Source organism: Acomys russatus, chromosome 3 (assembly GCF_903995435.1).
Source record: "Acomys russatus chromosome 3, mAcoRus1.1, whole genome shotgun sequence".
Lineage (NCBI taxonomy): Eukaryota > Metazoa > Chordata > Mammalia > Rodentia > Muridae > Acomys > Acomys russatus.
Window position 1 is genome coordinate 70,798,573 of NC_067139.1, and position 125,338 is coordinate 70,923,910.

Consider the following 125,338-nt stretch of genomic DNA (forward strand, 5'->3'; position numbering starts at 1 on the left):
TCTGCCTCCCAAGTGCTGGGATTAGGTGTGCATCACCACGCCCAGCTACTTTCTCTCTCTTTTAATTTTCCATAATTTTCTTCTATTCTTCTCTCATACATTACATCCCAACTGCAGTTTCCCTTCCCTTCGCTCCTCCCAGCCCCTCTTCCTCACCTCACCTCTCCCCCAGATCCACTTCTCCTCTGCTTCCTTGGAAAAAAAAAAAAGCAGGCCCCCCAGGGATAGTCACTGAACATGGCCTAACAAGATACAATAAAACTAGGCAGCCAGGCGTGGTAGTGCACACCTTTAATGGGGGGGGGGGTCTGTGGACAGTTCAAAGAGCCCAGGCAAGGCCTGTAAGATCTCCCCAGATTGCTCTGGTTCAGGCTGAACTCCTCAGGAGGACTAGTTCTCAGATTTACCTTCTGATGCAGAGAAAGAAAGCATCATCATCCTCCTGTTTGCTCTCACCGGGGCACCTCCAGTGGACTGATGTGTAACTATACAACAGCATTATGGTTTTCAAGAGTAACCTAGGAGATAGATAGTGCTGGATCCGCATCTTCCTTTCCCACAGAGAAGGTGGAACAGTGCTGAAATTGCAGAAGAGGCCAGGCAGGCAAAGTTTGCATCTGAGACATCTTTTAAGACAAATAGGACACCGCCTTAGTATCTGTCATCAGAACATCTGCTCACTGTCCTTTTGATTTATTTATTTTTATTGGGAGTTGTGCTAAGAGCTGAATGGGAGGCCTCTTGCATGCTGAACAAATGCATGTCATATACTGAAATATATCTACAGAATTTTTTTTTCAGTTGTTTTGAGTCAAGGGCTCTCTTAAGTTGCCCACACGGGCCTTGAACTTGAGATCCTCCTGCCTCGGCCCCCAATGAAGCTGGGATTACAGGCCTACACTACCAGGCTTGGTTCTTCTATACCACTTATCTAGAAATAAGATTATTCTGTTTGCTTAAACAGATAGATGTCTATTCACCAAACATCAAACTGACAGGAGGGTGGTGACAAGCTGGGAGAAAGGTGTCCATTTAAAGTTTTTGGAGACTTTGTCAAATGTCTATGTTTTACAGATATATCTACCTTATGCAAACCCTCTAATGTTTTGTTGATAAATTCAGTCCACGTTTTTAGGTGATCCGTAAGAAGCACTTCCTGGGTGAGCATAGTCCTTGTCTTCAGAAGCAAGAAGAAGACAATGAGGTGGGCGGGAGCAACACAGTCTACAGCCATCAGCAGGAAGGTGCTGCCGGCGCGGCCAGGAGCTGAAGGACACAGTGAGGTGCTGGCAAGTGTAGCTGTCACTCATCTAGATGGTTCCTCTCCCCTTCTGGGACTCTTGAGGAAATTGCTCCAGACATTTCCGAGCTGAAATAATGCCTTCTCCAGTGAGTACTTAGTCCCGAGAACCCTGTTTTCCCCATAGTGTAAAGCAATGACAGTGCTCTGACTGTACACACAGCTTTGTACCACAGAGGGGTAGCAAATGTCCCACAGCCCAAACACCGCTTGAAAGGAACGTGTCCAGTGACTTACAGGACCTCTCTCATACCTCTTCCCTTCTTCCTCCTTCCCTCCCTCCCTTCCTTTTCTTCATCTTTAAAAATAATAATTTTGCTTGAGACAGGGTCTTACAGTGTTCTCGGGCTAGCCTGGCATTCTCTATGTAGCTTGAGCTGGCTCTGACTTCATGATGCCTCTGTTTCAGCTTCTTGGGTATTGTGATTATAATAAGCCAGTGTGCCTGGTTTATATGGTTTTAAAACAATCATTATGTATCAATTAAAACAGTTAAAAAGGCCGGGCATGGTGGTACACGCCTTTAATCCCAGCACTTGGGAAGCAGAGGCAGAGGCAGGCGGATCGCTGTGAGTTCAAGGCCAGCCTGGTCTACAAAGGGAGTCCAGGGCAGCCAGGGCTACAAAGAGAAACCCTGTCTAAAATTAAAAAAAAAAAAATAAATAAATAAATAATTTACAGGAGCCTCAGGAGCATAGAAAATGACAGAAAGATTTTAACCTACTTTGGCTGTCCTTCGTTGCCATGTGTTTAGCCTCCAGTGGACCATTCCCCTTCCACCACCAGCCAAATAATAGTCTCTGTATACATGGAGTGCCTGCCTTCAGAAACTCATAATTAAGTCAGGGAGGCAGACCATACATATTCAGAATGGAAAATACGGGTGTAATTCTAGTGTGTAGAGCTGCTAAACATCACTGTGGTCCGATTCACACACATGCAAATCTGATGGCTGCTGACTGAGAAGGCCAGTCTCTTTGCAAGCCTTCCCCCACAAGCACACTGTGGAGACCCAGGCCGCTTAGTGAAGCTGCACTGGGTGACAAAGCTGAGGTTCCAAACTCCTAGTTCTGACAGCCCTAAAGAGGTCTGTGCCCTGACTGTGAATACGTGCTCACCCTACCTGGTCTCCACCATCGTCACAATTTGGCCCCCACCGAGATGCCAGCTGGACTTCTCTTTCCGAACACTGGTAACATTTACACACTGGCTTCTGTCTGTGCAAAATAGAGCCTATTTCTTCAGCCAATTCTTATTGACATCTGTTATGTGGCGGACTGTGATACGCCTCAGCAGACTGAGGAGACCAGGGTAAATGAGACTGTATTCCTTTCATAGGACCACTATTTTAGTGCGAGAGGGAGATAAACAAAAACACATCCATTAAAACAAAACAGAGACAGTTTACCGTGAGGGTCCCAGTCTCTTTTTGCATGGGGTAAAGAGAAGAGAAGCAAGCACCCATGTACACAAAGACTTAAACATCTCATAATTCCAGAACCTCCTTTAAATTCACTCTTTAGTTAACCCAGGCTAAGTCAGTAGACAGAGTCTCAAGAATAAGTTTGATTAATTTAATTAAATAATGATTTTGTGAGCTTTATTGGTTCATTTTAATATATTTACTCAGATACAATAAAATGCATTAAATGTTAGTAGACTCTTGAGTCCAGGGCTAATTTATTTATTTATTCACTTCACATCCACTCCTCCCAACCCCACCCTCACCCCCACCCTCACCCTTACCCCCCCACCTCCCTATCCCTCCCTTTCCTTCTTCCCAGAGAGGGAGAGCCCCCCCACCATGGGTACCAACCTGCCTGCTTAGTCTCAGCAGGCCTAATCACATACTCTCCCATTGAGACCAGACAAGGCAGCCCAGCCAGGGGAAAGGGATTTAAAGGCAGGCGTCAGAGTCAGAGACAACTCCTATTCCAATTGTTAGGGGACCCACATGAAGACCGAGCCTAGGTCCAGTCCATGCATGCTTTTTAGTTGGTAGTTCAGTCTCTGTAGAGTCACGTTAGTAGACTCTGTAGATCTTCTTGTGTTGTCCTTGACCCCTCCTGTTTCCTCAATCTTTCCCCCACTCTTCCACAAGACTCCCTGAGCTCTGCCTAATGTTTGGCTGTGGGTCTTTACATCTGTTTCCATCAACTGCTGGGTGAAGCCTCTCAGAAGACAGTTCTACTAGGCCCCCGTCTGCAAGCATGAGAATATCATTAATAGTGTTAGGGATGGGCTCTCTCTCTCATGGGGTGGGTCTCGAGTTGGGCCAGTTATTTGTTGGCTGTTCCCTCAATCTCTGCTCTATCTTTATCTCTACACTTCTTGTAGGAAGGTTTTGTAGGTGGGTTGGTGTCCCCCACTCTCTCCACTGGAAGTCTTGCTTGGCTACAGGAGGTGGCCACTTCAGGCTCCACATCTCACAATGCTAGGATTCTCAGCTAGGGTCACCCTGATAGACTCCCAGGATCCTCCCCCATCCCAGGTCTCCCAGCTCAGCCCAGAAATACCCACCCATCGGTTTCTGTTCCCTCCCAGCCCTCTTTTCCCTTCTACCCCCCCCCCCATTCCCCTCCCCACCCCCTCTCCCATCAGGCCCCCTTCCTCTGCGGACAATTTTCTTGTTTAGGAGTCTTCTGGTCACCACATTTATACTAACATTGTGAGTAACCCCCATTTTAAGGGGTTATGGGGATGGGGGAGTTAAGACTATCTTTAGACATAAATTATGCACCATACATTATAGTCTAGGAATCTTTGAAGCCATTATGTTGGACCCTTTGTGGCAAATGGAGTTCCTAATGAAATACAAGGAATCAGCACGTAGCTTTGACTACTTGGAAAAACTAGATTACCATGTCTGAAGAACAGAGCCCACCTTCCCTTGACAAGGACAAGGGAGCTGTGTCTTCATCTAAGATGAATAGACACAGAGTTACTCTCAGAGATCCCTTTAATCAGAATAGATACTCACAGAAATCTGATTTAATTGGTCTAATTTTGGAGGACAAAATTCCTAGGAGAGTTAAAAAAACAAAGGTTCTTGCATAACTTTCTAAGAAAATAATTGGGGCATAATTTACATAATTAGTTGCATATCCCCTTATTTTCTCACATCCTTTGATTCCTTAGAGACTCTGGGTAGCTCCAAATTGGTTAGGAACAGTGATCCCATTAAAGTGGATGGATGTCAATAATGTGTGTGTGTGTGTGTGTGTGTGTGTGTGTGTGTGTGTGTGTGTGTGATTTTTTTAGGCTGCAAATCAAATTTAGTATTTAGAAATATTATAGCTCTTGCAAGAATTTCTGAAAGAAAAATTTAGTACAGAGAATTATATAGGAAAGGAGATAGTTAGGAAATGAACAGAAAGGATTAAAATGAAGTGAAAGAAGCAAAGACAAACAGTAAAACTTAAGTCCAATTACAAGTCTCTTAACCTCATCACAGCCTTTGCCCTGAAGGAATTGAAAGGCAGCGCCAGACGACCATTCACATCCACAGACAGTGGGGAGGGGCCTGACGTGACTCAGCTTCTTGGGGCTTTTAAAGAAACTTTGGGTCAGATATGCAATGGTTCCTTGAATAAGATCCAGTCAAAGAACCCAAGCATTTACTAGATGCCAAGGAGTTTACTGGGAAGCAGGTGCCCAGGCCACACAGCTGGGAATTTAGGGACAGTCAGGCAGGAAGTAACCACCTTACCAGAGAGGAAGTGCGGGCTGAGCGTGGGTACGCATGGGTATAGTCTTAGCTTTGTTTCCAGAAACTAAAAGGGAGGAAACTTTGAAGCCAATCTTGACTTCAAAATGAGACTGAGTCTGAAAAAACAAAAAACAAAACAAAACAAAAGGAAGAGCCTATTCATTGTGTCTAATACTTAACCGGTATGTTTTTTATTTAGCAAAGCCTTTATCTCAATTATGGAGATAAAGGTTTGCCTGTCTCTAAAATATATTTTTCCAGTTAAAGCCATTGCTTGAAGGACACAAAGGAGTTAGGCAGCCAGCCCTTCAGTTTTTGTTATATGTCAAAATCATGAGCAGTATTGACTTAGCTCTCTGTTCATTGTGTATACTCACATCAGAGTTAAAGAAATCGCGATGTTGGTAGCAGAATGTCTGGAATCTATTATGACACATGAGATTTCACGTCGACTGTTTTTAAGATGTGAGCAGTCACCAGATAGTGTCCTACTAGAGTTGTCATCAAGGTTAGACTCTTCAGAGTAACGTATGCTTAGAGCTTTCCTGGAGTGGCAAGGGGACCATCTATCTATCTCAGGAAGAGAATCCCAGGCTACTGGGTGGGACCAGCATTTCACTACAGCATAAAGAAGCTGTGGGTGACCATTTGTTTGGCAAGGAGTGTTCTGTTGGGCAACTGCAACAGCTAAACAGGCAGAGGACTCACGGGTGGAGGGCATACAGAGCAGGAAGGAGGGCAGTGGGTTTAGGGTCCGTTCCTAGGTTCTAATAAATGTCTTTAAATGGATATTATCTTTAATGCCCAAATCAGGAGAGAAGGCTTCAATATAATTGGGAGTATCTAACCTAGGAGTTGATCCAGCTTTTGTTTAAGAAAGGGAGTGGTGCCGGGCGTGGTGGCGCACGCCTTTAATCCCAGCACTCGGGAGGCAGAGGCAGGCAGATCGCTGTGAGTTCGAGGCCAGCCTGGTCTACAAAGTGAGTCCAGGATAGCCAAGGCTACACAGAGAAACCCTGTCTCGAAAAAAAACCAAAAAAAAAAAAAAAAAAAAGAAAGGAAGGAAGTGGCTCACTTAGAGTCTGGATCCCCAAAGCAGCCATTATTATTATACAAATTTTCAGTCATTTCTGTAGTTTATAGAGCTACTTAAGGTACAAAGAATTATGGAGTATCTCTTATTATGTTAGTCGCTTTACTTCTATAAGGTGAGGGTAGAAATCTTTTTGGTTACCCAGTGGCCATCCAAAAAGCCTCAAAAGATGGTTGAAACGTAAGTTAGTCTTGACCTTTTACAGTGTTGTATATTGGGTCAAGCTTTCAGAAAGACATAAAAAGATCTCCCGTGTGCTGAGTGGTGCTTGCTGAACAACACTCTGTCGCTGTGACCATTTGCAGTGAGCACCGTGAATACCCAAGAAAACTAACTAGGGATACCACATTGCTGGGTACAGGACGAGTAACTGGACAAGACTTGTCGGAAGTGGAGAGACTGGGACATAGGTGACACAGGAAATTAAGTGAGGACTTGGAGGACACCGTGAGTGCCTGGGAGAGAAAGGGCAAGGGGAAAACAGGGGTCTCTTCTGCTTTTCAGTCCCCGGCCACTGGAACAAGGAGTGGGTCCCTGGACAGGGGTAGGGAGCTGAGGTAGCAAAATCAAGAGGAGATGGCAAGTGTAAGTTTACAAAGGAGAAACCAGGAGGAAGGGTGTAACAGTGCTCTGTCCATCCAGTCACTTAATATACCACCTTGGTTGTAATGGATCTGAAGCCAGCTATAATTGCACAAGCCTTAAAGCAATGAGGGAATTGGTAGACAAGAAAACTAAGCCTGGGGAATATGAAATCCAGATGTGGTGTTAGTACATAGCTCTGCCTGCTTCAGAAACCGTGTTGTGAATCACTAGGCTGATGGCGTGAGAATGGCACACACAGACCCAGAAGTACAGAAGGGATAGAGCCCAGGACCTAAACAAGGATCTGCCTTTCAGGAGAAGTGCGGTTTGAGGGTACTGAATGAGGGAGGACGCTGTGATGCAACACATGGTGTGTTCTCCCAACCCAGCCTGCAGGATCAGGATGGACCACTTTTCCCTACACTTTCTCCTCTTCTCCTTTTTTTCTTCTCTTCCTCTTTCTCCTCCTCCTCCTTCCTTCTTCTTCATCTTCCTTGCTTCTTGTTGTTGTTCTTTGTTGGTTTGTTTTGATACAGGGTTTCTCTGTGTAGCCTTGGCTGCCCTGGAAGTTACTCTGTAGATCACGCTGGCCTCGAACTCAGAGATCCACCTGTCTCTGCCTCCCGAGTGATGAGATCAAGGCTTGTGCCACCACACTTGGCACATCCTTTACTCCTTAATGGATTTTTGACTTTGATCACTCACTTACTCTTCCTACCTCTTCTTGATTTTGTTGATGACTAATTGGGAGAAAAAGAAGAGAAATGAGAAATCAGGGTATGAGTGAGGAGAATCTTTTAGTGACCTTTGGGGGGAAAGGGATTTTGGGGGCCAGCACTGTTTTTGTATTTTGAGATAGGGTTTTATGTATCCCAGGCTGGCCCCATACTTGCTATGTAGCCAAGAATAACTTGGAACTTCTGGTTATTTTGCCTCCATCTCCTTCCCAAGTACTGAGATTAAAGATGTGACCCACCATGCCAGGTGTATGTACCCATTTTTGTGAATCCCATTTTTGCTACATAACCACTGAGCTACATCCCCAGCCCCAAACTTTAGTTTAGAAAGGCCACAATGTGTGAACACCACACATACTTTTGGCCATCACTGCTAGTCTGTCTCTCCTTCTTAACTCTTGAGGGGATTGGTCAGGGTTGCTTCAGTGCAAAAGCTCAATTTAGGGTTGGGATTTTCTCCTCAGATGCAGACTCCAAGACTCGGGGGGCCGGCAGGGTATGGCTTGTGGTGGACATATGAGTGTGTCGCTAGTGGGGACAGCAGACTCACGGTGCAGCATTGTAGCTATGTGCTACCACTACTGCAGACATGAGCAGAGCAGACCTTCTTCTGGGATTAGCCCTTGAAACTTTGGAAGAACTCTAGTCTATAAACACAGGATCTACTTGGAGCAGTGTGTTGAGGGCTAATGGAGCAATGCTTGTTCACTGAGTTGAGGTGTGGCAAAAGAAACCAAGCAAAGCAAGAATGGTTAAGAGGCATAACTTGAAATTTGTTTCTGGATAATCTCAATGATGCTTGTCCTCCTAAGGTCCCTGTGGTCACAAGTGGTGCTGTTGGAATTGCTGTGGGTCTTAGGAACTGGAGTATTGAAGGAGATCCCCCAGAGCCATGTTCTTGACAAGGACAGAGGGAGCCTGGCCTTTCCTCTTCCCCTGGGTTTGCCTCTTAGTTGATGAGGTGAGTCATTTGCTGTAGCAATGCTCCTGCTACGATGTGTGCTTTACCAGGGAACTAAAGAATGAGGCCACACCATCACAGGATCATGTACAGGATCCTCCATGATTGTGAGGCATAGTCAATCTTCTTTCTTTATAAGATAATTGACTCAAGCATTTTATTAAGATGACACAAAGTTAACCAATAGTTTCCACATCAATAAACATGATTATCTACATTCTTGAGAAAAACTCCAAGAACAAGTATAGGTCAACTCCATTCTTTGCAAGGTCAGAATTGTCCTCTCAGCACATTTATTCATAGAACACTTCTTTGTGAGGGCTGCCTGTACCCCTCTCCCTAAAGACACTATATCTTTTTTTTGTTTGTTTGTTTGTTTTGTTTTGTTTTGTTTTTCAAGACAGGGTTTCTCTGTGTAGGCTTGGCTGCCCTGGACTAACTTTGTAGACCAGCCTGTCCTCGAACTCACAGCGATCTGCCTGCCTCTGCCTCCCGAGGCCTGGGATTACAGGCGTGTGCCACCACCACCCAGCTAAAATACTATGTCTTACTCAGAATTTTTATTGCTCAGATGAAACACTATGACCAAAAAGCAAGTTGGGAAGGAAAGGGTTTATCTGGCTTATACCTCCACAGCACTGTTCATCACTGATGGAAGTCAGGACAGGAACTCAGACAGGGCAGGAACCTGGAGGCAGGAGCTGAGGCAGAAGCCATGGAGGGATGCTGTTTACTGGCTTGCTCCTCATGGCTTGCTCAGCCTGCTTTCTTATAGAACCCAGGATCACTACCCCAGTGATGGTACCACCTACGATGGGCAGGGCCCTCCCCAATCAATCACTAATTATGAAAATGACCCACAGCTGGATCTTTGTTGTTATTGTTGTTGTTTTGATTTGTTGTTTTTCAATACTGGTTTCTCTGGGTAATCTTGGCTGTCCTGGACTCACTTTGTAACTCACAGAGATCCACCTGCCTCTGCCTCCCAAGTGCTGGGATTAAAGACTTGCGCCACCATGCCCGGCTTCCACAGCTGGATCTAATAGAGGTATTTTCTCAACTGAGGTTCTCTCCTCTCAGACGGCCTTAGGTGTATCAAGTTGACATAAAACTATCCAGCACACTGTGTTTCGTTTGGATGATTGGTTTTCCCTCCTCCTTTATCCTCTAGTCAGGGTCTTGAATTGCTAACCTAGATCTTCTGAGGACACATGGTGAATCAATAGAACTAGGACAATGAAGAAGAGTCAGAGGGACAAGGGGAGACAATGGGCTCCTAGAGATAATAACTTCTTGTTCCCAGAAGACACTGGGAAGAGAAATAGTGGGAAGGCATGGAGGTGGGGTAGACCTAACAGGGCCAGTAGATGAAAGCACTCAGAGCCCATATATATATATATATATATATATATATATATATATATATATATATATATATATATATATATTTTTTTTTTTTTTTTTTTTTTTTTTTTTTTTTTTTTGAGACAGGGTTTCTCTATGTAGCCTTGGCTGTCCTGGACTCGCTTTGTAGACTAGGCTGGCCTCGAACTCACAGCGATCCACCTGCCTCTGCCTCCCGAGTGCTGGGATTAAAGGTGTGCGCCACCACGCCCGGCTTCAGAGCCCTTATAAAGTATCCAAGCCAGAGTCTTCTCAGAAGACTCGTACCCTTAGGACCTTCCTATCCTGAGGGGATAACACTGTTGCTTTCATTTTCTCAGAGGCTTGCTCTTCTGTCTTCCCAGATGATCTATTCATTGCTGGTGCTTTGGAATGAACTCAGCAGTGCCCTGGAAGAGCACCAGCAGCCCATTACAGTAGCAGTTAGTTTTATATGTTAGCCTAATTGGGCTAAGGAATGCCCAGGGAGCTGATAAGGCAGTATTTCTGGGTGGTTCTTTGTTGACGTTTCCAGAATACATAGCACTGGAATCAGTAAACTGAGTCAAGAAGATGCTCTCGCCAATGTGGACGGCACCTTCCAAATCCAAGAGCAAAACAGCGGAAAAATCTCTTTGGCTGGCCCTGGGGTGCCAGAACTTCCATTTCTCTGGTCTTTAGACTTGAACTGTGCCACGGACTGGCTCAGGCAGGTATAGGTCCTTGGAAACGGGAGTTCTCGAAGTGTCAGGAGGCAGAGATAAGGTGACGTGACAAACAGAGCAAGCCAGGGGTGAGTTTGCACCTGAGTGTATTTTGCAAGCAAGCAGTCTAAATTTTTACACATACATTTTGAAACAGGGAGTGTGGGGGTGGTTTGTGGTTACATTTCCCACGGAGTAGATTCATGGAAGTCCAGTGAGCTGTCAGGCATACACAGTACAGGTACAGAATGCAAAGTAATAATGTTGTCTTTTGTTTGTTTGTTTGTTTGTTTGTTTTTCGAGACAGGGTTTCTCTGTCTAGCCTTGGCCATCCTGGACTCACTTTGTAGACCAGGCTGGCCTCAAACTCACAGCGATCTGCCTGCCTCTGCCCAACAGTGTTGTCATTTTTTGAATTACAACTTTAGGTGAAACAATACAGGGTACAGAATACACAGTAAAGACATCATCACTTTTAAGTTACTGACTTGGTATCAGTACGCATGTGCTCCCTTTGTCCAGGGTCAATGTTCTCCCATAAACGGATCTTATGCCTAACACCTGGGTGCCAAGACAATTTTTTCCTTTAGTTCTCCCTTCTAATATCTGAGTGCCACTATCTGGAGCTTTCTGAAACACTTTACTTCTTTGTATGCCATAATATAAATTATTAACTAATAATTTTCAGTCGTGTTTCTTTTAATAAGTGGAAGTGGAGCAGAACTACTCCAGCCCTGTACAGTCCCTGACTGCAGTCCCAAGTTAGGGCTGTCTCATAGCAACGTGGTCATGCCTGGAAAGTCCTGATATGGGAGTAGAGTTAAGAAAAAAATAGGGATAAAATCACAATGAGAGAAAGAAAAATGCAATCTATTACTCCTGGCAGGAACATCAGACCCATTCCAGGAGGCTCTCCCTGGTGGGGGTCATCGCCTTGGGTTGTGTAATATTTGTCACACAGACTCCAATGGAGGGGTCATGACAGAACTGAATCACTGTTTCTTCTAGATTCGTCTAGATTTCAGACAGCAGGCATGGGCTACTCAACCTGCAAACCATGGAGCCTAACTCCTTCAAAATCAAGCTGTCTATGTGTCTCTCTCTCTCCCTCCCTCACTTTCTTTATCCATCCGGCTGGCACTGCTTCTCTGGAGAACCCTGACCAAAGTGTAATAAAAGACAATGTGTACAGTGGATAGGCGGGCTCAGATACGTCAAGCATGTTCCTGGGGGAGAGACTAAGAACTATGGGGTATGATGGTTGAACAGCTAAGACTTTACTTTTGAACAATGAGCTTAGAAGACTGGACTGGATGTAACTCAGCCTATGTCTAACGTGGACGGGTTCAATCCTTTCTACATCTTGCTTGGAAGAAAAATGCTGGATGTATCGGTACGTATCCTTAATCCCAGCACCCTAGAAGCAGAGGCAAGGGAGGTCATCTAAACAGCAACAACAACAAAGCTAAAACAAAGGCTGCTGGAAAGTGTATTTTGCATTCATTGTGTTTAAGAACCCAGGTTAAGAGTTTGCCTTAGTCTGAGGGCTGGAGAGTTAGATCAGTGATTAGGAGAGAGTACTTACTGTTCCTGTAAGGACTGGGCTTCAAATCTCAAAACGCGCGTGCGCACGCACACATACAAGCACAAGCACACATGTGCACACATTAAAAGAAAATAAACCTTTAAATAGAATTTGTACTATTCCAAATTCTGGTTGTTGGACTATGTCCCTGTCCAGGACTGCCCTCAGCTTCTGGCCATGGCTTTAGTAGCGTTATCTGATGATCAGAATTTGGATGTCTGTTTCTTTAATATTCTTCATCGAGTGTCCACCAAACCTTCATCTTCACCAATATCAGCTGGTGAGCCAATCAGGACGTTAGGTGTATGCTTCTTTTGTTTATGTTGAGGAAGCTTATAAAATATTAGGTTTTCGTATGGTCTTAGTTTAAGTATCTTTCCCCCATCCCCTCCTCCACCCTAATCTCTCAATCAAGCTCCTGAATATTTATTTTTGGGGTTGGGGGTTTAGCTCAGTGGTAGAGGGCTTGCCTATGAAGTATAAAGCCCTAGGTTCGGTCCTCAGCTCTGGGGGAAAAATTATTCTTAAATCTTTCCACTCCCGCTGGAGACACCTTACCATAACTCAGTCCTGCAGCTGGACCTGGTATCAAGGGACATAAGCCAAGGTGCTCATGTCTGGGCCTTTTTGTTCCTCTACCAGGATGGATAGGAGACATTTAAAGGAAAATGAAAGAGGGTACACATCTGATGCCGTAGCTGGCCTGTGTTTGTGACCAAACCTCATTTCCCAAAGGGAAGACAACGAAGCCACATACAGCATATAGGAACCATCTTCCCACATGCTGTAGAGCCCCACATCACCTCCGTTCACTTCCTTCTGCCTCAAGTTACCAGAGAAGAAGGAAAGGTCCTGCTGAGAAAGGAATGGAGCTTACAGTCATCCATCCACTCCTCTACCCACAGCATTCCCCTGGAGAGAGGCTCCTAACCCTTCTGGGGCAATTGAAATCCATGTCGTTTTATTTATTTATTTTATTTTTATTTTTATTATTTATTTATTTATTTTGGTTTTTCGAGACAGGGTTTCTCTGTGTAGCCTTGGCCATCCTGGACTCACTTTGTAGACCAGGCTGGCCTCGAACTCACAGCGATCCGCCTGCCTCTGCCTCCCGAGTGCTGGGATTAAAGGCGTGCGCCACCACGCCCGGCATGTCATGTCGTTTTAATTTACGAACTTTCAGCAGTGCAAGGCTAAGCCAGGGCGGTCTCTGGGGTGCCACGGTGACTCCCCGTAACTGTAACTGTCAGACCTTGGCTTAAGCCTAACCCTGATCTCTCATGAGGAGGAAAGGGCCTGTAGTTCATCCCGAGCACTTGCTGTACCATAGGGGAGAAGAGGGATTTGAAAGAAACAAGGAGACATTCCGATCAACGGCTTCGGCCGGTGACCAGCTGCCTGCAGTCCAGACCCAAGAAGCCCGCTGTTTGTTATTGCAACACTCTAACAGGGACCCACAGGCATAGATGTAGGGGCCTGTAGAGTCTCTTCAAAGGAAAGCAACTGCACTAAAAACCTGTCACGCATGATAATAGCAACGACGTTACTCAAAAACTGGGAGAGGAATCCTGCCCTGTTTCTCAACGAGCTGGCTCCACGCTGAAGAAACCCGAGATTGCCTCAGCTGCCCCTACTCTGCCGTTTCTCTCTTACGCAGAGACAGGTAACAGCTTTCTACACAACTTTCTGTCCACACAACAGTCTCGCACTTTGAGGTCTTTCTTTCTTTCTGGCATTGGCTTGAACCTTATCAACAGTTAGATTCGGCTCTGTGTCTTTGAGAGTCAGCTAAGCTTTGTCCTTTGCTACTTTTTAGAGTGCGGGTTTGAAACGCGGGTCTTAGGTGACTGATTTGGAGAAACCGACCGTATCAATAGTCTGTCTTAACAATTGGCAGCTGATCGATCTAAATGAAACCAACGCAGCCTTCTGTTTTTAAAGCCATCCTTATTGATAACTATAGGTACATATCTACTGTTACATATGCCTCTGTCTTTACATTATTTATGGTACCAAGTTGGCTTATAAGTAAGTGGTCTTAAAAATTTAAACTGGTTAAAAAGAAAATTAAAACTAGTAAACCAGTCCAATTTCCTTTTAGTTCATACTGTAACTAAATTTTAAGGCAAGCATCCGGCTTCCAGCTGCCCCCACTAGGCCTGGAGAAACAAAGTAATTGCCAGGGCCAGAGAGAAGAGATTTAATAAATGTAGCCATGTGGAAGAAGCAAACAAAGAAGTCTGATGGCCTCAGGGCTATCTTTGGGGTACCGGCAAGTTTAAATAGAAAGACAGCTTCAGAGACTTATAATTCACCGTAGAAGAGACAACAAAAGTGACTGGTTCAAATCCTGACCTGGGAGAAGAAAGTACAGAAAGGTTAATGGCTCAAGCCAGGGTTTCTAAACCCCCTAAGGGATATGCTCCATCTAAATTTAAGTTCTTAATTTCAAATAGAGAAAAAATTAAAAACAGTGGGCAAGAGGTGTGCGTAACGGGACATCTTGGTTAACCCCCGCCTCAGTTCTGGTTCTTTAAAATCATCCAAAAAGACCCTGCTGTCTAAAGGATGGATTGGTTCTCAGATGATTGCTCCTGCCCAAGGTGTAACTGCAGGGGGTGGGAGTGGGGTTGCTTCCGTTCTTCCTGGAATCTAAGACTGGGACGATGACTTCTCTCTGTGTTTTAACCAGTTCATGTAAAGCAAGTAACCCAAAAGAATAGAAAGGAACAGAAAATGAGGGCAGAGATGAAAAACTTTTGTCCTGTTTTGGGTTTTAAGAAATATATTGGAGCCGGGTGTGGTGGCGCACGCCTTTAATCCCAGCACTCGGGAGGCAGAGGCAGGCGGATCGCTGTGAGTTCGAGGCCAGCCTGGTCTACAAAGTGAGTCCAGGATGGCCAAGGCTACATAGAGAAACCCTGTCTCGAAAAACCAAAAAAAAAAAAAAAAAAAAAAGAAATATATTGGGAGCCAGGCGTGGTGGCACACACCTTTAATCCCAGCACTCGGGAGGCAGAGGCAGGTGGATCGCTGTGAGTTCGAGGCCAGCCTGGTCTACAAAGTGAGTCCAGGATGGCCAAGGCTACACAGAGAAACCCTGTCTCGAAAAACCAAAAAAAAAAAAAAAAAAAAGAAATATATTGGGACCTGGTGAGACAACTTAGCCTATAAAGGTTCCTGCTACCAAGCCAAATGATCTGAGTGTGACCTGATCGCTGGGACTCACACGGAGGAAAGAGAGAACCGAGTTGTCTTGCAAGTTGTCCTCTGACATAAACATATACACATACATATATGCCATGCCATGTGCATGTCCACACATATGCACACACACAAAATACATAAAGAAAAATCTAAAACATATTTAAATTTTTCCTAAGGTCAGGTATGGCTAAGTTAGATACTTATTTTGCCAGTCAGTCTGTTCCCAGGTAGGAAGCTAGAGCTTCAGTCCCTCCGAGTTAACTTTTAAATTTGGCTTCTGGGATTTTCAACAACAGGAACCAAGTACCATCCAAAAGGCTCACAGAAGACATTACAGAGAAAGAAGAAGCCCAAGGTGAGAACCTGAGCTCTGAAAACATTTCTCCAGAGAGACAGCAGACAGCCACCTCACAGACGTCCCAGGCTGCAGAGTGGGCTAGTGAAGCAATGCTTACCACAGCTGTGGGAACACAGGGCACTGAGGGTAACTGCCCTCAGCGGGGGTTTTGACAAACAGACCTTTGTCCCCTTTGCAAAGAGGGAAGTCACAGAGGGAGGATGGATCTTTGTCTCCTGTGAAGACAGGTTTCCTACTAAATAAATCCTCAGAGAACCCCCCAACCCCTATCCCCAACCCCACCTCCCACAGCCACCCCCCACCCCCCCCACCCCACCCCACCCCGAGGCATCTTGAATAACTCTTTTGTTTGTTTTTGGTTTGGCTTTTGTTTTTCAAGTCAGGGTTTCTCTGTGTAGCTATGGCTGTCCTGGACTCACTTTATAAACCAGGCTGTCCTCAAACTCACGATGATCAGCCTGCCTCTACCTCCCTGAATGCTGGGATTAAAGGCATGCGCCACCACACCTGGCTTTCAGTAACTCTTGACATGACAAATCAAAAGAGAAAAAAAAAATTGTTCATTTCCCTTCCAACATTGGGACTTTATTCTCTGCCCTAATAAATAATCTAGGACCTTTTATAGAAACAGGTATATTAACAAGACGTAATCTAAGTGAGCTTGTATAGAAACAAGTGTTGGTGGGGATGTCCCTCAGAGCAAATGAGTTATTGTTCTAGCTCCAGCCTTGAAGACTGCCCTGTTTGTGGCCTAACAGCAAGGCCATAACATTGGACGCACACACTTAACAGCTAGAACACGTTCCTGGAGCTATGGCTTACTTCGCCTACAAGACTTTTTATATGTGGATGCTTACACATTACAGCAACTAGAGCTGGCAAGATAGCTCAGCAGGCAAAGGTGCTTGTCACCAGCTCTGGTGACCTGAGTTCTACCCTTCAATTGTCCTCTGACCTCCACATGCATGTCATGGTATTTGTGCCTGCATGTATACTCACAAATAAGTAAATGCAAAATGTTACCGTAGCTAAAGCCACGCTGGTCATTGAGCCTTGTCGAGTATGTAAGTATCTTCTGGTGACGGGTACACCTTCCCAGGGTTGGTGGAGGCTAGCCCCCACAGAGGTAACTGAAAGTGTTATTCTCTCTGACTCTCCACAGTCTCAAGAACATCTCAAAGACGCGGCTGCTCACACCCGAAAACTGCTAAAATGATAGAAGACTTGAAATTTGTCTTCAAGATAAAAAATTGGATTCGATAACTTAGAAGTCTTTTTTATAAATCCACCAGCAGATATAACCTTGCTGTGTGTCTTAGTTTTCTTCTTTGGTCTATATTGGTATCAAAAGCATGCAACGATTAAGATTTCACACTATTTCCCTTAATTAAAAAAAAAAAAATGTGAAAGATGGTTGTTAGAGCTGGAGAGATGGCACTGTTCTTGCAGAGGACACAAGCTGTGTTCCAAGCAGCCACACTGAGTAAATCATCACCATCTATAGCTCCAGAGGACCTGATGTCCTCTCCTGACGCAAGAGGGAACCTGCACTTACATCCATATACCTGACCCGCAACATACGCAGCTTAAAAATAAAATTTTAAAGATGCAATTGTGTATTTTAAAAATGTGTGTGTGTGTGTGTGTGTGTGTGTGTGTGTAGCTACCCTGGTAAGCAGAAAAGGGTGCAGGATCCCTTGGAGCTGAAGTTACAGAGGGCTTTAAGATGTCTGACATGGGTGATGGGAACTAAACTTGGTCCTCTGCGAGAGCAGTACTCACTGTTCCCACTCGCTGTCCCCCTATTTTCCTTTAAATCTATTCTGTTGTGGAAGTTTTGGTTTATATGTAAAGATGTTTAATCCCAGGTGTGGGATATGGGGACTACCCCAGTTTGTCCACAGCTGATAACTGCCTCATGAGAGGGCACTAGATGTTTGTCAGCTGTGAACTACTTTGTGTGGGGGTTAGGGGGGGGGGGGTGGGGGGGAGTGGTCTTTGCCAGTGACGATAAAAGCCAGACCCAAAGGGAGCCTGGGGCTCTGAGAAAGGAGAAGGCTTTTTTATTATTATTAATTTATTCATATTACATTTAAATTGTTAGGCCATCCCTTGTATCCTCCCATTTCTCCCTCCCTCCTGCTTCCCCCCTACTCCCCTCCCCTATGTCTGTGACTGAGAGGGACCTCCACCCCCTATATATGCTCTTAGGGTATCGAGTCTCTTCTTGGTAACTTGCTATCCTTCCTCTGAGTGCCACCATGCCTCCCCATCCAGGGGACATGGTCAAATATGGGGCACCAGAGTTTGTGTGAAAGTCAGATTTCCTTCTCCACTCAACGGTGGAGAATACCCTGTCCATCAGCTAGTCTGGGTAGGGGTTCGAAGTTTACTGCCTATATTTTCCTTGGCTGGTGCCATAGTTTGAGGAGGACCCCAGGACCCAGATCCGCCTGTCATAAAGTTCCTCTTGTAGGTTTCCAGGACCCTCTGGATCCTTCTATTTCCTCATTCTCCCAGGCTAGAAGAAGGCTTGCTGGTGCTTGGCCCCTGCTGCTCCTGGTTGCTGTTGATGCAGTTTGACGAGAAGTTGGAGAGATCTTGAACTGAGGATTGGTCCTGCTCCAAGGAACCCCACAACCCTAAAGAGCAGGAAGCAGCTAAGGAAAACTACACCCCCTCACCTTTCTTTCTCCCCTACCTGTTGTTGGGGTGTTGGAAGGGACTGGGGTGGGATAGGGAGAAAGAGATTTAAGGAACCCAAAATAAAGATAGCTGTTTAAAAGTCCGCCAGCACTATTCCATGGTTGCTGATGCTTCTTCAAAATATTCTTGCTCCTTTGAAGGAAGTTGATTGCTGTAATCAGTTACTCCTGGACCTTAGATTTCTAACCCATGTCCTTATAAAAATTTGTATTCTAAGGTACAGAAGTGTCAAACAGAACTCCTGTGATGCAGGGACTACAGCCATTCCAATGACGGGCCAGGCGGGTCTTTCCTGACAACTATAACATAGGATGGAGGGAGCCTTGAGGTTCCTCACAGGCTGGGGCGACATTACTCAACATAAAGAAAGTGATCATAAGACAACAGGTCACCCTTCAGCTCCCCTCCCCTCCCCCCCAAAAAAAGATTTCTGGGACCACAGAAAGATCTCAGAACTGAGGTCGGAGAATAAGGTCGAGTGCCAGGTCCAAAAGACATTTTACAAAGGCTGAGAAATTAGCATACAAAAAACAAAACAAAACAAAACAAAAAACCTTACTGGCAAAGAAGAGGGCCAGACACCTCAACACTGTGGCTAAATAGAACAGTCAGGGGTCATTGGCACAGGTTCAATGGCACTGCATTGTCTGTAGGTGACTCACTATAAACTACACATAAGAGAGCATGTATGAGAAAGTCTGTACTATGCAAATGATCCTCAAATCTGCCTCATGTGACAGGAATGCCCCCCTACCCGCTCACATGCACACCCATCCATCGTGCAGCATTGCCATTGAACTCCTAAACATATCTGTGCTTTAGCTCACTTCCTCCCTCAGGAATATTTTCTTTCCTCATAAATTGTTTTTGCTTCGCCTGCCTCTGTCTATGTCTCTTTGTCCAAGTATTTGCTCCAGGAAACAAGAACCTGGAAATCCCAGTGGATGCCCACAGAATCCTGATATTAAAAGAGTAATTTTCTGGTCGACAGATATCTTGAGAGGGAGAAGGAAGCTTACTCTTACAGACAGGCTTGCCGGACAGACTTGGACCAAAGGCAGTCTCTAGTATCCAGCAGAGTGATGGATTATAGGACTTTTGGCCAGCTCCATGCTTGCAGCTGGATTCTGGATGAGCTGTGGGCTGCAGAAAGCTGAAAGCTGTAATAGTCAGCAAAACTTGGAGTGAAGTATCTAGATTGCTAATGGAAGTCAGATTCAGATGTTTGGACAATCAGCGGAGCAAAGGGCAAGAGTATCTATTGCCCTGTTACTGAAATAAAGGAGGCTGATTAGCTTAATTCCTTGAGTGGACAGGTGTCACACCTCCACATAGCAAAACTAAAGTCATCCTCAGTCCGTGTTTCTGGTTTACCCTAACACTCTAGAGTCAGCGGAGAGGAAAGCCTAGATTGAGAAATTGCCTAACTTACGTTAGCCTGTGGGTGTGCCAGTCCAGGACTGTCTCATTTATTAACTATTACAGGAGGGTCCAGCCTTTTGTGGGTGCAACACTTCCATGGCAGAAACCTTCCCCTCAGAGCTACACCACTTCAACAGAGTAACCCTTCCCCCTGAGAGCTATAACACAACCATCAATGTCCAATTTGGTGAACCCGTGAGTTTAACTGGGATTACTTACAGGGATATGGGTGAAGGGTTTCTTACAGGAGCTGAAATGACTCAAAAACAGTTGCATCACCAAGGTCCGCTCCAGCATGGGTGACAGCTCGCAAAGCTGGGAACCTGGCGCACACTGCACAGCCTGCAGGAGCTCAACAGGTTGCAAGCCTGTCCTTTCCACGTGACTCCAGTCTTAATCTCTTCCAGGCAGCGCAGCTAGTTTCTGCTTCTCCTGGGCAGCTGGTCTGGTCTGAATCTCCTTTGGCAGCTTTTCTCCTCTCAGAATCTTCTTTGCAGCTCTCTCTTATCTGAGAGGGACTCTTGGCTTTTTAATGCTTAGTCTGGTAGGGAGGGGCCTAGTGAGCCTGCTCAGTTTCAGGGACTTGGTGCAACTATTTTGAGTTGTTTACCTACCTGCTTAAGGAGCTTCCCTGCGGGATGAAATGTTTCAATCTTAGAGGAAACTATTATTAACAGTGTACCAGAAAACTTCTGTACAAGACCAGAGGCTTAGTGTCTTAGTTAGGGCTGTATTGCTCTGAAGAGACACCATGATCATATAACTTTGTTTTGTTTGTTTTTGTTTTTGTTTTCATGTAACTCTTTTTTTTTTTTTTTTTTTTTTTTTTTTTTCAAAAGATTTATTTATTTATTATGTATACAGTGTTCTGCTTGCATGTACTCCTGCAAGCCAGAAGAGGGTGCCATATCACACTACAGATGGTTGTGAGCCACCATGTGGTTGCTGGGAATTGAACTCAAGACCTTTGGAAGAGCAGGTGGCACTCTTAACCACTGAGCCATCTCTCCAGCCCCTCATGTAACTCTTATAAAGGAAAAACTTTATTTAGGACTAGCTTACATTTCAGAGGTTTAGTCCATTATGATCATGGCGGAAAGCATGTCGGCACGCAGGCAGACATGGCGCAGGAGAAGCAGCTGGGAGTTCTACTTCTTGATTTGCAAACAGCTGGAGAGTGTGTGCTGCACTGGGCATAGTTTAAGCGAAGGAAACCTCAAAGCCCCTCCCCCACCCCCATGCCACGCCCCCACATCTCCTGCAGTGATATGCTTTCTTCAACAAGGCCACACCTCCTAGTAGTGTGCCACTCCCTATGTGTGGCTCAAGCATTCAAACACATGAGTCTATGGGGCTATTACTATTCAGATCACCACATTTAGCCTGGAAAGTGGCTGCTGTACAAACAGGAGGAACCCTAGCTCAGATCTGTAGCACCCATTAAAGAAGCAGGGCCCACTTGTTTACACCTGTGACTTTAGCCCAAGGAGGCAGAGACAGGTAGATACCCAAAGCTGACTAGGTCAGCTAGTCCTGTCAGTCTGGGAGTATTACACACACACACACACACACACACACACACACACACACACACACACGTATTTGACTAGCCTAGGGTGGGTACACTTAGTGCATTACAGGCTCCTACCAGCCCTACTAACAACAACAAAAAAGGCAGACAGCAGTGACAAAGAGGAAGTACTAGAACTTCCCCAACACTGGAGGACCTCCCAGAAGCTTCCTTTTTGTCTCCTTCCTTCCCCAGCCCATAAGGTGTGGCTTCCGGAGCCCCACCAGTGTCTAGAATCAGCCTTTCCTCTCCTGCTCCTGCCATTCCCTCTGCATGATTTAGTAACAGAGAGCAAGGGACTCCTTGGCTCTTCCCGGAGCTGCCCAACCGATGCCCTTGACCTCCTGCAAGCATCAAGGATCCATCAGGAGTGTGACCTTGCTGCTCTCTGCATGATGAGTGACCGGAAAGGGAAGCCTGGAGTTGTACAGGAAGCCAGCTGTGCAGCTGTCTGCCTCTTCCTGCCACCGAGAAAGATACCGAGGACAGTGGTCTTCCAATGCGTCCCCTGACCCACAGATATTCAGTCTTCCCTTCTCTTTGGGTCTGTTACAGTGTAAGGTCTTAGCTCCTTTTGTTTTTAAGGGGAAAGGATGAAAGTCTTAAGGCATTTGCAGGAAGAAGATCCTATTGTTGGCACTATGTCAAATTCTTCCCTCTGGGGGAGGATGGCGGTGGCGGAGACAGGGTGGGGTGAGTTCAAAACGTTTCTAACATGTTCTGGCTCTGGGCCCAACATTGTTGAAAACTACTCAAAGACCAGGACACTTGGATTTGGGGCTTTAAAACTATCTTTGTTTAGATGTTCAACTTTGTTGAAATAGTTTCTCAAACAGAAACAAAGAACAACTTTGAGTAGAATCCCCACCCCCACTCCTCCACAAAACAAACCCTTTCCCAAGCCCCCAAATTCACTCCGATATGATAGTCTCACGTTTATCAAGTGTTTACTCAGAGATGTAAGAGACTCAAGATTCAGCTGAGATTTGTATCCTCTGGGTTTTATCATTTTATTTGCTGTTACGTTTTAGGTGTTTCGTATTATCTTATCTCTTCATCTTCTTTTTTGTTTGTTTTTGTTTTTCTGAGACAGGGTCTCTCTGTGTTAGCCCTGTCTGTCCTGGACTCCCTTTGTAGACCAGGCTGGCCTTGAACTCACAGTGATCTGCCTGCCTCTGCCTCCAGAGTGCTGGGATTAAAGGTGTGCAACACCGCACCTGGCCCCTCTCTTCATCTTCTTAATGATCCTTTTTGGGGTAAGGAAACAAGGCTCAGTATAAAACGCAGGCTGGCTTCAGGCTTGCATTCTTCCTGCTCAGCATTCCAAGGCTGGGATTACGGCCTGCCTTCCAGCCACACCAGGCCTTTGGCAGCCGTTTATTTTATAGATGTGTCGGAAGCATGGGAGCCAAGCTGCAGGCTCAGCTGCCCGAGGGAGCTGCTGTAGAGCAGGGGTTCTTTTTTCTTTTTAACTATTTATGCACTTATTTATTTAATGTGCATTGGTGTCTTGCCTGCATGTATGTCTGTGTGACGGTATCAGAACCTGGAGTTACAGACACTTGCGAGCTGTCAGGTAGTTGCTGGGGATTGAACCAGAGTCCTCTGGAAGAGCAGTCAGTGCTCTTAAATCTCTGAGCGTCTCTCCAGTGCCACAGCAGAGATTCTTAAACTTTCCTGCTTCCAACTCTTTTTGTTTGATAAAATTATACATGAATCTGGACATACAATGAATCTTTTTGTTGTTGTTGTTGATGTTTTGTTATTTTGTTTTTTGAGACAGGATTTCTCTGTGTAGTCTTGCCTGTCCTGGACTCAATTTGTAGACCAGGCTGGCTTTGAACTCACGGCGATCTACCTGCCTCTGTCTCCATGAATCATAATTTATTTGTTTTAAAGCAATGTTTTGGTATACATATATTTTCACCATTTATTAAAGAGAAAACAAATTTTTATGCTAATGAGTTAATGTGCTTATTCATTTTTACATAAAGAATTAAATCTTGGGTGAATATTTACTATTATGGGACAGTATTTTTCATTATTTCTACATTTTTCAGAGATGATTGGTTTTGATTTTATAATGCTAAGAATACTGATTTAAATAAGTGCCTAGCACTTACAGCCATTTGGAAGCTCATTGTATGGCTGCCAAAATTCATTGCATGATTCTTGAGAAAGTGAAGTCAGCAGTTCAAACAGCAATTTCTGAAACCAAACATTCAGCATAAAGAAACCCAGGGCTATATGGACTTGACATTTGCATGCTGAGGCGCAATGCTGGATAACATTAAAACTCTTTGTTTTCTGAAATGAGGCCGCTGTGTTTGTAGGAGAGCAGAGAACTATGGGAAAAGGTCTGCAGTTCATAACACAGAGCAGTCTTAGCTTTGAGCCCGAGTGCTTCTCTGGGAGCTCCTTAGTCTTGTCAGCACAACACACACGCAATGCAAAGTGCTCAGATCTTTTACTGTTGCCAAATACTGGGTGATCTCCAGCTTAAGAGCCGATGAGGAGCAGAGCGGGATGCAAATGCAGGTGTCTGCTTCCAGCCTGGGTTCTATCAGTGTGTACTGCGGGAGTATTTACCACTTGGGGCTCTGGTAGGGAAGAGCTCTGGCCTATAGTGTTTGTGATTCCCCCCGGGGTATAAATATCCCCACCATTGCTGATCTCAAGCTACTAAGTTGATCACACTGAGCAGACCTGTGAAGAAATGTACCAAATCTATTCTTTCTGACATCAGTGGCAGCCAGCACATCAAGCTCACCTTGTATGTTCTAAAGTCATCAAATACCCTGAGGAGCCAGGCACCCTGGTCTTCTCCTCTGACTCACAGTATGAGGTCTGTTGGGAAGATGTGTCCCTGTATTTTGAATTGTTAATTCAGTGCCAGCAGAGAGCTAGTAGGATCTGGTATTGTCATTTCTATGACCCATCACCAGCTTCCTGTTTGCAAATGTTCATCCTTCCTCACCTGGGGAAGGGAAAACAATAAGAGATGAATCTGGCATTGTCTTGCTGCGGATTGGTTCAGACTGGAAGGTGGCTTTTTGTGCAATAAAGAGCTGATTTGCCTGCCCCAGAGCGGCGGGGGGGGGGGGGGGGGGGGGGGGGGGGGGAGTAGAGGGGCAGGACTCCTGGGCTGACTGAGATACAGGGAGACATGGATGGAGGCAGAAGGAAGACAGAAGAGACTGAATGGAGCAGGGAGGTAGGCAGTGAGGACCATGGGGAGGAACGCATGGGAGAGAAGTTAATTTAGAAGCCAGTTGAGAGAATACCCCAGCAAAAGGCAACAGCCTTAAACTATATAGATGTCTCCATGCCTTTAGTAATAAACCTCAAGTGGGATCTATGAAAGATCCTCAATATTAAGTCCTTCCCAGAACCCAGCCAGGCACTATTGTCACGATTAAAAAATGAAATGGCCTGCAACAGATATGAATATGGAGAGATTTATTGTAGAAGTGTGGCAGAGAAGGAAGTGGAGGTGGGAGGGGCGCCCTGAGCTAGAGAGAGAGAGAGAGAGAGAGAGAGAGAGAGAGAGAGAGAGAGAGAGAGAGACAGAGAGACAGACAGAGAGACAGAGAGAGAGAGAGAGAGAGAGAAGAAGGAGGAGGAGGAGGAGGAGGAGGAAGAGGAGGAGGAGGGTGTGTAGATGGCAGGTTTGTCCTTTTTATCCTGGGCCTCTGGTGTCAGCAGTAGGTGATGACATCAGAGGTTGCTAAGCAACCTGGAGGCAGGCTTGTGAAGCTGCTTCTATGCTAACAACTACCCAGAAGGTTTACACGGGTCTTTCTAACTTGATTTGCCCATAGCTGTTTCAAAGAGAACTACTGTTTTCCTTACTTTATTAAAAAGAGAACATCGAGGTCCAGAGAGTTTAAATGATTTGGTGAAGGGCACACAGCATGCAAGTGAAGTGTGTCTAGACTGAGGCTAGACCAGACTCTCGAACCTCGTAGATGAACTGTAGAGAAGACCTTGAGGGGCACGTGAAGACTGGAGATGACGCAACGTTAGGCAAGTGCTATGGGGTAGATGCTGCTTCCCTTGTGTGATTCCAACAAAAAAGCATTAGTCACCTGTACTTGTGATAGCAAACATTGCAAACCTTTGGAGATGTGGCTGTATTGACAGTTTTAAAAATCTGAACTTTCCATGAATGTGGTGGCGCATGCCTTTAATCCCAGCCCTTGGGAGGCAGAGGCAGGCGGATCTCTAAGTTCAAGTCCATCGTGGTATACAGAGTGAGTTCCAGGACAGCCAAGACTACGTAGAGAAAACCGAAGGGAAAACCAAAAACCACCCCTCTCCCCAAAACAAACAAGAAAACCAGAACTAACAAAACTGGACATATTCCACTAAAGCACCTTTGATAGAGAAACAGATGTCTAGATTTGAGCCCACACTCAGCTACCGGTAGTTTCATCTCTAAAATGATAAAATGTTGGTGGTAACTGTTTGTTATTAATTAATTAATTAGTTAATTAATTAATTTTGAGGCTATGTAGCCCATGGCTAACCACTATGTGGTGGTGGGAACTGAATCTAGGTCCTCTGCGAGAGAAACAAGTGTTGTTAAGTGCTGAGCTCTCTCTCCAGCCACTAACACTAATTTTAAAACAAAGTTCATAGGCCTAAAAATCATGTCTAGGGGCTGGAGGGATAGTTCAAACAACCTTCCTCCAGTAGAAAGAAAAAGGAAGGAAGGAAGACAGGTGTGTTGTTGGCGTGTGAATGAAATTCACCGGAAGTCAGCATGGTCTATGAGCTCTAGGCCAGTGAGAGATCATAGAGAGAGAGACAGAGACAGAGACAGAGACACAGAGACACACAGAGACAGAGACACAGAGACACACAGAGACAGACAGACAGACAGACAGACACACACAGAGTCATCACGCCCCACCCCCCACCCCCGCTGCACATAAAGAAAAGACAAGGAAAGAAAAGCACACTTACAATCTACCATAGCGGTTTGGTTGTGCATTCTAAACTTGAGAGACTAAAGAAGGAAGACAAAGAGTCTGAGGCTAGCCTGGGCTACAGATAGGAAGACCTTGTTTGTTTGTTTGTTTGTTTTTAAAACAAACCGGGGGGAGGGGGTTGGGGGGAAGGCCGGGAGATAAGGAAATGTCCTGGTCCCAAGGCACTGAGAGGCCATGAGCTTGACCTAGCTGTTTTTCCTGCCTCTTATTTTTGCTGACTTTTTAAGGTTTCAACAGATGGACTAAATATTGCTCGGGCCCCTTTGTGGGGTCCTCACGTACTATGGGATTGGGGTGCATCCAGAAACAGCCTAGGGAAGTTTTTCTCTCCTTTGTAACTACCCGGAAACCACAGGCACACTTAGGTTAAGAATTGCTGTACAAGAAATCAAACCCTCCTCCTTCTGCTCCAGCCAGAAGGAATGTTGAGAAAGAAGAGCCTGGTTCTGCTTCCCTGTGGATGCGATACAGTCAGAGACTTGCAAAAGAGGTTAAGTAGTCCAACTTGTGTAAGAAGAATTCCTTGGGTGCATTTACTATAAACAAAGGGTCCTTGGCACGAACAGAGAGCTGAACAGCTGCAGCTGCAAGAGATTTGCTTAGACAACCAAAACATGAAATACTCTTGAGACAGGAGACAGGGAAAGAGGAGGGAAAAGGGGGGTGTTGGGTGCGGAGAGAGAGAGAGAGGGAGAGAGAGAGAGAGGGAAGGAAGGGAGGGAGTCTCTCTGATACGTCCATCGTCTTTTTATGTCTGTGTAGCCCTTGTAGGAGTAGCTGTGCCTATCTGTGGCTAAAAGGAACCTTTTTAAGCATGACTGGATTTTCCTTTTATTTCTTTCAAGTTATGCAAACAAAGGGGCCTTAGGTTAATTCATTACACATAAGTCAAATAATCAAAAAGAGGACACTGGTGAGACTTCAGCTCCCAGGAGAATATTATACAAGCTAGTGGGAGTGAGTTATGTGAAAAAGTTGTCTTTAAATGAGGTTATTGTGGGTCCATATTGGAATCAGCTTGCTGAAGGTGGAAGGCCCAAGGGGGCAGTAACATAGCGCCATTCATCTCTTGGACATCTTGTTCACTCTCACAGGACTGCAGGTGCCCCAAGTCTGAGTTTCTTGAGACATCACCATGAAATCAACTGGAACTTGTTTCATGTCTCTGTAGAATTCAACTGATCACATGTCACATGCTCAAAGCACGTGTGATTTTGTCATGTAGTGGTACAATACATGTACTATGAACTGTGCCTGTCTGTGGTTAAAGGGAACCTTTTAAAGCATGCCTGCATTTCCCCTTCCTTTCTTTCAAGTTAAGCAAACACAGGCATCTAAGGTTAAGGTTATTAGAATTTAGTAGTAGCTTTTACCCCAAATTTTACTCATACAAACTAGAAGTACAATTGCTATTACTTTGAAACATGGAATTGTCAAAGTGTGACTTTTCAACTTACAAGTAGAAAAATGTATGTTCTACAATAAAATAAAATCAATGATTGAATAAAACATGGGATTGTGACAAAGTCACTAGAGGAAAAATACATTGGATCAATCTATATGTTCTAATATAAAAAGTTATATGAGAATCTTGTGAAATGATTTTAAAATGTTCTAAAGTAGTAGATACAAAAGGCCATCATTAAAAAAAAATACTTTTATAAGAAGTATATGTTACTGAGGCTAGCGTGATGGTCCAGTGGCTAAGGGAACTGACTGCTCTTCCACAGGGCCTGAGTTCATTTCCCAGTGCACACATGGCAGATTACAACTGTATCTCCACTTTCTTTTCTTTTCTTTTTTTCTTTTTTCTTTTTTTGGTTTTTTGAGACAGGGTTTCTCTGTGTAGCCTTAGCTGTCCTAGACTAACTTTGTAGACTAGGGCGGACTCGAACTCACAGCAGTCCACCTGCCTCTGCCTCCTGAGTACTGGGATTAAAGGCATGTACCACTACTGCCCGGCTGTATCGCCACTTTCAAGGGATCCAACTTTGTCTTCTGATCTCCAGGCACACATGTCATACATACATACATGCAAGCAAAATAATCATACACATAAAAGTAAATAAATAAAATGATTTTAAAGGATATGCTAGCATATAAAACACAAGAGAATCTATTAATAGTAGCTATAACTAGAAACTTGTTATGGGAAACTTGTATTTTCTATAGCATGTTAAAACTGGGTTTTTTACTTGGTTTTTTTTGTTTGTTTGGCTGGTTTTTTGAGGCAGGGTTTTTGTGTGTGTGTGTGTGTGTGTGTGTGTAGCCCCAGCTTTCCTGGAACTGGCTTTATAGATCAGGCTGGCCTTGAACATACAAAGATCTAGCCGGGCGTGGTGGCGCACGCCTTTAATCCCAGCACTCGGGAGGCAGAGGCAGGTGGATCGCTGTGAGTTCGAGGCCAGCCTGGTCTACAAAGTGAGTCCAGGATGGCCAAGGCTACACAGAGAAACCCTGTCTCAAAAAACCAAAAAAAAAAAAAGGCTACACAGAGAAACCCTGTCTCGAAAAACCAAAACAAACCAAAACAAAACAAAAAAAAAAAAACAAAAAAAAAACATACAAAGATCTGCATGCCTCTGCCTACCAAGAGCTGGGATTAAAGGTATGTACCACCATTGCCTGGCTTTTATTTGTTTATTTAAGAAAGTGTCTGCTGAGCCAGCATGGAACTCACTATGAAGCCCATGCTGGACCCAAACTCTTTTTTTTTTTTGGACCCAAACTCTTAATTCTTGGGCCTCAGCTTCCTGGGTGCTGGTATTACAGGCATGTGTCACCAATTTTGGCAATATATTATCTTTTAAATTTTTTTTTTTAACTAACAAGCATGTGTCATTTTTTTAAATAAAATAATCACTATTTTAAACATCTGGATGTAGAGATGACAAAGTCATAAAATCTCAACATCAATTAATGATTAATTATCATGATTAGAGCAATACAAGTTAAAACCATGATGTAATAGTGTTCTGTACCAATAATCATGACGGGAGGATAAAGTGGTGAACACACCAAATGTTGGAATGGATGGTGCAAGAGGCTGCAATGGGGCCCAGCCACTCAGAGTTTTGTTGAGTTCTGCTAATAAGTTAAAGACACACTTAGTAAATGACCCAACAATTCCACTACTAGGAAAAGGGAGACACTTATTTTCATACCAAAATCACACACAAATACGTGTAGCTGATTCATAACCACTGCCATCTGGAAGCAGGTCACGCCCTTCAATCTGGTGAACAGATAGCTGTGACACGCTCGTTCAGTGCAACACTTGGCCGCAATAACATAAAATGAGCCAACCCTATTTGCAACGAAGGCCAAAGGCATTCTGGTAAGTGAAAGAAGCCAGATGTCAAAGTCTGTATGTTCCCATTTAGATGATGTTCTGGAAAAAGAAACACTGCTGGAGGGTTGGAGAACAGAGTCGGATGGCGGCGTATGAGGACCGTGGAAGTCCTGGAGAATGCGTGGAACAGCTAGTTGTGTCCCCTGATTGTGGTATTCCCCACACGTCTCTATGCATCTGCCATGCTGAGAGATCTGTGCATCAAAATGAGTATTATTGTATGTAAATAGATAAATAACATTAAGGGAAAAATGTGCTATCAAAATATGCCCCATTCATGTTTTCTTTGTAGAAATCTCTTTACAAGTGACTTTCTATTGTGCCACGCTGCGGATGGAATCCAGGCCGCATACGTGCTGGGAAAGCTCTGCCAACAGTGCTGGCTAGATCACCAACCTTCTCACACCTCTGGACTCAGTGAGTGCAGCCAAGAGAAGCAGCTTTGAAACTGGCAAGCCCGCTCTGCTGAAACCAGATTTGGTTGCCAAGGGTGAATGAACTATGGTGCTCTCGTTACTTGAGGGAAGTTTGGGGGTTCATAGCTGCAGTTTGGAAAACTCCACACAGATGCAGAATAGATGAGGTAGGGGCCAATGCGTCATCAGGGGGGCCAGTCACTCATGATGACACCTTACATTGTGGAGGGTGTATGCCAAGCCTTAACAGCAACCAGCTCCTCTTTTACACTGGAGGAAGCCCTCCCTCTACTCACAGCTTAGTCAGATCCTAGTCAAACTGTTCAGTCATGTGCCTTGAGTTCTTCAACTTCTTCCATGTGTGGACACTCTGAATAAAAAGGCACTTCACAGCCAGAGCAAGGTGCCTCTCCTCTGACAGGTTTCTGGACTGGCGTCAGAGCATCTGCTTAAGCTCAAAAGCACAACCCAGGATGCTACTTGAGGGTGATCTCCTCGCTTGTTAGCACCAGCTGCAGTAAAGTAAAAGCATTGCTTCAGGTAGCCTTTTTCCCTTTAAGTTTACGTGGAGTACAGAGGAGGAATAAGAATGAAACCAGGGGGAAAAAAAGTGAAACCAAAACAAGAAAAGAGAGGAGAGACAGGCGGTGGTGGCACATGCCTTTAACCCCAGCACTTGAGAGGCAGAGGCAGGTGGATCACTGTGAGTTCGAGGCCAGCATGGTCTACAAAGTGAGTCCAGGACAGCCAAGGCTACACAAAGAAACCTTGTCTCAAAAAAAAAAAAAAAAAAAAAAAGAAAAAAAAAAAAAAAAAAAAGAAAGAAAGAAAGAAAATAAGAGGAGAGAGAAAGGAGGCCCTAAATACAAAGCAAGAAAAAGGAAGAAGGAGGCGGGGGAGGTCACTAGTAACGATACAGAGCAAGGAAATGGAGAAGGGGACGTGGCTAACAATACAGAAGCAAGGAAAAGGGAGACTAGTGAGGGGAGCCCTAGGTTGCACTCAGCGGGCTCTGCTGAGCCTGGCTGAGGCGGAAAGCCTAAAACTCTTCTTTGTCACGTTCATTTTTCAGACCCTCTAAAGAAGCATCCTACTCTATTCACATGGGTTGTTTAAGACTTGGGCCTAAGAAATCAGGCCTTGCAACTAAGAGGTGGAAACAGGCTGTTCTGTGTAAGTAAGTCTTCAAAATGGAAGCCTAAATTGGGCGTGGTGGCACACGCCTTTAATCCCAGCACTTGGGAGGCAGAGGCAGGCAGGTTGTTGTGAGTTTGAGGCCAGGCTGGTCTACAAAGCGAGTCTAGGACAGCCAAGGCTACACACAAAAACCCTGTCTCAAAAACAAAAACAAAACAAAAAATAAAATGGAAGCCTAGGTAATGATGATGACATACCAGATTTTGGCAATGACATGGTCATCTCACACAACTACACTCTCAGGGTGAAAGCTAATAGAGGTACAGTTCCCACATAGTGTTTCCCTTTCTAATAGGCCACCTCTTTCTCCCTGTGGGAGACCAGCAGTTTGGAAGCTCAGGGTCTGTTCCTTTGAGTCTGCAATGGTTTACCAAGGCTGCCAAGGAGTTGCTGAAAGGAGGCCTTTGTAATCCCAAAGAGTCACAGTTCCTGTGCACCAACTACATCCAGTGCCTAGCAGGGTGACTCTGGCCATGTTACCTGACCTTTCCATTAGGGTACTGCTGCATATCTCTCTACAATGTTGAAATGAGTTATGTGAAATAATACACACGAAAATGTGCATTAGAAATCACTAGGATTAGCCGGGCGTGGTGGCGCACGCCTTTAATCCCAGCACTCGGGAGGCAGAGGCAGGCGGATCGCTGTGAGTTCGAGGCCAGCCTGGTCTACAAAGTGAGTCCAGGATGGCCAAGGCTACACAGAGAAACCCTGTCTCGAAAAACAAAAAAAAAAAAAGAAATCACTAGGATTGCTGGCTGTGGTGGCACACGTCTTAATCCCAGCACTTGGGAGGCAGAGGCAGGTGGATCTCTGTTAGCTGGTGACCACTTTTGTCTACAGAGCAAGTTCTGGGACAGTCAGGGCTACATAGAGAACACCACCCTCCCCCCCAAAAAGAAAGGAAATCACTAATTTGGGGTTAGAGAGATAATTCAGTAATTAGATCACTTACTGCTCTTGCGAAGGACAGGGGTTTGTTTCTCAGCACCCACATACATGGCAGCTCGTGGCTGTCTGTAACTGTGGTTCCAAAGGATCCATAGTCACTCTCTTCTGACCTCTGTAGGCTCCAGGATTGCATGTGGTACATACACAAACATACATGCAGGCTAAGCACTTATGGAAATAAAGTAAAAAGAACCGTAAATCACAAAGTGCCCTGCCAATGCTAAGACTGTATAATTTCATAAGATTTGAACCAAAATCTTTAGCAGAAGTATGTCTAAAATGAGACATCAGAGGCCATGACATGCTGAAACACTTTGAATCTTGGGAAATGACTTGGGGTTGTCTCTATATAGCTCTACTAAATGTGCTCACCTGTGACGTTTTGCCTTTTTGTTTGTTTGTTTGTTTTTCGAGACAGGGTCCCTCTGTGTTAGCCTTGGCTGTCCTTGGACTCACTTTGTAGACCAGGCTGGCCTCGAACTCACAGTGATCCACCAGCCTCTGCCTCCCGAGTGATGGGATTAAAAGTGTGGGCCACCATGCCCAGCACATTTTGCCATTTTAACCCTCCTTCATGTACATAATCTCCACTCCTCCCCATATTCTGAATGAGCATAGGCCATATGTCCCCATGGCGACCCGTCCCTTTGTTCTTCATAACTGTCACAGACTGCCCTCTGCCCTCTCTCCTCTCAGGCTATGCAGTTATTACTCAGAGCAGACATAAGAATGGTATCGCACACTCATCCTGACAGCTAGGGCAAGGTTACCCTCAAGCAAGGAAAGGCTGAGAACCTGCAAGTGGTAAGCAGCACGTGAACTCACCGAGACCGGGCCATGTGGACTTCCTGGAGGGGGAGGGATTGGAAGAAGGAGGTAGATGTTGTGACTCTGTGACAGGAAAGGTGTTGAGGACTCACAGGTGTACAATGACAGTGAGGCGAGACGAGGTGTAACCCTGCAGGAAGCAAGCCTGTGACTGCCGTTCACGCAAAATGCCCTGAGCAGTTCTAGTGTGTCAGAACTGCGGATGCCTCAGTGACTAAAACAGGCAAAGTCTGGGTCTCTGCACATTTAGGATCCGGGGCCCTTGTAAAGGAACTGGGCGCCAGTGAAATGAAAACTGGGAAGTCAAAACTTCATTTCCAGTAGGTGTTGGGGGCACAGTGGTGCAACAGATAACAGCGGAAGGCAGGAGAGGGCTGGGCTGGGAGAGTAATGTGTATATCAGTGTTCAGTAGGATGAGTGAGAAGAACCAGTATCTTGTCCAAGTTCTGTTCTCAAATGAAGCGAGTTCTATATTAAACTCCTAGATTTGGTGATTTATCTAGTTTTCCAGTTTCTCAAAGCCTAGTTGAGGAGACACCCATTTGAGTACACGTTCACCTAGTGCAATCTTTAATGTTTAAGAGATCTTTTTCCTTTTATATTAATATGGGAAAATTTATCAAAATAATAATGTACTTGAATATACCTCCCCCCTCCCAAAAAAAATGTTTGTCAAATTGGTTTTCCTCATGAAGACCTATTATAAAAATTGAGGACTGGTAAAGAAGGCTCAGCAAAGAGAGGCCTTTGCCACAAAGCCTCGACCACACATGGTAGAAAGAGCCAACCCCAGTAAATTGTCCTCTGACCTCTGCACCAACATATATCCACACACATAAATACATACACCTACCCCTAAAAAAAAAAAAAAAAAAAAAATGTGATGGAAATTTAAAATTGCAAGCCTAAAAAAAAAAAAAAAATTGCAAGCCTAGCAAAATCAGTGTTGATTTCAGCCAAGGTGCAAGGAGCTTATTTTCTGCTGACCTGACAATACAGAGGCAGAATGATGAGAAACAGTGTATCCTTTGACTCTGTCTCAAGCGTTAGAGTGCCCAGGAGAAGGCAAGTCTGTCAGATCAGCAAGGTCTTAAAGGGATAGGCAGTAACAAAGTATCACCACACTGTAGGGAACTCATGACATTAGAACCTACTTAAACAGAATGTATAAGTCCTTGATGCATGGGCACAGTAGATGGTGCTTGGGGCCCTTTTCACAGAGTGCTTATAGTATGTAAATAATTGACATAGGTGTTACAGGACTGTCTGAGATTCACTGAAACTCACATGACTCAGTTGTAGCTCTGGATTGCCTCAGTTGACCTTTGTGGAGGTTTTTATCTACAGAGTAGCTCTTTGCCTTCTCACAACCTTAAGGAGGGCTTGGGCTTTTGACTAGAAGAAAAGAATTGTGGGTTGGGGCTAAGTTGGTTGCTTGGGTTGACCTCATGGAGTTGGGCTTCCCAACATCAAGATGGTTGAATGGAGCTCCTCACCCTTCGATCTCAATGACAGCTTCTCAGTAGAACCCGACTGAAGTTGTCTGATTGCCTCTCTCAAAGTTCAGGAAAAAATAGCCTCTCCTAGAGTGGGAGCACACAGCTGCGTTAGTATTCTGTCCTTCATGGTTATTTTAGAAACTGGATTTTTAAGTCTGTCAGTGTGTCACCATGAGCAGAGCCACAGTTTGTGGCATCCTGTAGTTTGACAGTTTTACACTGTGTGCTTCTTCATTTTAGGAAAACCTTTTCCAGTCCAAGGCACCACATGCACAGACTGCCCAATGAGAGTCCAGACATTATTAGTCTCCTGTGCTATTTTGATATGGGATTTTTTGACTGCAGAATATTTATACATTCTGTCCCAGAGATGCCTCCTTCCCCGCTGATTTCCATTCTATCTCCCAGCCTTACCCCCTTCCCACACCTGATCTTGATTGAACTTTTGCGTTGTGGTCTTGGATTTCAGATAAAAGGTTTCCTAAATGGTCCCGATATGCAACTCTCGTCCAAGTGCAGCTGTTCCTGAGGTCTGCGGTCCTGAGAGTGCCTTGGTGAAGAAGTCACGAGGGAGTACCACCAGCATGAGGGAGAACCTTACCCACTTTACACTGGCAGTAGGATGAGCACCTTCTGGGATTCATAGCCTTTCTCAAGAGCATAGTTCTCCCAGCTTAATTTCCCACCTCAATTAGCATCAAGATAATCCCCTACAAATGTGGCCACAGGCCAACTTGATCTAGATAGTTCTTCGTTATGACTCTTTTCCCAGGTGAATTTATTTTATTTATATTTTTAAAAGGATTTATTTATTTGCTTATTTATTATGTATATAGTATTCTGCCTGCATGCATACCTGCTTGCCAGAAGAGGACACCAGATTTCATTATAGATGTTTGTAAGCCAACATGTGGTTGCTGGGAATTGAACTCATAACCTTTGGAAGAGCAGACGGTGCTCTTAAGTCTCTGAGCCATCTCTCCAGCCCTCCCAGGTGATTTTAGGTTGTATCCAGTTGATAGTAAAACTAAGCAGCCCAGCTGGATGCAGTGTTGCACACCTGTAATCCCAGTATTTGGGAGGCCGAGGCGAGTGGATCTCTGTGAGTTCGAGGCCAGCCTGGTCTACAAAGTGAGTCCAGGACAGCCAAGGCTATAGAGAGAAACCCTGTCTTGAAAACCCAAAACCACAGCACTTGGGAGGCAGAGGCAGGTGGATCTCTGTGAGTTCCAGGCCAGCCTGGTCTATAAAGTGAGTCCAGAACAGCGAAGGCTAATACAGAGAGACTCTGTCTCTAAAAACCAAAAAAAAAAAAAAAAAGAAAAGAAAAAGAAAAACCAAAACTAAAACAAAACAAAACAAATATTTAAGCAGCACAATCTACTTTTTGTTAACTAGACATGCAAACACTTCACCATAACCCTCCTGAAACCGGGGGGGGGGGGGGGGGGGCACTTTTTTTTTTTAATACCAGCATCCTCACCGCACTATTTTCTGTTCAAATCTAGATTGCATTCTTTTAAAGGGCATAGTATCGTACTTCCTTAGTCTACAGAATTTAGATATTTGAAGTCCTCTAATTTTTTTTTTTAAATTTTTTTTTTAAAGTCCTCTAATTTTTATGAGGTATGTCCTCAAGAGAGCACAATTCTAACGTCGGCAATAATGGAGAACACAAGAGGATTCCTTTACAGGCCGGCAGAATTAGAGGTCCACTTGATGCCCATGTTTTTGAGGAAGGTCACTGGTTTGGATCTGAGATCCAGATAGCCTGGGCTTGAGTGTAGCTTTTCGCTCTTGCTCAGTCGGTTCTTGAAGTCATCTCATGCCTCTCCGTTCTGTTCCATTTCTTTATTTGAAAGCTGGGCACCTTCACTGCATGAATAGAACAGTTGAAAGGAGTCCTCAGGCTGAACCCTGTGTTACTGAATGCTCAGTTAAGGTTTGCTGTTGTTATTACTGGCTGAGGGGAATCTGGTCTGAGTCAAATACCAACTTCTAGAGGAAGTGCAGGTGGCCAGCAGGTCACATGCAACAGAGAAGAGGTGGCTTGATTTGGTGAGGAGCACAGCATATCTAGGAAACACACACAGAGGGAGCCAAAGACAACTGGAAACATGGCCACTTTCACCATCCCATGGAGACAGCTCACACTGATGTCATTTTTTTTTATCTCATCAGAAGTTGACCAGCACCCTGCCACACCTCCAAAAAAAGAAAGAAAGAAAGAAAGAAAGAAAGAAAGAAAGAAAGAAAGAAGTTGACCAGTCCTTATTTACAGAATACTGTGTTGAGGCAGCGGCTGTGAAAGCCTCAAAGGAAGTGAAAAGTAGAAACTCCAAGGACCGTAGAGTTTGAGACTGGGAAGAAGTCGCCATGGAGGGCATAGAGGCTGATGTAACATAATTGTGTATAACATGTGGGGGGGAGGGGGAGGGGGGGAGGGGGAGGGGGAGGGGGGAGGGGGAGGGGGGAGGGGGGTTGCCGGCTTTTGTTTTGCTTTGTTTAATCCAGGTCCCATTTATTTGTAGTAACAGTCAAGAATGTAACAAGAATGCAGAGAATCAGGGAGTGGATTATCCAGGAAAAGTGTGGGAGTCAGGAAAGCCTTCTTAACAGTTTTTTTTTTTTTTCCTTATTGGTGTCAGAACAGTACTGTGTGGCAGACTCTGTGCTACGTTTGCGAAATATAAAATAAAGAGAAACTGTGTCTCTGACCATATCCCAGTGACCACGCAGAACCACCAAGCTTTGTAAGACATTTTTCTTGTCTTGTGATCAGAGGAAGAAACATTCTCAAGTGGAGATACAAGGTAGGTAAGAGAGCATTAGACACACACACACACACACACACACACACTCGCACGGGGAGAGAGAAACAGAGACAGAGACACACACAGAAACATAGAGACAGAGACACACACAGAGAGAAAGAGAGAGACAGAGACAGAGAGAGGTCAAAGGTCTACCATTATGTGAAAACTACACCCTAAGCCCTATAGCTGTGGAAATGACAGACGTCACTAGAGCACTGGATATTTTAGGTAAGAGGCTGAGCAGAGATGCCCAAGTGTTAGGCATGAAGAAAGTGGAGGTTCTTGGTAACATCTGGAGGTGGGATGGGCTCTGGCCATGGAGAGTGAAGACAGTGGGCTACTGTCATGCTGTGCTTGTAGACAGTGGAGGCAGAAGATGGAAATCTTAAGGAAGACAGTATAAGGAGGTGGCTGGAGAAGTCAAGGGAGCAGGGATGTTTTAGAAAGAGGTTCCAGAAGGTCCGAAATACCAGAGGTCCAACAAGGTAAAAGATTGGAAAATGCCTGCAAGGCCTGGTCATATAATTTCACAGTTGGCTCTGATCTGAGCAGGCTATTGGTGGAGATGAGACAGTCTGTCACCCTGTAGTATAAAGGAGGGCAGCAGACAAGTTTAAAGTCCTTTTCAGCAGAGGCTCTAGAAATCCAGAGAAATAAAACTGGTGCAATAAGAAGTAGAGAAAAAAATTATTGGCTTCACTGGGGTATATTTAGAGGTTAGGAGAAAGGCCAACAGAAAGGGAAGGGTTGGAGACACCGGAGGCTCTCCTAATCTGTGGCTTTGTATTTTATTGTGTTAGTCATTCATGATCAACCAACTACAGTCCCAATACTTCCTGAAAATTCCCAGAAATAAGTAATGCAGTGGTTTTTAACTAAGTCGTATTAAAGCGTATTGTTATAATTTTTCTATTTTGTTATTGTTCATGTTTTTAGGATTTATTTTTATTATTATTCTTAGTGATGTGTAGGTGTGTGTCTGTCTGCACGGCTCTGGTCTCTACCTTCCCTGGAGCTGGTGTAAAAGACAACTGGGACCGGGATGATGAGGGTGGTGAGTACCAAAGTCAGGTCCTCTGTAAGCAGCAGATTCTGTTGACCGCTGAGCTGTCTCCAGCCCCTTCTCCTGCTCCTAATTAGCAACTAAACGCTGTCCAAGGGATGCATACAAAAACACACACAGCGTCAGACATCCAAGGGATGCATCCTGCAGTGGAGGAGGTGGCTACTGTAACCACGGCTGCCTGACCATTTCCAGTTACCTGTCAGAATGGAGGAGGCCACCATTCCTAGGTTTGTTGCGCTCTGAATTGGAACATTATGAGGATTCTGAGTCTGAAGAACGGAAGAGGAAGGCTGTTGGGAAAGAATCCGAATGTCCACCGCACCAACTCTCTCTGCATTTAAAATCATGGTAACACTGATATCTTCACCAACATAGATGACAAGACTGCAAGACTCACAGTGTTTATACACTGTATATTTACTTTAAATGCATTCTTTCTCCATGGTATTTCTTAGGACCAATATAATTCAGTTTGAGCCTGACTGTGGGAAGACATACTAACTTGCCCAAATCTATTTTTTCACAGTCTAGCACGCTTACTTTGGAATAGAATAGATAGTAAAGCAAAGAATCCCTGACTGCTGTAAGAAGTGGGCTATGCATGGAGTGTTCTCTTCTGGGCTCTCCATGGAGTGTGCTCATCTGACTATGCATGGAGGATGCGCTTGAGTACTTGCATCTATCTGCACACTAAGGAACAGATGTGCTTTCATTTTCCTAACCAAAATAACAGGAAGTATCATCATTCTTGAGGTCTTGGTATTCATAACAGAAATGTAACTGTGAAAAAAATAGAACTGTGGAGAGTCACTTGAGATCTGTTACCATTGAGATCTGGTACCATCCTTAACTTGAGATGGATAAAATAATCTCAATTCTCAAACGGTGTTCAGTCTACTGTAAGGACCCAACCCGAGAGGGATAAACACATCTACAGTCCTTTACAACTTTATCTTGAACGAGTCTCTGCCTCTTCAGCCAGCTAGGAAGGTCGTAGAGATTCTACCCTTGCAAAGGGAGTGGTGGGAACAAGGGAAGCCTTTCTTCCCTCTTCCCTCTGACTGGTGGCACAGCTATGACACAATTTTTCTTTTCCCCAAGACCCCAAGTGACATATTAAAGGAGAAGCTTCCTTCTCTTTTGGTGTCATAAAGTTGTTTAAAAATAAATTAAAACAAAAGCTCCAGGGAATGCCCATTTAAGCACAGTTGTCCAGAGCCTCATGTTCTAAGAATTCTGGGAAACAAGACTGTTCGTTTCTGCTATATCTCTACTAGATCAACTTCTTGGTACTCAGATTGCATCGGAATCAAAGATATGCTATCTTCAGTTTCACGGGCCCAGTTTGCCCATTTTGCTGGTGAATGCATCATACGTTCCAGCCTTGCATGTATGCTTTGTTTTCTGAGCCTGACTGAAATCATGAGCAGGTAAGGTTGAGGACCAGGTCATGAAAGCTCTCATATCTTACCTGCCGGGGTAAGCTTGCAGGAACATTGAATGAATGAATGAACAAATGATGAAAACTGCAGAGCAGTGGCAGGTGTGTTGCTAAGCGGCCTAGTAAATAGGATTACAAATTCTGTCTGATTAGTAGAAAAGGTGGCACAGAGGAAAGAATGCTGTTCTGAGCCAGCAGAGCTGGGTCCTCAGGCCAGGGTGGCTTGCTTGACTTTACTCATTCAACAAACATTTCTTGAATTTCTAGGCATTGTGACAGGCTCAGAATAAGATAAAATTCCTCCCCAAACATGCTGCTGGTGGCTAAGCAGATCACAGGAGAGATATAGGAGGAGATACCACCACAGTAAGCACAAGGCTAAGCAAGAAGAAGGCTTCTAAAGCAGGCTTTGTTTTCCCAGGAAAGCTTTCTGAAGGAGACAGTTGCTTCATGTCTTGAAGGACACAGAGGGTCATTCAATGACTGGGCAAACTCACCCATCGTAGGGAAGGGGACCAGTGTGTGAGCTATTCTACATCTGGAAATGGAGGAGCTGGCATTTGAGAGCTGATGGCCATAGCCAGAGGAGACGTAACCTAAGCTACCTTGCAAAGCCAAAACACCGTTGAATCAACATGATTTGAGATTGAGGGTAGAAGTTTAGAGATCAGAGAAAATTGGATTCAAATCTGAGCTCTGATACACACTGGTCTTGTGGCAATAATCACACACAAACAAAGCAAAAAAGCAACCAAAAACCTCTGCAAGCTTAGTTTCCTTAGTACAGTGTCAGCTGGCTGGGTTATCTGTTGTTGTACGGCAACTCTTCTCAAATGCAGCGTCTTAAGACGACATATTTTTAGTGCTTCTCAGGGTTGCTAGTGGGTTGGGAATCTGGGACTGCCTTTGCTTCAGGGTCTCTCAAAAGGCTGCAACCAAAGTCAGCCATGAATGTGGTATCTTCTCAAGACTCCAAAAGCTCATTTACATGACTCTTGGCAGATTTTAGTTCCTTGCTGGTTGGTGACCAGAGGCCACCCAGTTCTTCGATACATATTGCCTTCCTAAAACAGTATATGGCTCCTCAGAATCAATGGAAGCATCGGTGTTGGTTGGCAGGACAGAAAGGTCACTGAAGTGAATTCTCATTGGTATGGCTGTGTCCTGTTGGTTAGAAGTCACAGGCTAGCTCAACCCTTCCTCGGGAGGGTTTATACAAGGGAGCGAACACTAGAAAATCAGGATGTGGGGATTCCATCTTGCAATTTGCCTCCCCGTATACTCGTACGAGAGACCACCTATGTCAGCTTTGTTATTATGCTGAATCCAGAGATTACGGGGCAGTGGAGGTATTTATGGGGACTGGGAGAGTAACACGAGGTGACCTTGGACAAGGCAAACGCCCCCCCCCCCCCATCTTCAAGACACTATTTTGTCCTCAGCAAAATCTAAGTGCTTGGTGGTGGTGGTGGTGGTGGTGGTGGGTGTATGTGAAAAATATGTGCAAGCTCAACTTTGTTTTTTTGTAAGAGCAAACGTACCCCTTTCCAGCCTGGGGAAGCAAATTGCATTGGGTCTTTTTCTGCTGCTTTGATTCAGAGTCTTACAGTCTGATGTCTTCAAGGATTTTAGTATTCAGCCTTAGTGTCAGGACTCTCGCCTCTCTTGGCCCTCTCTTCCCTCTTCTTATCTCTTCCCTCTGTCTCTGTCTCTCTCTGGGGCACCCCTCTCCCATTCCCTTCTCTCTCCATGCTCACAGAATAAACCTCATATAATATGTTTCCTGGAAACTTATTTTTTTAATCATTTAAATTCAGTCTCATGTGTCTTTAAGAATTGCATAGCTGGGATAAACACAAAGCTGTTGTTTTGTTTTTGTTTTCTCAAAGTCCCTTAAAGTATTTCTAAGGCCCCCCCCCCTTTTTTAAAACTACCTCTGTTTCTGAGGAGCCTGTGGGGGGCGAGCAGTGGGCAGAGCTGAGAGAGAAAACAGATTGTGGGAAATTTCACGCTCCTGATAATGAAATGGTAGTAAAATCTCATCCGGTTCACAAGGCTTCGCAGAGGGTGTGTTTATGATGGAGGGAGTTCCCCCACACCGCGGCTGCTGCTTCCCAGTTTGTGAGGGTCCCAATCCTGCGGGGCGGCTCAGGTTACCGACTCTGGGCCTCCTAGTAGGGTAGTTCCTGTACCCTCAGAGTTCAGGAGAAATACCGGATCGTCCCGTCCTGGCGCCTTGTCGCCTAACTCCAGCCTCCAATTCTAGGGGATCACACAATTCGAGGGGGATTCACCGTCTGCTCTGAGGCAATTTTCCCCAGGAAAGGCAAACAGCTGGAAAGGACATTTCAGAGGGTGGCAGGGTCCTCCCAAAGGCTAGCCAGCGCTTGAGGATGGAACTTGGGAGTCAGCCTTTCACAAAGGCCCGCTTCTCAGCAGGAAGTTTGGGTGGGGCGGAGCAGCCCCCGGATGGAGACAAAGCTTCTTTGAATCTTTATCCTAGGGCCTGGCCTCTAGTGAGAGGGGTATACCGGACCCCAGGGCAGGGCACGAACTCTATAGAGTGTAACCTCATCACACTCCCTAGCTCTGCCAGCCCAGCACGCAAAGTCGCTCCAGCCTGCAGCTGCACAGGCCCAGGGGGTCCCTCCAGCTAACGAGGTCACCTCCTGCAGCGTCGTAGCCCATACTGGAGGGTGGGGGGTTGCCCAGGAGTAATCGGGAGCAGCCCAGCCCAGACCGGGCCAGCGGCCTCACCTTCATAGCCCGGCCGCTCCAGCAAACGACCGCAGTCTTAGAAAACCTAATGAGAACCAGATGTAGTGGCCACTGTCGAACTTTCTCAGAGTCCCTGATTGGTCAATGACCGAGCGCTGTAGCCAATCAGCGCGCTGGGCGGGCCCGCAGTGCGGACTAGAGGTCCAAGTTGGAGACTGGCGGGCAGTGTGGCCTGCTGAGACGCGCGGAGTGGAGGGTACAGCTAGGGAGGAGCGAGCATGTCTCGGGACCCGACAGCCGGGCGACTGGCACCGCCATCGCCTCGGTCGCTGCTGCTGGTGCTGCTGCTGCTGGTGCTGTCTCGTGTCGGGGCTCTGCGTCCCGACGAGCTCTTTCCTTACGGGGAGTCCTGGGGAGACCAGCTATTGCCGGAGGGCGACGACGAAAGCTCACCAGCCGTGAAGCTGGCAATACCCTTACGCTTCTACGATGTCCAGTTCAACAACCTTTACGTAAGTTCAGCTCCCAGAGGTGCGAGGCTGGGAGCGAGTCTCGTAGCTTCTTCCCAGGGTGTCCTTGGAATGGACTAACCTACGTGTACAGCTGTCGTACCCTGGGGACTAGGCTTTGCGGCAGCGCTTCGGCTCGTGACCCCTACTGTGGAGGAGTAAGGATCATCTCTCAAGGGAGAACAAGAACGGTGCCCCTCTACTTTGGCATCCTAGGCAGGAAGGATGATGAAAATTGAGGCTGCCAGTGGGATTTGCGTTTAGGGCGGCGGGAGGCTGTGCAGGTCGCTAGAGCTGTCTTCTCAAGGATGCGGCGCCAGAGAGTGCAGTAGTGGAAAGATGGAGGGGTTCTAGAGCGGCCCCACGGTGGAGTACACTGGAGGGGTGGGACCGTCACAGAAGTTGAGCTGGTTGCCCTGGATGTGACTTCCTAATCTGCGAGGAGAGGAGAGGAAGGCTCTAGGCTCGAGCAGAGCTCCCTTCTCATGGAGGGGCGGTGGGCACGTAGGACTGGAGCTTGGTGGCTGTTCTTGGGCTTGAGCGACCACCCCTATTTTGTCCTTTAAAAAAAATGTATTGGGGGCCGGGCTCGCGTGCCACCCGTGCGTGTGAAGGTCAGAGAACAACCCCTCCCCCCAACTTTGTGGGTCTGGGTCCTCGAACTCAAGCCATCAGGTTTGACAGAAGTGCCCTTATCAGCTGAATCGTATCACCCACTCCGTGGTCTTATTGCAGGTGGGCACCAACGGCATCATCTCCACCCAGGACTTCCCCAGGGAGACGCAATACGTAGATGATGATTTTCCTACCGACTTCCCAGCCATCGCCCCCTTCCTGGTTGACATAGACACCAGCCAGGGCAGGGGCCGGATCCTGTATCGCGAGGACACCTCCCCGGCCGTCCTGAGTCTGGCTGCCCGCTACGTGCGCACAGGCTTCCCGCTGTCCGGGTCCAGCTTCACCCCCACCCACGCCTTCCTGGCCACCTGGGAGCACGTGGGCGCCTATGAGGAGGTCAGGCGCGGGGCTGCGCCTTCGGGGGAGGTAAGTGAGGGACACCCTGCAGCTGAACAAATTGAAGGGATGGGCTTGGATTTGGAGTGGAAGCTAAGGGATTGGCTAGAAGTTTCTTCCCCTGCTCCCTCTTTGAACCGGATGAAACCAGTGCTTAGGCGGTTTAGGCGTGAAGTCTATTGTCTCTGAGCAAGCTCTAAGGCTCCCTAATGTGGCTAAATTGGCAAAGACAATTGCTTAGTGAAATGAGAGGCTGTTTAAGTGCAGATACCAAAGACCCTGGGGAATTTAATGAACTTTACGGTTTATTTCTAGAATCACCTATTAGTATACAAACAGCTCATTGAAGGAAAAGTGGGAAAATTCAGGACATTTGAAAAGGAGCAACCACTTATTATTTTCCTGCCACTGTTTTATCTTTTGTGTGTGGGAGCCGGTCGTGGTGGTGCACGTCTTTAATCCCGGCACTGGGAAGGCAGAGGCAGGCGGATCTCTGTGAGTTCGATGCCAACCTGGTCTACAAACCCAGTTCCAGGATAGTCTGGATACACAGAGAAACTCTGTCTCGAAATGCCCCTTCCGGTTTTTTTGTATATAGATTTCCAGCTATTTCTTAACTATATTATTGCTGCCATTAACTATAGTGGGTTCACAGTGCTCATATTATTGTTTTATTTGCTTTTTCTGCTGGATAGTATACTCTTGTCACTACATTTCTGTAACATTTATAATGACTGTATAAACTCTTACCCGGTGGATTTATGACAGTCTGCAGTGGTCCCTAAGGTTATTCCCTTGTTTTTATTATAACTAATACTATGAAATGCTTTTTAAAGTTTATTTGATTCACGTGGATGTGTTTCTCTGTGTGTCTGCTGGTGTTGGTAGGACCAGAAGCAGGCTTAGACTACCTGAAGCTGCAGTTACGTACAGACAATTAATTGGACTGATGTGGGTGCAGGGATTTGAGCTAGCATCCTGCAAGGGTCACAAGGGCTCTTAACTGCTGAGGTGCCTCTCCAGCCCCTTGGAGCGCTTTTTTAAGAGTCAGGTCTTTGCACGGCCTTAGCGGACATCACAGGAAAGTGCAGGAAGGATGCACTTTTTAGTAAGCTCTTGGTAGCTTTTGCCGTGCTGCCCTGCAGGTAACAGTTGACATGCTTCGTCTGCAGGAGACTTTTTTGCAGTCTCCCTGGGGAAAGCGCCAGCAGCCCTTCTCCAGGCTTTGGTTTTGGCAGCTTGTGAAGAGAGCATGGGTGGGGTCAGGGTCGATTGCCTCATTCCTGCTGTGGGTAGAGACAGTCCTCCTGTGACGTTCCACCTGCGTGTAAAACGGTGTGGACCAGGAACAAAATCGAGCTTACGTTAGCTCATGTTTTCTAGGAAACGAAGTGGTGTCTTCCCTAAGAGGTTGAGAGTGCTCCCACTCTTGTCTCACTGTCACTGACTGACAGTGGCTGTGCTTGGTCCATGTTCTTAAAGGAACAGACCTCTCCGTAAAGTCTGCACCAGCAGAGGTCTGGAAATGAACGTCATTTGAAGTTACGGTTTCTTACTTGATAGGTAACTTCTAGTTTTGTTTACTGACTAACCTTGTAGAGGTGGGTTTGGCAGTCCCATTGCAGTTCAACAGAACACCTTCAACTCAAGCACTGTCTTCTTTGTGCAGGGCCCTGGGCCAGCTAGAGGGCTAGAGAAAAGAGGCTCCACTGTTAGGTTTGTTTCATTCATTCATACATTATTTTTTAAATGTTTATTTATTTATTTATTATGCATACAGTGTTCCGTCTGCATATACAGAGGGCGCTAGATCTTATTACAGATGGTTGTAAGTCACCATGTGGTTGCTGGGAATTGAACTCAGGACCTTTGGAAGAGCAGCCAATGCGCTTAACCTCTGAGCCATCTCTCTAGCCCTCATACATTCTTTTTTTAAACATTTATCTAAAACCATGTTTAACATCAGTCCTTCATACGTTATTTTTTAAAACATTTGTCTAAAATCACGTATAACAAGCTTATAATAGTAAACAAAATAAACTTTATTGGTTTGTTTGTTTTTTGAGACAAGGTTTCTGTGTAGCCTTGACTATCTTGGACTTGCTTTGTAGACCAGGCTGGCCTCTGCCTCCCAAGTGCTGATTAAAGGCATGCGCTACCACCGCCCAGCCAGAATAAACATTTTTAACGCAAGCACCAGGTCAATAATTCTTATATTTCTGTTTTCTTAATAGTCTTTTAAAATTTTCATTTACGAATGAGAATGTGTGCACATGTTTGCACACGTGTGCACATGCATGTAGGGACCAGAGGTCAACTTTCAATGTCTTTGCTTGGGAGCCGTTCATCTTGTTTTTAAGTCATGGTCTCTCTGGGACTTGGGGCTTCCCAGTTAGGCTAGGCTTGCTGTAGTGAGCCCCAGGGCTCTGCTTGTTCCTCTCTTCAGAGCTGAGATTGCAACTGTGCTGCCATGCCCTGCTTTTCATGTGGCTCAAACTGGGGCCCTCGTGCTTGACTGTTCTGGTTTCCCGGCTTCTCTTGTAATCTTAAAGAAAAGGGGGGGGGGACCAAATAAAAACCAAAACAACCAACCCCATACGTCACAGAGCCATATATATGAACATATAATTTCTATTTAGACATCGTTGATATTCAGAAACCATTTCTGCACAGTCACCTTGTGTCAGCATTGAGGTAGGCGCTGGGTGGAGGAAGGGCTGCTCTTACTTGGAAAGGTCTTCCTGACATCCAGTAGGGACCTCACTGACAGCCTTTGTTCTGGTAAGTGCAGTAGGCCCTCTCCTTAGAGAGCTGCTTCTAAACCTTTCCTGTTTCAGGGATTCCATCTGGGTAGGTTTCAGTGAGCAAGCAAAGTTAATTCATACAGGCTAGAAGGCAGAGCTCGTATCACCCTGTGCCCTGGAGTTTTGTGTATTGGGGCATGGCAGGTACTGAGCAAGGGTGATGGGACATAAGTCTGGAAGGCCCCAGGGTAGAGGGAGGTTGTCCCCTCTGAGGAATATAGATTTGGTTCCTGGACAGTAGACAGCCTTTGAACAGTTTTAAGTGGCGAAGTGTTCTTTTTTGTTGTCGTTCCTTTTTGTTTGTTTTTGGTGCTTTTGACAAACTTCTCTTTTCCCCTGTGTCTTTCTTTTTTAATTATTTTTTGTTTTGTTTTTTGTTTTTTTTTTTTTTTGAAGATTTATTTATTATTATGTATACAGTGCTATCTTCATGTACACCTGCAGGCCAGAAGAGGGCATCAGATCGCATTATAGATGGTCGTGGGCCACCATGTGGTTGCTGGGAATTGAACTCAGGACCTCAGGAAGAGCAGCCAGTGCGCTTACTCTCTGAGCCATCTCTTCAGCCGCCCTGTGTCTTTCTTAAGATGAGTCTCATGCATCCCAGATCGGCTTCAAACTCGTTGTAATGGAGGGTGACCTTGAATTTCTGATCCTTTTGCCTCTACCTCTTCCTTGGGTGCTAAGATGGTGGGCCTGCAGCATCATACTCTACCTGCTTGATGCTGGGATCGGGATTGAACCCAGAGCAGGCCCTCTACCAGCGGAGCCACAACCCCAGCCCGAGAGCTCTCTTTCTGATGACATTAATTAGTAAGGACTAAAGGACAAACTATTTAGGCAGTTGTTAAGTAGTCTGCTCATTCAAGCTATCATGTCTTCTCTTTTTAGATTTTAAAAAATGTTATGTTTATGGGCCTTATGTCTGAATGTATCTGTGCACTATGTGCATGCAGAGCCCATGAAGTCCAGAAGAGGGTGTCAGAAACCCCTGGAACTGGGATTACAGATAGTTGTGAGCTACCATATGGGAGCTGGACACTGAGCACAGGTTCTCTGGAAGAAGAGCCAGTGATCGTAACAAAGCAGCCATCTCTCTGCCCCCTCTTCTTACCTTCTTGCAAGAGTGTTTTATATTGTCTTCTCTGCACAATTCTATAGGGTAAGTGCAAGAATTGCTGTTTCTATCACAGATGATGGAAGAGAAAATAGTTTCTGAATCTGCCTCAAGTGAGGCAAAGGCAAGCTTAGGAGACTGATTCTTTTTCTCTCTCTCTCTCTTTCTTTTCTTTTTTTCTTTTTTGGTTGTTGTTTTTTGTTTTTCGAGACAGGGATTCTCTGTGTAGCCTTAGCTGTCCTGGACTCGCTTTGTAGACCAGGCTGGCCTCCAACTCACACCAATCTTCCTGCCTCTGCTGGGATTAAAGGCGTGCGCCATTTTTCCCCTTTCTTACACTTTCCATCCACGACCCGTTTTCTATGCATGGGTCATGTAAGTAGGCAGAATAATAGTTGTGCCCGCCCCCCCAAGACTTGCAGTAAATAAGGTTAGCATTTTATTGTTTGTTGTGTCTTTGGTGCTAGGGCAGTTCTTGGTGCCATTATTTCTGTCACAGGAAGTGTGAACTGAAGTTGCTGTGAGGGACACTTCTGACGCCTTCTGATCACTTTCAAATTACTGCTCTGCTGCTCCCGAGGAGAGTTCAGCTGACTTGGTCTTTTACACCAGGAAAAAAGAAAGATGTAAAAGAACTGGAACAAGAAGTGTAAAAAAAAAAAAAAAAAAAAGAAGTGTTTGCACGGAGACTCCGGGGCCGTGAGGCTGGGCTGTGGGTCCCAGCTGCGTTAGGGCTTATTTGACATGAAGGTTGCAGCACCGGGGACATGGGCTTAGTTTGTTAATATATTCTCATTTCATAGGCAGAATTCTTCCACTGTTTTTCTCCTTTCATTTAAAAAAAAAATTTGTGTGTGTGTGTGTTTGTGTGTGTGTAGTAAACATTTGTGTGGCTATGCTTGTGTTGGAGATCAGAGGGCAACCAACCTTGAATGTCATTCCTTAGGCACTGACCACCACCTTTAGAAATTACTTATTATGGGTGTGCATGCTGTGACATGTGTAGTGGCCCTAGGACAACTTTGGAGTGAGTTCTCTTCTTCTGGTTTTTTGTTGTTGTTGTTGGATCTGGGAACTGGACTCTGGTAATCAGGCTTGCATTTATTTATTTATTTATTACGTATACAATACAGTGTTCTACCTGCATGTGTGCCTGCAGGCCAGAAGAGGGCACCCGATTTCATTATAGATGGCTGTGAGCCGCATGTGGTTGCTGGGAATTGAACTCAGGACCTCTGGAAGAGCATGAGCCATCTCTCCAGCCCTGAGGCTTGCATTTTAAGCACCTTCAGCCTGCTGAGCAATCTTCTCAGCTCCCTCTCATGTCATTTTCGGGCACATCTCCCTCTGACCTGGTGTTGTATAATGTGTCTGTATATACTGTGTGTGTGTGTGTGTGTGTGTGTGTGTGTGTGTGTCTGTAGGTATGGTGTGTGTATGTGCGCATGGGGTGTGCATGTATGTGTATAGTGCTTGTGTGGCATGTGTGTAGTTTGTATGTGTATGATGTGTGTGGTATGTGCGCTTATATGATTTGCATGTGCACACACCATGATGCGTATGCAGGGCTTGGGAGAAGAGCCTTCTGGTACCACTTCTTCCCTTCTATGTGGGTTCCTGGAATTAAACTCCATTTCAAGGCCAGGGCTTCACCTGCGGAGCCACCTTTGACCCTCTCTGTAGGAATGGGGAACCGTTTGTTTACATCACTTTTTTTTTCCCAGACAGGGTTTCTCTGTGTAGCCATGGCTGTCCTGCAACTTGCTCTATAGACCAGGCTGGCCTGAAACTCACAGAGATCCGCCTGCCTCTGCCTCCCTGAGTGTGGGGATTAAAGGCGTGTGCCACCATCGCTTGGCTGGTTTTGGTTTTTGTCTGCTCTTACCTTTTCTCTTTTGTTGGGGAATTGGATGGGGGACATTCTGCAGACTTCTTGTCTCTTTAACTTTTCTATCCAGATGTTTATTCAGCCGTGGGCTGAGGGGGCATCAGGATTTGCTCCCCTGGATGAGGGCTGTGTGCACGGGATGCGTTTTCAATCGCTCCTGTGGAAGCTTCTTCTGAATACTTCAAAAGCCCTGGGGATTGAGCTCTTGCTTTGATGGATTTTTTAAAAAATAATTTTTATTTATTTATTTTTATGTACATTTGACATTTGGTATACATGAATGTCTGTGTGAGGGGGCCAGATCCACTGAAACTTGAGTTACAGACAGTTGTGAGCTGCCATGTGGGTGCTGGGAATTGAACCTGGGTCCTTTAGAAGAGCAGCCAGTGCTCTTAACCACTAAGCCATCTCTCCAGCCCCCCCCCTTTTTTTTGAGGTAGATTTTGGCACACATTCACCCGCTTTGCCAGGAGGACTCTGATTTCTACACAGTTTTCTTACATCTGGTGTAGTAATCTTAATGTTACAGTTCCTGGGAACCTGACATCTGAGGCGCAGCCTCTTCATAGACTTAAGTGTTTCTGTTGCTGCTAATTCTCTCTGTGATGTCCACGTTGGGTGTGATAGAATGTTCTAGCTAGCATGCAGGGATGTCATGGTGTAACCGCATGAACGATGTGAACAAACAAAGTGTTTTATCCCTTCCGTTAGTCTGGGGTTTCTTGAGCTGTCCCTGTAGCGCAGAAAGGCTGTGGCGAGAAGGTCTGAGTACTATTGCTTTGCTGCTCTCTTGTTCTGTTTTCAGGGCAGGGCTGTTGGGTTCTCATCTGGGGGGACGGTGCTATCAGGAACGGAGTTATGCAGTATGCAGAACATTCCTGTTGACTGGGAATTTGGGTCGGCAGGGCCACAAGAATGGGAGTTGAGAAGGGGGTGGAAGGAGAGCCTGGACTGTGCTAGCCTGTGTCCTGGGGGGAAGAATGGGGGTACTGAGGCCAGGCGCTGGAGGCCACTGGGCACTTGGGATCCATAGTCAGGACGCAGAGGGAGATGGATGCTGGTTCTAAGGGTGCTTTCTCCTTTGTTTGCAGTCCAGGATCCAGCCCAGGGGATGGTGCTGTGGATATTTAGGGTGGGTCTCCCCTCCTTAATTAACCTAATCAAGATGATTTCTCAGAGACATGCCAGCGGCTGTTTCCATGCTGACTCTAGATAGTGTTAGGCTGACAGTGGGTAGTATCCATCACAGTTGATGTGATAGTGTGTGTCGGCACATTGACGTGGGGATGGTGGATGCTGAGTTGGTGCAGAGAGGACAGTCATTGATTGAGAACTTTGGATTTGGTTGGAGCTTGAGTGTATGTGTGTGTGTGTGTGTGTGTGTGTGTGTGTGCGCGCGCGCGCGCACGCGTGCGCGCCCGACCACAAGTCTGCGAAGACAGAATAGAGAATAACTAGATATTTGAAAATGGGTTAAAAACAAACTGCTGAGATTTTCCTGAAGACCTCATGTGAGCGAGGATGCACCAAGGGATCGTGACAGTACTGGACATTTTTCTTACCTTGGCAGTACAGAGGTGAGTAGCGAACACCCTGGGAGTGCCAATGTCCCCATAAGGACAGGGCATGAAGAACACACTAAGTGGAGGTTGCTGTTCACACAAAGCACAGGAGGCCAGAATCCAGTGGTCTTATAACCCCAGAGAACATGCATCCTTAAGGAAGACAGAACAGGGAACTTTGTCCCCAGGAAGGGATCATCTCATTCTAAATTTGTTACCATTTTGGTATGTGGGAAAGATGGCATTCTTCCGCTAATGTTTTGCCCTTAGCAAATGGTATCTTTCCTTTCCCTCATGTGGCTCAAGTGGTGTCTTGTCAACACTGAAAGGCCATATTCTGTATCTGGAAAGGACACGTAGGCTCCTGTGTGGCTTCTGCTAAGGCTTCTAGCTTTGTGTCTCAATAGGGTCCTGGAGACTGTGCAGTTAGGCAACTCTAGCCTCTCCTCTTTGTGCTGCTCCCCATCCTGTGGAGGGCTCCTCTCCTCTCTGTGCTGCTCCCCACCCTGTGGAGGGCTCCTCTCCTCTCTGTGCTGCTCCCCACCCTGTGGAGGGCTCCTCTCCTCTCTGTGCTGCTCCCCACCCTGTGGAGGGCTCCTCTCCTCTCTGTGCTGCTCCCCGCCCTGTGGAGGGCTCCTCTCCTCTCTGTGCTGCTCCCCACCCTGTGGAGGGCTCCTCTCCTCTCTGTGCTGCTCCCCGCCCTGTGGAGGGCTCCTCTCCTCTCTGTGCTGCTCCCCACCCTGTGGAGGGCTCCTCTCCTCTCTGGGATCCCAGAGAAGTTGGGAACCAGTGATCCTTGTGTAGGAGTTGGCAGTTCATCTGAGGGTTTCCCCTCAGAGCCTGTGTGGAGGGCTGTTGGAAAGCTTGTCTCTTGGGGGTGTGAGGGCCTTTCCCTCTGGAAACCAGTCAAAGCCTGTCTGTGAGGAGGGCCCTTTAGGACCTAAGAAGTGGCCTCTTAGCAATTCTGTGTGTAAGTCTGTAGCCCTGACAAGGGATCTGTTCTTGTGTGGGTAGTTTTCAAGCAGCTCAGCTCTTTTGGAATGTGCTTTGGGGGTCATAACTTATATTAAAGGGAAGATTTTGTTACTTTTTCCTTTGGTGTTTGCCCGTTTTAGGAGAGACAAGGAAATTAAACTCTTAGTGAAATTAAACATCTTAGTGAGTGCTTGTCCAAAAGGTGACACAGAAAAGACACTGAAGACATTTTAGTTGTCTCTAATGAATAAACTGTCAAATGTACAGAGATCTTAGTTAAAAGCCAGGCTCTCTCATCCCAGCCCTCCTTACTTTTCCCCAGGCCTTCTCCCCACCGCCTTCCCTTCTCCAAATGTAGAGAGCCCTTATCTTACAGAATTTCTCTAAATTTAGAACCTGGGTTCTCCCTTATCTTGCGATGTTGATTGTGGCTGCCATGCCAGGAGTCACCACGGTTGGTTATTTAAGGATTCATTAGTTCCACTTTTTATCTCCCTAGTTGAATTTTGTTGGGACTGAAATAAAATTCTTGTAGTGACTGGCCCCACCCTGACTGATGACCTGTGTTCTGCATGTACCTGAGATGAAAACGTAGAGATTCTAACCTTTTGAAGAGGAGTCAAGCTTTGCTGATAATTGATGACCACAACTCTAACAAATGTAGTAGGTGGGAACTCAGGACATGGGCCTTTTTTTTCTTTTTTCTTTTTCTTTCTTTCTTTCTTTTTTTTTTTTTTAAAGCAGGAAGGCAAGTGAACACTTTGGGTTAGAGAGTACAGAGGAGACATCTGGTTTCCCTTGGAAACCATATTAATAGCTGCATTTTTTGTCCCATTAGCCTAACCTCAAAGCTAAACTTTAGGATTAGGTGTTGGAAAGGTAAAATTAACATTTGAGAAATTGTAGAACAAGAAAGGGGAAAAAAACAAAAATCACAAGGACACATTTCCTTCCTTGTATGCAAATTTGAGCCCTGTGCCCAGCTTTGTCTTGTTTAGCAAAATGGGGGGTTAATGGTACCAGTAAATGTTTTTATATCATTTACCTTCTTTATAAAGCATGTGTCCCCCCCCCAAAAAAAAAGCCCTTCCCAGTTCCCCACTAAATTGTGAAACAAAGATGATCTAGCAAGAGCCACAGGCTGTAGCATCTAAGTTGTCCCTTAACCAGTTCTTTGGTGAAAGAAGATAGAAGCCACAAAAAAAAAAAAAAAAAAAAAAAAAAAAAAAAAAAAAAAAAAAAAAGGTCCTGCTGAAAACAGTAAATGAAACACCAGTGAGTAATTGCCAGGTGTTAATCCAGGCTCTGTCTGTCTGCTTTGGCTCCTCTTATCTAGTTCAGTGGCTGCCAGTGTGACACCACCCCACCCCCAATGTGATATGTCCTTAATGCTGTCTTTTCTCTGTAGCCTCTACCACCATCCCTCCCCTCAGTAACTCTCCTACGATTCCAAGCATGGCTGTTTCCCTATCCTCCAATGCAAGCTCTTGGGGGCCAGTAGACTGACCTTGGGGCTCCTGCTCCTGTGTGCTGTGCCAGCAGCGTCAAACATAATGTAGCTTAGCAGGTTCTCGGTTGCTGTTGAATTAATATTCAAACAGGTTGGTGAATTGAGTTAAAAACCAAACCAGGCAACAAGAGAAGCCAGCAAAGGGGGTACTGGAGAATAGAAGGGGTTCCATAGGGAACTCACCCGGGGGATGGGCAGTGCTTGGTGGTTAGGGTTTTCTAGGTGCAGGGAAATATGAACACAGCACAAATTGGATTGGGTGTGTAGTGGAGCTGAGCCTGGGAAGGGAGGCCCTTGAATGGCTTGAACTCTGGGCCTGGTGGCTAGGTGCCACTATGGCTCATTGCCCAACCTTAAGCACATGTGCAAGCTCCGGGTCTCTTTCCTCATCTGCAATGTGACAAGATAACTTGTGTTGTAAAAAGACTGAAGAGGAAAGAGAGTTTGGCTGTGAGAGCAGCAAGGAGGCCTTTTTGATCTGCTGGTTCCTGACTGAGCCTTACCTACAGTGAGAATCATCAGAGGGTACCCTCTGCTGACGAAATGAGCCAGTTCAAGCCAAACTAAAGTATATAAAGGCAGGTTTATTGGGGGCAGCTCTTAGGCGGTTAACCAGTCCCAAAGAAACAGGGCCAGGGAAGTCACCATGCAGAGGGAGACAGAAGCAGGGGACGGCCCAGAGAAGGAACGAGAACAAAAGTGTCTGGGTTATATAGTGAAGAGCCTCTGAGGGAGAGGAAGTCTAGCCCCTGGGCTGGAAAGTTTAGGGTAGAGGGCAGGGCAAGCCAGCCCTTGCCTGTAACCGGTAGGGCTGAGGAATGCTGGGAGAACCTGGAGGCGATTTGCACCTCAGCTGCTTGTCCTGGTCTGAAACCCAACACAGTGAATGAACGAATGAACCAACCAACCAAATGAAAGATGCTGAGACACAAGATTACAAACTAGGACTCCAGCCTCTCAAAAAGAGTTTGAACTGGAGAAACTTGGCAACCTTAACAATTCTAAAATAAAAAATTTTGAGTTACTTTTTGAGAATTTCATACACTCATACAACGTCTTTCAATATATTCCACTCTTCCTTCTTCCTCTACTCCTGTCCACTCATGACTTCATGCCTTTCCATTTGTTTTAATAACCCACTGAGTACGAATAGTGCAGCCCATGTGGGCCTGGCTGAGGGGCGACTCACCATGGAGCACGTCCCTAAAGAAAACCAGCTCTTCCTCCCCTAGCATTCAACGACTGTCCTGTCAGCTACAAGTGGTGCTTCTGCCCCTCCCCCCGCCACGCTGGACCATTGCTGGTCACCACAGTTGCTGTGGGTTCATGGGTGCAACAGTCCTGTCATCTATCTCCATCAGACGTCGTTTCGACCCATTCTTTCTGACCCCTGGCTCTTTAAACTCCTTCCACCTCTTTTATTTCTTTGTTTGTTTTTACAATGCTCTCTGAGCCTCGAGGGACATAGATGAGATACACATGGGATGGTCTGTGGCTGAGCTCTCCACAGATAGCTTGTTCTCTACATGCTGACTAGTTACGAGTCCGTATATACTGTCCGCTGCACAAAGATGCTCCCCTGAGGAGGACTGAGAGCTGCGCCAGTCGAACACTTTATAGATAGGTCTTTACAAGGCATTTGATATTATATCCGTCTAACAAAATAATAGTCATGATTCACGCTCAGGGCATATGAGCACCCCCAGCTGTGGATTCTTGGCCAGATATACAATACCAGGCGGAAGTTTCCTCTTACTGAGCAGGCTTTAAATCCATTCAGAAAGTAGAATATTCACTCCGCTTAGGGCACCTATGAGTACATCTTACTGGAGCTTCTGTTACGTAGCTCTCAGCAGCCTGCACAGCATCTTCTAGCACCGTGAAAGCCGGCTGCAGTGGGAGCTTTCTGGTTAGCATCGGGGTTCCGATGTTGCACCTTGAGCAATGGCAATAGACAGCTTTGGTACCATCGTCTGGCATCCTTGGGCAACAACTTGAGGGCGAGGTAGCCTAACCTGTCACTGGGCTTTTTACTTGAGACCTGATGGGCTGATTGGGGGGAGCATTACTCCCCATGTAAGGCAATTCCCTTTGTTGGCAAGTAGGTTTTCATAGGACTTTCCCCCTAGTATTCATGGACGTTTTGCCTGCACGTGTGTCTGTGTGAGGCTGCCAGAAGCCCTGGAACTTGAGTCACAGGTAGGTGTGAGCCGCCATGACGACGGGGATGCTTGGAATTGAACCTGGGTACTCTGGAAGAGCAGCCAGTGCTCTTAACTGCTGAACCATCTCTCCAGCCCCTCATACAGGTTTTTCCCCCCAAACATCCTTACTATTAGTTATCCCTTCCTCGTCCTCTCCTCTTACTTGTGACCCTAAAGCTTTTTAACCAGTGTTTCACTTGTGCACTAACTATTGGTCAAAATTGGCAGAGAGAAGAGTTATTTAGAATAATAACTCATGTAGCTTACAAAGGAGTGTGTTCCACACCAATGTGGGGAGATCTTAGAAAGATATTTGGTCTCTGGCACCCTGCCTGCATTCTGTTTTTCTTCTCTTGTTTATCTGTTTGGTTAAGGATGTTTGCAATTCCTTTTTGTCCACAGCGGAACACTTTCCAGACTGTTCTGGCATCTGATGACTCTGATACCTACGCCCTCTTTCTCTATCCTGCCAACGGACTTCAGTTCTTCGGAACCCGCCCCAAAGAGTCCTACAATGTGCAGCTGCAGCTTCCCGCTAGGGTGGGCTTCTGCCGAGGGGAGGCAGATGACCTGAAGAGAGAGGTGCTGTATTTCAGCCTGACTAACACTGAGCAGTCTGTGAAAAACCTCTACCAGTAAGTAATGGGGAGTGTGTGCCTGAGCCATTCCATTGGAAGAACACGATCTCAAGTGACCAGAGACCATTTGGTAATAAGCTTTGGTGGCTTCTAAGAAATGCACTGGGTCATAATCAGGAGCTGAGTTGGACCCGGGAGCTTTAGGCTCTCCAAGGTATAAAAGAGCCTTTATTTTTCTTGTGCCATCAGCCATGGAAACCAGAACCAGCGGCAATTATGTGTGTGTTTGCAGAACCACTGGGGCTTGGTATGAAAAACGTTGTTCTTGGAGCTACATAAAAATACCCAGTAATAACTGCCTCAATGGAGGCTTTTCAGGTTAATTATTTCTTGAGAGAGGCCATGGTGACTTGGTCTTTCAGACAGGTATTGTTGAAGGTTAAATTACAAGTGATAGAATTTTATGGGGAGAATAGATGAGGCTTTTAGAAGTCTCAGGATTTCTCCTCTGGCATCGTCACCTGAAATCCTGATGATAGGTTGGCCCACAGTGTTGCCAGAGACAAATCCATTTCTTAGCTGCTTCTCAGTTGCACTGGACCACTCTTGGTTGAAGGAAAACCCTACCCTAGAGAGTGGGCAGATAGGGCAGATAGGGTAACTCAGCAAAGATGTGTCAATCACCTGTAAGCCACTGTGCATTGTGATAAGACACTTGCAGATGCTGTCTTAGTTAAAACTCCCTCGTCTTATAGGGGACGTGTATAGCTACCTCCTCAGTTTTACAAATAGCCTTACAGAAATTAAGGAAGGTACCTTATGTCAGAGCTAAGTAGCCAAGCCACAGTCAAGCACAGATCTGAAGCAGTGAATCATGGGTGATATTTTATACAGTGTCTCCGTGTCCCTTCCTGTTCTGTGCTCCATGCTGGGCACCTGCAGATCTCCTCCTCAGCTGTTGTGTAGTCTGGACTCCAGAACAAACCTAGCTACTTGCCTTCTGTGCCTTCTCTCCTCATCTGCTACCCAGGAGCTTACAGACCCTCACTCTGCAGGTTGTATGTAGAGAGAGCCCTAGGAGGGGAGGGCTGAGCGCTTGAGATATTAGGTTTTTTGGTTTGTTTGGTTGGTTGGTTGGTTTTTTTTTTTTTTTTTGGTTTTTCGAGACAGGGTTTCTCTGTGTAGCCTTGGCCATCCTGGACTCACTTTGTAGACCAGGCTGGCCTCAAACTCACAGCGATCCACCTGCCTCTGCCTCCCGAGTGCTGGGATTAAAGGCGTGCGCCACCACGCCCGGCCCTGTTTTTTTTTTTTTTTTTTTTTTAAGGCACAGGCCCTGCACAGCAACAACACCTAGGGAGGACGACCAGGAATCATACAGTATTAGAATGAGAATGGGTGTCCGCATGGCCACAGGAGGTGGGGCGTGTGTGCGTGTGTGCAAAGAGCTTGTGAGGAGAAGCAGTTGTTTCCCTGCCACAGCCATGAAGACCTTCATACACATGTGTAACTAACACACACACACACACACACACACACACACACACACACACACACACACACTACTGCCATGGACTGGCTCCAGCCAGCTCTTCATTTCTTCCTTTGACGCTTTTCAGAAATAATCAGAGTTGCCAGAGAAAAGCAGAGGGAGATGCGACCAGAATGACTGACAGATTTGGTGTACTCCATGCCTGAGAAAATGAAACAAAATACAAACAACAGAATAACATGAACTGTAGAGGAGAATTGCCCAGTCACTACTTGGAGTCGCAGCAGTGCTGCCTGCCCATCCTGCGTGGGCTTTGCCTCATTTCAGTATGTCCACGCTTAACCACTGTCTTCGGGGTCTCTTGCCTCCAGATTCTGTCAATACTCTCATTGGAAGGGTTTAAACACTGCATCATATATGCCCAACGTTGTGAGGACAGTGTTTGTGAGCTAAAGTAGTTCACAAGCATGGCCTTAGTCCCTCTAGACACTGCACTGCGCCTCTCCAAAGGGGACATTGTTTTCCTAGGCCTGGAATCTCCTCCTCAGATGAAGGACATACACTGTTCCTGTTTGTGTTGCTCTTCTGAGTATTTAAATACGCACATGCAGGAAGGGAAGAGAGCGGTTATGAAGTAGAAATGACCCACAGGGCCAGTGCTGGGCCCTCCATGTGGGATTTCTCACATGTTCCTCCTAAGAGCTCAGGCAGGAAGGCATGGCCGTCCCATCTTATGATGCAGTTTTTCTTCAGTAAGCTAATTGGTTAGTTTCCCATCAGGCCCTGAGGCAAAACGCCAGGGTCTTGATTTATGCCTCATTAGAAGGCATTTATTTAGCTTTATTCTTCTGTAATTTCTATTTTCCTACTCTTTGAAGCTTTTATAGCTGTCCATTTCCAAACTCAAGAGGCGCCCCAGCTGCAGCGCCCGTGCTGTGGGGATGGGCTCTGTCCCCTAGCGTTTCCTCTTAACCTGGTTGTTGGCAGTTTTATGAATGACATTTGCTGTGCAGGGTTGTAAAGGGGAGGGAGTTGGGGGGTAGGGGGGGGGGGGGGGTGCAGGGCTGTCTAGGTCACAGGTCACAGGTCACAGGACACGGGGTGGTTTTGTGGGAGTTCGTGCTCTCCCACCATGTGTAGCTGCGTGTAGCTCTCAGCTCTTGTCGATAAGCAAGGCTTCCCTGCTGAGTCATTTCACCAGCCTGGAGTTTGTCTTTCATGCATTTTATTTGTGACATTAATTTCTATAAGCATAGCGGGCGAGGGCAGGAGATGAAGTGCCACAGATAGAATGCTTGACTTGTGGACGTGAAGCCCAGGTTTTGATCCTCAGCACCAGGTAAACTGGGCACAGTGACTCACACCTGTTGTCTCAGTGTTTGGGAGGTGGAGGCAGAAGGAAAGAGAAAGTCAAGGTCATTCTCTGATAACATGGAGATTGGGAGGCTAGCCTCAGCTACATGAGACCTTGTCTCAAAATATAAAAAGGAACCATGGCAAGTTGAATATAGCAAATCGCAGAAAGGATGGCAGTTTGCTTTCTATATCTAAGTGGACAGTAGTGGCTGCTGCAGTCTGCTTTCTGTTGCTGTGATGGGACACTGAGCAAAAGCAACCTGGGGTGGAAAGGGTTTATTTGGCTTACATATACTCTGGGTCACAGTGCACTGAAGGAAGCCAAGGCGGGAACCTGGAGGGAGGCAGGCGCTGAAGCAGACGCCCGAGGAACATTGTTACTGGTTTGGTGTCTGTGTCTTGTTCTGCCTGCTTTCTTAGACAACCAAGATGGTACCCTAAGGTGGTACCTCCCCCACAGGGAGCTGCCCCTCCTCCCATTCACCATTAACCAAGAAAATGCCCCAGAGAGCTGCCTTCAGGCCAGTGATTGAAGTGCGTGCGTTCTTTCTTTGTTTCTTTGTTTCTTTGTTTCTTTCTTTCTTTTGCTGTTTTGTTTTGTTTTTTCGAGGCAGGGTCTCTATGTAGCCTTGGCTGTCCTAGACTCGATTTGTAGACCAGGCTGGCCTCGAACTCACAGTGATCCGCCTGCCTCTGCCTCCCGAGTGCTGGGTTTAAATGCATGCACCACCACCGCCTGGCCTGAAGTGGTTTTTCTTTCTTTCTTTCTTAAAGATTTTATTTATTTATTTAGTGTATGAATGATATATCTGCATGTACACTCACATGACGGAAGAGGGCATCAGATCCCAGGATAGATGGTTGTGAGCCACCATGTGGTTGCTGGGAATTGAACTCAGGACCCCTGGAAGAACAGACAGTGTGCTCTTAACCGCTGAGCCATCTCTCCAGCCCCCTGAAGTAATTTCTTAATGGAAGTTCTCTCTTTCCAGATTTATGTCTAAGTTTGCATCAAGTTGACAGAAACCAACCCATTCAGCAGCAATCGCACACACGCACTTCCGCATAGGTAGTGCACTGTGCGCAGCACATAGGGTGACAGGGAAACAGAGAAATGAAGAGACCTTCAAACTACTAAAAACATTACTGCTGTAGAAACCTAGACTAGAGTGATGAATATCTGCCCCAGAGAACAAAGACCTCTTGTTATATGATTCAGTGAATTTATAATTTTCCTATTAGCCATTCACTCTTATTCCTCATTGTTGACTTTTGAGGGAATTCCACAGCATGGGAGAATTAGAGCATGTTATTCTGTGCAAACACAGGACTGCGTCCTTGGCCAGTTCCAACTTCCTAGAGCCTCGACAACTTTGGCTTTCTCTTATGGTTAAGTCTTAAACATTACCAAGTGTGGTGGTGCATGCCTTTAATCCCAGCACTTGGGAGGCAGAGGCAGGTGAATTGATGGGAGTTCGAGGCCAGCCTGGTCTACAAAGCAGTCCAGGACAGGCAGGTCTACACAGAGAAATCCTGTCTCAAAAAACTGAGGGAGAGGGAAAGCAAGAAGGGACTTGCCTCTTAGTGTTTACAATAGGAGCCAATGAGGCACAGTGCTGGGCACACAGGAAGTGCTCCAGAACACCCAAATGACAGCTACAGAGAAGCTATACATAGCTGCTTCCCCAGGCTGATGGCACCCGACGTCAACACCTTGATTCTGACACACGCATACAAAGATAGAGGCACACTTGAGGAAACATGCTGAGAAAAACAGACATTCGGGTGCAAGCACACACAACTCACAGGAACACACAGATCCGTGTGCATGGCCACACATCTCCCGTTCTGTGGCAACGCCCTGTCTTCTCAACAAAGAATTCCTGGGCCAGTGATCAAGAGGACACTCTGCAATGTACCTTTGACATGGACGTAAGTAGTGGGTTACTGAGGTGTCAAGGGTGCCGCGTGCTCGCAGTCCCAGCTGAAGATCGCAGGTTTGAGTCTAGCACGCCCTGTGTGATAATACTCCTCTGAAAAAAGAGAAACGACTCTTGGATCTGAGAGGGGTTCATGGTCCTCTCTGCTGGAAGAAGGAGGAGCAGTTTTCAGACACTGTGACTCAGTTTGATGACGATGTGCGTATCTCACCTGTGCTGAGCATTTGCTCAGAAGTGCTTTAGATTGGGCATTAAAAAATACTGGCACATCATCTTCTGTCATTAGTAGATTAGTCCGTGTGGACAGCAGTGCAGTTTCTTTAACCTCTCGTCCATCTTGTACTGATTTTGTAGCATGTTATAATGTAGATGTTTGGAATGCAAGCTTTCTTGTTAGTACAAAATTCATGCTCTGCCAATGATTAGGTGTATGTATGATTTTAAGATTAGCTAACTTCAGTGGCACGCGTCTGTAATCCTAGCACTCAGGGAGGCAGGTGCATCTCTGTGAGCTCGAGGCCAGCCTGGTCTACAAAGCCATTCCAGGACAGTTGAAGGCTACACAGAGAGAAACCTTCTCTGGGGCGGGGGTGGGGGTGGGGGCTAACTTCGAAACCTGCTTTTTCCTCGGTAAAATCGAGTGTAGCTACCACCCCTACCTTGCAGAGTACAGCAAAGCCTGTCAAGCACTTGATGCACACTGGGTCAGTTTAGGTGTTTGAAGAACTTTAAACTTAAGTGTTTTTGAGTATGTTTAAGTTTTCACTCAAGCAGAGAAAGTATAAAATACTCTTGAATTCTCTCCTTTTAGATAGACAGGTTTCCCATAGACCATTTGGTTTTGGGTCCCCACATAATGCTAAATATAAGGCAGTTTATATCAGAGTTCCAGCATGGTATCTGGAAGGTTACCTAGAAGGTTTGTTTCTGTTTGACGTACACTGGGGGAATTCTGGTTTGCTCATTATGGTCTTTTAGTTTCAAAATAAATTCTGAGGGAAGGGAGTGGACCTGTTGTTACAATCAGCTCTTTCCTTCGTTCTTAGACGAAGCAATCTGGGGATTCCTGGAGCATGGGCTTTTCACATCGGCGGCGGCCGGCTTCCCCTGGGCAATGTCAAACCAGCCACAGCTGGAGTCATCTTGTCCGCTGCCCACTCTTCAGCACCCCTGGCGCACTCCTTCAGCCATGACACAGCCCTGGAGAGCTATACTGAGGACACTTTTGATTACTATGATGAGAGTGACGAGGATATTGAATACCCACCGATTGACCCAGGGGAGGCCGTGGAAGGCCACAGCAGAATTGATGTGTCATTTGACTCAAAGGCTGATCCAGGCCCTGTGGAAGGTGGGACATCCTCTCCAGAGCCTGATGGGGCTTCCCCTATGCCACACCCAGCACCTGGTGACTGGCCATCCTACCAGGAATCTCAGACTAAACAGGGGGCACCTCTGGGAAAGGGAGAGATGCTGGATTTCAAGGACCCAGTGGAGCCTTTGCGACAGATGGGCACCAGAGCCCCAGCTGCTCCAGACAAGGAAGGCCTTGGGAATGGAAGCACCCAGCCCTACCCAGGTGCAGGGCCAGTGACGTCACAGCCAGATGTTCCCATCCCTCCTCTGGAAGGAGGGGTCCTTCCTAATTACTCAGTGTCTGGTCACGTGCCACCCCTGAGCGGAGGGAGATATGTCGTAGGAGTGGAGGACCACGTAGGTGATAATGATCATGGTAAGTGCATCAGGAAACAGGGCGTTCCAGGTTTCATTTAAAGAAAATGTAGCAGAGTCGTCAAACTAGACATGCTTGCTCTTCTATGGCAGTCCCAGCACCAGAAGGCTGAGGCTGAGGGATCGTCTGAATTCAAGGCTAGCCTGGGCTATATAGAGAGTTCTAGGCTAGCATGGATGATAGTGTGAGACCCTTCCCAAAGCAAAAACGAAAACACAGTTGTGATTTTCCTCCTAAGTAAGTAGGTGAAAAGTTTAGCAAGAAATTTGGAGCTGATTTTTCCTCCTTGTGTTTAAGGAGACAATTCCCTTTGCCAAGTAAATCTTGGCAGGAGAGTTCTTGGAGTCTCCTGACCATTAATAATGTGTTCTACAAAGTTAAGCCTCATGGAGTGGGGAAAGGACTGGGCCGCTTGTGCCAGCTATCCTCCCAAGTGTAATGAAAGATTTCAGTTTGCAAGTTCAGGGAAGGTGAACCATTTTGAGGCTTTGTAGGCATTACAGGATGGAGGGCCAGTCCCTTTAGCTTTAACTGAGGTGAGCTCTACAGGCTTAGGCAAACACACTGAAGAGCCCACGGGGAGAGACCTCAGTAGACACCTGCATCGCCTCTTATTTCTGGTTCTTGTCCCTGCAGCTGTGACCTTCACCTCCCTGCAGGCTTAGCATCATTCCATGACTCACTGACCAGAGCTGGAGAAAGGCAGGCAGGGGAAATACCCAGAGGGGTCAGTTCTTCACCCTGGCTGATGGACCGGAAACGGGTCCTAGGTGCGCGCGCGCGCGTGCGCGCACACACGCACACACACGCACACACACACAGAGCTCACTGATCTCTGCCAGGAGGGGCGGGTCAGGTGACAGCCCTCCCTATTATGTTTCCCCCTTTCAGTTTTTCCATCCATGTTTTGACAAAAACATACTTATCTAGCAAAGAGGACCTTCTGGGCTCCCCTGTGACCGCCCCCCTCAGGATTGGAGTTGTTTGGGGAAATACTTCAGGATGGAACATTGACTAATGATTAGGGAAGGAGCAGCGGTCAAATTTGAGTCTCGGCCATATCGAGGCAACTTATTTCACCCCTAAGTCTCCGATCTCTCATAAATGGATAGCCAGGATTTAATGTGAATATATATGTGACGTTCTCAGCGCCTACAGTAGTCAGTTCTTGAAGAGGAAATAGTGGCTGTCCTTACTGATTTTTCAGAGGATTTGAAATGTAGGAACTGAGGTGGAGGACAAGTGGAGAGTGACCAACTAGCTTGGAAACAGAGAAAGCGAAAATGAAAGACTCATGAGAACACTTCTGCTCCAGCTCCTTTCTCCCTGAAGGAGTCAGATGAGCAGTAGTTTCTGTAAAGCCAAAGAAAGGAATGGGATTTGTTTTTGGAAGGTTCTAGAACTTTCAGATCCTTCTAACAACCTCCAAAAAATTTCAGTACGAGTCCTTTCTCTTTAAAGAGGCTTAAAGGCATGGACCAAAGGTTTCCCCGAAGGGATTTCGTGATACAAGTGTGTTTCTGAGCAGCCTTTTGTTAGGGACCATGCTTTCTTGGCCAGAGAAGAGTGCAGAGTTATCGAAAAGTGCATCTGTGTATGGTTGCCAGCATCTGGGGTTGCTGGATATGGCCCAGCACAAAACTGTAAACTGACTTAAAACATTCTGAGATTTTTTTTTTCTTTTCTAACTCAGTCGTGGCTCTCAAAGCATGAACTTCGTAGATGTGTCACAATGTCAAAGGTTGTGCATGGCTGTTTAAGAGCTTAGAAGGGACTGGGATGGGACTGGCTGTTGGGAACTGAGGGTAACGGCATAACCCGGGAGGGGCATGAACTGTGGTATTTATCAGCTGCCAAATGTAGCTAATACCGACATCTAATTGCCAGAATGTTTATGAAAAAGACATTCAGGGGGAGACTGTCCAATCAGAAGCTTTTAAGTCTTAGAGAAAAAAAACACGTTTAAATTTTATTTGAAAATATTTATGTGTGTTTATGTGTGCAAGGTCACGTGTGGGGAAGCCTAGCACTTAAAAAAGAATGTTGGAAGCTATGTGAAACATAGAGGCCTGTAATTGTTGTTATTTATGTTCAGAGGAGACACTGGCATCCTGGAGGCTGATCTGGCAGCCGTGGGGCCTACTCTGGGGTAGCTGGTGACATGAATGTGACTGAGACCTGCATATACCAGCTTGGGGCATGTACCAGTCCAAGGCTTCTGGTGGTGGGTGGATTTGAGCTCACCCACACCTCCGTTGTGCAGTATGAGGGAAAGCACTGTTCCCAAAACATTTTAGCTTCCCCTTCAAGTGTGTACTATTCAGTTTGCTGAGTCAGGGAATTCAGATTTTGTTAAAGGTCCAGAAAAATCTCCCTTCTTTTTAGTATTGTTCTAATTAGTGTGAGTAAGTGTGTGTGTGTGTGTGTGTGTGTGTGTGTGTTGTGCATGCACATGTATGCAAGTGTGTGGAGGACGGCCTTGAGTGTCATCCTCAGGAATGCCATCTACAGGGTGGTCTCTTGCTGGCTTAGAACTTGCCAAAGAGCATAGGCTAGTGGCCAGCAAGTGCTAGGGACCTGCCTCTCTTGTTTCTGTTTCTGGTTTTGTTTTTTTTAAAGATTTATTTATTTATTATATATATAATGCTCAGCCTGCATGTGTGCCTGTACACCAGAAGAGGGCACTAGATCTTGTTATAGATGGCTGTGAGCCACCATGTGGTTACTGGGAACTGAACTCAGGACCTCTGGAAGAGCATCCAGTGCTCTCTCCAGCCCCCTTGGTTTTGTTTTTTTAACATGAGTTTCGGGAACCATCCTTGGGTCCTAATGTTTGCCAGGCAACTTCTTTACTGACTGAGCCATCTTCTTAGTCCTATAGATTATTTATTTGTTTACTTTTTTTTTTTTTTTCGAGACAGGGTTTCTCTGTGTAGCCTTGGCTATCCTAGACTTGCTTTGTAGACCAGGCTGGCCTCGAACTCACAGCGATCCACCTACTTCTGCCTCTGGAGTGCTGGGATTAAAGGCATGTGCCACCATGCCCGGCTATTTGTTTACTTTTGAGGTAGGGTCTCGCTGTATAGCCCTGGCTTTCTTGGAACTTGCTATGGAGACCAGGCTGTTCTCAGACTCAGCGGTCCACCTGCCTTCTGTCTCCTGAGTGCTGGGATTAAAGGTGTGTGCCATCACGCTTGGCCACAGATTTTTTTTTTTTTTCCAGAATTCCAGATTCTTTCCCAACTATGTCAGCATCAGGCACATCTAGGTTCTGGCCTTGTGTCGTTTACTTAACTGCTTTCATTACTCATAGAGCCAGCAGTACAGCGGATGTGTGGGCACCCTTTCTCTTAGGTGACCTGTATTTTCCAGTAGTTTGTTGTCAGGCCAAAGAATTACCCGAGCATCCTCATGCTCTCCTCAGTGGGGGACTGAGGGGGAAGTTTTCTTGAGATGTAGCTTGTGTTCTGGTACTCTAAGCAGGAATCTTGTTTTAGATTCTATTAGCTTAAGTGATGCTCAGAGCTATAACTAGAAGGAAAGAGTGTTAGCCTTCCTGCTTGAAGGCTGAAAGTGGGTAGAGTCTAGCTGGGTCAGAGGCAGACATGCTTGCAACAGGGTCAGGGAGTGTGGGGGTGAGGTGGAGGGGGGAGCTACGTGCAGTCAAGGAAGTCTTACTGAAAGGGGGGATGCTTCAAGCAGGTCTTGGGGATCTGAGTCTGGGTCAAGAGAAAGGGAGAATGTAAGAACATTCTGGGAGGGTGAGTACAGAGGTGGAAATGGAGCTGGGGTAGGGTGAGTTAAGGAGTTGCCGGAGACACTTCAGCTGCCTGTGTGGAGGGGCAGGCACTGAGGCTGACTAAAGGAGGTTTTGATGCTCTTGAACCTGCTGGGGTTCATCTATAAGAACCTTAAAACGATTTCCGTTGGCTCTGTGAACTGGATCGGAGGGCATCTGGGCTCCTGTACCCCATGTGTTCTGCCCCATGGAAGCGGCCTGCTCTTTCTGTTAGGAAGTCATTCATCCTGAAAGGGCCTGAGTGCTTCTCCTGGCCTTCAGAGTGGTTTCACAGGTGTCCTGCTCACTGGAGGTCTGTCCTTGGAGGAGCTCTAGCCGGCTGTGCACTCAACCCAGCCCTCCAGGCCCAAAAGCCTCTCACACCCAGGACTACCTCCAGGTTACCAAGACAGTTGTGAGTAGAGGCTCCCATACACCTGTGTGCGGAGAGTCTTGTGTCCACGAGGTGATAGGGAGGAAGCCTATTAGTGTCCTGAGGACTGATTTCAGTCTGATCAGTTGCCACCAGCATTGTTACACACCCTGTATAAACATAAGAAATGACCATGAGGCTGGAAGGCAAGGCGTGCCGCTGCTGTTAGGGTATTTCTGTGTAGTCTGTCATTTTCGCAGGTGAGAATATTTGAAGGAGGGAGTCTGCATTCTTGGATTGATTCTTGTTCTTAAGGTAGCTGCCAGTGTTGTTAAAGGCAAAAGTCTGTCCGAGCTGCTATGGGACAGATGCAGGAAACCCTGTGATATGCATTGTGGGACCTCCTAGCCTCCCTAGGCTGCCCTCTGTGAGGAGGGCAGGCAAATCAAGGGCAGAAGAAGATGAGTGCTTAGGCCTTTCTGAAAACAACAACAAGAACAACAACAAGATTGAAGGATGGGTCAGAGCAAGTACAGAAGAACATTTTCTATTTATTGCTAAAAACTCCCAGTTAGGATAAGGCTCAAGTACCCAGGCAGCACCCTTCCCTTGCTTCTGTATATATCGCCACCCATTTTTCTTTCTAGTAAGGATTTGAGAAGTGTTTTTAAACATTAGGGGGGGTGGGGGCGGGGAGAAGTGAGACTTAAAAACAGCAACAACAAAGCCCCCTAATATTAAGATGCCTTTGCAGCTGTCCAACCTCAGATGACAATTGTATGACAAGCCAAGCCTATTTAAACCTGGCAGCCTCTGCCCACTGCCAGCCCAGACTCGGCAGTGTAGCCTTTTGACCATCTACAATTTGTGGAGGCTGAGGCACAGACTCTTGGCAATCCCGTAGAGACCTGGGAAAGAATGGGCGGGTTTAAGGTGGGCCTCAGAATGAGTCTTTTCCCACAGTTACCTCAGTCTTCCTAATACACGAACCCTCCCTGTGAAGGGTAGATTGTGCCATCCTGAGGGTGGACTTGGCTATCAAGTTTCCCCAAGAAGCCGGGAACAACTATCAAAGCTGTCAATCATCTGTAAGCCCACCCTCCACACAAAGAGCTGGCGTGTAGAAACCTCACCCTGCTGTAGCCGCACTAAGCGTGTCTTAAACACTCTGTTCTTTTCTCGCACCTCACATCCGTCAGCAAGACCTTGTTGGCTCTGTCTCTGGAGTCTCCTGGATCTGTTCTTCCTCATGCTCCTCATGGGCACTTCCTACTATCAAGGCCCCAGCTCACCGAAGTCAGCCACATTTGCTTATCGGGTGCTGCCTAGGAGAAAGCAAACGTCAGAGAAGCTGTCTGTCTGACTTCTCCACCCATGGACTGGAGAGAGTGTTTGGTGAACACTTGTTCAACTGTTGGATGAGTGAAAGAAAGCAAAGTGGGGATTTCTGAGGTGAGGGAGTGCAGCGTGCGTTCTCACAGAGCGACTGAAGACGGCCCAGCTTGTGGCCTTCTGAAGCAGCTCCCGGTGCTGACTCAGGAGCACACTGATTTACGTGTGCGCCTGTCTGAGCTGGGGAACTTTGCACTTTGACACACCTGAGTGACATTCACACCCTTTTATTTATCCTGGTTTTTGTTGAGATGAGGGACAAAGAGCATCCCAGTATGCAGGAGGCCCTGGGATCCACCCCAAATCTTTCTCTCTCTTTCCCGCCCTATTCCTAAATCAACGATAACATAAATAGTTTTCTGCATAGGAAACGCTGTGCTGTTATCATCCATTCTGCCCCCCCCCTTTTTTTTTCCAATGAATTTTGCCACTTTGTATTAAAAAAAAGAAAAAAATTAATGCCTGTTACTTTCTTATTTAAAAAAGTTGCTGAAGCCAAGTGTGGTGGCGCACGCCTTTAGTCCCAGCACTCAAGGAGGCAGAGGCAGGCAGATCTCTCTGAGTTCTAGGCCAGCCTGGTCTACAAAGTGAGTCCAGGACAGCCAGGACTACACAGAGAAACCCTGTCTCAAACAAACAAACAAAAAATGAAGTTTAAGTTATGCCTAATTTTCTATTTTTATCAAGCTGTCATTTCTTGGGCAAGTCATTGACTCCGTTCTTACAGCTCCTCAGCTTTTCCCTGTAGCCAAGATGTTCAGAGCCGATGACCCCTCAGCGTGCTGCTTCTTAAGGATGTGTACGTGCAAAAGGAATGCTTACACTGCTCTCAGCGTTTCTCAATAAGTGTTTCATTCTAATGCTTGTCTATGTTTGGGAATGTGCACATGACTGTAGGTGCCTAAAGAGGCCAGAAGAGGGCAGTAGATCCTTTGGCGCTGGAGTTACTGGTGATTGTGACGCCACCCACGTGAGTGCTGAGAACCAAACTCAGGTCCTTAACTTTCACCACTTCTCTTTTTGCATCAAGCCTGTTTAAATGTGAGCTCTGTAATATTTGGAGGTGTTTGTTCCTTTTAGGGTTCGGGTGATCTTCTGAAGAAAAACTCCAAGGCAGTTTGCAAAAACAAAGAGTGTTTTTTATTCTAGCATGCTAGGATCACCTCTCTCTAGGGGGCGATCCCCAAAATGTGCACACAGGCTCAATTTATAGACAGTTGGAGGGACCTGTGATGACAGAATTGAGTCAGAGTGTACGAGGGGATGCAGGACTGGCTGTTTGTTTGGCTATTGCGGGGGGGACTTTCGAGTCACTGAGGTTTTGGCTCTTACTCAGGAGTTGGCCTTTAATTTGATGGGATGGGGCCAGCTGTGTACTTTACCAAGGCCATGAAGTAATAAAAACATGGTGTCTAGTCAATTTGTCCTATAAGCTGATTAACTAGCTGTTCATGAGCTGTCCATAACTTGCCCCCCCCCCCCCCCCCCAGGAATTGTTAGAAACTGGGCCTACTTGGAGTGAAAAACCTAAAGTGTGTCATGGAGTTGGTCTAGTCAACTAAGGTCATTAGGGGTTTTGGGGTCCCTGGGGTTGGGTCCCTTCAGTGCTGCCTGCATTGTTAGACATAGGGAGCTACATCTCCTCAGTGTCTTGGTTTGCATTCTCTCCTGGATGCTCTCAGTAAACACTGAGTCTTCAGTTTCTTCCAACCCTGCCTGTCTCCTTGTTTTCACACATAGCCCTGGAAGGCCCCCACAGCCTGGTTTGTTTGTTTGTTTGTTTTTGTTTTTTCTTTGAGTAGCCAGAGCTGGCACTCATGCCAGTATCAGTGGCTAGAAAGCGCTAAAACTTTGCCAAATTCTCTAGGTGTCTTTAGCCTGCTCTGGCTTCTGGGGGATGGGAGGCAGAGACATGCACAGCCACCCTGCCCCCTGGTGGCCGTGTTTGGGATTGGTGTAGTGCCCAGAGCACTCACCTGCCTGCCTGTGGCCCAATTTTCAGACATACTTTGGCCATTTCTTTTACAGACAATGACATGATGGCATAGATTCCAGGCTCCTCTCTTTCTCCCTCCCTCCCTTCTTTCTCCCTGTTGCACAAATGTCTCTCTCTCATTGGTAAAGAATGTGGGAGGTCTGAGCAACAGTGCCTAGGGCATTTCGCTCACTCGGGTCACTGTGGCTTTGTCGAGATTCTGCGGGTATGGCATAGGTTGTTTCTTTTGCATGGACATCATATGTCTGCTGGAAAGTCCAAAGGACCTAGAGCTGCAAGGACCTGGAGCTCCCTAACCCTATTCCTTGTTCTTTCTCCTCCTCCTCTTTTTCCTCCTCCTCCTCCAAGTTTGGGGTTCCTCAAGGGCTAGACATAGACCGGGTTTCTTGCTCCCCTCATTTGCCTTCCTCTCAAAAGGCCATTACTCTTACATTGAATCATACAAAATTGCTAGTGTTTGGCCGGTTTTTAAGAACTCACCAGTCGGTGATTTCATAAAGCTCACCTAATACCCACTTACGGTCTGCCTTCAGGACTGCTCTCAGACCGCAGTGGTGCAGCCACTCAGCTCACCAGCGTTTTAATAAGACCCAGGTGGCAGCAATGACCTGAGCTGCTTGCCAGAATATATAAAGCAGTTAACCCCGCCCCCAGGCTGGCTGTTACCCGGTGTCTGATGAAGCTTGGTAGTGACAGGGCTGGAATCCTTTGGCCTTTGCAATGCTTGTTTGTTTCATTTTGCAGTCTTCACGTACAATGGTGCCAACAGGGAATCCTGTGAACGCAGCCATGGCCAGTGCTCGCGACATGCCTTCTGCACCGACTACACCACTGGCTTTTGCTGCCACTGCCAATCCAGGTTTTACGGAAACGGGAAACACTGTCTGCCGGAAGGTGATTGACAGGCTGGGGCTGCTGTGCTGCATGCATGTGGTTGACGCTTGCTCGCCTGTTTCTAGTTACAGGGTGGGCCCTGCTTGGCGGTCCTTACATCGCTGCTACCTGAATCACAGCACTAGCAACTTGCAAATGTTCAGTGGATGACTGAGTAATAAATAGGCTTGGGTTGGTTTCTCAGTCTGAGAATGACTAGAAATGTTTCTGTTTTGCCCCATTCCTAACTTTGTTAGGTCTAAAGAGGGCTGAGGGGTGGGGGTGGGGGTGGGAGGATGGAAGAGATTACAGGCAGGACTGGGGCATAAGTGAGCGGACTTGTTAAGCTAGATGTGGTGGTACATGCCTATAATCCTAACAGGAGGGAGGCTGAGACAGGAGGGTCGGGGTTGAAGGCTAGTCTGAATTCCGTCATGAGTTCTCAGTGGCATCACAGAGGTCTTACTTCAAGAAAGTCAAGCTCAATAATGATAATAGTAAAGTGATTTGTTCCGAAGAGTGAGCACGAGGGGTGTGTACACCCATCCCCTCCCTGACGAAGGCCAAGGCTCACAGGATCGTGTTTGTCTTCTAGGGGCACCTCACCGAGTCAATGGGAAAGTGAGCGGCCACCTCCGAGTGGGCCACACTCCTGTGCACTTCACTGACGTGGATCTGCACGCCTACGTGGTGGGCAATGATGGCCGAGCCTACACTGCCATCAGCCACATCCCACAGCCAGCAGCCCGGGCCCTCCTCCCTGTCGTGCCCATCGGGGGCCTGTTCGGCTGGCTCTTTGCCCTGGAGAAGCCAGGCTCTGAGAATGGCTTCAGCATCACAGGTGAGCAGAGCGCTCAGGTGTGGAAAACAGGGACTCAAAAGTCGTAGCTGTGGAGCGCCTGGAGATGGTTTTCAATTGCAGTAGGGTTTTTGTTTTGTTTTTTTTGTTTTGTTTTTTTCTGTACATGAAAAGTTTTCTGCTCTTACAGGAAGAAACATAATGGTTTAGTGACTGGTAAGCTCGTATTTTCTATTATCAGCCCTCAGCACATAAGTATGAAGTTGGTGTGGCTTTGGAATGTTCTCTGTCAATATGTTACATTAAAAAAAAACAAAACTGTTGTTTGAGTTTCAGTCTTTAGTTTTCTTTGAAAATTGTTTAGTGAATTGCAGCTTGAGGTTAGGACCTTATCCCTAAAGGCACTTCTGCCATTCTGCATGAAATAATTATAAAAAAAAAAAAATGACAATTCCAGCATCAATGATTCTAAGATGAAAATCAGTTGACTCTGAGAAATGCTGCTGCTGGTCTCTCTCCTGCAGGGTGAGCTATTTTCAGCTAAGAGTTAATTCTGCATATAAAATAAACAAGCATATTCATCTCATTAATATGCAAGTTTTATTTAGTTTTTAATACGTGATAAAGTTATATGTATACCAAAGCATTGCTTTAAAAATAATTTTCTTTATGGCTTGTTATCCCTAGATGTATTATTATATCTTGCAAATCTATATATTTGGGCAGAGTAGAAAGTTCTTGGTAAAAAGGAGGCATGAGTGGAAGATATTTAAAGGCTCCAGGAAAGCACTGTTTTTCAGACTTAACGACATACAGATCACCTGCATGGCCGTGGGACCGCACAGTACCAGAGTGGAGCTGGGCTTTGCTGTCAAGGCCTCAGAAGATGCCAGCACTGCTAGCTGAGCACTTCCTTTCATGGGGGGTGGGGGTGGGGATGGGGGGGTTATTCCTTGACTTCTCATATACCCACCTGGCAGGTGTGTTTTCTTGCACATGAAAGTATGTACTGTGAGAAATTTTCTTTCCCGAGCTCCTACTGACTACTCAGGGACTGTTTAAAGGATGTCACCTTTACTCAAGATTTAAATGAAATCTTGAGTCAAAAGTAGTTAAAATATGGTATGCAAAGTTAAGCTTGAATTTCAGAAAAACAAATATAAATGTACCTGTATTATATTGCTTTGTTGTTGGTTGGTTGGTTAGATTTTGGTTTTTTGAGACAGGACTTCTCTCTGTAACCATGGCCTTCTTGGAACTTGCTCTGTAGACCAGGCTGGCCTTGAACTCATGGAGATCTGCCTGCCTCTGCCTCCTGAGTGCTGAGATGAAAGGTGTGAGCCACCACCACCTGGCCATATTATATTGCATAGGATATACATGGCTGATGTAGTCATGGTTTATCTGAAATTTAAATTTAACTGGGTATCCTGGTTCACGTCCCTGTGACTTGTCGCCGTCTTTTTCTGATCTGACCGCCTCAGAAGGCAAAGTCCTTGGGTGTTATCTCTTACAAAATACAGACTCCCATAAAGTGAACAGGGCAGGAAGAATTGAGACTCTTGAAGGCCTTCAGGAGAGCAGGGATCTGCAGGTGGGGGGACTGAGCCTGGGCGTGGCACACTCTCCTTAGGCACCGTCGCCAACAGAGACTGGGGGGAGGACATACACACTAGTAATTAGCTGCTTGAATCCATGCCTCTTACATGATAGGCCGCCCAAGCCCCAGCCCGTGCTCGGCATGATTTAAGCAAGACCTCTTGGCATCCACTTCACGAGTTTTGTCTCCTGCAGGTGCTACCTTTGTCCATGACATGGAAATTACTTTTTACCCTGGCGAGGAGAGGGTTCGGATCACTCAAACTGCTGAGGGGCTTGACCCAGAGAACTATCTGAGCATTAAGACCAACATTGAAGGCCAGCTGCCCTTCATCCCAGCGGATTTCACAGCCCACATTGCTCCCTACAAAGAGCTTTACCATCACAGGGACTCAGGTAGGTGTGAGTTTCCACAGCTGTAAGATGGACATGGTGCCTGCCTCACAAGATAGTGAAGAGGGTTAAATGAATGTCACACGGAATGTCCTGGAACTGTGTCGAACACAGACTGAGGTTGATATAATTGTTTTCAGGAAGTTTACATAGTGTAGGTGAACAGAGTACTGACTTCTATACACAGGAATGTCAATATCTTTGCCCGTTACTTTCTGGTAGTAATAGTGGATAAGATACTACCTCTTGGACGTGGTCTGTATTAGCTGTTAGGATTTTTTGTTTTTGTTTGGTTGTTTTTCCGAGACAGGGTTTCTCTGTGTAGCCTTGGCAGTCCTGGACTCATTTTGTAGACCAGGCTGGCCACGAATTCACAGCGATCTGCCTGCCTCTGCCTCCCGAGTGCTGGGATTAAAGGCGTGTGCCACCATGCCCCATAGCTATTAGAATTTATGATGCTAATAAATTCTGTAACTATTTCAGCTGATGAGTTTAGTTTGCTTTTTAAAAGTCAGGGAAAGGGACTGGAGAGATGGCTCAGCCACTAAAGGCTAAGCTCACAACCAAAAATAAAAGTCATGGAAAGATGCTTTCCAGTGTTGTGAAACAAACCTGGGATTTGGAGTCAACATATAAATTGGTTCACATCCTGGATTTGCCATTCAAAATCTGTGTGTATGTGTGTGTGGGGGGGCGGGGCGGAAGTCACTGGAAAGTCTGTTGTCTCACTCATCTTTTAGCATGAGAATAAAAACATAATTTTCTGACTGCCTAATATGGTTGATAAATTGCAAACAGTGTGATAAGATGTACAAAGTTATGTCCAGCCTGCCCTGTCCCCAGGTAGTTATGAATATTGCCTAATGTGTTTGTAGATGATAGTATCGTAACAGAGTGCCAAAAGGTTGGACCCACCTATTCGTCGCAGTGCTAGCTGCGTGCACGATGCTCCAGTGGTCACGGTTGCCATTTTGCATTTGGTAGTCTGGTTTGAGTGGTACCTGTCCTGTGCCCTCAGCTTCCAGCATGACAATCTGGATACAGGGAAAGACTGGAACACAGACCTTAGCTGTGTCACGATGTAGTGGGGCCAGTCCTGGCGCAGCTCCCAGCCAGAGACGGACTGCTTTGCCTTGGTCTTTCCCTAAGCCTTGCTGGCTTACTGAAGTGCAGGGCACTGGGGGAGGGGTGTGGAGTTACTCCCTTTGTGGAACGTGTCTCAAATCTTGAGCCCGACCACCTTGAGTTCCAGTTACAGCTCTACCACGTCCCAGGCTATTCTTGGGCTATTCACCTAAACTCTGTGGTCTCAGCACACACAGGCAGTGCCTCTCTTCATGGCTGTGGAGAGCAAGCCGGGTATGGGCGGACAGCTCTCCTACACCAGCTGCTCTCCCACACCGGCACATCATGGTGCTTGTTTCTAAGGTGTGAGGACAGCAGCAGTTGTAGTTCCTCCTTCCCCTCAGCTGCGTGGCTTTGGACCCACTCAGGTTCAAGGAAGTTCTGGCAAGCTTCCCACAGAATCGCAGGGAATTCCCAAGGGAACCCACTTCCGGGATTCGGGCAGAAAAACTGTAGGAAAAATACACCACAAACAATGAACATTTTTGCTTTCAGTATCTTAAAATTTTAACCAGTTTGCCTGTAAAATGTTCATTACAGTTGTGACCTCCTCCAGTTCTAGAAGTTTCTCTCTCACTTCTGGTTCTGTCAACCAGTCGTGGTCCTACCACATCGACCAGAACATCACTTACGAGGCATGCAGGCACGCCCCCAGACACCTGGCCATCCCTGCCACCCAGCAGCTGACTGTGGACCGGGCCTTTGCTTTGTACAGTGAGGATGAGGGCGTGCTGAGGTTTGCTGTAACCAATCAGATTGGCCCTGTTGAAGGTATGTATCTTAACTTTTATTGGGCAAAACTCATGTCCTTTCTTAGAAGCCTCAGAACAGTTCTCTGGTGAGTAAGTTTGGAGAGTACCAGATAGAAAAGTCAATCGGGCTGGGCCATGCCCTGCAGGTACACACAGGCAGATGTAGAACTGTGAGAACACAGTCCTTGCCAAAGGTCAGACACATGTAGAGAGCGTGGCGCCTGAAGGCTGGGTGCTACCAGTCAGGCTTTCCCCCTGTGCTGGGGAGGTGGACATAGGCAGATGCTTGGAGTTCTTTGCCTGGCCAGCACAGCACAGCTGAATCAGTGAACTGTGAGAAACGCTGTAGGCAGCAGCCCTTGTGTGCCCCAAGTTCAAAGCCAAGAGGTGGCAGGAGAGGACCCATTCTTGAGAATTGTCCTCTTGCCTCTACACGTGCACTGTGGCATGTACATGCCTACTATGGCATGTGAGTCTCTGCATATACACACAGTAAATTAAAAAAAAATAAGGTGGAGATTAAAAATTAAGGGAGACAACTAATACTGACCTCTGACCTCCACATGGGCATGCATGCATACACATAAACACATTTGTACTATGTCACAGACACAGTATAATACTCATGTCTTGAAACATAACACCACACACACACACACACACACACACACACACACACACACACACACACACACACACACACGTATGTATCCAAGTAAGTGAAAATTCCCGGTTCATTCTTTAAAAGATGTAATATTGATTTGGCAATACTTCCCGAATTATTTTATTGATCCACTCAACCTCCATCAGAATCCAGCTGACTCATTTGCAAAAGCAGACAAATTGATTCTAAAACAGACGTTCAAGGAACCCATGCTAGCCGGTAAGATCATCTTGGATCAACCACCCAAATGCGAAAGAATGAAGTAGCTCCCCTGTCTCATCCTGCATGCAAACAAAACCCAACTCCAAGTGGGTCAAATACCCAAATGTATTGGGCTACGTTGTCTCCAGATGGCTATGCTATTTTGGGAGGTTCCAGAAACTTCAGGAGCTAGGCGCCAGCTGGGAGAAGAAGATGACGGGGTCATGACCTCATGAGTTAGGTGAGCAGCCTCAGCCACATACTACCACTGTCCTGATCTGCCTTACATAGTCAGAAGCAACAGAGCCAGACTGTAGACTGACACCCGAACCAGAATACGTCTCTTCTTTCCTGTTTGTATTGTGAGGCAGTGACAATAATGCTAACACAGCGGCATTAGTCACAGTAGCCAACAGGTAGAAGAAGCGTCTCGATACCATCAACTGATGAACACATATGAAACAATCCTAGTCCCTCACAATAGAGTAGTACTCACCCCTGAAAAGGAATAAAGTACTCATATGTGCTGCAGCCTGGGTGGAGCGTGATAGCATCACGCTAAGTGAAAGAAGCCAGTGACAAAGGATAGCACAGCACATCATTCCAAGTACATAGAGTGTCCACACAGGCAACCCAGAGAGATACAAAGCACACTAATGGTTGCTCATGGACCAAGTAATCAATCGCCGTGGTAGTTGTGCAGCTCTGACTAGAGTGAAGTTGTTGTTTTGCCCTTCAAGTGGGTGGATTGTGTGTCACAGGTATTGCATCCCAACAGAAGGGTGTTCACAGTTCACCACACCTTAGGCTCACCAGTGCAGATAGGAGTGTTCTGTGCCCATCAGCTGCAGAGCACAGCAGAGCTGTATGTGGAAACCGCTCTCAACAGGCTGCAGATGGGGCGATTCCAACTCTGATGCGCTGGAGAGGGTAGAACTGGGGATTCAGTGAAAAGGGCAGTGATGAGGAGGTGTTAGGGTGGGGAGGAAGATGCATGGAAGATCTTCTGGGTCGCTGAAGCCATGGTGCACCAGGCTTTTGTGCATGGGCTATTGAAAACCTGTAGGCTTGCGAGCAGAGTGAGCCCAGATAGTCTTCAAAGGCTTATTATTTTTAAGTGCGTGTGTGTGTGTCTGTGCATGTGAGTGCAGGTGATCGAGGAGGCCAGAAGCGTCAGGGCCACTGGAGAGGGAGTTGTGGCAGCTGATGTGGGTGTTGTGGGAACCAAACAGTAGTCCTCTGGAAGAGCAAGGGCGTTTAAACACTGAGCCATCTCTCCAGTCCAAGCCCTATTATTTTAAAATTGTATATATTTTTATTTATTTTAAAAATGAATATATAAAGTAGTATTTCACTATGGCATTTAAAAAAAAAGATTTGTTTATTATTATGTATACAGTGTTGTGTCTGCATGTACACCTGCAGGCCAGAAGAGGGCATGAGATCTCATTATAGACGGCTGTGAGCCACCATGTGGTTGCTGCGAAATGAACTCAGGACCTTTGGAAGAGCAGGTGGTGCTCTTAACCACTGAGGCATCTCTCCAGCCCCCACTATGGCATTTTTATACAGATTTTTGTTCTTGCTGATCTTTTTTTCCTGTCTCCCTACCTTGCTGCCCCCACTTATCTCCTTCCTCCCCCAAGAATGGATCCTATTCTTTTTTTTTTTTTTTTTTTTTTTTTTTGGCCATCCTGGACTCACTTTGTAGACCAGGCTGGCCTTGAACTCACAGCGATCCGCCTGCCTCTGCCTCCCGAGTGCTGGGATTAAAGGCGTGCGCCACCACGCCCGGCTCTTGGATCCTATTCTTTCATGAGTATATGTATTCAATTACACTCTCTCTCCTCTCCCTTAGGACCTCTTTCCCTCTCACGGTCCTCATCCTAGTTTTATGGCCTATGTCCACAGCTCCCCTCCTGTATACACACCTATATAAAAATTAAAATCTAGACTTTTTATGAGAGGAAACAATGTGGTAATCCATTTTTCTGCAGATGTCACAGTTTCTGTTTTCTTGACAACTAAATAAAATTCCGTTGTGTGTATGTGCCACATATTCTTTATTCATTCGTACGTTAATAGACATCTGGGCTGATTCCGTTTCCTTGCTGTTGTGAGTAGTGCAGAATTGAACAAGGGTGTGCAAGCTCTCTGTGTTAGGACTTGGTGTTCTTGGAAGTGAGTGAGTCCCATGAAATCCATGGACATTAGTTCCTGGCTACTGCCACAGTAGTGCTCGCTAATGATAGGTGAGCTGTGTGTCCGAGGTGGGAGAGATGGGGCTGTGGAAACTGTTCTTGGCAATTTCTCTATAAACCTTCCTGTTCCTCAGAAGCTGTCTCTTTGACAAACGTGTCCTAGGCAAGCTACGATGGTCTTGCAAACTCAATAAGGCTGACAGAGAATCAAGATGACACAGTGTAGACACAGACTGCATGCAAGTGTAGGTTTTAACCGTTTGTGATTGAACCATGCGTCACCGACGTCCTCCCGACACTGCACAGGAGCCCGGGAAGTCTTAGGCTTTGCCAGAGGAGGCTGCCATAGGAATGGAAGGCAGGCCAAATCACACACCGTGCAGCAGTGTGGGCTCCGTGTGACTTTGCAAGATGCAGATAGTGTGATTTCCAGTGAGGAAGAGAAGCCTGTGGTGCTAGCTGTCCTCCAGATGTCACAGATGCAGGACTGAGGCTTACTGTCCATCCTTTGTCTCCAGGAATCCTTGGGGAGAAGGTTGGGCAGAGGGCCGCTCAGTGAAGCCCAGTGACGGCTCCTTTAAGGAAGCTGTTCTTCCCTTTCTGAGTGAATTGAAGCGTTCCAGCTCTTCTGTCAGGGAGTCACTAGCTTTAATTGGGTGAAATATGAAATAACTTAAGCAGGACAAGGCTGTCCTTGACTTACAGAAATTACGAATAGGGAAGTGGTTTTAGGGGTGTTTCTCGGGATGTTACTGGAAGCTACACTCAGTGGCTGCAGGCAGAAAGAAGGGCTCACTAAAATAGCTGATTTTTAAATTTTTGTTAGTTTTTAAAGGGGCTCTGCATTTCTCCTTTGCACCAGACTCTGAATTATATAACTAGCTCTATAACTGTCTTCTATCAAATCAGAATCGTGTGGTTATGGACTTAGTGAAATTATCTAAGTACAATTTTATTTTATTTTTGGGACAGGGTTTCTCTGTGTCTTGGACTTGCTTTGTAGACCAGCTGGCCTAAAACTCAGAGCACTGCCTCCCGAGTGCTGAGATTAAAGGTCTGCGCCACCACACCCAGCCATACACTATTCTGCCCACTTGTGTGTCTGCACACCAGAAGAGGGCATCAGATCTCATTATAGATAGTTGTGAGCCACCATGTGGTTGCTGAGAATTGATCTCAGGTCTTTTGGAAGAACAGGCAGTGCTCTTAACCTCTGAGCCATCTCTCCAGCCCCTCTTGTTTTATTTTAAAGCCCAGCAGTGAGATAAGCTCTGACAAACGTGCACTCCTGGATGCCCATGGAATGCACTGTGGTAAATTTTTGAGGCTGGAAAGGGCTGCATAAAAAGGCTAAGCATTAGTATTTACAAACTAAAGCATCTTGAAGATGGCTGTTCCCTTCGGAAGGTATTCTAAGATGAAATAATTGTAGGGAGTGCGAAGTTCTTGTCTTACGTGCCTTCTGTGACGATGTGGCCCTGTTCTTAACTTCAGATCTGCCTGGAAACTGGCTTCAGGGACTCTGTCAAGTCAGGTTAACTGAGCGCTGTTATCTCGGTGCTAGGTTCTGTTCTCTCCAGCAAGAGGTCCAGAAAGTAGCCTTCCCAAGATGGCTGTCAGAGTTGTTTGTTTGGCAGAGAGATTCTCTGTCCCTTATATTCTGGCCCCGATGGGGAACTGATAAAGAATGTTCTGCTGTAGAAGTTCGCTGTGCTGTTTCTTAAAGAGTGGATGCATGGTCTTATAATAAAGTGATGGTATCTCAGCCCTGGCATCCCAGTTTACAGCAGACTGTTCGAGAAAACCAGGAGAATCAAACTTGGGCAGCAGGAAGGCGGGAGTGCTAAAGAGACAGCGGAAGTCCTGAAGGACTGGGGCCAGCCCGGCCTCTGAAGCAGGCTGCCGTAGCCAGCCTCTGAAGCAGGCTGCAGTAGCTAGCTGCTGTTCTGGACAGATCTCAGCTGTGGAAGGTGGCTGGGTGTCACGAGTGAGATAGAAGTGAAGGAGAATTCTAGTGCCAAGTGCATGCAGGGGTCCTGCCAAGGTGTGTCTGCAGGTGCTAGGATTCTGGCTTCTAATGGTGAAAGAACTGTTGACTTCTTGGGGTGTCCTGGGGTGTACCAACCTGCCCTCCAAGAAGTGTTCAGACACAGACTTAAGAGGTGGAGCCTCCCCCTCCCTGATATTATATCATGCACAGAGTGCTATTGTAATGCCCAAGTTGTGAAACCCCCAAAGACCACCAGGAATCAGCCAGATATAAATCACACAGGGTCTCATTTATTTTAAGCTCAGAGCCTGGACCGTCAACCCCCTTGTGAGGAGGGAAGATGGTGGCCCCTAGTGCTAGGGGAACAGGGTTTTTAAAAGAAAAAACTGCAGGGGTGGTAGGGTTTCCAAGCCATTTCCAAGCCTTGCTGTTACATGATAGGTTAGAGGTGTACAGGAAAGTTGCCCTTTAAGCTGATTGGCTAGGGAACCAGGGCTAAGCGAGGGGACCAGGGCCAGACCACAGGAGGGAATTTTTCATTTGTTCTGGTCACTGTGACCTGTAGCTCTGACTGGTTAGCCCTGGGTGCAAGCTCCTAAGAACGGTTACTAGCTATATGTTTGTGGCTTTTTCTGGAAACTTGGCGGGGGGAGGGGTGCAGTGGGGGTCAAGTTCTCAGGCCCTGAATACAAAATGCCGTTGGTTTGGCCTCCACACTGTGATAGCTGGAATGGCTCAGTGCAGAGTCTGACGGGCGTAGATGGGGCGCTTGAAATCCTCTGTGTCCGAGACTACAGTTCCAGACCGAGGCAAAGCAAACACCTCACATGAGGAAAGGTGAGGGCTGCCACACTGAGGAGAAGGATGGTCTTTCAGGATGGCCAGGCCTGATGCTGGGAGCACCAACCTTGGAGATGGATTGTGTTCCATTCTAAAAAGCAAACCCACCAGATATGAACAGTGCTACTTGGGTTTTGCACTGAGGAATCAGAAAGGAGTCCTTGGGCAACTGAACCTCTTGCCTGTGCCTTTGGTAACTTTATGGGGTACATTTGACGACATGAGCAGCGGAGTGGTGGGCAACTGGGGCCACAGCCTGGGGCTGTTTGGGGTTTTGTCTTGTTCTGACCCTACTTCTCCTGACTGTGACCTTGGGCGAGTTACTTGGCTTTGTGCTACACAGAAAAGGAAGGTAGGCCGTTGCTGCTGTCTGCATATGTACTTGTGTGGATTTAATGGGATACAGAAGGTTTAGAAGACCAGCTGGGAGGAAATGATCAAGGAATGCCAACTATGGCCTGCATGACGCTCTCTAGACGTTATTTGGAGATGGGTGCACAAGATTAAAGAGTAGGCCATGGGAAGCCATTGCTGTTTATGTGGTCATACCTTTATAAAGGTGGTTTTTGGGGTTCAAAGATGGCCCACGATGGCTCCATGGGTAAAGGAACTCGCCATGTGTACTAGTTTACTTTCTATTGCTGTGATAAACTCCATGACCGAAAGCAACTTGGGGAGGAAAAAGTTTATTTCATTTTAGAGATTTTGCAGTCCATCATGAAGCGAAGTCAGGACAGGAACTCAAGGCAGGAGCTGGAGGTAGGACCTGACACAGAGGCCAGGGAGGAGGGCTGACACAGAGGCCAGGGAGGAGGGCTGACACAGAGGCCAGGAAGGAGGGCTGACACAGAGGCCAGGAAGGAGGGCTGACACAGAGGCCAGAGAGGAGGGCTGCTTTTTCCTCCTGGCTGCTTTGTTTGCTTTCTTACACCACCTGCTGTCAGCTGGGCCTTCTCACTGCCCAGTCTGATGGAGGCATTTTCTCAGATAAGATCCACTGTCCCCAGATGACCTTAGTGTGTATCAGGTTGATAAAAATCTAAGCAGCACTGCACAAGCCCAGTGGCCAGAGTGCAGTACCTGGAACCCAAGGAAGTGTGGAAGGCGTGAGCCTGCTCCACGAAGTGGTCCTCTGATCTCTACACGTTCACTGTGGCATGTGTGCACACACACAGGCACACAATTACGTATAATAGTATATATTTTTAATTTTCAAAAAAGACTTAAAATAGCAAATTGAGCCACGATAGTGCTAGCTGATAATAGAGAAACACTCCAATCTCCAGTAAATTAATGAAGTAGCAATGGTAGTAGAAACTGTCTGTCTGTCTGTCCTGTGCATGCAGTGATCTGGGAGATTACAAGCTTTAACCAAGGTCTTTTGACTTTATGCATAGTATTTTAAGCATCAACACCCTGGCACTTCTCAACTATGGCACACATATGGACCTTGAGCTATGAATCTTGCTGAAGTTGAGATTCTAACTGGGCCAGGGCCTGAGACCCTGAGAGGCCTTACATCAGATTGAACCCACAGAAACAGTGAGTTTGAAGTGGGAAACTGACAGACTCCGAGCGAGAAATTTGGAGGTTGAGTTGTGGCCAACACGCTTGAAACACACGTGTGGATTCCAGTAATGTGTCTCATCTCGTCCCCCTCTCCTGTGGGAACAGCCATCTGGGCCAGAGGGTTATCCTGAGAGCCCAGGAGAGGCTAGGCGCTTTCTTGCCATGGAAACAAACCTACCGGAAGCCAGGAGCTTTTCTACAGAGTAGGTGCAAAGCAGCTGCAGAAATCAGCTGTGAGCTGCAGAGTCCTCCTTAGCTTTGAATTCATAACGTGGCATTTTAATGTAGAACATGGCTGCTCTGGCAAGAGATCACATCCAAAGACCTAGGTCTGTGTGATTTGGCTAAAATATAAACATGCTTTTAAACCAGGGGACAGAGGTGTAAGCATATCTGAGGAAAAGGCCTATTATAGAGCAAGTTTCAGATAAAAAGAAGCTCAGGTCCAGGCATGACCCCAAACAGGTGATTAACCTCAAACAGTGAAGGCAAAGTTAGTTTGTAGAAGACAGCACCCATGTTTGAAAATGATGTCTATTGAGTGGCAGAAAAAGTGACAAATCAGAGAAAGATTTGACAGAATAGGATACGCCCAATTCTTCATGAGAAGAGAAAGGAAAGGGAAGCTATGAGAGAGAGGAGAGGGAGGGAGGGGGCAATTTTATTGGGAGAGTTTTTTTGTTTTTGTTTTTTGTTTGTTTGTTTTGGTTTTTTGAGACAAGGTTATTGGGAGAGTTTTACAGAGAGAGAAATAAAGACAGAATGAGCTAGAGAGTGAGAAAGAGCCAGAAGATTCTAAAAGATTGCTGGAGTTAGTTTGAGGCCAAGCAGAGCAACTGAGAGGCTGATGATAAAGAAGCCAGATTGAGTAAGTCAGCTGGGAGAGGAGTTTGAGCCAGAACATCTGAGTTGAACCAGCCAGCCCAGAGCTCAGGAAGAACAGGAAAAGGTGAGCAAAGAAGGTAGTAAGCCTTAGAGGCTAGGCCGGTTAGATTATACAGAGGTTAGAAGCGTCCAGGACTAGGCCTAGGTTAGCAGAAGAGGACACTAAATCCAAAAATTATCTCAGGAGAGTAAAAGTTCCTTTTACACTCCTGTCTCCTTACTTTCCCGCCAGATTCTCTCTGACAGTCACGTGTGCCTCTTTCTGTTCCCTGTACACAGTGGACTCAGTCCCTCCTGCTCCAGTGAATCCTTGCTACGATGGGAGCCACACGTGTGACACAACAGCAAAGTGCCACCCGGGAACAGGTGCAGACTACACCTGTGAGTGCACGCCGGGCTTCCAGGGAGACGGACGGAGCTGTGTGGGTAAGTGACACGGTCTCTGTTTCTGTCACATAACCCTTGTTTTCACCTTGTCTTCTCCAGCATTAAAGACATCGGAAGACAAGTACCTGTGGTCTTTGTGGCCACCATCAGACAATGATTTTAGCCTCTGTCAACCTGGGTGTGAGTGTAATGAAAACTGACGCAGAGTCTGGCTAGGTTTGAAAAGATAGTTTGGAAGTGGGAACATGATGTTAGAACTATAGGGAAAAAACATCTTTTGAAATGTTTCATTTTTAAAAAGAATTCCCAAAGTATTCAGAAATTATCTTTCTATGGCTTAACTGGAAAGACTGGAAAATGTTTCTCCTTATTTCTGGTGAACTGCAACTTGGATTTTCGCCCAGTGTCCAAAATGCTCACATTTCCATGGTTTCTATTTGCCAACCATTAACCCCCCACTGAAGCATCAGAGTGGTGGGGAAATTAAGTTTCATCAGTTGTTTTCTGTCCTCAATTTTGCTTAGACATCAATGAATGTGCCACCGGCTTCCATCGATGTGGCCCTAATTCTGTGTGTGTCAACCTGGTGGGAAGCTATAGGTGTGCGTGCCGCAGTGGCTACGCGTTTGCAGATGACCAGCACACTTGTATCTGTGAGTACCAAAACCGTTTCCCTTTAGCTAGAAGGGTGTTCCTGCCTTGCGATTCGCTTGTGTCTCCACTGTACCTGCTGTACCGAGGCTCTGCTGTGTGGCTTTCATGATGTATACCAACATAACCCTCAGCTGCGGTTAAGTTCAGTCCTGGCAGGATGATATGTTATCACCGGGTTTTCTCTGTCTAGGTATTGTATTGAGTTAGCAGATGATGTTCTCGGTTGGAGTTCCTGGCCTTGTCACATAACCAGACAGGGACTAGAAACATCCCAGCTGTAGGAAGGATTCATGTTGAAAGGTGTCTGCCTTGTGTGAGGAGCCAGGGACCCCATCCACAATAAACGCACCCTCTGCATCTAAAACACACTTAACAGCCAGGCGGTGGTGCCACACACCTGTAATGCCAGCACTCAGGAGGCAGAGGCAGGTGGATCACTGTGAGGTCGAGGCCAGCCTGGTCTACAAAGCAAGTCCAGGACAGCCAAAACCCAAAAATAAATAAATAAATAAATAAAACAAAACACACTTATCTTCAAACTGAAGAATGGATCTGAAAGACCATTTTTGGAATTCTGAATTTATCGCTCTGACGGAGCTAGGTGATAATCAAGAAGCACACATTCCAGTCTCCAATAAGATGGCAAAATAACAGTGTAGTAAGAACTGTGTGTGTCGTACTCTGGTGCCTCACATTTGACCATGTCCCCTGGAGGGGGAGACCTGGTGGCACTCAGAGGAAGGACAGCAGGTTACCAAGAAGAGACTTGATACCCTATGAGCATATACAGGGGAAGGAAATCCCCCCCAGGAACAGTCATAGGGGAGGGGAACAAGGGGAAAGTGGGAGGGAGGGAAGAATGGGAGGATACAAGGGATGGGATAACCATTGAGATGTAACAAGAATAAATTAATTAAAAAAATGAGAAAAAAAAAGAATAAAAAAGAACTGTGTGTGGTGTGTGTGTTGGGGAGGGAGGTTGTGTGTGTGTATGTGTGTCTGTCTGTCTGTCATGTGTGCACAGTACTCTGGAATTACAAGCTATAACCAGGATCTGTTTTGATGACTCACTGCCATGCCTGATATTTTAAGCACAAACACGCAAAGAACACATCTCAACGCAACTCTTAACGTGAAATGAACCTTGTGCTAGGAATCTTGCTAAAATTGAGATTCTGACTGGGGTAGGCCCTGGGACCCTGTGTTCCTCAATATCCGCAGGTGTGCTGATGCTGTTGGTCTGTGGGTGGGGCTGTGAAGAGAAGGCTCACCTGCCCACACCGTCAAACTCTCACTTCTGTTTCCTTCTCGGTGGTCGCCCCACCTCCCAACCCTTGCCAAGATGGTAGTCACACCTGTGCTCCAGAGGGGCAGGCTCGGTGCGTTCACCATGGAGGCAGCTCATTTAGCTGTGCCTGCCTACCAGGCTTTGTTGGCAACGGGCATCAGTGTTCTGGTGAGTACCCGTGGGGAAGTCTCAGGGACTCTGTCATGGTTCCTTTAGGAATGAATGCACCCTCATAAAGACACAACACAGCCTCTCCCCTGCTGTGACTCATACAGCCTTGGGATTGCCAGAAGAGAGCAGGCATCTTCAGAGTCAGAAAGGGAGCCCCGCGGTGAATTTCTAGGAATTAGACTTGGTGAGCCCCCGTGGCCGTCAGCTTGGGAACCTTCTCTTCCTTGGAGCTAGTGTAAGCTGGAGGGACTCACACCTTCGGCACTTCGTACATTCTCCCACCTTCATCACCGTCATCAAGCGCCTGGTGAGATGGGGTTACATGTTGGTTAGTTTGGTTGGTTTGTCTGAGGTAGGGTCTGGTTTTCCTGTGTAGCCTTTGGCTGGCTTGGCACTCAAAGAGATCCACCTGCCTCTGCCTCAGAGATCAGAGGGGTATGTTGCCATACCTGGCAGTTTTATTGTCACCGTGTCAGCCTAGATTTAATCTGGGAATAGAGAGAGAGCCTTAACTGAGAAACTGCCTAGGTCAGACTTGCCTGTTCTTGATTGCTAATTGACGTGGGAGTGCCCAGTCCCCTGGGATGTGCTCCTGGGCTGTATAAGAAAGCTATTTTTAAAAAAATATTTTTATTAATTTATTCATATTACATTTCAATTGTTATAGAAAGCTATTCTTGGGCCCAGGAGTGAGCCAGAGAGCAAGCCACTGGTCAGCAGCATTGCGCCTCTGTGGTCCCTGCTTCAGTCCCTGTTTGGAGTCTCTGTGAGGGATGGTGGTCTGGAAGAGTAAGCTGTGAAGTAAAGTCTTTCCTAAATTGCCCTTGGTCCGAGTGTTTTATCTCTGCAGTAGAAAAGCAGACTAGAACAGGGCTTGGGGTGAAGGGGTATGCTGTTGAGCTTGGCCATGAAGCTCCAGCGAGTTGGAAGGCTGTCCTAGCACATTATCTTGGAGGGCCCAGGTATGTCGTGGCAAAGAATATATGGCCTAAAAAAATTTTTTTGAAGGAGGCCCTTTTCCATTCCAAATGTTTTCCAATCCTTATTTTCTCATTGTTTCCTCTTACAATAACCGAACTTCAGTTTTGTCACAGAGCTCAGTCTATTTACACAATTTAGAGAAGTTATATTGGCGCATTCTTCGGTTTCCTAAACATTCATACCTTTGAGCATGGGTCTGACCTTTAATAGCCTCACAAGGCCCATCTGTTCCCTGTGGGTTAGGAATCTGGGCATGATTCGGTAGGTGCCGTCTTAGGATCCCTCATGAGGCTGAAGATGAGGGTCACCTGAAGCCTTCAGCACTTAGTGTGAACAGGTGTCAGGGCTGTTGGCCCTGTGGTTTCCTGTCACGTGGGTCTCTCGTGAGACAAGGCTGTTTGAGTCACAGGACAGCTTGTTTTATTAAAGCCTGGAGCAAGATGGAAGTCATTGTCTCGAAGACGCTTGCAATGATGTCTTACTGTGCTGTTAGGAGCAAGTCTCTGAGGAGGGGATGGTTTGAGATTATGCATAAAGACCGGGGTCATCGAAGGCCATCTTGGAGGCCTGCTGACACAGCCACAGCCACATGTGGCAGGCAGCTTTCTGGGATTCAGAGAGGGCTCATTTTCCTAACGATTCCACATGCTAGTCTAGGCTAATTATGAAAGTCCCTTGCAGAATAAAATGTGTGTACGCATTCATATGCAGCGACATTTCTCATAGTGTTCATGCCTGTGAGTAAAGGACCCTTGCCAAGAGGCTCTGTGTTGTGGGAACTCTGCAGTCTTGAGGCACACACGTTTTTTCATTCCCATCAGATGGGTCAGTTTCCCTCCAGCCACGGTTTGTTGAGAACCAGACACCCTGGAAAAGCTGTGCTTGGGTTTGGGTTCTCAGTCTGGTTTGAGATACTAGCAGGAAGCTTTAATTCGAAGAGAGTCGGGACTTTCCACTTTGCCTCCGTCTGGAGCCGTTTCAGCCGTGTTAGTGTGAGCGCCGTAGTTCCCAGGCTTGTTACCATTAAGAATCTGGGTGAGGTTACAGGAAGTCTTGGGAGGTTCAAGTGTGAGTTGAAGCCAGGGTAGAGAGGGTCTGTTCTGTTTTTGCTCGGGAGGCAGATGAATGGTACAGACATTATTCTTAGCATTTCTGTGCTTGGAGATGCTGGGTAAAGCGTGGACAAAATAGAAACAGTGTTTAGTTTCACGCCTTCAGGTCCCCAAGGAGATCACCTCATGCCACACAGACATGAAAAGCAGACAGTTATGTGTGGTTGGACAGTTAGGGAGCAGAGAGATTGCAAGGGCATATCGACCAAAGCTTGGGGTCTGGATAGTTGAACAGTTAATTGGCACCAGCGAATTAAAACAGTGGGTCTGAAAGCAAGTCAGTCATTCAGTGGTTGGATTTGCTTCCAGATGCTTCTGTTTCGAACGAGAGCAGGACAGGATGTCAGAGCCCTAAAGCATGGCCTCCAAACAGTCAGGTTTTCCTAACGTGTTGTTGAGTTTAATGGATGAACAGTGGAGTCGATTGTGCTAGAATCCAGCTGCCTCTTTCCTGTTGCCTTTGCGGTGAGGGGCCGTCCTACTCCCCTCAGCCCTCCTGTCTTGACTTCAGTCTTCCGTCAGCCCTCAACATCCCTCTACTAGATGTTACTGGCACCCTCATGTCAGTGGAGATTAAACAGAGAGCTCCTGCCTTGAGGAGAGGCCAAAGTCCTTCCCCGTCTTCTGACTAGCTGTCCTGTGAAATGAGCTCTGACTTCCTGCAAACCCCCGTGGTGTTTGTGCTCCTCAGGACAGGCCAAAGCCAGCTCTGAGCTCAGGCCCTGGCAACACTGACTGGCTGTCTATCAGGGAAGCCCTCTGAGATGGGGGTGGGTTGCAATTCTGGGAGCCTGCATTTCTCCGGCTTGGGGGCCAGGGAGTCCTCAGGAGTGCTGTTTTAACTTCTTCAAGGGCTTTTTCCCTCCTTGCTGGTCATTGTTGACAACTGCTGTCTGCCATAACCATGGCATCCGTGAAGACTGCACCCACAGCAGGCTATGTTTCAGGTTCAGTGAGAATCCCTAGGTGAGAGGGTTTAATAACACCAGAGGTTTGGAACCGTGGGGAACCCCCTCTCTCTTAGTTAAAAAATAGCCCTAAGAAAAGGCCTCCTGGGGTCTAGCAATAGGCTGTGTGGTCAGGAATTCCTGCTTCCTGCCATTGCTTGGGGTTCCTGTCGCCACTGGAAGTGTTTTCTGGGGCATATTCTGTCATAGCTTGAATTTCCTGCGTTTGGCTGGCCGTTCATTTCAAAGCTTTGGCTCCACAGTCAGTTCTGTAGCCCCTCTAAGGCCCAGCCAGCTCCCCACTCAGCTGTGCCTTGGAGCTTGCCTCTGAAGAGACAGGGCATTCTGCTAGGATAATGACAGTAGGTCAGTGACTGAGTCGCTGTCTAGGATGCTCTTTAAATAACCCCCTGCTTAATCTTGGGAGGTGAAGATAACCAGAAAAGCCAGCTTGCTTGCTCAGGGAGAGTGGCTGTGGGTGGAGTGAAGCCTGCTTTTGTGGAACATTCAGGGCTTTTTTTAGACTCAAAGGTGCTGTGTTCTCTAAAGGCAAAGGATAAGCAGATGCTGTCTAGGTGAGCGTAAGGGCTTCTGGTCCAGAGGGCAGGATGCCTGTGTAAGGGGCAGTGGGCCGCCGGCCGAGACAACGCCTGAGTGGTAGGATGAGCCGCTGGAGAACGTAAGCTGGCTGGGGCCTCAGGGAACATCTCTCCGCTGTCAGCCGGTTCAAATCTGAATCCTGCTTATATAGTTCTGTGTTCTAAGCTGGTGTGTGCCTGCCATGGACCATACCAAATGGGCACAGCTCCTTCTCTTTTTTTCTAGGCCGCATGCCATCACCCTGTCACGTGTTTGGTTTTTTGTTTTTGTTTTTTTTTTTTTCTTTTTCCTTCTCACACTTCTGTTTGCTGTTGTGGGGTTGTGACTCACGCTTTGTTTTGGCTTTGGTTAAGCCGAGGTCAGACCTGACCAGTACCTTTTGTTCCCCCCTTTTTTCCTCTGGAAGACTTCCTGTCCCACTGCTCCTGTCCTGCTGCGCCTTACCTCATCCCCTCGCAGCTGCTTCAGCAATTCCACTCGCAAGGGTTTCTGGGGGTATTTTTTTGTGTGTGTGTGGGGTGGGGCACGAGGTGTCTTACTATTGACAGCACGGGCCAGCTTCAGTGAGTAAGATGAAAAGGCATGTCAATTGGCTTTGCTCAAGCTGCCCGTTCTGCAGTTTTGAGTACAGTTATGAAAATCCCCTGGGAAGCGCGTGCAGAGTGTGGGGCCTAAGCTGTTTATCTGTGGCCGACAAGTCCAGGCTCCCGCATGCATCTGTGTTATATCAAAAGTCTCTCCATGCAAGTAAAAAGTAATTTTCTGTCAGGCAGTCTCTAGTTGAAGGCTTTGGACAACACTCTGATCAGGCACGGCTGAAGGTCTTTCTAGACTGGAAATGTGTTTGGGGATTCGTCTGACACCTGTATCTACAAGAATAAAAAGGGATCTGGTGCCAAATAAAGAAGGAAAAAGGTTATTGTTATCTATATTTATCTTTTTTTTTTTTGTAATGTCTCTGACAGGAAATTAATGATGTACAGTCTAAAGGTTAGTAGTTGAAAGGAAATAACTTCTAGAATTCACTGTTGCCAAAAGTCACTCCAGAAATACCCAGAAGGGTATTTTTCTCTGAGTACCCACATGTTTGACTTCTATCCTGAGCATTTGCTAACTCGTTCCTGGATTTGTTTTTGTCTTAGTTAGGGTTACTATTATTGTGACCAAAAGCAACGTGGGGAGGAAACAGTGTGTTTTGCTTACAGTTGCATATGATGGTTCATCATCAGAAGCAGCGAGGGCTCAAACTCACACAGGGCTGGAACCTGGGGGCAGGAGCTGATGCAGAGGCCATGGAGGGGTGCTGCTTACTGGCTTGCTCTTCCTGGTTCTGTTCTGCCAGCTTTCTTACAGAACCCAGGACCACCAGCCCAGGGATGGCCCCACCTACCATGGGCTGGGCCCTCCCCCGCTGATCATTAATTAAGAAAAGATCTTACAGCCAGGTCTTATGGAGGCCATTTTCTCGAGGTTCCCTCTTTGATGTCTCTAGCTTGTGTCAAGTTGACATAAAACATGCCAGTACATTGACTCTTACACGAACTCTGGTGCCCCCTATTTGACCATGTCCCCTTGATGGGGAGGCCCGGTGGTACTCAGAGGAAGGATAGCAGACTACCAAGAAGAGACTTGATACCTTAGGATCATATTCAGGGGGAGGAGGTTCCCCTCAGTCACAGTCATAAGGGAGAGGGGAATAAGGTAAAAGCGGGAGGGAGGGAGGAATGGGAGGATACAAGGGATGGGATAATAATTGAGATGTAATATGAATGAATTAATAAAAAAATTATAATGCAAAAAAAAAACCTTGCCAGTACATATTTCGTTTTACCCTTAACTGTTCAATATTAGCCTTCTTCCGCTCACATCCAGAGGTGCTCTAAAGTTGATAACTTGTTGGGCCATGTGCGCTGGGACCATGGAGTCACACAGCTGTTTGTGATGAGGTCATGGTCTTCCTTCTTTCCTTCTCCTCACCTCCCTGTGCCTGTCCCTGACCTCTGCAGATGTTGATGAATGTGTGGAAAACAGATGTCATGAGGCAGCTCTCTGCTACAACACCGCTGGGTCCTTCTCCTGCCGTTGCCAGCCTGGGTATCACGGGGATGGGTTTCACTGCACATCTGGTGAGTGACGGAAGGCTCGGTTAAGCTCGGGGATCTCCCAGTTACTTCTTTCTTAGCTTCCTCCTTGCCCATTCTTGATAGAGCTGGGTCTGAGGCCAGGCGGGGGCACTTTCCAAGCTCTGGATTCTTCTCAGTAGCCTCCTGATGTCCACCGGCCGCCAGTTAGTATGTGAGCTTCTTGGTGTCTATGTCATTTACTCTGTGGCTGCTCTGGTTCACCACCCTGGTGATCTGCTTTGCTGAACGTTGTCTGGCTAAACCATTGAGGACAAGCTTATTCAGGAGGTGCCTTGTGCCCCAGTGAGCCAGCAGTCAGTACTCACAGTGACTACTTTGCGGGAACTTGGCCAACACACAGCAGTGTGGATGCCATTGACCTGGGCTTCTCAGACTTAGCCTCTGGGCCCCAAAGAATGGATAGACTTAACTTGTCCTCTCCAGAGTCTCCCAGAATGCCAGGCGGGTGCCACAGGTTACTCTTCATGTTGTTCAGATGGCGTTTGGCCCCCAAGGGCTGAGGAACAAACTGGGTTAGCTTACATTTATAATCACCTGGGGATGTACGGAGCAGAAAGGGGATTAGGAGCATCTAAGGAGCTGGTTAGCAAAGCTAAAATAAGAATTAGGACTCTAAAATGTTAGTGTCTTGCTGTTTCTCTATGTCGTAGCTTTCAATTGTAGGGAAGAAATGCTCAGGATGGAGGGCTTTATGGGGGCCTGGATAGTGTGCGTGGATTGTAGTGCCTCCTATTTCTCCTTTGTGTCTCCCTCAGCCACGGTTCCAGAAGATTCCATCTCAGGACTGAAGCCCTGTGAACAGCAGCAGCGTTACGCCCAAGCACAGCATGCCTACCCTGGGTCACGGATCCACATCCCCCAGTGTGATGACCAGGGCAACTTCGTGCCACTGCAGTGCCATGGCAGCACTGGCTTCTGCTGGTGTGTGGACCCGAATGGCTATGAAGTCCCTGGCACCCAGACTCCACCTGGTTCCACCCCACCTCACTGTGGACCACCATCAGGTGACCCTCCTGCCCCTAAGAAAGACCTTATTTCCCCTTGGGCCTGGAGTCTAGGAACAAAATGGCTCTGGCAGTGGGTGGTTTATAACCCAGCTCTGACTGTGCGGATGTGGGTCTGACTGGCTGCTGTATTGTCATTTTAATTTTTTCCTCCAAAGAGCACTTGGACGATACAGGCACACCCATGTGGTGTTCATGTTAATGCCATAGAGACATACAGATACATATGGGACATGCAGGACCCATTACACATTGGACTCCAACTGCACAGATCCTTGCTGAGTGGTGACTAAGGCTGAGTGAGTCAGGCTGTGGCCCACCGTGAGAGGCTTGAGAGAGCTAGAGGGCCCTTTCCAGCATTAGCGTTTTATCTAAAAGAGAGATGCCTAAGTATTCATGTCACTTCCCTGTAGAAAGCAGACTGAAGGCTGTGCTAATGCTAGAGGGTAAAATATGAAAGCTGTGCTAATGTTAACAGTTAAAATATGAAGGCTGTGCTAATGTTAGCGGGTAAAATATGAAAGCTGTGCTAATGTTAGCGGGTAAAACATGAAGGCTGTGCTAATGATAGCAGGTAAAATATGAAGGCTGTGCTAATATTAGCGGGTAAAACAGGTATGAAACTCAGTGCATCTGTTGAGTTTCCTCTTAATCCAATGGCCCCATCCCTCTCTGGCCAATCCAACATGGTTGCGGGAAGCCCTTCTTTTCACAGCTGCTTTTACAGGAGCTACAGGCTAGGAGTCCATCGTCTGACCTGAGGGGCTTATGGCAAACATGTCATCTGTCTCCTTCCTACCAAGGTTCTGGAACACGTTGGGCAGAGCCACACTGGTGATGTGAGCCCCGGGCAGCTCACACTGGGCAGCCTTCCTGCCCCTTGCTGAATTTCTTCAGAAAGGGCAGCACGTGCCACACAGCTTTAGCCCAAATACTCCCTGATCTGGGAGCTAGTATCCAAAGAGCTACTTTTAAAATTATTTAAAAAAAAAAAAGAAATTAAAAAAGAATCACAAAACCGCTGGTCTGAGCTTTAAGTGTAAGGAAAATAGAAATAGAGCTGGGCAATTTCCAGCAGTTTTGATTCTTAACATTTGTAAATGGCTAGCGCCTTCAGTGTTTCTTGTTTGTTTGGTTGGTTGGTTTTGGCTTTTGGTTTTTTTCGAGACAGGGTTTCTCTGTGTAGCCTTGGCTGTCCTGGACTCACTTTGTAGACCAGGCTGACCTCAAACTCACAGCGATCCGCCTGCCTCTGCCTCCTGATTTTAGTGTTTCTAAGATTCATGTAGATAAAAATTAAGAGGATGGATCTGGGAAGAGTTGGGAGGGAGGGATGGTGAATATGATCAAAATAGACTGTATAGAAGTCTCAAGAAATAAATCAAAAGTAAAGAATCACACAGATAACCTCGTAATGGGTCACACAACAGCAATCCTTTTTGTCCCTACTGTTAATTAAGAAAAAGAGTCTGCCAGGCCTTAAAAACTAAGGTGCCTAGAGAAATCCTGTGTCTGCAATGGTTCCTCTCAAAGGCCTCAGTTCTGTGTCAGAGGTTTGAGAGTTAGTTGTTAGTGGGGCCCGTGGAGGGATGGCTCTGCAGTCTATTAAGTTGATTAAAATAGCATGTGCTAAGGATAGTGACTCAGGCTGGGACGCTGATGACTGAGGACACATTCTTCTGTGTCAGCCCAGACTTCTTCCTTGGTACGACTTGCCAGCCCTGACTAGTCTCATTTGCGTAATCAGGGCATAGCTTAAAGCAGGCATGAAAGGGGTGCCCACCTGTCAGTGGCCTGAGACCCAGTTGACTTGCTGTGAGTTTGCATCCAGTCAGACACATACCCATGTTGGGTGGTCCCCAGAAACAAGAGCGGCTGTTTGGGGGTGTATAATGAGGAACTGGCTGCTGGTGCTTTATCCCACTGTGAAGTGGAGGGCGAGTATTTGGTCCTGGAACACTTTGAGTTGAGTCGGGTCATGAGCAATAGCAGCCTGAGGGGGCAGCCACTTCCCAAACTTGTGAGTCTTGAGTGAGCTTGCTGAGTTTTGAGATTGGGGGCATAGTTGGTATCTCCCCTCTTCTCAGAGGACTGGGCCCTCCATCCCTGTTGTGATGCCCCCAGCTTTGTTGTTTGAAGTACCTGGAGGGTTCCAAGCAAAAGAATGGACTGAGATACCCTAGGCTTTAAATGTACCATTGTGGCTGCTGGCTGGGTGTGCACTGGTTTGGTGCAGTGAAGGCATAGGAAGGTGGGAGCAGAAAAGCCAGCCAAGAGGCTGTTGCCATGGTCCCAGTGTGCGGTGATGCCCTGGGTTTAAATGCCCCCATTGTGGCTGCTGGCTGAGTATACACTGGTTTGGTGGGGGGGAAGGTGGAAGCAGAAAAGCCAGCCATAAAAGTGTTGCCACAGTCCCAGTGTGAGGATTCCTGTAACCAGGGCTACACATGGGAGACGTGGCAAGAAGTCAAGATAATCTAATGGTCCTTGTTTGTTTGTTTGTTTGTTTGTTATTGTAGTTGTTTGGTTTGGGTTTGTTTTGTTTTGTTTTGTTTTTGACACAGGGTCTCTGGCTGTCCTAGAACTCACTATGTCAATCAGGCTGGCCTCGAACTCACCGAGATCAACCTGCCTCTGCCTCCTGAGTGCTGGATTAAGGTCATGCACTACTGTGTCACCTCTAGTTGGAGTGTTTCGAGAGGAAAAATTGATGAGACTTTTTTTGTCATGAGATGTAAGGAGTGAGAGAGAGTCATCAGAGTGATTGTGTCTGGGCAGTGGGAAATGAAAGTACTGTTCAGTGGAACTAGAGGCATGAGGGCCCAGTTGGGGGAAAAGCAGGGGCCCCGCTTTTATTTTTGTGCTGAGATTTCAGTTATGTATCTAGATGGTGGTAGCAGGGAGGTAACTGGCTGTGTGACTCTGCCGACCATAGGCTCTGAGTTGCAGGAATTAGCCTTCAGTTAGGTTCTGTGGGTTAGCCAATCTCAGAGAACAAGTGATTTTAACAGCTGACAGCGGAGCCTTTGTAGATACCAGCACATGTGTAGGGCAGGGCCTCCATGGGCCTGGGGCAGCAGCCCAGCAGGGAACTGGTGAAACCAGCAGGACTTTCTTTAACCACAGTGTGAACCACCAGTCTGAGAATTGGAGGGGGGTGGAGGTGGGAGGGGGAGGGGTGTGAGCTACTGGAGAAAACAGGGCAGCATTATGGCAGAAAAGTAGATCTTGGAGGGAAGATTCAGCTTTGAGATAGTTCCAACAATATGACGGCTGTGAATTCTGGAAGCTGCGATGGTTTCACACTGCTCGGTGCTGTGCTGTATACACTTGCTGCCCTGTCACTCCTGTTGCACGTAACTTCGCAGGGAAACTGAGGGCCACAGGCACCACAGCATGGTCTTCAGCCCTCTTTTCTAGGACGCATAGCTCGTCCTGAAGGTGGATCTTTTACCAGTAAGTCTAAAAGCTGGAGACAAGTGGGAGAGGGTTGTTTTTAAGTGGGTCGCTGAGTCCTCAGTGAGTCTGTGCTGTGTCTCCCCTGGCCTGAGTGAGGTGTATTGTTCTTTTCTGATATGGCCGGGCCTCCATGGCAGGTCCTCCTGCCCTTGGGAGATAGGAGCATCAAGGAACATCAGGGTGCCTTTTTTTTTTTCCTCCTGGGTTTCCACAGAGAACTGAGAACACACATGCTCCCCTGGCCTGGTATCCAGGGGCATGGCTAAGGCTTTGTTACTGGACAGAGGAAAAGGAAGGCCAGGAGATCAGGGATTGAGACTTGGAGTTGTACTCATCTCCATTGGTCATGCAAGGTTTGCTTTCCCCATCTCAGAGCCCACCCAGAGGCCTCGGACTGTCTGTGAGCGGTGGAGGGAGAAGCTGCTGGAACACTACGGAGGCACGCCCAGGGATGACCAGTATGTGCCCCAGTGTGACGAGCTGGGCCACTTCGTACCCCTGCAGTGCCATGGGAAGAGTGATTTCTGTTGGTGCGTGGACAAGGACGGCAGAGAGCTACAGGGCACGCGCTCGCAGCCAGGCACCACACCTGCATGTAAGTATGGGATGGTCTGTGCTCCTTTTGCCTTTGAGGGCCTTTTCTTGGGTTTTTGCTTCATGAGCTGAGCAAGGTGGGCGGAAAAGGGCTCCAAGGTCTGATGAAATCACTTCATTTGATAAGCCGGGTTGATTTATCAGGGTGTCTCAGGATTTGATCTAGAGTTAATATTGCTCTGTCACTAGTAGTTCCTGCATAAGGACAACTCATCTTAGGCCAGAGTGCGAGTCATCTGCCTCCCCAGCCCTGGGTGAACGGGGACAGTGCCACCCTGGGGCCCCAGTGAGCCTTGGCCCTCCAAAAATGACAACAAAAACTCTCTGCTTTGTTTGGAGGCAATGTGTTGTCTTCGTCTCCTGAGTAATTGGCAGAAATAAATAATTAATCTTTAAAAAACAAACAAACAAACTGAGAAACCAAAATTTCCTTGGAAGCCATCTGTCATGTGAAAAACTGGGTAAATTTGGAAGGTCCCATGTGCAAAAGTAACTCTTCTTCCTCTCCCCACCCACCTGTCTTGTTTCCACAATCAGGTATACCGACTGTTGCTCCACCCATGGTGCGGCCCACACCCCGGCCTGATGTGACTCCTCCGTCTGTGGGCACCTTCCTGCTCTATGCCCAGGGCCAGCAGATTGGCCACTTGCCCCTCAATGGCAGCAGGCTTCAGAAGGATGCAGCCAAGACTCTGTTGTCACTGCATGTAAACAGGGTTTCTCCAGGGGGCTGGGGCTTGGGATGAGCGCAGGCCTGCATGCCAGGTTGGTGTGTGGGGAGGGGGGCTGGAATTGTGCTCAGTGGTTTTCAGAAGGCCTCGACCTGGTGTCCCAGGACAGGAAAGTGTAGTGCGGGGAATCCTAACATGCTTCTGTCTTACACTCTGCTTTAATGGAGTTCAGTTGCTGAAAGACAAGTCTGACCCATTCTAGCTGCTGTATCCCGAGGGCTCATAGATGGTCAGATAGACAAAGGGTTTCAGAGCTGTGAGGTGTGTTAACGCAAGTTCCTGGGGGTTCTGTTCAGCCAGCAGACATTTGGAAGCCTTAAAAAACCAAGAGGCTGTCTCTGGTCATTTGAGATGTTACTGCAGAAATCCACCCAGGACCACTTGTCAGCCCTTTCGAGTTGGCTACATCACTTTGACTCATTTCTTTCCTAGCCTTCTCATCCATGCTAAAGCTTTGGGGAGTGTGTGTTGTTGATGCGCAGTGCCCATGTGCGCTGCACACCCCTTCCCACAAGCTTGTTTCTTTTTTCTTTAAAAAAAAAATTATTATTATATAAACAGTGTTCTGCCTGCATGTACACCTGCAGGCCAGAAGAGGGCACCAAATCACATTATAGATGGTTGTGAGCCACCGTATGGTTGCTGGGAATTGAACTCAGGACCTCTGGAAGAGCAGTCAGTACTCTTAACCTCTGAGCCATCTCCCCAGTCCGAAAGCATATTTCTTGAGCTAGCAAGGCACTTCCATGTGGAAGGAGGTGGGACTGGTCTGAAGTGGAAAGAAGAGAGACATTGGTATCTACCATGGAAACTGGTCTGACCCCTGTCTACAGAAAAAGTCTGTCTTAACAGACTTTTCATACAGGCAGGGTCTCTATATTTACTTCTGTTAAATCAACTGGGGCTTGATTTCAAGAAAGCTTAAAGGCAGCCAGTGTATGACAAAAAAAGATGGGTCTTTTCTTCTTAAGATTCAAGACTCCATCCCCAGGCCTGCTTTCTATAATGTACTGCTTTGTAAGTTTCCTGATGCTAACCATCTTGTTTTCTAGCCACACCTGATGACTTGATTGCACTTCTGAACATGTCTGATGGCCAGGGAGGAGCTGGGTACAGTAGAGCTGAAGGAGAAAGGGCACAGGAATTACAAGCACACTTCCTGGCAACTTACCTAAAATGTGACCTTCATACCAAGAAGCGTGGTTTCTGAATCCCATGAGTCGCTGGGCTCTTTGCGGCCTTATGAATGTGTGCTCTTACCTCAGATAGAGGGCCTTTTAAGTTTGACTTTCAAATAAAAGTACCGTCGACCTTAAGTCCCCCCATATAAATGCCAGCTCTTCTGCAGTGTCTCATGGTAACTACTGCTTTAGGCACAAAGCAAGCCAAGCTCCAGGAGACTTTGCTAGGCAAGGTAGAGACTGGTGTGGCTGGTGTTGGTTCCATGTCTGCTGGGGGTTTGCACAGCAGGAATCTGGGTTAGAAATGGAAACAAGCCAAGGCTCAAGTGGAGCTCAAGCAGGGACATCACAGATTTGGGGTTTTGAATAAGCCTGTCATTCAGTGAAGGGAAGGGGAGAGACTGCACTAGCCAAAGGCCACGTGACCACAGTCCTCAAACCGCTGAATTACAGGCTCTGTTCTACACTGCACAGCTGAGTGTTGCTCGCCTTAAGAGGCAGGGGTGACTACAGCTCAGGCCGGGGAGGATTTCAGTCTATTGACCCAGCCAGGAAAATTTTGTTGGCAGGTACTGTCAGATTTTAGAAAGGCTTTTTAAAAAAATGCCAGTAACACTTTGAAAGAACTCATCTTCTGCACCATTAAATATTAAGGACTAACTTAGTGGGGATGATCCTCTCATCAGTGAAAGGGCTGATTTTTCTTATGAAATGACTGTTTTTACAGCCAGTGCTAACAGTGCTGGAGGAACTTACTGTGTGGTAGGGCCACTTCGATTCTTTATGAATGTTCTAATGATTGAAGAGTTGGAGGAAATGAAAGCATAGCGGTTAAGTGTCTGGGCCTGGCTTTGAGCCTAGGGAGGGGTCACTTACATATGTGTCTACCCACTGGGCTCCACTGCCCCACACCACACAATGCTGGTTGCTCACAGTAGTGCTGTCGGGCTCTGAACTTAGGGTTGGGATTCAGGGAATCCAAGTTCTTCTGATTTTGCGATTGGTCCTCAAAGGGCTCCATAGTTGTGGGGATTGACTATGACTGCCGGGAGAGGATGGTCTACTGGACAGATGTTGCCGGTCGGACCATCAGTCGTGCCAGCCTGGAAGCAGGAGCAGAACCGGAGGCCATCATCACCTCAGGTCAGCAGCTTCATCCCGTGGACACTTGGCAGTACATCTTATTTTACTGTCATTGGCCTGCTTCGTCCTGGTGTCTCCTGTTTTTAATCTAAAAGGAAGGTTTTAAGTTTTATGCAAATTATTTTTAAGCTATATAGGCCTTGTCCCCCTGCAAACAGACATACTTATGCAGGAGGAACAGAGAGGTGATTTTTGGGATGAGACAAATTGTTCTCAAAAGGAGTGGTTCTCAGTAAGGCTTCAGGGTCTGATAGTGTCTATCGCCTGACCCCGGCGCCGGGTGCCAGCTGCCTTGGTTCTGGGGATTAAACTTTAGTTTCTGCCAGCTGTTCACCTTTCACACCCACAAGTGCTCCTGTCCTGCCTTTGTTTCCAGGTCTGATAAGCCCGGAAGGACTTGCCATTGACCACTTCCGCAGAACAATGTACTGGACAGATAGTGGCCTGGATAAGATCGAGCGGGCCGGGCTGGATGGTTCGGAGCGTAAGGTCCTCTTCCACACAGACCTGGTGAATCCGCGAGCCATCACTGTGGATCCAATCCGAGGGTTTGCCGGCTTCCTTTGTCCTCTCATTTCACCTGTAGGGCTGCTGTGGAGCCCCTGGCTCTTCTGTATGGCTTGGGAAGGTCGAGACTAGAATAAAAGCTCAAATATGCTAATTCACCAGATACATGTCGAGATGCTGCTGGTGCCAGGCATTCTTATTGGCAAAATCAGGGTCTTTTTTTTTTTCTTTTCTTTTTTTTAAAGAGGACCTTGCATCGTATGAGGCAGGAAGTAAGATGTGCAAATAAAAGCATTAGCTTGGGATATGTCATTCGGAGGATTCTGACCCTGCCAGGGAGGATCTAAGTGCTGCTTAGATCAGGTGATCGTTAGGCAGGGCTTTGGAAAATGATGGCTTCCCTCAGCAGTACCTCGAAAAGCCTTGTTATAGCCATAGAAGGCTTTTCCTTTTTTGTTTTGTTTATTTCTGGATGGAGAGTATACAAAGTCCAGATAAAAATGTTCCCTCTCTGTGACAACTGCCAAGGCTGTCGCCCCAGGATGTCCAGGCCTGGGTCAGGGGTCCCCAGGATTAGGCAGCATCCACAAACAGTTACAGTGAAGAGAAAGCCTCGAAGTTGGTTTGGACTTTATAAGTTCTATACATGAAGGTACCTTATCTGCAGGACTAAGTAGCCCTCAGGGCTCCTCTCTTGATAGTTGTTGGTGCTTAGTCTGAAAGAGCAGGAGCTGAACATGGTACCTTGTAGGCCCCAGGATCTGGATTCTAGAGGAAGATGTCAGGAGTGCCACCTTGACACCAGCTTCATGGCATGGAGACATGCAGCTGTCTTCGCTGTGCCTCAGAACCTTAGCTGCTCTTCCCCAGAGCACTGCTCACTGTGTGGATCCCAGCCTTCCAGAGTGCAAAGTGTTCTGTGTCTTCCTGCCACTCACAAGGAGTGACGCTCACAGCATAGGAAACTCGAGTTTCTTCGCCGCGTGCCGGGGTTCTCTGTGGTTCCACCAGCAAGTGTCTACAGCTTTCATGGAAGTTCACTGTTTCTACTCCACAACCCTGTTTCCATATGGACAGCACTTCCAGTGAATGAGCTACTGTTTTCTGAGTATTTCACGTGTTAGGTCAGAGGGTCTCTGTCCCTGTCAGTACAGGTGTAGGACAGCTAAGGTTTTCCTTCAGCACTTGGTGTTTTTCCAGTTTATTCCCTCCGTCCCTCAAATGCCACCCAGTTCTCTATAACAGGTCTCATAGTTTCTACCGTGAGACCCTTTCTAACAGATATATTTCTTTGGATTGTAGGCCCAAGACCAATTCAAGAATTCAACAAATTAAGGGTTTCCGGGCAACTGCATCAGGGGTGTGACAGGCAAGGCTCTAGACAGTTATTAGATAGTGACTTCCCACACAGCTGTGGTTGTCAGAAAGCCATGGCAGCCTAAGGCAGCGTTTACTGTGAGGTATGTGGGTGAGGCTGAGCAAGGACGATTGGTAATGTCAGTAAGCGCCAAGGCCACCATACTCCAGTCTTGCTGAGACACGGGCCCTTGCTAAGCTCCTGTGTGGGCCACTGGCAGGGCCTTTGGCAGCCTTTGGGCACGTAGATGTCTTCACAGGGTACCTTGCAGTGTAGAATTTAACTTCCCCTGGGGAGCAAGGAAAGGCATTTGGCAGAAGCCAGTTTTAAAAAAAACCAATAGTGTAGGGATAGTGTGACTTGCACCATACCCTTCACCAGGAGCAAGGCACCAAGCTCAGCCAAACTCAAGATGAAGGCTGTGAACACCAGGAGGTGGCGATCAGTGGAGCCGTTGTGGCTATGGCTCACCCTCCACTGCACGGCAGTCCTTTCAAGGGCCTGGGGAGTCGGGGAGGGTTTGGAGGGAGAGGTATGGGAGATTGTATGTGCTAAGCAAGAGCCCTGCCACTAAGCTTATCCCCAACCTCTGACAGCTGCGCAAGACAATCTTACAATTTCTCCACAGCAACCTGTACTGGACAGACTGGAATAGAGAAGCTCCTAAAATTGAAACGTCATCTTTAGATGGAGAAAGCAGAAGAATTCTGATCAACAAAGACATTGGATTGCCCAATGGATTAACCTTCGACCCTTTCTCCAAACTGCTCTGCTGGGCAGATGCAGGTAACACTAGCGATAGACAAGCCTGCCATACAGCAGCCTGAGCACTGTGGGGCTGTCACTCCAAAGCCAAATTCTGCCCATCTTTTAGATCTTTTCTGTCAGCAGTACCACATCTGTAAGCTTTAAAACAACATTTACAGTGATTCTTACAGTAAATTTTCTGAGGCTCGAGGGCGGGGCTGGACTGCAGCACATCTGTCCGTCTGTCCTGCCCCCCACCCTACTGCTGTTTACACTTGGGTAAGCTGAGAGTGGCCTTTCTGGGCCATTATTATAGTTTTATGTAGCAGTTTCTCACGTGGTGTGCTGAGTGGATGGCTGCCTTCAGCATTTGGTTAACACCAGGGTTACCTATTTTGTGGTATGTTTTGCATTACTAGAAAACATCAAAGACACTATATGCATCTCATTCTACTTAAGAAAGTTAAGCTCTCAAATTTACTGAATAGCCGGATATTTTTTACAATCCAGTTGTTTGAACATTGTTTTTTAAAAAGTATATGGAATGTAAACATCTTTATAAGTAATATGGACCTTGAAAATTCTCCAATTCTTTAGGTTTTTTTTTTTTTTTCTTCAGAAATTCAAAGTGTTTCCATGCAAAACTACGACTACAATTTTCTTTCTTATGCCTAAAATTTATAAATATGTATTTTGGTCAATCTGGGTGTTATGTTTTCAAGTTATAAATCTAGGCTTATACATTTATAAAAATGTCTATCTTTAATGCCCCTCTTGGAAAGAAACTACCAGATTTCCATAGATAAGATTATTTCTTCCATAAAAGGATTTAAGTTTGCATCTCTACTCAAAACTTGAGTTCTCTGCACCAGTTGGAGATGAGCCTTAGGACAGGATTTACAGTTGCTAATATGTACTATGATGGGAGTAAAATACCCCACTTCTAAATTCTGCCTGTTCCCCTTGAGTAGGGCTTGGGCATCTCATTTTAGCGTCTGTTTGCTCATGGTATAAGAGGGACCTCATTTTCTCCCTTGGATGTCTTAAAAGGAACCAAAAAACTGGAGTGTACACTACCTGATGGAACTGGACGACGCGTCATCCAAAGTCACCTCAACTACCCCTTCAGCATTGTCAGCTATTCAGACCACTTCTACCACACAGACTGGCGGAGGTGAGCCCCCACCCTGGAACAGCCTGAGAGGGCAGCGGGTTCTGGAGAGCATGCTGTGCTTTGCCAGTCAGCAACTTTTATTAGGAAGCCCTGTTTGGCTGTCTGCCCATTGGCAGACACCTCTTTAAAATCACCCCTTCACCCTGAAGGTTGATGGTGCTGCTTGAAGGCAGCATATAATTTGAAGATACTTGATAAAAAACTACTTAGAAAGAGGCATTTATTTAAATCTGTTCTTAGAGAATGAATACTTTTAAATGGTACAAAGTTTTAAGTTTTCCTTTTTTAAAAATAACATCAAGCTGGATGTGGCAACACACGCCTTTAATCACAGCACTCTGGAGACAGGCAAATCTCTCTGCGTCCAAGGCCAGCCTGGTCTACACAGCCAGGGTAACACAGAGAAAATCTGTCCTCAAAAACCCATCAACTGTCCACCTTAAAGACTGAAAAATGCTATTTGGCTCCAAGGTGAGAGCTCTTAAAAAACAGAACAAAGGTACACATTGGAGTCCTTTTCTTGCTCACTACAGTTTTTGTGAGACCTAAGTGCAGTACTTAACAGACCCCAGGAACTAGCAAGAATTGGAAACTGATTTAACCACTAGCTCTTAAGGCTGCAGAATGTTAAATATATTGTGCGCTGTCCCAGGGTTTTTTGACTTGAAAGGGAGAGGGAACAGTAATTTGCATTTCTTCTAGGTGATACTGGCGTAGGGCTACATCCAGAATCACTGGTGCTGGATAAATTGACTCAGAGCTCATTAAATGAAGTGATTTTTAAGGTATTATGGAAAGCTAACGGATTGCTATCCACTGAAACTTTACCTTGTGAGTGAGGTCCGATGAATTTCTCCCCCTTCGTTACTAGGGATGGTGTCATATCAGTGGATAAAGACAGCGGACAGTTTATAGACGAGTATCTCCCTGAGCAGCGGTCTCATCTCTATGGGATCACTGTGGTCTACCCCTACTGTCCAGCAGGTGAGTCCCTCGACGGGCATCGCAAGTCTTCCTTGACCAGTGGGTAGAGAGGGGCTGTGGCAACTGTCAGCACTGCCTTTCTTAACTAATGAAGCTATGTTCACTGCTGTCCACTCCCCACAGGAAGAAAATGAACGTGAAATGTAGAGGATTTCAAGTTTACAACAAGAATCTTGACCTAAGAATATTACTACAAAAGCAAAGACGGTGAATAAAGGAATTGGCCATCCTAGCTCTTGGCACACAAGATAAGCATTTTCAGTGCAGAGACTAAGCATATTTTGTGAAGTGTATACCTCAATCTTTACTACTGTATTTTTAAAAGCAAAGGTTATCACAAGTTTAAAATAGAATTGTAGTCATTGCTTATAAAAGCAACTTTTTGTAAAAGGCCAAATTCATTCGACAAAGAACCAACTACAGCTTAAGACATTAAGTCTGATTTTTGCCGTGGAGTCTACTTGGCCAAGAAAAGCAAAGCACAGGACGGCTATGGAAATCCATCCTAAAGCCCACTGAGACCCCTGTCACAAACAACAGAATACGGGGACAATGCAGCCTATTTATATTTCCCAGCAAAAGTCCTCAGACTTTATTTATACTAAAGGTGCTAGAATGATCCCCAAGTGCCTCCACAGAAGCATCCCTCAAGTATTCCATGTAAAACACCAAAGATGCAGCAGTTTTTAAAATTTCTACGTAACTCCAATAAAGTATTTTAAAGCCTTCTTGTCATCTAAAGATCTGTATTGTCTCGGGGACAAAGTTAAGGTTCGGGTGACTCTAACCATAAAGGAGGATGCACAATAAAATGGAAATAGAATACATCAAAACAAAACCCACTTTACTTTCCCCAGCTTTATTAAAGAAAAAGAGCAGTGGTGGTAAATCTCCAGAACGTGGTCAATCTCCTGGGATGCTCCCTTAAAACATGGCATTTGATCTCCAAGCACATGCTGGTGTACACGGTTCCCATGACTAAGCAGGTGAGAAGACGGCATCCAGACGTGCTGCTCATCTTCCAACTTTACCCAGTCTGTGGTCTGTCTTTGGATCGGCAATAATTGCCTGAACAGCTACTATAGCTTCATTGATTTTCGTCTGTAGCTCTCTGAGCTCTTCTATGTGCAGCAACCTCAGGATCTGAGCAGCTTCGTTAAGAACTGCATCTGTCACAGGACAAGAACATGGCCTCTGTCTGTCTATGGGTTCTGTGCGTCTAGCTGCCCGCTTACACCTCAGAACACACGTCCCTCAAATAGCTTGCTGTCAGATTAACTTACCTCCTGTGTCAAAGCCAAGAATATGCTTGTCTAAAGCAACAGGTAAGCCCTTTAAAAAAAAATGACAAAACTAGTTAAGAGTCACTTCTCTCGTTTGAAACTAAGAGCAGCTGGCTATTCGGTTTAGGGACCGTTACAATTTACCTTGTGATGAACAGTCTTTCCCTGTTATAACCACCCAGGAAAGGCTGCTGCTCCTCCTCCTCCTCTTGTTTTTTTGTTTTTTGAGACAGCCCTGGCTTTCTTGGACTCTGTGAACCAGGCTGCCTCCAACTCAGAGATCCACCTGCCTCCGCCTCCCAAGTGCTGGGATTGAAGGCGTGCACTACCATGCCTGGCCTGGCCTGATCTTCAAATGTGCCAGAGACACCAGAGCCCATCCAACCCTTTTAACTGAGCCTGTAAGAGTCCTTCCTTACTGCAAAAGCACTTACTGCTGCAGCAGCTACTGTGCAAATTAGATTACAAATGCTACTCCAAAGTACAGAAACATATCAAACAGTTCTTCAGCCAGCTTGTTTATATGTATGTTAATGTTACTTTGACATCTTAGTCAAGGATGATGACATCAAACTGAACAGTCTTTATAATAACTACCTAATACAAAAAGGAGCCCAGGAAGTCTAGGCTTTCTGCAGATAGAAAGTGTCTGGAGTCATGAGCAGTCACTGCTAAGTTCTTGCATAATCTACTAATATACTCCACCCAGGCTCTCTCTAATGGGGCTAAAACTTAAACGGAAAGAGTAGACTTGTACTGAGTGGCTCTGCATGCCAACAGACCACCAAAGACACCTACCCTTGAAATCAACCATATCCCTCAAATATTAGTCAGGAATGGCTACAAAGAACAGTAACCTGAAGTTAGAAAGTGCAGCACTGAAGAACGAGGTTCTACTTTGCAACAGGCAGATCTGGCTCAGCGCTGTTTTGCCTCCAGAGCGAAGACATCATTTTGGTGAATGAATGACTATTCTGTCAGAACAATTTGCTGCTTGTTTTGTAGTGTGGGTGAAATAAGCTCATCTTTGATCCAATTTCCAGCAGCCAATTCATACATAATTTACCTTGTAAGAACCCTTAGTAGAAAGCTGAGTGTCTCAGAGGCGCTTACAGTGCAGTACCCTGGCATCAGCTGCCCTTCACTACTGCTGGACTTGCTAAAGGGGTCAGAGGACAAAGGGCATTGGAGGACTTGGAGCGGGAATAGGAGGAGGAAGGGCCAGAGTTGTGGGAATGCTGGCTATGCCCAAAGCATCACGTCAGCATCTGTGTAGTAGAAGGGACCATTATTGAAAGCTGCAGCTGCTACTCCTGACCCAAGAACATTCTCTGCATCGTGGCTTCAGGGAGACTTAGTTTTCCTTTCAATTTTTTCCCCCTTGGGTATCCAGGCTGGCTTTGAACTTAGAGATCTCCTGCCTCCTAGAAATGCCTACACCTCCACACCTGGCATTTTCAGAGATGCTTGACGTGGCAGCATGGTTAAAAATATTCCAGTAGCACTCAAGGGCGAGGTGGTCATGACATAGCAAACAAAATGAGATAAATTAGGAGGAATCACAGCATGAGGATGGGACCCAGATTTAACAAAGCATCGCGTGCGTTCTGCCTTTTCTACCATGCGTCCAAATAACCCCACACACTTCACAAGGCTAAATATCCCTGGGCTCATGCCTCAGTTTGCAGATTGAAAGAATGGCTAATAGATTCTCTAGAATGTGAAATGTGGACAGACTTGAAATTCACTGTTACCTACTGGTCTTAACCTCAATCACTGAATTTGCTAGAATCGAATTCAAGTCATATGTAAATCAGACGGGGTTTCTCTGTGTAGTTCTGGCTGTCTTGGAACTATGTAGACCAGCAGGCCTCAAACTCAAGAGATCCCCCTGCCTCAGCGTCCGAGTGCCGGGATTACAGATGTGTCATTGTGCCCCACCTAGAATGTGTTGTCTTAGAAGTCACTAAGTTTAAATGCATGCAGCACCAGAGGCCCCTCCGTTAGTTGGCTCGGACTCTTAGAAAAGCACCCACCTCTTTTGTTTGATTGGCTTTAGCAACTGCATCCTGTGTTAGACGCTCCTGAACCAAAATACGAATTGCCTAGGAAATGCAAAAAGGCCAAGCTTAGTATTTTGCCAGACCACTAATATACAAACACCCATCCCTGCCCCAGTGCTAGGACTATGCAAGCAAAAATGCTGATTTGTGTGCCTGCTAACTTAAGGCACCTTCCCCAGTATCACAAGTACACAATGCCTAACAGGAAACATACACATTTAGACCTCTGACTTCACACAACTTTTTCTGATATGGCTACTATGTACTCCTACTGGGTTTCCAAAGTGTAGCCAATACACTATATTATGTTTCTCCTCTGCCTTAGTTTATACTGAAGCTGACGTGGCTACTGGGACTGTCCCAAGGAAATTTGCATAATAGACTGAGGAAAAATAAAACTTTGAAATAGCTAAATTTCATTAACACCACCTTGATGTCTTTGGCATCCAAGCTGGGTGGCAAAAAATCCATTTGGATTCAACATGAATGTTCTATTAAGCTAAGAACACTACTTTGCTTGTTAAAAATGTCTGTGCAACCACACAATTCTAATTAGTAGGATAAATTATAACCCCTTCTGGGTGGAGGAAGTTTATTCAGTTTATTATGTAGTTTACAGTCACCTTCATTAGAGGTCTTAAAGCTCTTCGTCCCCTACAACAGCCGTTATCTATCAGTCTCCAAGCCTACAGCTTGCATCCTCCTGCCCCTGCCCACTGCACAGCACACTCATAGCAGAAATGTTATGGAATGTTTTTTCTTTCTCAAAATTAAAACAGCTCTTTCATATAGTTGTGTTCCTTGATGTAGAGGTATAAACTGCATGGTTGATCTAGACCGGAAAGATGCTGAAGACAAGAGCAATCGTTCCCTGAAGAGGGCCTGTTGTGGGGCTACACTCACCATTAGTGATTTGGCATGTCCCTGGATCCTGACAACAGACTCAACTCTCAACTGACTGAGCAGACTTGGCTCCATCACTCTGTGTCCTGGATGTTCGCTGTCTTTTTCTCGGTCCGTGTCCTAGGTGTATGTACATGTTCATACCTCTACTTACGAGTGTGCATGGACGTGTGTGGAGATTAAAGGCTGACACTGGGTGCCTTCCCAATTGCTCTCTACCTTTTTCAAACTAGCCTACTCTGCTAAATTGCCTCGAGATATTTGCCAAAAATAAAATTAGGACAATGATCAGTATGAGATGGCTCACACTGATTTGGCTAGCATGCCTGGCTAGCATGCCCAGGGATCTAGCCATCGCTGCCTTGCTAGCACTGCAGTGACAGTTGTCATTGTCTTGGTTTCTTAAATGGGTGCTGAGTTCCAAACTCAGGTCCTTTGACTTATGTGGCCAGCGCTTTACCAGCTGAGCCGGCTCCCTAAACCCAACTTTTGTTTGTTTTAGCATTTCTCAGCATGATTATTAATAGGACTGAGTGGAATGTTATCTCTGCAAACACAAACCACATCGGTGTGTACACAGTTAATGCTTGGATAGCAGGATAATCTGAAACACGTAAAATAATGACATGTGCTCCAGGTCCCACATTTCTCCGACTGTCTGTTCATCAGCCCATCATAAGCAGACAGCATAGGGAAAAGTGGAGGGTTTTCTACATCTGCAGATTCTGTCAAGAGTGAGAACGGGCAGCTTCCCAGCTTACCTTGAGCATTACCAAGTAGTCATCATGTCGCTGAATCTGAAGGAGGTTAGCCAGAGCCATGACGCCAGCCTTAAAGTCAGGATTGTTTACTATGAAAGAGTAAAAGTGAGTAAGGAAAAACCCTGCAGCTCTGCAGACATCATAACTGCCTATCTGGACACAGGAGCGTACAAAAATAGCAACTTTCTAGGACTGACTCATCTCCGGTCTCTTGCTGCCTTCGAGGAAAGACATAAAGCAGTGCAGACATCCAGTCAGAAGAAAGTCTTACACATCTCACCAGGCACATTGAGGAGCTTCATAAACGACTAACTTCACTCACCCTGCGTCTGCCCTGGAGTAGTTGGCAAGGCCCACTTGCAGACACATTAACATTTCTTCCCACAGCTACTGATTTTAATACAGCCGCCTTCCATGGATAGCTTTCCAACATTTTTCTGTGCAGTGGCTCGGGAGTGTGCAAAAAGTTCATCACTCTTAAGCAAGACTCATACTGCAAGTCACAGTGAATCCTAAGACACTATGCTCTAGGTAATTTTCATAGTTTTCATGCTTTAAAGGGGAATTACTAAAAAGCACGTGATGAAACATTTTACCATTTGTCACTAAATTTAAAAGGGGACCAATGAGTGGCACAATGAGCAACAAATCAAAATCCAAATTACTTTAAACAAAAAACCACAAGCGTTTCTGACATTCAAATATTAGATATTGAGGGTTTGTGTGGAGAGAGCAAGCACACTGGAAAGCCAATGTAAAGCAGGAGAGAGTGCTGTAGTGTCGTTCATGTCAAGCACTCACTAAGCATTTACAAAACCAAGGCTGTCCCCGGGCACGTCACACTCACCGTCCAGGTTGATCAATGGCTCTGCATTTTTAGCTACGTTGTCAGTATTTTTTCTGTTATCAGCTACTAAGTCCTTGTATTTTTCAGCTATTAAAAAAAAAAGGGCAACAAAGTAAAATAACTGCAACTTAAGGCTAAAACAAATATTGCTTATTTACTGAATTTAGCTGAGCCATATTATGACATCCACTCAAAATTATACTTTGCTACACAAAAACTTAAAAAAGAAATAGATAATGTAACTTTTTGATTAAGCTGAAACTTGATCCAAGTTTTTTTCTCATTAATATTTGATGTACTACAGGCTGCCCCTGAATCCTGACCCTCCTGCCTCTACCTTCTGAATGCTTGGGTTATAGCAGAAACTTCCCTAAATATATTTCAACATTCTAAAGTCTAGGAAAATAAAGCCTTTTAGAGCTTTCTCTTAAATTTGGGACTGAAGAACAGGTGGGGGGGAGATGAACACGGCAGGTGAGGGGACGACACAGAGGCAGGATGTGGCAGTAACGCACCTGGTGTCCCAGTTACAGAGGCCAAGCAGGAGAATGGCAAATTGCAGGCCTGCCTGAGCTACAAAGCAAATTCAGGGCCAGCGGGCAACTTGGCAAAAACCTATCTTGTTTTAAAAAATAAAAAATAAAGACGCTAAAAAGGTATATGAAGTAGAAACTAAAGTTTCTCCCTTCAAATATTTTCAATACCTAAAAAACCATTTAAAATATAGTATCATACACAAATTTAAAACATGGAAATTAAAAATTCTGATTACAAAGCGAGTTCAGGACAGCCAAGGCTAACACAGAGAGACTCTGTCTTGAAAATCCAAAAAAGGGGAGAAAAAAAGTAGTGAGATTTAAATCAGATTTTAGTAACATTCCCTGGCATGTGATTGAAAGGCTTTTAAGTAATGGCAGGGTACACAAAAACTTCTCAGTGACTGAAGTCAAGAATACCAGCGCCTCCTGCAGATGAAGGCCAGCATTGCTGCCTTAATCAGCTCGGAGTGTCTGCCCCTGCAATGCTGAAATTGACGATTAAACAAAGCTTGTTTAAATTTGATACTACTTATCTTTCGACTCTTTCCTTTTACTGAAACAACACTGAGAACTGAATGTATATGCTAATCAACTGCTGGGATACAGCGCGAGCCACCAACACTGAATGCTAGTATAAAAAAACCAAATGTGATGAGAAAGGCAAGGAGGATGGACAGGAATCCACCGGAGCAGCTGAATGATCAGCCCTGATAAGGCCCAGGAGCCCAGGATATCTACTGCAAATGACCCCCACACAGCTGCTACCAACCCAGAGCAAACACATAAAAATCCCACTACAGGCCCCAAACGTTAGCAAGGCTGAGGTCACAAACCTTACAGTCCCATTTATTCCATAACAAAGAGAAACCACAGGGTTGTCTGTTTTGTTCTTTCAAATAAAACTGAAGGGCAGTTTTATGAAAATGGGAAACTGATCGTGCTTTACTTAGGAGATGTTAACTAGAGCAGGTCTTTGGAAAGAAGCTTCATTCAGAAAGTTAGCCAGTGCCCCACGCAGCTCAGCGGAGAACGAGACAGCACCATCGGGACGCTAGTTACCAAGATTAAAGTCAAAAGATGACAGCAGCAGGAGCAGAGGTGGCACAACAGACACGGAAAAACCTCATGGTAGCAGGATGAGAGGAAAAGAGAGGCTGCACCTGTTATACAGGTTTCAAGAGCCAACAGTCAAGAACTGAAAATGACATCGCCACGGAGGAAAAACATAAAGCGCAAAGGATGGAAGTGAAGCAAGATGCTCAGTCTGAAGCTGAGACGGCTAGCGGAAGGGGACAAGTGTAATGAAAGCTGTTTTCTGCTATGGGCACTAATAGTCAAAAGCTGCCAATAGCAGAATGTGGATAAAGCAAGATTAAATTAATACATACATGCCATCTTAATGTGCACTAGCATTAGACACACCAGTATATGTCTATCTCCTGTGAAATGGCTGCTGCAACTAATACTCCAAACCCTTCTGAGGCTCTGAGGCTGGCAGCAGGGTCAATGGCTAAGGTGCAGACTAAGGAAGCTGGCAAATTAACCAAACTAATGTTTAATTAACCTTTTTCAAAAAACAACTTCCAAATTCTAAAAGAAAAATGTAAATATCAAAGACAAAACAAAGCACATTCCACCTCTTATGATAAAATAAACCAAAAGTGAAATACAAAGTAGTGTCCCCACAGCCTTCTTTCTTGTCTTAGACCATCCCCCACATGACAGCGAACTAAACACGGGCTGGACAGAGTTCTCAGCACTTAGCACTGGCAGATTTGATTCCCAGCACCCACACGGTAGCTCAGTTGCATCAGCAGCTCCATCAGATCTCATGTCCTCTTCTGGCCTCCCCACACACCAGGAATGCATATGATACACACACAACTAAAAACAAGCATCCCTACAAGCCAGCACCACACCCACATTCCCCACAAAACATACCATTATCTCCATATTCAAGTCTAACCGCTAACCCAAGAAGCCAGTCAATTGCTTCTTGCCGATCTTGAATCTTGAAAGGACAGTTAACGTCTTTGAGATACTGTGAAGGGAAGAGGGAAAATCTATTTTATTATCATAAGCCACAGAACTACAGAATAGCAGATTGACAGGGGCCTCAGCTTGGATCTTTAAGAATTTTCTTTCTGTCTTTCTTTCCTTTTCTTTTTTCTCTCCCCCCTCCCCCCAACCCCCTGACAGGATTTCTCTGCGTAACAGCCCTGGCTGTCCTAGACTTGCTTTTGTAGACTAGGCTGGCCACGAACTCACAGAGATCCACCTGCCTCTGCCTCTTGTGCTGGGATTAAAGGTGTGAGCCACCACACCTGGCTAAGAATTTCTTATAACATTTGTATTATTTGTATTATTATTTTTTTTGAAACAGTGTCTCATGCCGCCCAGGCTTGTCTTGAATTCCAGATACCCAAGCCTGGCTTAGGACTTGGGATTCTCTCTCCTCCACCTCCCTGGTGCTGAGACTGCACTGCGCACCACCACATCTATCATTATTAAACCCTTCATTATATGTCTTAGGAGAGGAAATGTTTAAGAGCACCATTTTAAGAAAAACAGTGGGGGCTCAACAGGTGGCTCAGCGGTTAAGAGCACTCTTTGCTCTTCCAGAGGTCCTGAGTCCAATTCCCCGCAACCACATGGTGGCTCACAACCATCTATAATGAGATCTGCTGCCCAATAGTGTACATGCAGGCAGAGCAACGTGTACATAATAAAAAACAAGTCTTTAAAAAAAAAAAAGGCAGTAAAATAGTCCCTTTTAAAAAATGTTTGTATCCCAGGCAGAACAACTGGATACAAGAATAATCTCATTTAGATGACAAAACTGCAGCTGATACTCAACAGTGGCCATTCAACTTAATCTAGGATCAAAACCTTAGCCTTGATTCCAGGTCCCAATGCACAGGGCAATGAGATAAAAAGAGCAACTTTTAAAAGGACAGACAAGTCAGTCAGTTAATGGAACTTTAATTTTCATATACAAATGCCTAACAGAGCAAGCTACGTGTGAGTCGCCTATAGCCAAGTACTTTCGGCAAATGAGTGGATCCTTCAGCTGAAAGTCGATGCCAGCAGCAAAGCTTTCAGTGAAAACTTCAGGATAATTTATAAATAGATACTTCTTAGTCACAATTCATTTCTAACCATTATTTTTATGACTTTAATAAAACAAACAAGTTTCATTCATAAAATATGGCCATGGGCTGGAGAGATGGCTCACAGGTTCAGAGCACTGGCTGTTCTTCCAAAGGTCCTGAGTTCAATTCCCAGCAACCACATGGTGGCTCATAACCTCTGTAATGAGATCTGGTGCCCTCTTCTGGCCTGCTGGCAGAGCACTGTATACATAATAAATCAGAGAGAGATGAGAGAGATAGGAGGGGAGAAGGCGGTAGGTTTGGCCATTATCAAAAATCCCTTCTAAGCACTAAAAGTATTTTAAAAGCACAATTTGCAACGTAAACTCTAGAAATCAGTTACCAAACAGATGTTTCCAAATGCCTTAATAACAGTCCTGATAGTGTTTGGAGGAATTATGACTTACTTTTATTTTACTATTAGTCTGGGTTTTTTTTTCCAAGATAGAGTTTCCCTATTCAGCCTTGGCTGTCCTGAACTCACTTTTGTAGACCAGGCTGGCCTCAAACTTACAGAGATCTGCCTGCCTCTGCTTCCTGAGTGCTGGGATTAAAGTCGTGCACCACCACGCCCGGCTTAGTCTGAGTCTTTTATACAAGTAATTGTCTTTAATCTCTGCATACATTTTTTTATCACTTGCACATTTTACATGAAGTAATGGCTGCAGAGGCCAAGTGAGCAAATAGAAAACACTAGTACTATATTTTTCTATCTTTAAAAGTCCATTACAAATTGAAAAGTTTGAGGGTGAACAAAAATAAGCCAGTATAATTAACTGCAGTGGCAAGAAACATCAAGGGCTTGTTGTAGGTAAACACTTATGGGAACAGGCATATCTGCTACACGGCTCGTGAACAAAGAGACAGGTGCCACTGTCACCCCCCCTTTACTGACCGTACTGTAATGGCATGTGATCTTTATCAAGTTTGGAAACAATTCTTTCTCAAAAATATTACTAAAACTAATCAATGGGAAATCTAATTCTAGTCACAAAAACATCCACATATAGCTTTTTAAAGCTATTTCTATCAAATACAGGGACATCGTACATTAACTGTCAGAATAAACATGACAGTTTCAAGTTCTCAGGCATGTCAATCACACCTTTTAATAAGGTACTGTGGTGGTTTGAATGAGAATGGCCCCATGGGCTCATATATTTGAAAGCGGTTAGTGGGGCTGGTTGGAGGTGTGTCCGTGGGGTGGGCTTTCAGCCCACTCCAGCTCCCAGGACTCCCAGTTAGCTCTCTCTGCCTCCTACTTGCAAGTAAGGATCTGAGCTCTCAGCCTCTGCTTGCCAGCTGCCCCGCTCCCCAAATGATGGTCACGGCCTCATCCTCTGCAGCTGTGACGAGCATCCAAGTAAATGGTTTCCTTTCTAAGTTGCCTTAGTCATCGCGGCGTCTCTTTATAAAAACAGAAAACTAAGACAAGTACTCAAAAGCATATTGCTGCATGTCTGTATCTAATGTAACTCCAGTTCCAGGAGATTTGGCACTGACCTCTGTGGACACCCAACATAAACAGAGACACATGTACACGCACATAAAAATTAGAGTAGACAGTCCTATTAACGGATGCTGTGCCATTTAGAAAATTATTTTTAATCTAAAAACTGAAAACGTGGTAGGAGATATTTGCTTTAAAAATCTATGAAATTAGTTTTAGTTATACTGATCACTATTATATCTTGAAAGAACATAGGAATTTTCGTTTTGTTTTGTTTTTAGTTTTTTGAGACAAGGTTTCTGTGTAGCCTTGGCTGTCCTGGACTCACTTTGTAGACCAGGCTGGCCTCGAACTCACAGCGATCCGCCTGCCTCTGCCTCCCGAGTGCTGGGATCAAAGGCGTGCCGCCCCGCAAAAACATAGGAATTTTCAACCCAACCTCATTCATCATTCACAAACGTTCTCTCTGCTTCCTTTTGCTTCCTGATATGTTACCTTTTCGAAGAACTTGGGCCAGTCACTGCTGTGAATATTTCTCAAGTTTCCTCTATCTTCAATCTTGTAGTGTCTGATTTTCTGGTCTTCAAGCCAAACAATAAAGTTTCTAAATTCTGTTTCATCTGCAATAAAACATCCCATATCAAGTCACTAGACTGCCCTAGTAAGTGACCCTTAGGGACTCTTACCTGCAAGCACATTAAGTGACCCCAAGAGAAGCAAGCGAGAGTTCAAAATTCAGACTATGGAGCCATAGATTTCACTGCAATAAAAGCTGGATGAACTGTTTTGAGCATTAAATGAACTAAACATGCATGAAAGCGTGTTTGCTGTTTTATTGGTACTCTGGTTCCTTCGGAGCTTAAGGGGAACTGGGCAGGTAAAAACTTTGAAGCAGGCCAATAGACTAAAATAAACAAGAAAGAAAGGATCAAAACACCCTGGACATAAATATTTAAAACTGAAAGCTTGGAAACAGTGTACCTGGATGCATTTACTGCCTCAGATTCACGTCCAAACCCCTAGGAAAAGACCCCCATTTTCCACGTCCGAACTGAGACTCAAACTCCAATTTCGGCTCTACCGCCACCCCATCAAGCCTTGAGTCGAAGGCCAAGTACAAAACCAGGGTAGAGCCTGATACGCTTCCCGAAAACAAACGCTGCTACCCGCTTAGAAACTGCCATCTACCTGTGCGTCTCGCACAGCGGACTGAGTGAGGCCCTGGTCCCGGTACGCTCCCACTTTCTCACTAGCGGGCATGACTTTAAAACCAGTATCTTTTTCTGGACCATTCCACCTCCCTGACAACCGGCCACTAACTTTCTGCGCGCCCCGAAGGGCATCCCCGGCCCCCTCCCCAGCAGGTGCCCGCCGAGCCGCCCCGGGGCCAGGAAGCGTGCGGAGCGCGGCCGCCAGGTCGCCGAGTCCGGGTCCGCGCGGGCTGGGGAGGCGCCGTCGCCAGGCCCCGCGGCCGCCGCCCACCTTTGCAGTTGAAGCCTGCGGGGTTGTGGTAGTCCAGGGCCGTGAGCTTGCGTCGGAACATGGTCCCTACTGCTCGCGCTGGCCGCCCGGGCCTCCGCCGGGACAGGAGAAGCGAGGTGAGGCTGGGCGGTGCAGGGACCGGCGACGCGGCGAGGGGGCGGGACAGAGAACGACGCTCGGGACAGACGGCTGACGGCACCAATCGCGGCTTAGGAACGCCTGAGGCCCGCAAGCGCTCGCCAATCACCGCTGCTGCCTAGGAGGCGGGGCCACGTCCGGGCACGTCGACGCTCAAATAAACTTTATTGTCAACTTCCTAGTTGTACAATGGACCGAAAGCCAAGTCGAGAGCGGGTCTTTTCGTGGGTCTTCTTGTTACAGAAGGAAAAGCCAAAAACCAAAACCAAACAAACAAAAAACAGTGTCTATAGGCTTTCGGCGAGTGGCTGTAACTCTTAGTGGCTCAGAGTTGCTGCTTAATGTTTTTATTGTATTAATTAATTGCTCCTCTTGGAATGCTGATAATGCAAAGACGGAAAAGAAAGGTCCCGGCAGGATGGTCTTTCGGATTTGTTGGAGTGATGGATGCAAAGATAACATAATAATCCCAATGCATATTTCAGTTTGTCACTAGTCACCGTGAAGTCAGAAACTGAGAACTGGCCTTTCCTTCTCACCCAAACTCTCAGTCAGTGCCGTCAGTAGGCCACCAACTCCTGCCATGTCTCCTTTTTAGTTCCACAGATATGACCTCAAATAGGAACCCGAATCACTTTTGCTACTCTAACTCCTGGGGCAGTCTTGCCTTTTCTAATCTATTTCTGATTGTCTAAAGCGCCCCTTTAAAACTTTCTGCTTGTCATCTTTTAACAGAGTGTCGGTGCTTGTGATCTGAGCTGGGTGTTTCCATGATCCTTGGCCTCTTATCCAAAGAACTGGAAATAAGGACTCACACAAACTTGCAAAAACAAAATAGTTTTATTTTGAGTAAAGCTATAGTGCAAAGTTACAGAGTGACGGCAGGCAACATGAGTGAGAGTACCAAGAACCTCCGGCTACAGCCCGGTCTCTTTCCATGGGTCTAGAGGAAGGAGGAACTGGCTATTAGTACGGGTGGTCCTTTATTTTAATTGGTAGATCAAGTTATATAATCATTTTTCAACTGCTCATGTTCCTACCCGTGGCTTTAATCATATGCACAGGCATAAGACACTAAACAGGAGATTCTTCTTAAAAGGTTTTTTAGAGGACATTGTGCCTGCACCCCAAGCCAGTTCAGGCTGGCTTGACCTGTCTAATCTGTACACCCCCTGCATTGGGCATACACTTGAATAGAGACTGTTTAAGTGTGATTGTCACGAGGGATGCAGAAACATTATTTAGAGAAGTACATATAAGCTGGGGAGGCTGAGGGGGTTCTGGGGTGCCAGGCGAATTGTTTGGAGAATAGTTTGTATGGTGTGTGTGTGTGTGTGTGTGTGTGTGTGTGTGTGTGTTACGTGCAGGTGAAGAAACAAGACCACCAAGTGCACTATTATAAGAGGGGATATGTGAATAACCCAGAAACAAATTGGGGTTCCAAGTTAACCTCTCTCTCTGTAGGTTCCAACCTTTTCCAGACCTACTTCATTTAGGATTCTTTAATGCTTACACCTCCCTGCCAACCCACCTACCCTAGATAGGAGAGAAAAGAGGTTAATGGGAACAGGAGAAGTAGACCTTTTTGGATTCAGTTCCTGGGAGCAATTCCCCTGGCGTAGTCAGCAGAATTTCAGCAGAGCAACTTGGGACAGCAGCCAGAACCCGAAGCCTTGAAGCATTCTCTGGAGCGGTTCTCTCTACGAGCGTCTAGAAGTGGAGCAATAAACAGTCAAACAATACCAAGACCCAAAAAGCCCCGCCTCCTGTTTTGGGCTTACATACATATCTCCTCTCAGAGTCTGTACTAGGATGTGTTTCAGCTGGCAAAACCCAAGCCCCGCTGCCCCCCACGAGGTGGTTCATCCTCTAGTGGAAAAACATCACCTGTTCTCTCACAAGTCTGTTCCCCATCTGACACTTGGGATCAAAACAAAAGCCTGTTTACGTCCACTCCTTCTCTCCTATGCTTGCCTGCCTCCATAGTTACCTACTGTGTTCTAGGGACAATCAAGTGTTCTTATGAAATTTAAGACCCTTTCCATTCCAGTTGCAAATGGTTTTTCAGACAAAGGGCCGCAGTGATGAGCAATAAAGGGCAAAAAAAAAAGGGGGGAGGGGGTGACACAAAAAAGAGAAACCTATGCACTGTGGCTTGGTGAGGAGTCCACTTGCAGTGAAAATGATAGCTTATTTTGCTGGAAGAGGGCTATAAAGTAGGCTCGAGAGGGAAACATATTCGTGGCCGCTGGAGGAAGGCAGTGACAGCTGGTGAGACTGTGGACAAAGGCCAGGGCGTGATCAAGAAAGGCTTTCAAGGCAAGCTGACGGGTGCCACTGAGGCTCTCGGAGCTAAGCCAACTTACATTTCATTTTAGTTCAGGAGTGGGTAATCAAACACTGTGGGGCATACAAATGAAGAAGCCCTATTCTCTAATTTCAGGAAGTTTAAGTGTAATAATAAACACAGATAAGTAAATAATGCTTCTAATCTAGAGTCAAAAAAACGGCAAGTGAATAATGAGAAGCATTCAACGTGCCATAGGGCCAGAGTTCAGGGTTTTGTTTTGTTGTTGTTGTTTGAGACAGGGTTTCTCTGTGTAGCCTTGGCTGTCCTGGACTCGCTTTGTAGACCAGGCTGGTCTCGAATTCACAGTTATCCACCTGCCTCTGCCTCCCGAGTGCTGAGATTAAAGGCGTGAGCCATCACGCCTGGGTCAGAGTTCAGTTTTAACAGGACACTGGGAGACAGTTCCTATAGGAAACTCCTTGAAGAAAAAGAAAAAAACATTTTCACATAGTGGTAGGTAGTACATTTCCTTTAAAAAAAATATTTATTCACTTTTCATGTGTACTGTGTGAGCTTGTGTGAGTGTTTTGTTTTTGTGTTTTTGTTTCGAGACAGGGTCTCTCTGTGTAGTCTTTGGCGATCCTGGACTCACTTTGTAGACCAGGCCGGCCTCGGATTAAAAGCCTGCGCCACCAGGCCAGGCCTCAATATACATTTTTTTTTTTTTAAGTGTGCACCATTATGCCTGGCTATTTCTAAAGTGAGCAAGTTCACTAAATCTTTGTTTAGTTATTCTTCCAAAGAGCGAACAAAATGAGTTGGTGACATTTACCAGCAGTCTCCATATTACATACAACAAAGCTTTATATTCTGATAAACGTTACCAATCACACCTCCCAGGAAATCGGAGTTCTCTTAAGTTGTGTACTGCAGAGTGGTCCCTCTCCTTCGGGGAGCCTCCTAAACATCTTCAGCTCCCTCTGAGACCCTTTTTGTTATATCTGAAGGGCTCCGAGAAGCCACAGAACATCTAAGTAGAACTACATTTTATCGGTGGAAATAGAATCTGGATGATTCGGAATTCTAGTCGCACAAGAAACATAAACCATCCATCTCCCACATTTGATTCTGCAAAGGAAACCAGACGCCCAGATAGAGACTGGCTATTTCTGAAAATGCCTTGTGTGGAGCCACCAGCTTTGCAGATAATTGAGCTAATAAATCCCTTCAGTGACTCAGCCAGTCACAGCGGAGACGCTCCTAAGCTGAGGACAGAACCCCAGAGAGATTTCAAACAAATGGTCCACAGAATCGGCGGGACTCCTCATAGGGTGAGAAGGAGATGGCGAAGATACGTCAATGTGGGTAGAGACAAGAGAAGCCACGTGTGGCAGCCAAGGGATGGGGCATGGGCCCCGTGGTGATTCGAGGCGATGGTAGCTGTCGTCCCTCATCACTGCTGAGGTGTCAGGAATGAGACATGAGTGAAAGGACCAGACTAGAGGTAACCGCCCCACCCCCAGAACCACCAGTAGAAAGCTGTAGTTGCAACTCGTTGGCTACACTCCCCAATAGAGCAGGAGGGGAAGGAGGGCTGAGGACACATCTTAGAAGAAGACGGTGTTCGTGTTCAAGCGGAGCAACAGGAAGAGTCATGGAGAGTGGGAAAATGTGACTGGACGTGCAAGGAGAAAAAGGTGAGGAGCACGGAGAGAGGAGAGTCGTCAGTGTGGAAATGAAGCTCCATGTTTCATGGATGGATTTCCATGAGGTCTTCCCAACATCGAGGAAGTCGCTTCGGCCGATACAAAAGCAGGCAACGAGCGATGCAGCGGTTGCCACATCCCGCAGCCCTGACTATCATGCTTTGCGCGCCATCTCCGCACATTCCTTTCTCTCTGCTTTGCGCAGCGCTGGGGTAAGCTCCTCAGGCAGGCTGCCTAGCTCCGAGGCTTGCCAAGGCCTGGCTACTTCTCTTTGTTTTGAATTCTGAGAACAGGTCTTTCTTCCCAGTTAGGTAGTGGAGGCTACCGCAGAGTTCTGGCTCCCCAGAGGACCTCTGACTAGCTTGGAAGAGGTAGGATTCTGACAGCTGAGCTCCTTCTGCAGCCTCTGTTTTGGGCTAAGGCTCCCTGTGAACCACAGCTGCATGCTTCGGGAAAGTGAGATAGTGAATGCTGTCTGCCCTGGGGCCACCTTGCCTCTTCGACCTGTGGACACTGAGTGTAAGTGTTCATGTGAGTACGAGTATATATGCACGTGTGGGAGGCACGCGAAGGTCAGAGGTTGATGTCCCGCATCCCCCTCAGTCACTTTTCATCTTAGTTTTTTTTTAGACAGTCTTTCACTGGCCAGAGCTCTTCAGATTTCAGCTCTTTTGGAAGTTTTAATTATTCGTATGTTCAAATGAGATACCTAAACATGCAATTCACTAGAGTTTCAATACATGCCTTGTGCCCACAGCCTGAAGGTAATGGTGTACAATGTCTATAGGGCATTTGTATTTTCACTGCCTCCTGTTTACTTTTTTGTTTTTGTTTTTGTTCTTGTTCTTGTTTTTTGTTTTTTGTTTTTTTTCGAGACAGAGTTTCTCTGTGTAACCTTGGCTGTCCTAGACTCGATTTGTAAACCAGGCTGGCCTCTAAGTCACAGCAATCCACCTGCCTCTGCCTCCTGAGTGCTGGGATTAAAGCCATGTGCCACCACTCCTGGCTCTTCATTTTTTTAATCTCATCTTAATAGTAAATGATATGTAAAAGGTCAAGTTCTGGCATCAGATGGCCTGTGTTCAAATACCTTCTCTGCTACTTATTAATAACTTTCCTTTGAATTATTAATGCATTCTTTGTGCCAACTTTTGCATTTGTTAAATGTAAATAAAAATAGTACCTGTGTTGCAGCTATTTTACTAGTATGGCCTAATAATGTTTATTATTAGGCCTATAATTGTTATTATGGCAGTATTTTCTAACCTGCTAGCAATCAATCAAGACACAGACACCTGTTATATTATAAAATAGCTGTAGTTAACCTAGGGCAGGGCAGATATTAATCCCCTAAACTACTTCCCATAGTGAAGCAGGTATGCCATCTGTTTCTAATAATTTCTTTTTTTAAAAAAGATTTATTTATTTTATCTATATGCATGCTCTGTTTTCATGCACACCAGAAGACAGAATCACAAATGGTTATGAGCCACCGTGGTTGCTGGGAATTGAATTCAGGATTTCTAGAGGGAGAGCTAGTGCTCTTAACCATTGAGCCATCTCTCCAGCCCATTTCTAATAATTTCTATCAGGCTACCTCCCATCCATAATCCAAAATACTTGCTAATTATCATCATCTGGGCCAAGTTTCCATCCACACCACTGGCCATGTGCTTCTCCTCCACCTAGACCATGGCACAACCTTCTCCTCTCCTCCAGTCTCTCTTCCTCCCAAGATTCTCTGTCTCCCCAACCCCTGGAACCTTAGCCACGCCCATCCCATTTACCCTGCCCAAGTGTGATGGTCTTTTATTGGTCAAACAGGTTAGGCCCTTAAGCAAGGTACAGGTGGAGCACAGAGACCTCCAGCAGTAATTAACATCAAAACACACCAGACCAACCTCCAACGTACCTGCTTGGGGCTTGTGAAAATTTAAGATTAACTTCATTCATGTGTCACTTTCATTTGTGTGCATATATACACTATAAATGCATGTATTGGTTCATATGTACATGAAGCTACACTTACGAATTCAGTGAACTAACGCACAGCAGATGTGCACATGTATGTTGTACATGCATCCCATGTACTGTCCATCCCTGGGCTGGGAGCCTCGTGGCCCAAGCATCAGCACAGTTCTTCATGTGGAACCTCTTTCTCTGCTGTTCATTTTAATATCCACTTCCACCCTATTTTGGTAATAGAGGCTTCTTCCTTACACTTTTATGGTCTGTTTTGGTGCTGGGTATGAGCCCAGGCCTCCTGTAGTCTCACCCAATTATTCTCATCCTTAATTTTCATACTTAATGTTACTAATTTGTATCGCTCAAAAATTTTCTATATCCACATTTTTTTTTGGTTTTGCTTCTTTTGTCTTTGAGACCAGTTCACTATGTATCCCTGGATGGTACACAGCTCCATATATAGATCAGTCTGGCCTTGAACTTATAGAGACTTGCCTGCTTCTGTCTCCCAAGAATTTGGGCTTAAAAAGTATGCAACACCTTACCTATCTGTGTCCACACTTTACCTACATGAATACTTAATATTTTTGTTTCAATTAGCTCTCTTTTATTTTTACTTACTTTTTTTTTTTTTTTTAATTTTTAAAAAAAATTTTTGAGACAGGGTTTCTCTATGTAGCCTTGGTTGTCCTGGACTCGCTTTGTAGCCTAGGCTGGCCTCGAACTCACAGCGATCCACCTGCCTCTGCCTCCCGAGTGCTGGGATTAAAGGCGTGCGCCACCATGCCCAGCTTATTTTTACTTACTATGTCAATATCCCAAATAATAGTCATAATAGTCTCAAAACTATACCTAAATATAAGTACAGTTGCACCTCAGTGGTT

The 125,338-nt window shown here is 46.2% G+C and overlaps 2 protein-coding genes across 2 annotated transcripts; one reads left to right on the forward strand and one right to left on the reverse strand.

Moving 5' to 3' along the window:
• The first annotated feature begins 42,806 nt into the window (after positions 1-42,806).
• Nid2 (nidogen 2) lies at positions 42,807-107,147 on the forward strand. Its single transcript, XM_051142544.1, has 21 exons — positions 42,807-43,111; positions 43,844-44,152; positions 56,585-56,817; positions 62,595-63,280; positions 71,564-71,713; positions 72,288-72,533; positions 74,286-74,486; positions 76,149-76,379; positions 84,990-85,136; positions 85,622-85,750; positions 87,064-87,207; positions 92,857-92,976; positions 93,750-93,998; positions 97,831-98,052; positions 98,589-98,758; positions 100,977-101,106; positions 101,483-101,654; positions 103,599-103,756; positions 104,768-104,891; positions 105,763-105,875; positions 105,999-107,147. The coding sequence occupies exons 1-21, from the start codon at positions 42,878-42,880 to the stop codon at positions 106,007-106,009; spliced, it is 4,179 nt and encodes a 1,392-aa protein (XP_050998501.1). The 5' UTR covers positions 42,807-42,877; the 3' UTR covers positions 106,010-107,147.
• Positions 106,890-118,523, reverse strand: Rtraf (RNA transcription, translation and transport factor). The gene is made up of 8 exons (XM_051142531.1): positions 118,356-118,523; positions 117,369-117,493; positions 114,213-114,312; positions 111,733-111,819; positions 110,886-110,974; positions 109,195-109,263; positions 107,159-107,207; positions 106,890-107,044 (listed from the first exon to the last, which is right to left on the reverse strand). The coding sequence occupies exons 1-8, from the start codon at positions 118,414-118,416 to the stop codon at positions 106,890-106,892; spliced, it is 735 nt and encodes a 244-aa protein (XP_050998488.1). The 5' UTR covers positions 118,417-118,523.
• Positions 118,524-125,338: the final 6,815 nt, after the last annotated feature.

Bases quoted from the DNA above. Each gene is read 5' to 3' on its own strand.
- Nid2 (XM_051142544.1), top strand. From the start codon at position 42,878: ATGTCTCGGGACCCGACAGCCGGGCGACTGGCACCGCCATCGCCTCGG. The intron at 71,714-72,287 runs GTGATTGACAGG...TTTGTCTTCTAG, and splicing joins GAAACACTGTCTGCCGGAAG to GGGCACCTCACCGAGTCAAT. The intron at 72,534-74,285 runs GTGAGCAGAGCG...TGTCTCCTGCAG, and splicing joins GAATGGCTTCAGCATCACAG to GTGCTACCTTTGTCCATGAC.
- Rtraf (XM_051142531.1), bottom strand. From the start codon at position 118,416: ATGTTCCGACGCAAGCTCACGGCCCTGGACTACCACAACCCCGCAGGC. The intron at 111,820-114,212 runs GTATGTTTTGTG...TTTTTTTAATAG, and splicing joins ACTTGAATATGGAGATAATG to CTGAAAAATACAAGGACTTA. The intron at 107,208-109,194 runs GTGGGTGCTTTT...TTTTTTTTAAAG, and splicing joins AAGCCAATCAAACAAAAGAG to GGCTTACCTGTTGCTTTAGA.